Here is a 133960-nt window from a genome sequence, read left to right as displayed (position 1 = left end):
ATTCATTAAAAATCTTCTCGATGTGACTTTTACCGGACCTCCTCTTCCCTGAAGGTCTCGCCATTCACAGAAGGGAGAGAAATAGGGCATCTTTCTGGCCCTCTCTTGGAAAAACTTTCAGTCTCTTTTAACATGTGTCGATTCCTGGAAAAGTGTGGTTCGCAGCTGGAGGACAAAGTGCCAGCCAGGACAGTCCCTGACGATTGGGGCAGAAAAGGTTTTGTCGAAGGCTTTCACGGTCAGAGTTCATTGGTTCTTGTGGGTTATCCGGGCTGTGTGACCGTGGTCTTGGAATTTTCTTTCCTGACGTTTCGCCCGCAGCTGTGGCAGGCATCTTCAGAGGAGTAACCCTGAAGGACAGGGTCTCTCAGTGTCAAGTGTGTAGGAAGACTATATATTACTCTTCCTACACCCTTGACACTGAGAGACCCTGTCCTTCGGTGTCACTCCTCTGACGATGCCGGCCACAGCTGCTGGCGAAACGTCAGGAAAGAAGAAAATACCAAGACCACGGCCACGCAGCCCGGATAACCTACAAGAAGCAAAGAAAAGGGTTTCTTCCCCCTTTCCAGCATCTCTCCAGCTGGTCTCTCTTGCAGGGCCCCCCGCGTAGGAAGCCGCCCCACCGCTCAGCCCCAGAGGAGAGAAAAAACTTCTCCTCCACGGTCCCAAATGCTTTGGTTTGACGGTTGCCAACCTCCAGGGGAGGCCTGGAGCGCTCTTATAATTGCAGCTGATCTCCAGGCTGCAGAGCTCAGATCCCCTTTGGAAGTGATTGCGCTGATTTCCCCCCTCCCGAAACCCTGGCCCCCCCTCGCCAGGCTCCACCCCCAGATCTCTCCCCACCCGGATTGGCCCCCCCTCGGCTCCGCCTCCATCGTTCCGCCTGGGGCCGGTTGTGGCCGGGAACTACGTTTCCCAGAAGGCCTTGCGAGGGGCAATCCCCGCGTGTCCTGGGTGCAGGAGGGGAGGGAGGACAAAGGGGTCTGGGGGCGCCATGGGGTCCCCCCGGGGGTCTCCTCCTCCTCCTCCTCCCCCCCGGCGGGAGGGGGAACCCGGGTCTTGCAGGGCTGCTGTGGGGGAGGTGAGTGGGGAAGGGGGGTTGGGGGGGTCATAAAGCAGATGTGGGGCGAGACTCGGGAGTGGGGGGGAGATCTGGGGCTGGGGGGGTGGTCGTGTCCCCCCCCCACTCTCCTGTGTCCCAGCCCCCCGGGGGTCCCCCCGACCCTTTTCAGCCTGCGGACCCAGTTTGGGAGGTCAGACACTGCAGGGCGGGCGCAGCAGGAGCAGCAACAGCAAAGGGGCTTCGCCAGGAGGCGGGGCCAGACCCCCACGTGGGGGCCACGGCTGAGCTTCAGCCCCACCGGGCAGGTCCTTTGGTGCAGCTGCGGCCAAAGCAAAGGTTTAAAAAACCTGCCCAGCCGGTCAGATCCTCCAGGGCTCAGCCAGAAGCCCTGGCGGCGGGCCAGAAACCCTCTTCGCTCCACCCAGCTCCTAAAAACAGTTGGGGGGCACCAGAAAAGGTGCCAGCGGGCATCACTTCGGGGACCCCCGACCTGGGCGGACCCCTTGGCCTGATCCGGCTGTGTCCCTTGGCTGGACCCCCAGCCCCCCTTGGCTGGCTGCACCCGCCCTGTTCTTCTTCCCCACCCTCCGCAGGCTATAAACCCCCCAAGAGGCCTTTGGCCATGGTCTGCCCCTGTGAAGGAAGGGGGCTTTGGGATTGTCCAGACCAGTCAGTCATTGGGTTTCTGTGCGGGGAAGCTGTTAACTTGCATCAGGTGTGTCTTAGACTCTGTGCCCTGGCTGCGGCTAAAGGGGTTGTATTATTACAACATTACAATGTTGCATTATTACATTATTATTATTACATTGCCACGTTGTATTGTCACAACATTACAATGATTACAATGCACTGAGGACCTCAGAACTTTATCAGTATTTGAACGCAAAGCATGTAGACGACTCTTGCGTAAGGACTTGTTTTTATTTTTGGCATGGTGTGGTGGTTAAGAGGGGTGGTTTGGGAAGGTGGGCTCTGATCTGGAGAACCGGGTTTGATTCCCCCACTCCTCCACATGAGCGGCGGAGGCTAGTCACACTCTGTCAGCCTCACCTACCTCACTCTGTCTATTGTGGGGAAGGGAAGGTGACTGTAAGCCGGCTTGAGTGTCCCTTAAGTGGTAGAGAAAGTCAGCATGTAAAAACCAACTCTTCTTCTTCTAGATATTTGAAAACGTTTTATAGAGACTTAATGGTAGATCTGCCTCTACTGTTGTTATATGTCTTTGTGTGTATGTTTTTTTTTAGTTGCTGGATTTTGAACTCCCCCCATGTTTGTTATCTTTCTTTTTATTTAAAAAAAACATAAAGTATTTTATACCTGTCAGAGCCTGCAAAAAATAATAATGCAATTTTTCTTGCCATCAGTTTGATGTATTATGTTATTTCACTCAACTGACTGGCCGATGGGGTTCTTCTTTCACTCTTGAATGCTCGGAGACAGGAACAGAAGATCAACTGGGCCATATTTTCCTCTTTCAGGGATCGGCAGTGTCCTTTGAGGAGGTAGCCCTGTTCTTCACGGTGGAGGAATGGGCTCTGCTGGATCCAGGCCAAAGAAAACTCTACCGGGAAGTTATGGAGGAAAATTACGAGACCGTGGGTAAGGATCTTTCCCCCTTTTTTAGAAATATGGAGGCGGTCGGAGGGGCTGGCATCTTTCTTTGGCCCTCTTGAATTTCAAAACATACTTTTCATTGCCGGAGAAGGAAGAATGGAGCTCCGTTACCTGGGGGTATTACAGTGCCTGAAAAAGAGCTTGAAGGGCACTGATGCTAATACATTGATGCTGTGAATGTGTCAATGAGGAAGGCTCTGATTGAGGGAGATGGACAATATCGAGTTAGGTTCCTGCTAGCAAATCCTTGCAGCCCATTATTTCTTCTTTGGCCTTTTCATTTTTACATGGAGGGTCTCTCCCACAGTCCTTGGTTTGAGTGGAAGAGGCCGATGGGAGGAGAGGAACGGCCTTGATGGTTTGACTAGGCCAGAGGAGGGGCCTTTGCTGAATGGCGGAGCTCCTGTTCTGCATCTCGAAAGTCTGTGGCACTTGAAAAATAGAAAGGGGCATTCATGTTTTTTTGCTGGCAGGGCTGGGAAAGGGCCCTGCCTGAGGGCCTCCCGAGGCCCCACAATTTGGAGTGGGATTGAGTGGGCTTGATTTTGCAGGCAAAATGGTGGCAGCATAGAAGGTTAGTTGAGATTCTCTGGGTAAAAATAAAAGGAATAAGGAATCATAGTGATATTATGCTTGGGGTCTGTTATAGACCACCAAGCCAGGCAGAGGACTTGGATGAGACACCCCTAGACCAGATTACAAATGTTCAAAGATTATGATTCCTTCCAAGTTGCGATTCCTTCAGTGTTTGTCATGGCTTTTGTGGGGGGCACCTCATTTCCCACTGTGCCCCTGGTTCCAGACTATTTCTTTTTTGTTTGTGTGTGGCGTAAGCCTCCCCCTCAATGACAAGATGTTCCTAGGGTAGCAAGTGGGAAGGCTTTGGGTGGGTCGCTGCTGGTAGGTAATTTTTGTATTGAGCATCAAGAGGACAGAGTTCAGAAAAACTGAGAGGTTTATTTATTGATGTATATATGAAGCTGTTCCACATAGCGACAAACGAAATCTTCTCTTTCACATTCCCAAATACTTAATCCCACCCCCCACTTTCTATCTTGCTGTTGCAGGGAACTACATTTCCCAGAAGGCCTTGCGAGCACCAGAGAAGTCAACCCAGGGAGTGGTTTTTCCTGGAGGTGGAGAAGGAAAAAGATGGAATATGGGATTCCACAGAGCATCTCCTCTTTCTTGTTTCCCCAGGCTGGAGGGAGAATTTGGCTCTTGCACATCTGCAGGCAAGGTGAGTTTAGGGTTTCCACAACTGCTCTTGGGCAAGAATAGGGGTGTGTGGCGACCCTATGAATGAAAGTCCTCCAAAATGTCCTATCTTTGACAGCCTTGCTCAGATCTTGCAAATTGAGGGTTGTGGCTTCCTTTATTGAGTCGATCCATCTCTTGTTGGGTCTTCCTCTTTTCCTGCTGCCCTCAACTTTTCCTAGCATGACTGTCTTTTCCAGTGACTCTTGTCATCTCATGATGTGACCAAAATACGATAGCCTCAGTTTAGTCATTTTAGCTTCTAGGGTCAGGCTTGATTTGATCTATAACCCACTGATTTGTTTTTTTGGCAGTCTACGGTATCCGTAACACTCTCCTCCAACACCACATTTCAAAGGAATCTATTTTCTTCTTATCAGCTTTCTTCACTGTCCAGCTTTCACACTCGTACATAGTAATAGGGATTATGATGGCATGAATTAATGTAGTCTTGGTGGCCAGTGACACATCCTTACACTTCAAAATCTTTTCTAGCTCCTTCATGGCTGCCCTTCCCAGTCTCAGTCTCCTTCTGATTTCTTGGCTGGAGTCTCCCTTTTTGTTGATGGTGGAGCCAAGGAATAGAAAGTCTTCAAGCATTTCAATTTCCTCATTGTCAACCTTAAAGTTGGGTAATTCTGTAATCATTTTGTTTTCTTGATGTTCAGCTGTAGTCCTGCTTTGGCACTTTCTCTTTTAACTTTCAGCAGTAGTTTTTCAAATCTTCACTATTTTCAGCCAATAATGCAGTGTCATCGGCATATCTCAAATTGTTAATGTTCCTCCCTCCAATTTTCACTCCACCTTCATCTAAATCGAATCCAGTTTTCCTAATTATATGTTCTGCATATAGATTGAAGAGATAGGGAGATAAAATACACCCTTGTCTGACACCTTTGCCAATTGGAAACCATTCCGTTTCTCCATATTCTGTTCTAACTGTGGCCTCTTGTCCAGAGTACAGGTTGCGCATCAAAACGATCAACGGTAGTGGCACACCCATTTCCTTTAAAACCAGCCATAGCTTTTCGTGATCCACACAGTCAAAAGCTTTGCTGTAATCTATGAAACACAAGCTGATTTTCTTCTGAAATTCTCTCGTATGCTCCAGTAACCAACGTATATTTGCAATATGATCTCTAGTGCCTCTTCCTTTTCTGAATCCAGCTTGAACATCAGGCATTTCTCATTCCATATATGGTAACAGCCTTTGCTGTAAGATTTTGAGCATCACTTTACTTGCGTGATAAATTAATGCAATGGTCTGATAGTTGCTGCAATCTTTGACGTCTCCTTTCATGGGAATTGGAATGTAAATGAATCGTTTCCAGTTTGTGGGCCATTGTTTTGTTTTCCATATCTGCTCGCATATTCTTGTCAAGATTTTGATGGACTCAATTTCTGTGGCTTGGAATAGCTCTATTGATATCTCATCTACTCCTGGTGATTTGTTTCTCCTAATTGCTCTCAGTACAGCTTTCACTTCACTTTCTAAAACTGTTGGTTCTTCTTCAAAAGATTCTTCTTGATAAGAATCTGTTATCCTTTTCATTTCTTCTTTAGTGTATTGTTTCCACCTTTTCTTTATTTTGTCCTGTTCAGTTAATGTATTTCCATTCTGATCATTCAGCATGCCTAACCGTGCTTTAAATTTCCCTTTGATTTCTTGGATCTTGTGGAACAGATCTCTTGTTCTTCCTTTTTTGTTGTTCTCTTCTATTTCTTTACACTGGTTATTATAATAGTTCTCTTTGTCTCTACATGCAAGTTGCTGGAATGCTGCACTTAAACTTTTGATTCTGTTTCTGTCACCTTCTACTTTTGCTTCTCGTCTATCTTTGGCAATTTTAAGAGTTTCCTCAGACATCCATCGAGGTTTTTCAGTTCTTTTGGCTACAGGAATAGTCTTTGCACATTCTTCCTTGATAATATCTCTAGTTTCCACCCATAGTTCTTCAGGTTTACATTCACTTGAACTCAGTAATGCAAATCTGTTCCTTACATGGTCTTAAAACTCTTCAGGAATATTGCTTAGATTGAATAGGGGAGGGAGAGAAATTATGTGTGAATGGAAGTAAAAGTAGAAGAGGTAACCGGAGCATAGAGAAAGAAGCTTCTCTGGCAAGGTCTGTGCAGGGGTCAGGGGGGGTGCTGCTTTCTCAGGAAGGTAATTTTTCCCTGTTGCCAAGAGGCACGGCAGAAACGGAACGTTTTCTCCGGGTCAGGGCTTTGCTTTCAAGGCGCCTTGTTCATCCCTCCCTTCCCCTATCCCCCGCCCACGTGGCCCCTTTGTGCACATGGCCCCTTCTGTGGTAGGTGGGGATGAGAGAGTTCCGAGATAATTCATGTGGAGAGGCTTCATGTGGAGGAGTGGGGAAACTGTCACGGTCTCTGACATAATTATGGTATTTTGTGTACATGTGCAGAATTAATTCCATGTAGAGCTTGAACATATCATGCAAACTGAACACAAACTGCAGAGGTTTGTGTAATGAAAAGCCTGGCAAACAGCCTGTGTAATGCAAATGTCCTTAGAACAGGCTGACAGAATTCTCTCAAGGTCAGCTCTTTCAAGAACTAACTAACTATGTTATCCTGGTCTTGTCCTTGAAGGGAAAAGAGCAGAACACCTTTCATTATCTGTCAGAAAGATGTAATTAAAATCACCTTTTCTGACTCAGCTGTCAGCTGAATCTCAACGGCAGAACAGTTTTGCCCTCCTCAAGGTCTACTGAAGATATCTTAATGTACTGAGAGTGCATTAATAGCTTAAACTTTGCTTTTTATAACTTAAAGTCATTAAAGATTCCTGCAGTCCTATCAAAGTCATATGCTTTCTTGCTTTCTGTAACCTTGCTCAAGGCTATGTGCTACTGACCAGATGGTCACAAAGTGACAATGTAAGCAATAATTGTGTTTTATGAGTTATATAGTTATATATTGTGTTACAGATTTCTAAATGGTCTCATTTTATGCGTATTGTACTAACAATGAAGATGGCATAAACATTAAGTATATAATATAATAATGAAACTCAGAAATGTGTGTTTATACTTTAAGCAAAATAGACAAAGGAAAGGAAGCCCATATATGGTCATGGGGAGCTGAGCAGCTGCAAATATGACATTACTGCACTGCTCATGATATCTGATAGAGGGAATAAAAGGTATTCCTCTTGATGGATGAAAATGTTGTCTGAAAGTGGGGATAAAAGATTTCTCTTCACTCTTAATGAGTTTGAAACAGAATAAATACAGAAACAGAATAAATACAGAAACAGAATAAATACAGCCACAGTACAGCTAGAGAATCAGAACCTTCCAAAAGGCTCTCAGAAAAGGCTGAATGGTATGTATGGATTAAATACATTACTCTAGACTTTGTGAATTAGATACTTTGAACTGAATCAGAATAATTTGACTGTTATATTTTAGAAGTTGGATTTTGAAACTGAATAGTATGTAAGACTTGCTTGCTTTTACTTCATACATTGTAAATACATTGTATTTTGACAAGAGTTTTTATAGAAGTGTTAAAGACTGGATAATCTGCATTTATACATATTTTACTAGAAGTATATCAATAAAAGACTTGCTTTTAAAAAGTGAGTAAAGTTGTTGAGTCCAGCTTACTCGATGATTGGCTGAATAAGATACTGTCACTTCTCAGTAAGTGATACATTCTAAGAGCCTGTCATCTGAACAGCACGACCCGCTTCAAAACCAACCCGGTTCACCACTGCTCCACTGCTCTTAACCACTACATCATGCTGAAGAGTACAAAGCTTATTTTTGTAAATCTCGAGTCCAGCTGATCTGAAGCTTTGTGTGTGTGTGAAGGAGGGGATCTAATCCATCCTTCCCAATCTGTGCTGCCGCCACCTTCCTGGAGCAAACAGTCACTTCCACTGCAAAATATCAGAGGGTTTTTTTGGCGCTCATAGGGGCCAGGAATAATAAAACAAGCTTTCGTTTTATTATTCTACACAAGAATAATTCCCCCACCCCCAGTTTAGTGATTTTTCTGCAATATGTTTCTCTTTGCCTTAAACCTTTCCTTTTGTTTGGAATCCAGAATCTGAAGATCATGCAATAGCTTACTTGCAATTCAAGCACACGTTGTACAAACTGCAGTCTTTGCACATTGCACAAATATCTGGAAAGGACTCCGAGGCGGCAGGTGGGTGCTGGATGTTCTGTGCCCTGCATCCCTCACCTGCCAAGCCCCAAGGATCACCTTCCCTGGGGTAGATACGCTTTGGGTCTATTAGGGGAAAAAATGGAACAAAAGACATGTTGACCTTAATTAGGCCAGTTTATGTTTACAGAGCTGGAGACAAGCTTTAGAGTAACACAGAACGTCTCTGCAGACAAAAATGCTTAAAGCAGAAGCCTTCTGTGGAGACACAGTTTCCATGTATTTCTGGGGTTAAACGTTTAAGATATTTTCATCTCGGCTTTGCAGCCAATTCAAATTGTTTTTATCTTTTATTTTGACTTGACTGAGAGAAGCCCAGTTCTTTGCCAGTGTCTGAGTTTTGTATTTCTTGGAGACTTCCAGTACATTATAACTGTCAGAGGCTGAAAAAAACTAATGCTATTTTCCTTGCTGTGGGTTTGTTGTGTTGCATTCTTTTAATGTATTGTGTGGCCAATGGGGTTCTTCTTCCTTTCTTCAATGCTCATGGACAGAAATTGATGATGAACTGGGTCATATTTTTCTTTTTCAGAGATCCTTGGTGTCTTTCGAGGAGGTAGCTGTGTTCTTCACAGAGGAGGAATGGGCTCTGCTGGATCCAGGCCAAAGAAAACTCTTCTGGGAAGTTACAGAGGAAAATTATGAGACAATTGCATCTCTGGGTAAGGATCGTTTCCCTTTTATTATGAAAACGGAACAGAAGGTAGGGGATGACATCTTCCTTTGATAGTTGGTCCGAAGTGGATTACTATTGTCAATGCTGTGTGCAACAGAACTATGACTTATTGCGATTTGGATGTCATACCTCTGTTGATCCACTCCAAGATTGCATCAGCCTCTTTTTCCACTGCTTCGCACTGACTGCTCATATTCACCTTACAGTCCAACCGTACCCCAAGATCTTGTTCAGGCACACTACTACCCAGAAGTTGACCCTCCATCCAGTATGTGTGTTCCTCATTTTTGTTACCCAAATATAAAACTTGGCACTTACACTTGTTGAATTCCATCTTGTTCACATCTGCCCACTTTTCCAGTGTGCTCAGATCTCGGTGAATTCTATCTCTATTTTCTGGTGGGTTCGCTGCTCCTCCCAATTTGGTGTTATCTGTAAATTTAATGAGTAGTCCCTCTCTACCCTCATCTCAATCACTTATAAAAATAATGAAAGGTACCAGGCCCAGAATAGAGCCATGCGGCACCCCACTGGTCATCTCCCTTCAATCCAATGAAATGCCATTGACAGCTACTCTTTGGGTGCGTTTCTCCAACCAGTTCCCCATCGAGCTAACTATCCTGGAGTCTCTTCCGCAGTCCTCTTTACCTTCTCTGTTTGCTTCCTTTACTTCCTCCTTTACTGCCTACCCACCAGGCAACCTACCAGCCAACCTCTCCATCGTCACAGCAACTCCAGGTGAGGAAGCCTGCTCTACAGCTCCCCCTGGCTGTGTCCCCACGAGACCTGCCCCTCCCGAGGGTCGATTCTTGGCCCCAAGGGACCTTCTTTTCACAATCTGATGAGACTCAGGCCTTGCTGTGGTAACCCGGTGTTCCTCCCCCCACCCTGAGTCCCCTAGGCTCACTGCTTGCTCCTCACCATGGCCGTTCGGTGTGTGTGGGGGGAGGGGTTTAGGAGGGCCCAAAGAGGCTGGGAGGGTTGATGCTGGACACTGTATGTGACTGGTGCAAATTCTTTCACTAAGCTTTGACGGCAGAGTGGGGATTTGAACCTGGGTCTCCCGGATCATAGTCTGAAACTCTGACCACTCCACCACACTGGATTTTGCAAAGCTGTCCTGGTTGCTTCTGGGCCTGCCATAGGTGAGAGGACCCTGAAAGGTCAAAATACCCCTGGAAGGGCCCTGTGCCCTCTCCTTACCTATGACAGAAACCAAGGCTGGAAGACAGGCAGTGCTGTGTTCTTGCTTAGCAACAGCCACTAAGGACATTTGGTTCTTAATCCCTTCTTTTTTTGATGTCAGATTTTTTTGCAAATCTGGGTCATTTTCAAGGTTTCAAGAAATATCTGTCTTGTCTGTCCATGGCTCCAGCCTCCAGATTTAAATCTGTCCGCATTGCTTTCCTTTTCTTTACACAAACATGTTTTTTAAATACACTTCTTAAAAAAAAATTCTTTTCCCATTCTGTCTCTGTGTGCTTCCTGCATAAAGACAAGAGAACTGTACCTGCTAACTAATACATCTACATTTCATTCTTTTTTATTTCTGTCTCTTTGTTGCAGTTTCAGAAGGGAGGGAGATGGTGAGGGAGAAGGAATCTGCGAAGGTGGCTGTGGGAAAAGAAGATCTGCATGAGGAAGCGAAATTTGAGGATCAAGCTTTACCAAGGTGCAGAAGGAAAAGGAAAGCAAAAGAGAAGCAGAGGAAGAAATTGACAGGCTTTCAGAGCACAAAACAACCTGAGGTCTCAGCCCAAGAAGAAACGAAGAAGAGGAAGGCAAGACATAAGGGTGCTATAAAAGAGAAAAGGTTCTGCTGCAAACATAGTGCTAAAGCATTTCAGAACGGTACAACACGCTGGAAAACATATAAATGCTTAGAATGTGGAAAGAGCTTCCGCTGCAACAGTACACTAACAACACATGAAAGGATACATACAAAGGAGAAGCCATTTAAGTGCCTGGAGTGCAAAAAGTGCTTCTCTTATAATGGCCATCTAACTAGACATCAAGAGGTTCACACAGGGGAGAAGCCATATAAATGCCTGGAGTGTGGAATGTGCTTCGCTCAAAATGACCAACTAGCTCAGCATCAAAGGGTTCATGCAGGGGAGAAGCCATATAAATGCCTGGAGTGTGAAAAGTGCTTCTCTTATAATAGCAACCTAACAAGACATCAAAGGGTTCACACAGGGGAGAAGCCATATAAATGCCTGGAGTGTGGAAAGTGCTTCTCTTATAATGGCGACCTAACAAAACATCAAAGGGTTCACACGGGGGAGAAGCCATATAATTGCCTGGAGTGTGGGAAGTGCTTCTCTTGTAATAGCCATCTAACTGTACATCAAACGGTTCACACGGGGGAGAAGCCATATAAATGCCTGGAGTGTGAAAAGTGCTTCTCTGGAAATGGCAACCTAACTAGACATCAAAGGGTTCACACAGGGGAGAAGCCATATAAATGCCTGGAGTGTGGAAAGTGCTTCTCGTATAATAGCGACCTAACAAGACATCAGAGGGTTCACACAGGGGAGAAGCCATATAAATTCCTGGAGTGTGGGAAGTGCTTCTCTTGTAATGGCCATCTAACTGTACATCAAACTGATCACATGGGGGAGAAGCTGTATAAATGCCTGGAGTGTGGAAAGTGCTTCGCTCAAAATGGCCATCTAACTAGACATCAAAAGGTTCACACAGGGGAGAAGCCATATAAATGTCTGGAGTGTGGAAAGTGCTTCTCTTATAATGGCGACCTAACAAAACATCAAAGCATTCACACGGGGGAGAAGCCATATAAATGCCTGGAGTGTGGGAAGTGCTTCTCTTGTAATGGCGACCTAACAAAACATCAAAGGGTTCACACCGGGGAGAAGCCATATAAATGCCTGGAGTGTGAGAAGTGCTTCTCTTGTAATTGCCACCTAACAAGACATCAAAGGGTTCACACAGGGGAGAAGCCATATAAATGTCTGGAGTGTGGAAAGTGCTTCTCTTATAATGGCGACCTAACAAAACATCAAAGCATTCACACGGGGGAGAAGCCATATAAATGCCTGGAGTGTGGGAAGTGCTTCTCTTGTAATGGCGACCTAACAAAACATCAAAGGGTTCACACCGGGGAGAAGCCATATAAATGTCTGGAGTGTGGGAAGTGCTTCTCTTGTAGTGGCAATCTAACTGTACATCAAAAGGTTCACACAGGGGAGAAGCCATATAAATGTCTGGAGTGTGGAAAGTGCTTCTCTTATAATGGCCATCTAACTAGCCATCAAAAGGTTCACACAGGGGAGAAGCCATATAAATGCCTCGAGTGTGGAAAGTGCTTCTCTGCAAATGGCCTTCTAAATATACATCAAAGGGTTCATACAGGGGAGAAACCATATAAATGCCTTGAGTGTGGAAAGTGCTACTCTGGAAATAGCGACCTAACTCGACATCAAAGGGTTCACACAGGGGAGAAGCCATATAAATGCCTTGAGTGTGGAAAGTGCTTCTCTCAGAATGGCCATCTAACTAGACATCAAAAGGTTCACACGGGAGAAGCCATATAAATGCCTGGGGTGTGGAAAATGCTTCTCACAGAGTACCCAGCTAACTGTTCATCAAACGGTTCACATGGGGTGAGAAGCCATATAAGTGTGGAAAGTACTTCTCTCAGAATAAAATTGTAACTTGACATCTGAGCGTTCACAGGGGAGAAACCCCATATAATGGAGTGTGGAGAGAGGTCAATTCACAGCCATAGTCTTAGTTTACACCCCAATAAATCTAGCCAGCTTAATTTATCTCATTGGAGCTGCAAAGATGCTTTGTAAGACAGTCGGATTCTGCAGTTATGACTAAAGTTTGATTAAAGGCTACTGAAGACAAAGTATTGTTCTGCTAATGGATTTTTAAATAGAATCACAGAATTATAGAACCCAGCTAGCCCCGCTCCTTGCTCAATGTATGATCAGCCTAGACTAGAATCCTCGACAAGTGTTTGTTCAGCTGCTGCTTAAAGACTTCCAGTGAGGGGGAACTCACCAACTCCATAGGTATCCGATTCCAATGTGTAAGTGTGTGAGTTTCTGGTCCAAACCCATGTCACAGTACCAATGATCTCATCCCCAGTACACGGAGACACCCGTTAGTTATGTCATCCTTTGCTTGTAGTTTCTAGGCCTGATAAATTATTTTCGCTGATAAAGTATTTTAGCTGGGAAAGTTATTTTGGTGAGATGGCTTATGGCCTTCTACCTAGCTTTTTCAGAAATGTGCTTTTCATTTGTTAAAGTGAACAGATGCATTTGTGCTGATTTTGCTTATTACAATAGCCAACCAGATACCTAGAAGGTGTTACATGATTGTGATAAGTGAGTTCAGGGATTGATCAGATAGATAGGTTTTCTCTATAACTATGCACACTTGGGAAGACCAAATCAGATTTCCTTGGACTGAAGCTCAGCTGTCATAGATTGAAGGACCCCTGTTTGGTAAGATACAGGGACGCTTTGGCTTATTTGAGATTCCTTAAGAGCAATGAACAAGAGACTGAAAACTGGATTCTGAATTGTTCTAAGAGGTTTTGATATGCATTAGAATAATGTTAGGATCTTTAATAGTACTTGCCTGTATGTGTACACTCTGTGTAAGTTCAATAATTTTACTTCTCTATTGTATACTATCTTGTTTGATAAAAATAACCTTTCCTTTTCCAAAAAGGACAGACAGCTTCACATAGGTGTCAATTTATTTGCTGATTACCTGATTAGAGAAACACAGGACCTGCGGTCCTAGAAATAAAATTGTATTATCTAGAGTCAGAAGGTGTGAAAACCTCTTCTGGCATGATAAAAACAAGGAGAGTTATGATACTGTGAATTACAGCCAAAAGCAAAGCTTTGGAAAATTTTCAGTTCATAATCTCTCTGGATGTTGCAAGTCAGAAAAGCCGAACGTTACACCCAGAATAGCTTGGTTGCATTACTCAAAGGAGACAGGGGCTCAGATAGCTTGCTTTGTGTTTTTCTGTTTTGTATTTGATAATGTAATGCCTGTTCTCAGGTAAACTCGCCAGTCTTGGGTGGGGGATGATACGCTCCATGTATAAATCACCTGTATGGATGTTAGTCATACAGCTAGACATGCAAGTTTCATAGCTAGAAGTGCAATTTTTCTCCTTTTCCCACCTCTATGTGTATTTCTCCAAATCTAATCATGCCTTGAGGGCAGCCTGGGCGAGGCCTGTCAGGTAGGGCCCCAAAATGATGGACCACTTCTCCTTGGGCCAACCTGACGCTTCAGCTGTTCTCTCAAAGGCCTCAGATAAACATCGTTCTCCCAGTAAGAACTTTCAAATTGGTGAATTAGTGTATCTGTCCACCAAGAACCTGCGGTCCACTCGCCCTTGCCACAAACTCAGTGCCAGGTATATAGGGCCATATCCCATTGCCCGGATCATTAATCCTGTCACTGTGGAACTGACTCTCCCTAAAACCTTAAGACGTATCCACCCAGTATTCCATGTCAGCCTCCTCAAGCCTCATACCGCCTCCCCGGAATGGCACCCAGAACCGCCTCCCGAGCAACCCGTGATGGTGGGGGGAGAGGAGCATTTCGAAGTGTCAAAGATCCTGGATTCCCGTATACGGCATGGGTCCCTGCAATACCTAATTCGCTGGAAGCACTTCCCCCCTGCGTACGACGAGTGGGTGCGTGCACAGGATGTCTCCGCCCCACACTTAGTAAACGCCTTTCACACCGCCTACCCAGACAGGCCGTCCCCCTAACAGGCTGGGAGGGGGCCTTAAGGGGGGCAGAATGTCAGGCCTGTATCTCAGTTGCTCTCACTGATCTGACTCATGAACTCAAGGACTGTTATGCATACCTTTATGCCTTTGAAGCTGTGTGAACCACAGCGCTGTTTGTGTTCTGTAATCTCTTGCGTTTTTTTTCATGCTTTTATATTACCAAGTTCAAGCCAGCAAAAGCCATTGCTGTCACCTTTTCTTTATGCTCTGTTAACCTATTTTGACCAGTAAAACCAGCTTCTTTGGACCTGACTGTCTCTGATGTGGTTTTTGGTTCAAGTGGGCCAAGGGCTTACACCTGCCAAAAGATGATAGCAAGCGGTATGACCAGCTGAAAGCGGCCATATTGGAGAGGTATGCCATATCTCCTGAGACCTACCGCTCCAAGTTCCGGACAATGCAGTGGAAAAGAGGTGAGCCACCCCGAGCCCTCGTGACTGCCTTAAAGGACATGGCCTATAGATGGTTACAGCCCAAGAATGTTGAGAGCGAGGAAGTAGCTGATCAGGTGGTGTTGGAGCAGCTCATTTCAGTGCTCCCCTCTAAAGCCCGAGATTGGCTCCTGTGCAACAAGCCAACCTCGTTAGAAGCCGCCATGACCTTACTAGAGAACGTGTTGGCCAGCGAACAACGAGAACCAGCCAGAGAGGGAAGTAGGGCGGAAGTGAGAATGAAGGGCCCCGAGGGGCCTCCCAAAGGTGGGCGAGCTCGCACGGCTCCCCGAATGCCAACCTTCACTGGTCCACGACCGAGGTGGGTAACTCCGGGGATGGGGTGGCCGGCAGGGTACCCTTCCAGGGAAGCGGGCAAGGCCCCATCCAAAGAAGAGAGCAAGGGCCCGGAAGGAAAGCCCCTAGGCCCATGCTTTACTTGTGGGCAATGGGGCCACTTCTAACAAGATTGCCCTATGATGCAGTGTGACCTGAGGGTGAGAAGAGGCCATGCACGCCGAGAACCCACGAGCCCGCCCGGCTGCGCTACTGGCAACCCTACTGTTAGGCCGACGCCCCTTGAAGGCTCTGGTAGATAGTGGATCCTCAATATCCATGGTGCGGTCTACCCTGGTTCCCACGCAGTTACCAGTGATACGTGTAGCCACGGTGGCATGCTTTCATAAGCATGTGGAGTGCTACAGTGTAGTGCGGGTGAAAGTGACATGGGAAAAACAACAGTATGACTTGAAAGTGGCCAAAGTTCCCTCCCTGCCGTACCCCATGTTGATCGGGAGAGATGCCCCTTTTTTCGGAAAGCTGGTGAGAGACCTGTGGCCAACGGTCCCCAGAGAGGAGGGGTTGGTGATGGAAGCAGATGATGGGGAACGCCCCGGGACCTCCACGGAGGGACAGACGCGGCAGAAAAGGAACAACAGAGTACTCCCAACCAAGATGACGCCGACTGGGAGAGCGATCCTGCGTTCTAAAGGGCTCAAGAGCAGGACATGTCCTTGGCTTGCCTGCAAGAGATGGTGGCAGTAAGTAACGGGACGGTAATAGATGAGCGCCGAGCCCATAGATGGCCTTAGATCCAGAGGAGGAGGGGTTTATGGTATCGGGTGGTAGTTGAAAAGGGCGAGGAAGTCCCCCAGTTATTAGTACCGCAGGGTTATAGGCCACGGCTGATAGAACTCAGTCATGACCACTCGTGGGGAGGGCACCAAGGGGAGATAGCTCGCTTACAGGGGAGATTTTTTTGGCCGGCCATTTCCAAAGAAGTCAAGCAGTTCTGTAGAGCCTGTCCAAAAAGTCAGAAATGGGATGGAAAACCACCCCCAAGAGCTCCCCTACAGCCATCCCCCATCTTCCATACCCCATTTGAGTGAATTGCAATGGACTTCGTGGGACCGCTTCTGCGCACTCCACGAGGATTTCGGTATCTTTTGGTCATTATTGACTATGCTACTAGATACCTGGAGGCCATTCCTTTGCGTACTTTACAGACCCCAGGAATGTGTCGAGCCTTGATCCACCTATTTTCCCACATGGGGCTGCCCCGAGAGATCGTGACTGATAGAGGCTCTGCCAAATGGAGGCGAAAGCGGTAGCCACACTGGTGGCTGCCCTCTTCCAGGGTCACACTGCAGTCACTATTTCTGTGACGGATCTTATGAAGCACCTCACCCCCGATTACGGTGCAAATGCAGCGGCCTTGGCGGTACAGGTCCAACCGATGTTGGACCTGCAGGATGACTGCGCTGAGCTCCTCTATTTTCTGGAACAGGAGGCCCTTCCACTCGTCACCGCGACGCTGACCGCCAAACTGGCAGCCGACCTGACCCTGGCTGAGCGCAAGAAAGCGGAGGAGCAAGCGCGGGCGGCGGCTGAAGCCGAGGCAAAGGCTCGGGCAGAACAGGAGGAGAGGGAGCGCTTAGCCTTCGAATGGGTGCGGACCGGCGCGCGCCCCCGACAGCCCGGGGGCTATGAATTACCCCCATTCTCCCTGTCGTTCGTTCCATCCCGTAGCGTTCTACGGTCCCCCAGGTTGGCGGGGGACTTGCCCGAGAAACTAAGCGATTCTGACGATGAGGACTTATATACTGGAGAGTCTCTCTGGGCCGCTAATCTATGGACCAGCCAGTCTCGCCGGACTGGCGGCTCTGACGACCAGGTGTTTTTGCTACGTAACCAAAATATGGACCTTTTGGAGCAGGTAGCATGCTTACAGGAGCACCTAGCCTTAGTACTCAGGGACAACGACCAGTTGCAATGGGCTCAAACTGCGCCCGTTGCCCCCGCTCCCGGGGTACCGCAGCAGCCACCACAACAACCAGCTGCTCCGGTGGTTCCTCCGGGCGGAGGTCCCGCAGCTCCTGGCGGGGGTCCCGTCGCGCCTGGAGGCGGACCTGTTGCCCCTGGCGGAGGTCCCGTCGCACCTGGTGGGGGACCCGTGATTCCGGGCGGAGGACCCGCAGCTTCTGGCCCCGCAGCGCCCGAGAGAGGGCCTGTAGCACCTGCCTTACCAGGAGTCCCAGCTCCTGGTTATCCACCTGTACCCCCAGTGCCATGGAGACCGCCAAATCTGAAAGTTAATTATGACTGTTCTGTCAAAACCTTACCCCGCTTTTTGCATCACGTGGATAGTTATATGAGAGAGCAAAGACAATTCTTCCCAACCGAAGATAGCCGTGTCCGTTTCGTTGCCTCCCTGTTAACGGACAAAGCGGCCGACTGGATGATTCTCCAGTTTGATACGCGGTCCCGCACCATCCGTTCCCTCGATAATTTTATGTTCGCCTTGCAGCGGCGCTTTGAGGATCCCTTCATGGGAGAGAGAGCCAAAGCGGAACTTTTACAACTTAGGCAAGGCTCCTCTCCAGTTCGGGAATTCACAGATGAATTCCAACAGCTCGCGAGTAAGGTAGTGGACTGGCCCGAAGCTACCCTCATCCACTACTTTCGTGAGGCATTGCACCCGGACATTTTAAATTGGTCCTATATGCGGGGTGATCCTGATACTCTTGAGGATTGGATTTTACTGGCTGAGGAAGTTGAAAGCCGCCGGCGATTCATTTCGCTAGTCCGAAATAGAACCAAGGAGAAGGGCGGACAAAAGCCTCCCACCAAACCTTTGACTCCCAACCCGTGGAGACAAACCCGACCCCCTCTGGATCGCAAGTCACGGTTTCAGAGAGGGGCCTGTCTCGTTTGCGGTGGAATGGGTCATTTTGCATCGGCTTGCCCTCAACGTCCAGACACCACTCGCCCCAGCATACCGCCCCAAGCTCGAGGACGACCTCAACGCAGAGGCACCGCGGCCACCCGCAGCGCAGCGCCAGGACGACCCACACCCTCTGCACTTCACATCAGAGAATCGTCCAACCTTCCCACACCAATCGACCCCGTAGGGTCCCGGATTACAAGTGCCCCAGTGGGGGACAGTTCTCCTTCTTCCGAAGAAGATACCCTATGGAATTCCCCAGCCCTTAATCTGGAAACCCCTCTCGACCTGTCACATATTGTCCGTCTACATTCCTTTCCGCGTAATTGCGACCGCGGAAGTAGCTACGTGGCTAAATTTTGGAAAGCATTTCTCAAGTTGGTGGGGGTGGAACAGGGTTTGTCTAGCGCTTATCACCCCCAAACGGATGGGCAAACTGAACGTGTCAATGCTGTCCTGGAATGTTATTTACGCTGTTGTGCCAATTACCATCAGGATAATTGGGTTGAATTGTTGCCTTTTGCTGAATATGCTTACAATAATGCTGTGCATCAATCTACAGGTTTTAGTCCATTCTATGTAGTGTACGGTCAGGATTTCGGCCCCATTGCTCATGTGGATATGACGGGGGTGGAGGGGAGTGTCGAGGTGGATTCCTGGACTCAAGCCACCTGCAACACCTGGCCCTGGCTAGTAAAGAATCTAGACAGGGCCAAGCGCAAATACAAGGCTCAAGCAGATAAGCATCGTTCTCCCAGTAAAGACTTTCAAGTGGGAGACTTAGTGTACCTTTCCACCAAGAATCTGCGGTCCACCCGACCTTGCCATAAACTCAGTGCCAAGTACGTGGGGCCATATCCCATCGCCCGGATAATTAACCCTGTCACTGTAGAACTGGCTCTTCCGAAAACCCTGAGACTTATCCACTCTGTCTTCCATGTTAGTCTCCTCAAGCCTCATGTCGCCTCCTCAGATTGGCACCCGGAACCGCCCCCTGAGCAGCCTGTGATGGGGGGGGGGGAGGAACATTTCGAAGTGTCTAAGATTCTAGACTCTCGTATATGTCATAGGTCCCTACAGTATCTGGTTCGTTGGAAACACTTCCCCCCTGCCTACGATGAATGGGTGAAAGCACGAGATGTCTCCGCCCCGGACCTGGTGCACGCCTTCCACACCGCCTACCCCGATAAACCGTCCCCCTTGCCGACCGGGAGGGGCCCCTAAGGGGAGCAGAATGTCAGGCCTGTGTCTCAGTTTCACTTTTCCACCAACTTGCTCCCAAGGACTGTTTTGCATTTTAGGACTCTTTGAAGTAGACAGTTCTCCGTGGGAACGGAGGCATCTCTAGACTGTTTTGAAATTGTAATCTCATGAACCTGTCCTAAGCTGCTGAATGCTGAATGCTTTTTGCTATGCTTTTATATAGTCAAGTGTATCCCAGTGCCCTCCATTGCTGTCTTAGATCCTGTATGCTCTGCTTACCTATGCTGCCAGTAAACCATCTTCCTGGGACCAGTTTGTCTCCTGCAGTGGTTATTGGTTCTGAATAGGGCAAGTGCTGACACACGGGCACAGCAGCAGCGACTACAAGAAACAATAGCAAACCTCCCGCCCGTCTTTTCCACAAATCTGGGACGAATCAAGGGTGTCTTCCATGCCATCCGGACCCCACCAGGAAAGGTGGCCCGATCCCATTGGCGACCAGTGCCCCGCAAGAGGTGGGAAGAGGTGGAACGGGAGGTAGACAAGACGTTAAAAATGGGAGTCATCGAACCGTCGAACAGTTCCTGGCAGAGTCCCATTGTCCTGGTACCCAAGCTGGACGGCAGTGTCCGATTCTGTGTCGACTACCGGGCAGTCAACCAGATAGCTGAGTTTGACGCGTACCCTATGCCCTGGGCCGACATCCTTATAGACCAACTGGGCACCGCTAGGTATCTGTCCGCTCTCGATCTCACGAAAGGCTACTGGCAGATTCCCATGAGGCTGGAGGATAAAGAAAAATGGCTTTTGCAACTTTTTCCGGGCTCTATCAGTTTACAGTAATGCCGTTTGGCCTCCATGGGGCGGCAGCAACCTTCCAGCGTATGGTTGATAGAGTTCTGGCCCAATGCCAGGGATTCACTTTAACAGAAAAGAAGAGAGTTTAAGAATGAATAAGGCTTGGCTTCCTGTCCTGAAAACCTCCAGACCAACAAAGACTACAGTCCACAATAGCCATGCAGATTAGCTTTGGATTTCACACATTAACAGATCACTTCAGGATACAGTGGTTCCATATTAACATACCATTCCCTCATTAGCACATTATCTTGATACTTACAGGACAATGATTAGCACATTACCTTTGATACTTTTTGCAGGACAATGACTCAGCTCAAACCCAACCCCTTTCTGACTACATATTACTCTTCCTACACACTTGACACTGAGAGACACTGTCCTTCAGTGTTACTCCTCTGCAGATGCCGGCCACAGCTGCTGGAGAAACGTCAGGAAAGAAAATACCAAGACCATGGTCACACAGCCCGGATAACCTACAAGAACCAAAGAAAAGGTTTTCTTTCCCCTTTCCAGCATCTCTCCAGCTGGTCTCTCTTGCAGGGGCCCCCGCGTAGGAAGCCGCCCCAACTCTCAGCCCCAGAGGAGAGAAAAAACTTCTCCTCCACGGTCCCAAATGCTTTGGTTTGACGGTTGCCAACCTCCAGGGGAGGCCTGGAGCTGTCTTATAATTGCAGCTGATCTCCAGGCTGCAGAGCTCAGATCCCCTGGGGGGAAAGGCTGCTTTGGAAGTGATTGCGCTGATTTCCCCCCTCCCGAAACCCTGCCCCCCCTCGCCAGGCTCCACCTCCAGATCTCTCCCCACCCGGATTGGCCACTCCTCGGCTCCGCCTCCATCGTTCCGCCTGGGTCCGGTTGTTACCGGGAACTACATTTCCCAGAAGGCCTTGCGAGGGGCAATCCCCGCGTGTCCTGGGTGCAGGAGGGGAGGGAGGACAAAGGGGTCTGGGGGCGCCATGGGGTCCCTCCGGGGGCCTCCTCCTCCTCCTCCTCTCCCTGCTCCTTCCCCCCGGCGGGAGGGGGAATCCGGGTCTTGCAGGGCTGCTGCGGGGAAGGTGAGTGGGGTTGGGGGGGGTCATAAAGCAGATGTGGGGTGAGACTCGGGAGGGGGGGAGATCTGGGCCTTGGGGTGGTGGTGGTTGCCACTCTCCTGTGTCCCAACCCCCCAGCCCTGCGTTTCTTCCCTGCTGAGCCCCCCAGCTCCCGGGGGTCCCCCCGACCCTTTTCAGCCTGCGGACCCAGTTTGGGAGGTCAGACACTGCAGGGTGGGCGCAGCAAGAGCAGCAGCAGCAAAGGGGCTTCGTCAGGAGGTGGGGCCAGACCCCCCCAATGTCTTCCACGGCTGAGCTTCAGCCCCACTGTGAAGCTCCTTTTGGGCGGGGGGGGGGGGGACAGCTGCTGCCGCCAAAGCGACGTTTTTAAAAAACCTGCGCAGCCAATCAAATAGTCCGTGGAAGCCCAGGAGGCGAAAACCCTTCTTCGCTCCCCCCACTTCCCAGAAACATTTGGTGGGCGACGGAAAAGGTGTCTGCGGACCCCATGCTGGAGACCCCTGGCCTAGGCGGACCCCTTGGTCTGATCCAGCAGCCGCGTCCCTTGTCTGTCCTTAGCTGACCCCCTCCCCACCCTTAGCTGGCTGCACTTCCAGTGCCCTTTCCCCCCACCCTCCACAGTCCGACCCCCAACGAGGCGTTTGGCCATGTTCTGCCCCTGTAGCAGAAATGGGCTTTCGGTGTGTCCGGTCAGTCATCGGGTTTTTGTGCCAGGAAGTTGTTAGCTTGCATCAATTTTTTGTTAGACTCTGTGCCCTGACTGCAGCTGAAGGGGTTGTATTATTACAACAGTGGAGTGATAAATAAAAGCCCCCCTCTGGTAAATCAATGGCTTGAGGACCTTAGAACTTTATCAGTATTTGAACACGTGGCATATAGATGACTATTGAGTATGGACTTATTTTTAGATATTTGGAAACGTTTCATTGAGACTTAGTGGTAGGTCTGCCACCACTGTTGTTATATGTCTCTGTGTATGCTTTTTTTAGTTGCTGGATTTTGAGTTTTCCCCTCGTCTGTTATTTTTTTTCTTTAAAAAAAAAAACTAAAGGTAAATACATAAAGTATATTATACCTGTCAGAGCCTGGAAAAAAAGAATGCAGTTTTTCTTGCCATCAGTTTAGTGTATTACTTTATTTCATTCAACTGACTGGCCGATGGGGTTCTTCTTTCACTCTTGAATGTTCAGAGACAGGAATAGAAGATCAGCTGGGCCATATTTTCCTCTTTCAGGGATCACCAGTGTCCTTTGAGGAGGTGGCTGTGTTCTTCACGGTGGAGGAATGGGCTCTGCTGGATCCAGGCCAAAGAAAACTCCACCGGGAAGTTATGGAGGAAAATTACGAGACCATGGGCTCTGTGGGTAAGGATCTTTCCCCTTTTACCATGAACACAAAAGAGAACAGTGGGACTGGCTTCTTCCTTTGGCCCTCTTGAATTTCAGAACATACTTTTGATTGCCAGAGAAGAAAGAATGGAGCTTCCGTTCCTGGGGATCTTACAGGGCCTGAAAAAGAGAGCTTAAAGGGCATTGATGCTAATACATTTATGCTGTGAATGTGTTGATGAGGAGGGCTCCGATTGAGAGAGATGGACAATATCCTGTTAGGTTCCTGCTAGCAAATCCTTACAGCAAGGATTCTGGGTACAAATAGTAGCCTTCACATATCCCAGGATCAACACCCATCACAGAAATGGGTGTACCTATGTTATAACTGACATCCTGATCTGACCAGCAAAAACCTTGGCAAAAGTATCCCATATAATTGCCTGTTCCTGGGACATTAGAGGCTGGGGTTTAGACACCGGCAGTTGCTACCTGGAGCAGTTGGGAGGAACGTGAACTAGCGGATGCTGTAATAGCTGAGGAGGAAGTTTTCTTTGTTGCCATCACCATCGCTTCATAGGTCTTGCCATGAGCTCAATAGCTATCCATGGTTACTAGTCAAAATGGCTACTGGTCATGATGCATACCTATTCTCTCCAGTATCTGGCCTGTTATATCAGGTGCTGTGGAGCAAAGGCAGGACAATGCTGCTGCAGTCGTTTTGTTTGGCGGCTTCCTAGAGGCACCTGGTTGGCCACTGTGTGAACAGACTGCTGGACTTGATGGGCCTTGGTCTGATCCAGAAGGGCCTTTCTTATGTTCTTAACCACCTCTTTGAGTGGCTGAGGGAAGGTGCCTGGAATTAGTGACTGATTTATAACAGATGCAGTAAGGGTTTGTTGATGTGGCCCTTGCATGGTTTTATCATATGAAGCTGCCCCACGTAACGACAAGTATCCCAGGTACAAGTAGTGGCCTTCACAGATCCCAGGATCAACACCCATCACAGAAATTGGTTCAAAATGGTCCATAAATACCAAAGTATTAGGCCTTCCTTCTGGTGTACCTATGTTATAACTGACATCCTGATCTGACCAGCAAAAACCTTGGCAAAAGTAGCACAGCTCATTGTCTGTTCCTGGGACATGAGAGTCTCAGATTTAGGCACCAGCAGTTGGTAGGCTACCTGGAACTGTTGGGGGGAACGTGAACTAGGTGATGCTGTAATAGCCGAGGAGGAAGCTTTCTTTGCGGCCATCATAGGTCTTACCTTGAGCTCGATAGCAAGGTCTGTCCGATTTGGTAAGAGTCAGCAAGGGGCAACCTTGCCGACAGCTTGAAGGAGCTTCACATTCCACGTTTCCACTGCAGCCTCAACAAAACATGTTTGGAAACCTAAAATCCCCCAGAGCGTTTTGGAATCTTGTAGGATTCTTGAGCTTCTGTGGGTGGAGCATTTTACCCGGGCCTCCTCTCAAGCGGGGTGTGGAGGCCACATTCATTCCCCTTGGTTTTAAGCAGGCAGTGAATTGAATAGTAAAGGAAGAACTGCAACAAAAATCAAAACAAAGAAGTTGCAGAGAAATTGCAGAGAAATGATAATGGATACAAAATATAACTTTTTAGTTAAAGTACCAAAACAAATCAGAAATATGTAACCAAACAACATATATAAATACGTATGATCAAAAATGGATACAATATATTTCTGTATAAGACAAATCAGAAATGCATGTGTTTTTTTTCCATATGTTCTTCAGTGGTCATCAAATATAAGCCATATAAGACAATTAAACAGTACTAAAAGGTAAAGGTAAAGGTTCCCTGTGCAAGCACTGGGTCATTCCTGACCCATGGGGTGACGTCATCCCGACGTTTCCAAGGCAGATTTTTGTTTTGCGGGTGGTTTGCCAGTGTCTTCCCCACTCATCTTCCTTTTACCCCCAGCAAGCTGGTTACTCATTTTACCGACCTCGGAAGGATGGAAGGCTGAGTCAACCTTGAGCCGGCTACCTGAAACCGACTTCCGTTGGGATCGAACTCAGGTCGTGAGCAGAGCTTTTGACTGTAGTACTGCAGCTTAACACTCTGAGCCACAGGGCTCAAAAACAGTACTAGGATGCAATAAATACATGCTATATAAAGAGCCAGGGTTGCTCTGTATAGCAGTATGCAAAGCTAAAAAAAAGAAGGACCAAAAGCAGCTTAAATCGTTTTTCTGTCCTCCATGTTATCCTTACTATGCTATCTAAAGAACTCTATGACATTGAAGTCCCTCCCCTCCCCAAACCCTGCCCTCCTCAGGCTCCGCCCCCCAAATCTCCCGCCAGTTGGGAAGAGGGACCTGGCAACCCTAGTGAGGTGCAACCTTGTAGATAGCTTCGAGGAGCTCCACATTCCACATCTCCACTGCAGCCTCTACAGAACACATGTCTGGAATCCTAAAAAAATCCTGAGCGTTTTGGAATTGGGTAGGATTCACAAGCCTCTGTGGGTGGAGTGTTTTAGCCAGGACTCCTCTCATGTGAGGTGTGGAGGCCACATTCATTCCCCTTGGTTCTAAGTAGGCAGTGAATGGAACAATCATGGAAGAACTGCAACAAAAATCAAAACCAAGGAGTAAGAAGTTGCAGAGAAACAATATGTACATTATCAATAACGGAAACAAAGTATAACTTTTTACTTAAAGTACAAAAACAAATCAAAAATATGTAACCAAACGATATCTATAAATGTGTATTAGCAAAAATCGATACAATATATTTCTGTATAAGACAAATCAGAAATGCATGACCAGATGTGTTTCGACCAGATGTTCTTCAGTGATCATCAAATATAAACAATATAAGACAGTGAAACAGTATTAGGATGCAATAAATACATGCTATATAAAGAGCCAGGGTTGCTCTGCATAGCAGTATGCAAACCTAAAAAAAAAGAAGGCAATTAAAAAAAATACTATTATATGATTAATTTTGCCTGCCACAAATACGCAACTGGATAATTTGTACCTCATATTCTCCAGTGGGGACCAAAAGCAGCTTAAATCGTTCTTTTGTCCTCCATGTTATCCTCACAACAACCCTGCAAGGTAGTTCTGGCTGAGAGTGTACACCTGGCCCAAGATAACCCAGGAAGCATCTAGGAAGAGCCCTGGGTATTTGAAACGGGGTCTCTGTGATCCTTTTCAGACACTCTAACCACTATACCACGCTGGTTCTGTTAGCTCAGGGAATCTCCCTATGTTTTGTATGGGGGAGATATTTTGCTGCCTGCCTGCCTGCCTGTGCTGCCATTCTCTTCTGTGGGGACACAAAGCATCATATGTTGTATTCCTCTCCTCCATTACGCCTTACAACAACCCTGTGAGACAGGTCTGGCTGAGACCCAGTGGTCCAATGTCAGGCTGCAACCCTCAGTGGCAGATTGGAGATTCGAACCCAGATCTCCATGGGCCAAGTCCAACATGCCAACTACTGCCACATGCAAGCTCTGCCAGGAGAGAGAAGTTTTAAACCCCCTGTGTTTTTTCATAGAATGGATCTTTTCCACCCGCTTGTCTCCAGTACTTGCACTTTCCTGGCTTCTCCTGAGGAAACTTTCGCATCCATTTCCAAGAACGGAGGGATGGAGTAGAGCTAATCTGTGGCAGGAGGGTCCGATTCAATTCCTTTTTGGCACTGCAAGTCGCATCCTCCTCCTGAAGCGGGTGGCCAGTTTTGAGACACCCGAGTTCTGTCTTCCACCATCAATCGTCGCTTCCACGGCACAAAGCGCTTAGCGGGATGGGGAGTGGGGATTATGATTCTTTCCAAGTTGCAATTCCTTCCATGTTTGGCATGGCTTTTGTGGGGGGCACCTCATTTCCCACTGTGTCTCCGGTTCCACACTGATTCCTTTTTGTTTTTGTATGGTATAAGCCTTCCCCGCAGTGACAAGATGTTCTTAAGGTAGCCAGTGGGAAGAATTTGGGTCTCTGCTGTGAGGTAAGTTTTGTATTGAGCCTGAAGAGGACAGAGGTCACTGAAAAGGTTTTTTTTTTTTTAAAGAAAACCACAGATTTATTTCTTGATGTACATATGAAACTGCCCCACAAAACAACAAACGAACAACAAAACCTTCTCTTCCGAATTCCCAAAAACATTGGGGCAGAGGTCACTGAAAAGGGGCGTTAAGGAAACCACAGAGATTTATTTATTGAAGTCGCATAACAACAAATGCACAATGAAACTTTCTCTTCCACATTCCCAAAAACATTGAAACATTTTTCATTCTTTGTGTTTTGCTGTTGAAGGGAACTACATTTCCCAGAAGACCCTGCAAGCACCAGAGAGATTCACCCAGGGGGTGGTTTTTCCTGGAGGAGGAGATGGAAAAAGATGGGACGTGGAATTCCCCAGGGCCTCTCTTCTTTCTTGTTTCCCCTGGCTGGAGGGAGAATTTGGCTCTTGCACCTTTGCAGGAAAGGTAAGTTTGGGGTTTCCTCAACAGCTCTTGGGCAAGAATAGGGGAGGGAGAGAAACTTCATGTGAACGGGAGTGGAAGTAGAAGAGGTGGAAGGGGGGAACAGAGAGAGATGTTTCTCTGGCAAGGTCTGTTTGGGGGGATCAGGGAGTTGCTGCTTTCTCAGGAAGCTGATTTTTTCCGGCTGCCAAAAGGCATGGCGAAAGCGGACCATTTTCTCAGGGTCACGGCATTGCTTTCAGGGCACCTTGTTCATCCCTCCCTTCTCCCCCTCCCCCCGCCCACACCACTCCGCTGTGTGCACGTGGCCTCTTCTGTGGTAGGTGAGGCTGAGAGAGTTCTGAGAGAACTGTGACTGGCTCAAGGTCACCCAGCACACTTCACTACATAAGGACATTATTCTACTTAAGAATAATTCCCCCAGTCCCCAATGTAGTGATTCTTCTGCAGTATTGGTTCTTGTAGGTTATCCGGGCTGTGTAACCGTGGTCTTGGTATTTTCTTTCCTGACGTTTCGCCAGCAGCTGTGGCAGCCATCTTCAGAGGAGAAACACTGAAGGACAGTGTCTCTCAGTGTCATGTGTGTAGGAAGAGTAATATATAGTCAGAAAGGGGTTTGCTTTGAGCTGAATCATTGTCCTGCAAAAAGTAACAAAGGTAATGTGCTAACCATTGTCCTGTAAGTATCAAGATAATGTGCTCATGACAGTGTGGTATGTTAATATGGAACCATTGTATCCTGAAGTGATCTGTTAATGTGTGAAATCCAAAGCTAATCTGCATGGCTATTGTGGACTGTAGTCTTTGTTAGTCTGGAGGTTTTCAAGACAGGAAGCCAAGCCTTATTCATTCTTAAACTCTCTTCTGTTAAAGTTGTGCTGATGTTTATGAATTTCAATGGCTTCTCTGTGCAATCTGACAAAATAGTTGGTAGAATTGTCCAGTCTTTCAGTGTCTTGGAATAAGACTCTGTCCTGTTTGTGTCAGTCCATGTTCAGCCACTGCTGATTTCTCAGGTTGGCCCAGTCTGCAGTATCTTTCATGTTCTTTTATCCTTGTTTGTATGTTGCGTTTTGTTGTCCCGATGTAAACTTCTCCACAGCTGCAAGGTATACGATATACTCCTGCAGAGGTAAGGGGGTCTCTTTTGTCTTTGGCTGATCGTAGCATCTGTTGCATTTTCTTGGTGGGTTTAAACACTGTTTGTAGGTTATGTTTTTTCAAAAGTTTCTCCATCCTATCAGTGACTCCTTTAATACATGGCAAGAATACCTTTCCTATGGGAGACTGTTTTTCCTGAGTTTTCTGATTTTTATTTGGTTTAATGGCCCTTCTGATTTCATTCTTGGAATAGCCGTTTGCTAGCAGTGCGTGATTTAGATGATTAGTTTCTTCCTTGAGAAACTGTGGTTCACAGATCCGTCTTGCACGGTCCATTAATGTTTTGATTATTCCTCTTTTCTGTCAGGGGTGGTGGTTGGAGTTTTTGTGTAAGTAGCGATCTGTGTGAGTTGGTTTCCGGTAGACCTTGTGACCTAACTGAAAGTTTGTTTTACGGATGACAAGGGTATCAAGAAATGGGAGTTTACCCTCAATTTCCTTTTCCATGGTAAACTGAATGTTTGGATGGATATTATTAAGATGGTTTAGAAAGTCCATTAATTTTTCTTCACTGTGGCTCCAAATAGTAAATGTGTCATCTACAAACCTGAACCAGACTGTAGGTTTGTAAGGTGCCGATTCTAATGCTGTCTTTTCAAAATATTCCATGTAAAAGTTTGCTATTACTGGACTGAGTGGACTTCCCATAGCTACTCCATCAATCTGTTCATAAAATTCTTTATCCCATAGGAAATAACTTGTTGTCAGACGATGGTGAAATAATGCTGTTATATCTTCTGGAAAAGTCTGGTTAATCAATGAGATTGTGTCTTTTACTGGAACCTTGGTAAAGAGGGGTACAACATCAAAACTGACTAATATATCCTGTGGTTAGCATATTACCTTTGTTACTTTTTGCAGGACAATGATTCAGCTCAAACCCAACCCCTTTCTGACTATATATTACTCTTCCTACACACTTGACACTGAGAGACACTGTCCTTCAGTGTTACTCCTCTGAAGGTGCCGGCCACAGCTGCTGGCGAAACGTCAGGAAAGAAAATACCAAGACCACGGTTACACAGCCCGGATAACTTACAAGAACCAATGAACTCTGACCGTGAAAGCCTTCGACAATACTTCTGCAATATGTTTCTCTTTGCCTTTTGTTTGAAACCCAGAATCTGTTTTGCGATCATACAGTAGCTTACTTGCAATTCAAGCACATGTTGTACAAACTGCAGTCATTGCACAAGGCACAAATCTCTGGGAAGGACCCCGAGGCGGCTGGTGGGTGCTGGATGTTCTGTGCCCTACATCCCTCACCTGTGAGGCCCCATCAATCGTATGCCCGAGGGTGGATATGCTTTGGGTGTGTTAGGAAAAAAATGAAACAAAAGACATGTTGCTGCTAAGTGATATGATTTCTGGAAAAACCACCGATGTATTATATTGGAACATATATTGGAACTGAGTATTGAATCATATCAACTGTACGATGTTTAACCTTCTGTTATATTTTTATTTTGTTGTGGTGGTGGTTATTATAAAATAAACTTAAAGAGTTTTTTAAAAAAGACATGTTGACCTTTATTAGGCCTGTTTCTGTTTACAGAGCTGGAGAGAAGCTTTAGAGTAACACAGAATGCCTCTGCAGACAAAAATGCTTAAAACAGAAACCTTCTCATGGAGACACAGTTTCCATGTATTTCTGGGGTGAAACGTTCAAGATAGTACAATGTCGGCTTTACGTTCCATTATAATTGTTTTTAACTTTTAATTTGACTTGACCGAGAGAAGCCCAGTTCTTTGCAATTGTCTGAGTTTGTATTTCTTGGAGACTTCCAGTACATTATAACTGTCAGAGGCTGGAAAAAAAACTAATGCAATTTTCCTTGCTGTAGATTTGATGTATTGCATTCTTTTTATTTATTCAGCAGCTGATGGGGTTCTCCTTCCTTTGTTGGATGCTCAAGGTCAGGAAGTGATGATGAACTGGGCATTATTTTCCTCTTTCAGAGATCTGCAGTGTCCTTTGAGGAAGTAGCCATCTTCTTCACAGAGGAGGAATGGGCTCTGCTGGATTCAGGCCAAAGAAAACTCTTCTGGGAAGTTATGGAGGAAAATTATGCGACCTTCACCTCTCTGGGTAAGGATCTTTTCCCTTTTATTATGAGCACGGAAGAGGGGAGGGGATGGCATCTTCCTTTGGCACTCTTGAATTTCAGGAGACCACTGTTTTTGCCCCAGAGTAAGGAATGGAACTCCTGCCCCTGGGGATGTTACAGCGCCAGAAAAGGAAAGCACTAAACATTTGAATGCTGTTCTGTATATCAGGGAATATCTCTCTGGAAGCTTGGAAGAACAGGGAGGAGAACTCTGGCCTCCTATGCCCCCCGCCCCAGACAGGAAACCCCCCCCCCACCTTCCTTACCCTGGAAGTTCTCGATGGTCAACTGTATTTTCTGCTTTAACTTTCACCAGTGGTTGTTTCAAGTCTATTTTCTGCCAGTTATGTGGTGTCATCAGCATATCTCAAGTTGCTAATGTTCCTCCCCCCAATTTTCACTCCACCTTCATCTAAATCTAATCCAGTATTCCTTATGATATAGGGAGATAAAATAAATCCTTGTCTGACACCTTAGCCAATTGGAAACCATTCTTGTTCTCCATATTCTGTCCTAACAATAGCCTTTTGTTCAGAGTACAAGTTGCGCATCGAAACAATCAGATGATGTGGCACACCCATTTCCTTTAAAACCAGCCATAGCTTTTCGTGATCCACACAGTCAAAAACTTTACTGTAATTTATGAAACGCAAGTGCCTCTAGTGCCTCTTCCTTTTCAGAATCCAGGCTGAACACCAGGCATTTCTCATTCCATGTATGGTAACAGTCTTTGTTGTAAGATTTTGAGGCTCACTTTACAGGCATGAAAAATTAATGTGATGGTTTGTCAGTTGCTGCACTCTTTGATGTTTCCTTTTTTTGGAACTGGAATGTAAATTGACTGTTTCCAGTCTGTAGCCATTATTTTGTTTTCCATATTTGTTGGCATATTCTTGACAAGATTTTGAGGGACTCCATTTCTGTGGCTTGGAATAGCTCTATTGACTTCCCGTCTGCTCCTGCTGTTTTGTTTCTCCCAAACGCTCTCGGTGCAGCTTTCACTTAACTTTCTAAAACTGCAGGTTCTTCTTCCAAAGATTCTTTATTGGTAGGAATCTGTCATCCTTCCATTTCTTCTGTATAGTTTGTCAGTGTATTGTTCCCACTTTTTCTTTATTTTGTCCAGTTAATGTATTTCCCTGTTGATCTTTCAGCTTTAGATTTCCCTTTGATTTCTTGGATCTTGTGGAGCAGATCTCTTGCTCTTCCTTTTAGGTTTTTCTCTTCTCTTTCATGATATTGGTTAATATAATAGTTTTCTTTGTCTCTACGTGCGTGTCGCTGGAACAGTCCATTTCGACGTTTGATTCTGTTTTTGTCTCCTTTTACTTTTGATTATCTTCTGTCTTTAGCAATTTTAAGAGTTTTCTCAGTCATCCATCAAGGCTTTTCATTTCTTTTGTGTGACAGGAATAGTGTTGGTGCATTCTTCCTTGGTAATATCTCTTGTTTCAACCCATAGTTCTTGCTGTTCTCATTCACTTGAATTTAGTAATGCAAATCTGTTCTTTACCTGGTCTTTAAACTCTTCAGGAATGTTGCTGACATTGTATTTTGGCATTATGAATGTTTTGGTATTTTTCTTCAGGTTTATTCTAATTTTTGAAATTAACAATTCATGGTCTGTACCACAGTTGGCTCCTGGTCTTACTCTAGCAGAGAGAAAAGAGCTTCTCCATCTTCTGCTTACAATTATGTAATCTATTTCTATATTGGCCATCCTTTGATGTCCATATATACAATGTTCGCTCTCCTGCTTCATTTCATGCTCCTAGCCCAAATCTGCCAACAATATTTGATTCTGCTTTCTTTCGTACTTTTGCATTCCAGTCCCCTATGATTATCAGCATATCTTATTCAGGCATGTGATCCATTTCTTCCTGGACACTTGCATAAAAGCTTTCCGTCTCTTCCTCATCATCATCTGTATTTGGGCATTACGTTGATTGATGGTGATGTTGCTAGGCTTCTCCTGAAGTGTGATTGATATGATTCAGTCAGACGTTGCATTCACAGCCCCTGACTGCCTGTGCTACATCTCGCCTCACTGTTAAAGCAACGCCTATTCTTCTGTTTTTTTTGTCATTTCACAAGTGAAACACTTTGTAATTTTCTGACTGAAAATGTCCTAATCCAGTCCACTTTAGTTTAGTCACTCTCAGGATTGAAATGTTTAAATGTTCCATTTCTCGTTTTACGATATCAAGCTTACCTTGATTCATGCTTCTCACCTTCCATGTTCTGATTATCTGGTTTGAGCAGCTTTGGACTTTGCTTTTGCGTCCATTCATGTCAACAACTGAACATCCTTTTGGCTTCAGTCCAGTTACGTCGTTAGGAATAATGCTACTTAGACTTGTCCTCCACTCTTCCCCCCCAGAACTGAGCCGTGTTGCACCCCACTGTGTGTTTTTTCCAGTGTGTTCAAATTTCCTTCTGCCATGGTCAGGAGCAGTTGCCAGAATGGGGCAAGACTCCTCAATCAAAGGATTTGTTTCCCCCCAGGCTGCAGAGTCCAGACAAATGCCTCAGACCCTTCCAGCCATTTTCCTCTTTGGCTATCTGGCAAGTGCCCCCTTTATCCCCCTGGTCCTCTCCCTCTAAATCCAGCATGTACACTCCCTTGCTCTTCCTGCCTTTCCTCTGCCTGGGAGGCTCTCCATTGTCGTGGCAATTCCAGGCGAGGATGCCTGCTCTACAGCTCCCCCTGGCTGCGTTGCCAGAGCTGCGTCCCCCGCAAGCCCTGCCTCTCCCGAGGGTCGAGTCTTGGGCCCCAAGAGACCTTCTTTTCACAGTCTGAAAAGAGCCTCAGGCCTTGCTGTGTTAACCCAGTATTCTTCCCCGCCTGGAAGCCCCTAGGCCAACTGCCTCCTCCCCACCATGGCCGTTCGGTGAGTGTGGTGGGGGGGCATTAGGGAGGCCTGGGGAAGGTAGGAGGGCTGGCGCCAGGCCCTGGATGTGACTGACCCAAAGTCATCCACTAAGCTTCCAGGGCAGAGTGGGGATTTGAACCTGGGTCTCCCAGATCCTAGTCTGAAACTGTGACCGCTCCACCACACTGCATTTTGCAGTTGAGCAAGAGCAAGCAGCCAGTCCTACATGAAGACAAAAAAACTGTACCTGCTAACTGATATTTCTACATTTTATTCTTTTTATATTTCTGTCTCTCTTTTGCAGTTCCAGAAGGGAGGGAGGTGGTGAGGGAGAAGGAATCTGCAAGGGTGGTGGTGGGAAAAGACGGAGATCTGCATGACGAAGGGAAATCTGAAGATCAAGCCGTACCAAGGCGAGAGTTAAGAAGGAAAAGGAAAGCAAAAGAGAAGAAGAGGAAGAAACTGGCTGGCTTTCAGAGCAGAAAACAACCAGAGATCTCAACCCAAGAAGAAATGATGAAAAGAAAGACAAAGCATAAGGGTGCCATGAAAGAGACAAGGTTCAGCTGCCAATATGGTGTTAAAACGTGTCAGAACGGTACAACACGCTGGAAAACACATGTATGCTTGGAATGTGGAAAGAGCTTCCGTTACAGTAGTGCACTAACAAGAGATGAAAGGATATATACAAGGAAGAAGCCAGAGAAGTGTCTGGAGAGTGGAAAGTGCTTCTCTCAAAATGGTAACCTAACTAAACATCAAAGGGTTCACAGAGGGGAGAAGCCCTATCAATGCCTCGAGCGTGGAAAGTACTTCCATTGGAATGGCAACCTAACTAAACATCAACGACTTCACAGAGGGAAGAAGCCATATAAATGCCTGGAGTGTGAAAAGTGCTTCTCTTACAGTACCCACCTAACTCGACATCAAAGGGCTCACACAGGGGAGAAACCATATAAATGCCTGGAGTGTAAAAAGTACTTCTCTTGCAGTGACATCCTAACTAAACATCAAAGGGTTCACACAGAGGAGAAGCCATATAAATGCCTGGAGTGTGGAAAGAGCTTCTCTCAGAATGGCCAGCTAACTCAACATCACAGGGTTCACACAGGGGAGAAGCCATATAAATGCCAGATGTGTGGAAAGTGCTTCTCTTGGAGTACCAGCCTAACTCAACATCAAAGGGCTCACACAGGGGAGAAGCCATATAAATGCCAGGTGTGTGGAAAGTGCTTCTCTCTCAGTACCCACTTAACTCGACATCATAGGGCTCACACAGGGGAGAAACCATATAAATGCCTGGAGTGTAAAAAGTGCTTCTCTTGCAGTGACAGCCTAACTCAACATCAAAGGGTTCACACAGAGGAGAAGCCATATAAATGCCTGGAGTGTGGAAAGTGCTTCTCTCAGAATGGCCATCTAACTCAACATCACAGGGTTCACACAGGGGAGAAGCCATATAAATGCCAGATGTGTGGAAAGTGCTTCTCTTCGAGTACCAACCTAACTCATCATCAAAGGGCTCACACAGGGGAGAAGCCATATAAATGCCAGGTGTGTGGAAAGTGCTTCTCTCTCAGTACCCACTTAACTCGACATCAAAGGGTCCACACAGGGGAGAAGCCATATAAATGCCAGATATGTGGAAAGTGCTTCTCTTGGAGTACCAGCCTAACTCAACATCAAAGGGTTCACACAGGGGAGAAGCCATATAAATGCCAGGTGTGTGGAAAGTGCTTCTCTCTCAGTACCACCTTAAATCGACATCAAAGGGTCCACACAGGGGAGAAGCCATATAAATGCCAGGTGTGTGGAGAGAGCTTTTCTCAGAATGGCCACCTAACTCAACATCAAAGGGTTCACACAGGGGAGAAGCCATATAAATGCCTGGAGTGTAAAAAGTGCTTCTCTTGCAGTGACAGCCTAACTCAACATCAAAGGGTTCACACAGAGGAGAAGCCATATAAATGCCTGGAGTGTGGAAAGTGCTTCTCTCAGAATGGCCATCTAACTCAACATCACAGGGTTCACACAGGGGAGAAGCCATATAAATGCCAGATGTGTGGAAAGTGCTTCTCTTCGAGTACCAACCTAACTCATCATCAAAGGGCTCACACAGGGGAGAAGCCATATAAATGCCAGGTGTGTGGAAAGTGCTTCTCTCTCAGTAACCACTTAACTCGACATCAAAGGGTCCACACAGGGGAGAAGCCATATAAATGCCAGATGTGTGGAAAGTGCTTCTCTTGGAGTACCAGCCTAACTCAACATCAAAGGGTTCACACAGGGGAGAAGCCATATAAATGCCAGGTGTGTGGAAAGTGCTTCTCTCTCAGTACCCACTTAACTCAACATCAAAGGGTCCACACAGGGGAGAAGCCATATAAATGCCAGGTGTGTGGAGAGAGCTTTTCTCAGAATGGCCACCTAACTCAACATCAAAGGGTTCACACAGGGGAGAAGCCATATAAATGCCTGGAAAGTGCTTCTCTTATAGTAGCGCCCTAACTAATCATCACAGGGTTCACACAGAGGAGAAGCCATATAAATGCCTGGAGTGTGGAAAGTGCTTCTCTCGGACTAGCCAGCTAACTCAACATCAAAGTGTTCACACAGGGAAGGAGCCATATAAATGCTTGGAGGGTGGCAAGTGCTTCTCTTGGAGTAGCGACTTAACTAAACATCAAAGGGCTCACACAGGTTCCCAGATGTCCCCCAGACCTAACTAAACGTCAAAGGGTTCACAGAGGGGAGTAGCCATATAAATGCCTGGAGTGTGGAAAAATGCTGTGTAAAACTGCAGGATTCCCCAAAACTACTAAAGTTTGATGAAAGGCTACTGAAGACAAAGTGGGTTTTTAAATAAATTCACAGAATTATAGAATCTTAAGAGTGGAAGGGGCCATACAGACCATCTAGTCCAACCCCTTGCTCAATGCAGGATCCACTTAGAGCATCCCTGACCAGTGATTGTTCAGCCACTGTCTGAAGACTTCCAGTGAAGGGGAGCTCACCAACTCCCTAGGTAGCCAATGCCACTGTTGAACAATTCTTACTGTAAAAACGTTTTCCTTATATCCAGATGGTTCCTTTCCACCTGAAATTTAAACCCATTATTGCAAGTCCTATCCTCGGCTGACAGTCAAGACAGAATCCATTTTTGCCTGTACTTTTCCACCAGAGGCCTGTTTTTCTCTTGCAGGTATCTTACATGTAAACCTCTTCCCAAGGACAATTCTCAAGCCTGGCTAATTAGTTGATTCAGTTCAGCTGGAAACTTCTGTCTGGGAGGGGGTGATCTGCTCCTTCCTTGGGATGTCTGGGAGGGGGTTGCAAGGTGCATGGCAGCCAGAAGGTTTGGAAGAGGCAGCCCAGTGAGAGGTAGTTGGGAGTCACCTGTTTGCAGTCAGCTTTTGCATAAGAACTGCCTATTCAGAAGATAGTCATTCCCGATTCCTTCTCCTTTCTTTATCCTCTCCATCCTCCTTGCCAAGATGCTGCCAGAAAGAATTTGTATGATGCTTTAAATACCTCATGCCTCAAGTAACAGCTGGCTATGTAAGATCTGCTAAGTATTTAGATAGTTAGCTTTCTTGTTTTTGTGTTGCTTTATTGCTACAGATATGCAACTTGTATTTCTAAACCTTATTTTTCTGTTCAGTAAAACCTTTTCAGCTGTAAGGGTGTGAGTTAATGGTCCAAACCCATGTCACAGTAGCAATGATCTCATCCCCAGTCCAAGGAGACACCTGTTAGTTATGTCATCCTTTGCTTGTAGTTTCTAGGCCTGAGAAAGTATTTTAGCTGGGAAGGTTTTTTGATGAGATAGCTTATGGCAGTCTACCTAACTTTTTCAGAAATGTGCTCATCAGATGTGAACAGATGTGTTTGTGCTGACGTTGCTTAGCACAATAGCCAACCAGATACCTAGAAGGAGTTGCATGATTGTGATAAGTGACTTCAGAGACTGATCAGATAGATAAGTTTTCTCTATGACTATGCATGCTTGTGAAGACCAAATCAGTTTTCCTTGGGCTGAAGCTCAGCAGTCAGAGATTGAAGGACCCCTGCTTGGTAAGATGTCGGGACCCTTTTGGCCTATTTGATATTCCTTAAGAGCAATGAACAAGAGACTGAATTCTGATTTGTTCTAACAGACGACTAGTTTTTGATATGCATTAGAGTGTGGAAAGTGCTTCTCTTGGAGTACCCAGCTAACTGAACATCAAAGGGTTCACACAGGGGAGAAGCCATATAAATGCCTGGAATGTGGAAAGTACTTCTCTTGGAATACCAGCCTAATTCAACATCAAAGAAATCATAGAGGGGAAATACCATATAAATGCCTGGAGTGTGGAAAGTGCTTCTCGCGGAATGGCACACTCAATATACATCAAAAAAGTCACACGGGAGAAGCTATATAAATGTGTGGAATGTGGGAAAAATTTCTATTGGAAAGCCGGCCTAACTCAACATCAAAAACGTCATAGAAGGGATAAGCCATATAAATGCCTAGAGTGGGGAAAGTGCTGCTCTCAAAATACCCAGCTAACTCAACATCATAGGGTTCACACAGGGGAGAAGCCAGGTAAATGCATGGAGTGTGGAAAGAACTCTCAAAGTACCCAGCTAACTCAACATCAAAGGATCCACACAGGGAAGAAGCCATATAAACACCTGGCGTGGGGAAAGATCTTCTCTTGGAATGACATCTTAACTAGACATCAGAGGATAACACGGGACACACCATATAAATGTGTGGAGTGTGGAAAGTGCTTCTCTTGCAATGATGGCCTAACTAGACATCAAAGGGTTCACACAGGGGAGAAGACCTATCAATGCCTGGAATGTGGGAAATGCTTCTATCGGAATAACCTCCTAACTAGACATCAAAGGTTTCACATGGGAGAAGCCATATAAAAACCTGGTGTGTGGAAAGTGCTTCTCTTGCAATGACAGCCTAACTAAACACAGGGTTTACACAGGGGAGAATCCATATAAATGCCTGGAGTGGAAAGACTTCTCTCAAAGTACCCAGCCAAGTCAACATCAAAGGGTCCACACAGAGGAGAAGCCACATAAATGCCTGGAGTGTGGAAAGTGCTTGTCTCAGAATGACAACCAAACTAGACATCAAAGGGTTCACACAGGGGAGAAGCCATATAAATACCTGGAATGTGGAAAGTACTTCTCTTGGAGTATCAGCTTTCTTCAATGTCCTGCTTTCACACCAATACATAGTAATAGTGAATACGATGGCATGAATTAATCTAATCTTGGTGGCCAGTGACACATCCTTGCACTTCAAAATCTTTTCTAGCTCCTTCATGGCTGCCCTTCCCAGTCCCAATCTCCTTCTGATTTCTTGGCTGCAGTCTCCCTTTTGGTTGATGGTGGAGCCAAGGAATAGAAAGTCTTGAACAATTTCAATTGCCTCATTTTCAACCTTAAAGTTGTGTTATTCTCCTGTAGTCATTACTTTTGTTTTCTTGATGTTCAGCTGTAGTCCTGCTTTGGCACTTTCTCTTTTAACTTTCAGGAGTAGTCTTTTCAGATCTTCACTATTTTCTGCCAATAATGTAGTGTCATCGGCATATCTCAAATTATTAATGTTCCTCCTTCCAATTTTCACCATACCTTCATCTAAATCAAATCCAGCTTTCCTAAGTGTATGTTCTGCATATAGATTGAAGAGATAGGAAGATAAAATACACACTTGTCTGACACCTTTGCCAATTGGAATCCATTCCGTTTCTCCAGATTCTGTTCTAACTGTGGCCTCTTGTCCAGAGTACAGGTTGTGCATCAAAATGATCAGATGTAGTGGCACACCCATTTCCTTTAAAACCAGCCGTAGCTTTTCGTGATCCACACAGTCAAAAGCTTTGCTGTAATCTATGAAACACAAGCTGAATTTCTTCTGAAATTCTCTCGTATGCTCCAGTAACCAACATATATTTGCAATATGATCTCTAGTGCCTCTTCCTTTTCTGAATCCAGCTTGAACATCAGGCATTTCTCGTTCCATATATGGTAACAGCCTTTGTAATTGTAAGCTATCTATTATTATACTGAGAGGGAAGGCTTAGTAATATTTAGATAGTTCACTCTCTTGTTTTTGTGCTGCTTTATTGGTACAGATATGCAACTTGTATGTCTAACCCTTTTTTTTATTTTTCAATAAATCCTTTTCAGCTCAAAGTCTGTGAGTTACTGCTCCAAACCCAGAACAGCTTGGTTGCGTTACTCAAAGGAGATGGGCTCAAATAGCTTGGTTTGTGTTTTTCTGTTTTGTATTTTATAATGTAATGCCTGTTCTCAAGTAATCTTGCCAGTCGTGGGTGGGGGAATGATACACTCCACGTATAAATTACCTGTATTGATGTTAATCATACAGCTAGAAGTGCAGATTTCATAGCTAGAAGTGCAAATTTTCTCCCTTTCCCACCTCTGTGTATTTCTCCAAATCTGATCCTGCTGATTACATTGTGCATTGTACTTCTGCGTGCTGACTTGCATTTGTAACATGCCTGCCTCCTTCTGACTGGGATAAAAGGGTTGATGGGTCTTTAATTGTATTTGGATCTGACAAAATGAACGTTGATCCACAAAGCTTCTACTCTGGAAAATTTTGTTGGTCCTTAAGGTGGTGCCAAACTTCTATTTTGTTCTCTTGCTGTAGAACACTGGTTCCCAACCAGGGGTCCATGGACCCCCAGGGGTCCGCGAGAACTAAATTAAGGTCCTTGAAACAAAGTTATAAACCCATAATAAATTAATATTTTCAATTAAAAGTTCTCTATTATAAAAATATATATTTAAATATTCTAAGTTTAATGTTTAACAGTTATGATTAAAGTTTATTTTCAAATTCTCAGAATTTTTATTTTGAACCTTGGGGTCCCTGCACCGAACAAAAAAGTCCTAGTGGTCCCTGGTCAAAAAAAGGTTGGGAACCACTGCTGTAGAATAACATGGAGGGAAGTCAGCATGGTATTGTCCAATCTGGTCAGATCTTGGAAGCTAAGTGGGGATTGTACATGGAAGGGAGACACCAAGGAAGACTCTGCAGAGGAAAGCCCTGGCAAACCACCTCTGCTTCTCATTTGCCCTGAAAGGCCCTTTCTGTGGACACCATAAGTCAGCTGTGATGTCTACCTTCCCTCACCCCCTAAGCCAATTACCTCACCAAGGAAGGAGGGAGAGACAGAGAGGTACCTGGCGCCGGGGAATTCCAGCCCGGGAGAAGCACCTCCCCTCCCAAGCTCGAGGGAAGGGAACGGACATCGCTGGGCGGAGCGGTGAGGCAGGAGCCACCACCCATGCTCTCCTCACCCCCTACAGGGCTTGCCGACTGACCTGCCGGACATCCCGGGAGCAGGACCGAGCAACAAAGAAAGTGGCAAAGCGACTGGGAGCAAGCCAGCTGATCCACTGTCACACTGCCAGTCCGCGGATCAGCTGTTGGGCGGGCGCGGTCTGAAAGAGGGCGAGGACGCCCAGACCCACATGCAAACAGGGGAGGAGGCTGAAGAAAGTCTTCCCTTATATGGACTCCAGGGGGGAGGGGTTAAGGGAGGAAGGGGTGGAGCTGCCAGGGAGAAGGGTATAAAAGAGCAGTGACAAGCTGATGCCGGGGAGGAGAGGAGCTGGGGGAAATCACTAAGCAACAGTTGTCAGCGATCCTGGCTTCCTCTGAGGGAGAGGGCAGTTCTGACTCACCCTCAAAGTGGTCTGAGGCCGAGGAGGCGCCACTGACTCAAATACCCCCTCTGGCTCCAGGGGGCATGGTGTGGCAGGCAGAGCCAGAGCCCCACATGTGACCTGATGGCACTTTACACAGCCCCAGCACACACACACACACACACTAACTGCAGACCAACAAAGATACCCACCTGAAGCTGTTTTCATAACCTATGTAAGTTCAGTTGGTATGGAAGAATATAAATAGAAGTCAAAACCATTCTTAAGAAGGGAACTTGTTCAGTTGGTTATCTTTTCCTCTAATATGCATTAAACAGAATTTAGTAAGCAGTGAGAACTTAATAAAAGTATTGGTAAGCAGTTACTATTGGGGGGAAATCCCAACTTCATATACACTGATGGGATCTGTGCTGGCAGTGACAGACCAAGAAGGGGATCTTGGGGTAGTAGTGGATAGCTCAATGAAGATGTCAACCCCGTGTGCAGTTGCTGTGAAAAGGCAAATTCCAAGCTGGCCATAATTAGACAAGGAATAGAGAATAAAACTGCTGCTATCATACCGCCCTTGTACAAATCTATGGTGAGACCACACTTGGAATTCTGCGTACAGTTCTGGTCACCACACCTAAAAAAGGGTATTGCACAGCTTGAGAAGGGGCAGAAAAGAGCAACCACAATGATTTGGGAACTAGAGCAACTGCCCTATGAGGAGCGGTTAAAATGCTTGGGGCTGTTTAGCTTGGAAAGAAGGCAGCTGTGAGGGTCTCTGTCTTTGTGTCTCTGCTTTCCATCACCTGCGGTGTTATCAGTGAACTCGTAAAAGCAGTTCACACCTTCTGGTCTCAGGCGCCAGGCCTGATGGCCCATGTATCTTCCCCCCCGCTGTTCTTCCTGCCAGTACTCCCTCAGGCCGGTGCGGCCTTGGAAGTGTGATAGCCGCACCAGACTTCCTGGGATCCGTCTGATGTTTTGTATTATGCCAAGCTTGTAACTTCCCATAACAATAAGTGTGAACCCCAGTGCCCCAGTGCCCTGGAGTCAATATATTCTGTAAACCCGTATAGCCCCTCACTTGCAACTTTCTACCTGTGCCTGTCTCATCTCCTGAAGGCTTCAATAAATCTATTGTTTCTGTATCAACGTCTGAGCAACTGATTTGGAGAAGCAAACTCAGAGAGGGGGATCTCTCACATTAAGTTGCAAGTCCTTGCCTCTCGGACTGCAGCTGTACCGCTTTGGACAGAATGTCAGCCGACGAGGACACCACCCCTAACCCCGATGCCCCCAAGGAACCGGACGAGCCGGAGAAGCCGGACCCGAAGGAGGAGGGAGCCAAGCCAAAGAAACCGAAGGGTCGCGCCCCCGACCAAGATCGGGACGAACGTCCCCGGGGGCTTACTTATTGGCTGGACTCTCCCAAGGGCTGGTCGCTCTCGCGGACTGCGGCGAAGGATCGCCGGTTGGCCTTCCCCAGCACGGGACTCGAAGGGGACCCGGCCCGCAAAGAGGCCCTCATGGAGGAAGAACGAAAGCAGTGGCAGGAAGACCGCCGGGCTATGCAGGAGCAGATGGAGATCATGCAACGCGTAATGGGTGAGATGGCCACGACCCTAGATGCGCTGAAGTTGCAACCTCCAGCCGGTGCTCCCCCAGACGGGGCGCCGGTAGTTCCGCCCGCAACCCCTGCCCCCCCGGCCCGTCGGGACCTGAAAGTCACGTATGACGGGTCGGGAGACCAGTTGACCTTTTTTATGGTCCAAGTAGACATTTTTATGCGGGAACAAGGCCGAACCTTCGTTTCTGAGGAGTCCCGGGTGCAGTACGTGGCTTCCTTACTGCAAGGGGAGGCGGCTGCCTGGATGGTGTTGCAGTATGAACTCCGCTCGCCGGTGCTGCGAACCCTGGACGAGTTCATGGTAGCACTCCGAAACCGTTTTGAGGACCCGACTCTGGGTGAGCGGGCTAAAGCCTCCCTGATGCAACTGCGCCAAGGGACTAAGTCGGTGGCGCAGTATGCAAGTGAGTTCCAGTCACTGGCTAGCCGAATTCTGGACTGGAGTGAAGCTACCTTGGTACAATGTTTCAGGGAGGGTCTCAACCCAGACCTCCAACATTGGGCCTTCATGCAAGGGAACCCCCCGGATGTGGAAGGTTGGGTTCGCCATGCTGCTGACATCGAGAATCGCAAACAACTCCTGAACTTGTCCAAGCAACGGCTTGGGCGAGACCCCAGGCCCCGAGGTGACCGTGGCCGGGAACTCCGGCAAGGGGGTGGCGGGGGTCTCTCGGCCGCGGAACGCCGCAAGCGGTTCGAGGCCGGCGTCTGCCTGATCTGCGGGGGAAAGGGTCACTTTGCATCGCAATGCCCCTCTCGCTCAGGCCGTCCGACCCCCCCCCGCCAAACCCAGGCCGAGCCGACGAAACCGGCCGCCGACAGCCAGCCTCGCCGCAGAAGTGGACCACTGAGCCGGCGCTCCGGCGCACCCTCCGCTCTCCACGCGCGCCCCCAGGATGGGGCATCCGACTCTACGGTCCCATCGGGGTCCCGGATTACAAATACCGTCTTTGATTCGGACGGCTCCCCGGAAGCCACCACCCCGTCCCCCTCTTCCAGCGAGGAGGAAGAGTGGGAACAGCCGGCAAAAAACGCCGTCGGTCTGCTGTAGAGGGGGCTCCGCAGCAGACCGTCCCTATCGTTGTGCAAGGAGCTCCACCGATGGTAAGCGCCCAAGAGGACAATGTATTTGTGCGTGTTCATCTGTCCCTACCCAAAGGGGGTCCCCCGTTAGAGGTCCCCGCGTTGGTCGACTCGGGGTGTGCCCGCACCATGATAAATGAGGAAACTGCCAAGAAGTTGGGTGTCCGGCGCAAGCGGCTTCCGGGACCCCTCCGTTTTTCCCAAATGGACGGGAGTGACTTTAAACGGGGCCCTGTGACCCACAGAACTGCAGCCGTGATTATGTCCGTGGGGGAACACTGGGAACGGTTGTATTTCACCATCGCCCCTATTGTAACCCCTGTGGTGTTAGGGATGAACTGGTTAAGGGGACACAATCCCTCCATTGATTGGGTTAAACGGGTGCTTTCCTTCCCCGAAAACCCCTGTGGGTTGCATGACAAGGAACGGGTACTCAGAACTCCAGCCGCCGCACTGGTAGGGTCCCCCGCCCCAGTCTCTCCTCAATTACCCTCTGAGTACTCGCAGTTTACTGATGTTTTCGATGTTAGAGAGTGCGACGAACTGCCTCCCCACAGAGAAACGGACTGTGCCATCGAGATTGTAGGGGAAGGCAAACTGTCTAAGGGAAAGGTTTACCCCATGAGCCCTAGTGAAAAGACTGTATTGCGAGACTATCTGGATGTCAATCTGGCGAGGGGTTTCATACGCCCCTCCAAGGCTCCTTATTCAGCCCCAGCTTTCTTTGTAAAGAAAAAGACGGGAGATTTAAGACTGTGTATTGACTTTCGCAGACTGAACGCAGTCACCCAGTCTAATGCTTACCCCCTCCCTCTTATTCCTGACCTTCTAGCACAATTAAAGGAGGGCCGAATCTTCACCAAACTGGACTTGGTAGAAGCCTACCACCGCATTCGCATCAAAGAAGGAGACGAACCCAAAACGGCCTTTTCCAGTTGTTTTGGGATGTTTGAGTACCTGGTCATGCCGTTCGGACTTTCGGGGGCTCCGAGTGTCTTTATGCAATTAATTAATGAAGTTTTGCATGATTTACTGTTTCGGGGGGTGGTGGTATTTCTCGATGACATTCTTATTTACTCTGAGACCATGGAAGAACATGTGCGCCTAGTGCGAGAAGTGCTCCAGCGGCTGCGGGAGCACAAACTGTATGCTAAGGTGTCCAAGTGTGAATTCCACCAACCTTCTATTACATTTCTGGGGTATGTGATTTCCCACCAAGGGTTGGAAATGGACCCCGCCAAGGTCCAGGCGGTGCGGGACTGGGAAACCCCCACTACCCGCCGCCAACTTCAACAGTTTTTGGGGTTTGCCAACTTTTACCTGAATTTCATTCCCAACTTTGCCCAAGTTGCGCTTCCCCTCACTGCCCTGCTGCGTACCAAGGACAGGGGGGCTAGCGCCGCACTCCCCTCAGCCCGTCTGCAATGGTCTCCCCAGTGCCAGCAAGCTTTTGAACGTTTAAAGCTACTTTTTTCATCCGAACCCGTTTTGGCTCACCCGGATTGCACCAAGCCCTTCGTGGTGCAGGTGGATGCCTCGGATGTAGCCATGGGCGGGGCCCTATTGCAGAGGGATGAGGGGGGACGGTTGAGGCCATGCGCCTACTTTTCCAAGAAGTTTTCCCAGTCCGAAATCAACTGGGCCATTTGGGAGAAGGAGGCAGCAGCGGTCAAACATGCCCTTACCATATGGAGACACTTCTTAGAGGGGGCCGAGCTGCCGTTCGAAGTGTGCACTGATCACAAGAATCTTGAGGCTCTCAAGGGAGCTAGAAAACTCAATGCCAAACAAATTCGGTGGGCCCAATTTTTTGCAAAATTCCGGTTCACCCTCAAACATGTCCCTGGCAAAGAAAATGCCCTAGCTGATGCTTTGTCACGACTTCCCCAGTATCGCAACGATTTCGATCGCCCCGTCGACTCCCTGTTCACTCCCGAACAGCGAGGGGAAATCCCTGGCTTGGCCGTCACCACCCGATCCCAAGCCCGCCAACCGGAGACCCCCCCTACGCTCAAAGGTATCCCGGAAGCATTCCAACAGCGACTCCGGGACGCCTCCTTACAGGAGGAGGAGCACCATCTCCTCCCCACTGGCTTGGAACGAACCAACACTTGGTGGGTGCAAGGGGGGAAACTATATGTCCCATCTTCCCTTCGCAAAGAAGTATTGGGACTTGTACATGGGGCCAGGCTAGCGGGTCATTTTGGTTTCATAAAAACGCTTCACCTGGTTCGAAGGCAATTCTGGTGGCCCGGTATGAGATCTGATGTAGAGTTGTATGTGCGCAGCTGCCCCACCTGCGCCACAGCCAAGAAACGGATGGGAAAACCCCCGGGGCTTCTCAAACCGCTTGAGAACCCCTCCCGTCCCTGGGAAGTCATCGCCATGGATTTTATCACCGACCTACCTCCAAGTCGGGGGAAAACGGTTCTCTGGGTTATCACAGACCTCTTTTCCAAACAGGTTCATTTCGTTCCATGTGCAGGTCTTCCTTCAGCCCAGGGCTTAGCTAAACTGTTCATCACGCACGTCCTCAGGCTACACTCGATCCCGAGGAAGGTCCTCTCCGACCGGGGGGTCCAGTTTGTTGCCAAATTCTGGCGGGCTTTCCTAAAGTTAATGGGAGTGGAGGAACAGGGCCTTTCTTCCGCCTATCACCCCCAAACGGATGGTCAAACGGAACGAGTAAATGCGGTAGTAGAATGTTATTTGCGTTGCTATGTAAATTTCCACCAGGACGACTGGGTCGACCTGCTGCCATTTGCCGAATATGCGTACAACAATGCGCCTCATTCCTCTACCGGCTTTAGTCCCTTCCAAGTTATATACGGGACGGATTTTGGCCCTTTCGGTTCTGCCCCCGTCTCGCCAGAGCTCCAGTCTACCCCTGATCTTCAGGAGTGGATTCAGGTGGTTAAATCCACCTGGCCATGGTTGCTCAAAAATCTGGAAAGGGCAAAAAGCAAGTACAAGGAACAAGCAGACAAACACCGGTCTCCGGGATGGGAACTCAAGGTGGGGGAGCAAGTCTATCTGTCCACCAAAAACCTCCGCTCTCTTCGCCCCTGCAAAAAACTGAGCGACCGTTATGTAGGACCTTTCCCCATTACCAGAGTAATCAATGAGGTTACCGTGGAACTGGGTCTCCCTAAGACACTCAAGGGAGTTCATCCAGTCTTCCATATAAGCCTCCTCAAACCTTATGTAGCAGCTCCCCAGTTCCACCCCCCTCCCGCTCATGAGATTCCTACCGTAGTAGGAGGGGATACCCATTTGGAAATATCCAAGGTTTTAGATTCCAAATGGAAGAAAGGGAAACTGTTTTACTTTGTTCGCTGGAAAAACCTTGGCTCCGCTCATGACGAATGGGTGGCCGCACCCCACATGGCAGCTCCTCGCTTGGTCCGAGAATTCCACCTCGCTTATCCCGATAAGCCTCGTCCTCTCGGAGGGGGGCCTTAAGGGGGGCAGAATGTGAGGGTCTCTGTCTTTGTGTCTCTGCTTTCCATCACCTGCGGTGTTATCAGTGAACTCGTAAAAGCAGTTCACACCTTCTGGTCTCAGGCGCCAGGCCTGATGGCCCATGTATCTTCCCCCCCGCTGTTCTTCCTGCCAGTACTCCCTCAGGCCGGTGCGGCCTTGGAAGTGTGATAGCCGCACCAGACTTCCTGGGATCCGTCTGATGTTTTGTATTATGCCAAGCTTGTAACTTCCCATAACAATAAGTGTGAACCCCAGTGCCCCAGTGCCCTGGAGTCAATATATTCTGTAAACCCGTATAGCCCCTCACTTGCAACTTTCTACCTGTGCCTGTCTCATCTCCTGAAGGCTTCAATAAATCTATTGTTTCTGTATCAACGTCTGAGCAACTGATTTGGAGAAGCAAACTCAGAGAGGGGGATCTCTCACAGCAGCTGAGTGGAGACATGATAGAGGTCTATAAAATAATACATGGTATGGAGAGAGTGGACAAGGAGAAGCTTTTATCCCTCATAATACCAGAATGTGGGGTCATGTGCTGAAGCTGGAGGGTGGGAGATTCAAAACATATAAAAGGAAGTATTTCTTCACATAATGCATAATTAAATTGTGGGACCCCCTGCCCCAGGATGTGATAATGGCTGCAAACTTGGAAGGCTTTAAGAGGGCATGTTCATGGAGGATAGGAGTATCCATGGCTACTAGACAAAATGAATACTAGTCATGACGCATCTCTATTCTCTCCAGTGTCAGAGGAGCTTGCCTATTTGATTAGGTGCTGTGGAACACAGGCAGGATAATGCTGCTGCAGTCGTCTTTGTTTGTGGGCTTCCTAGAGGCACCTGGTTAGCCACTGTGTGAACAGACTGCTGGATTTGATGGGCCTTGGTCTGATCCAGCATGGCTTTTCTTATGTTCTTATATTTAATAGGTAAGCTGCTCTGATCCTGGAGATAATAGGTATGCATCATGACTGTGTGTGTGTGTTAAGTGCCGTCAAGTCGCTTCCGATTCATAACGGCCCTATGAATGAAAGTCCTCCAAAATGTCTTATCTTTGACAGCCTTGCTCAGATCTTGCAAACGGAAGGCTGTGGCTTCCTTTATTGAGTCAATCCATCTCTTGTTGGGTCTTCCTCTTTTCCTGCTACCCTCAACTTTTCCTAGCATGACTGTCTTTTCCAGTGAGTCTTGTCGTCTCATGACGTGACCAAAATACGATAGCCTCAGTTTAGTCATTTTAGCTTCTAGGGTCAGTTCAGGCCTGATTTGATCTATAACCCACTGATTTGTTTTTTTGGCAGTCCACGGAATCCGTAACATTCTCCTCCAACACCACATTTCAAAAGGAATCTATTTTCTCCCTATCAGCTTTCTTCACTGTCCAGCTTTCACACCCATACATAGTAACAGGGAATACGATGGCATGAATTAATCTAATCTTGGTGGCCAGTTGTGAGGCTTTCCCGCCTCCCTGGGCAGTTTCCATAAAATCACTTGCTCAGACGACCATTCAGAAACAGGTACGTTTATTGGAAAGCTTCAGGTATGACTAGGCCCCACAGGGTCAAAGTTGCAAGTGCTAACATTTCCAAAAGGGAAAGATTATAAACAATTCTACACAGCAGATGTCGGTTTCATGTTTTGAGAACGATGAGATAACAATGTCAGACTATGCCTCGTACATGAACATCAAAAGTTCTCAAGAAGCTCGTTACTGCAATCTACGGAAGCCAAGGTCAGGGGAAGCAGGAGGGAATAGGAGGTGGGGAGGGAATGGGAGTCAGCGTGACATTCCAGCTTGGGGCCTGCTTAGGGTTTACAACACCAACAACCTGAACCAAAGTTAGCAAAGGTCTGCTTTGCTGCTTATACGAGCAAAAACAGAAACACACAGAAAAGAAGCACTACAGTTCCTCACACCAGTGACACATCCTTGCACTTCAAAATCTTTTCTAGCTCCTTCATGGCTGCCCTTCCCAGTCTCCATCTCCTTCTGATTTCTTGGCTGCAGTCTCCCTTTTGGTTGATGGTAGAGCCAAGGAATAGAAAGTCTTGAACAATTTCAATTGCCTCATTTTCAACCTTAAAGCTGTGTTATTCTCCTGTAGTCATTACGTTTGTTTTCTTGATGTTCAGCTGTAGTCCTGCTTTGGCACTTTCTCTTTTTACTTTCAGCAGTAGTCGTTTCAAATCTTTACTATTTTCTGCCAATAATGTAGTGTCATCAGCGTATCTCAAATTATTAATGTTCCTCCCTCCAATTTTCATGATTAGTATCCATTTTAACTAGTAACCATGAATACCCTTCTCCTCCATGAACATGTCCACTCCCCGTTAAAGCCTTCCAAGCTGGCAGCCATCAATACATCCTGGGGCAGGGAGTTCCACAGTTTAAGTGTGCTCACAGCAATACACATTAGTAAGTCAATGAGCGAGGCCAGTTTTAGGAGAGAGCTGGTAGGGGATGCCCCACCAGAACCCCAGAATTCCCTGCAATCTAAGGAAAATGTTTCTGGTCCTGGCAAGTGCTCCTGCGTGGGAAAGAAGAGGGCACGCATGGAGCTATAGGATGCAGCTTGCCACCCTCAGCAGCACCCTCGCCATTTTACCATGTATTGTACCATGGCTAATGTGAGTGCGGGGTACAGGAAAGCAATCCTACAGATTTTTTGGTTTTTTGGGTGGGTTGTCAGTTCTCATTTAACCTTGTGATTGCAAAGTGGGCCTTTGGCATGTTACCCAAGATTCCACTCTCTTAAAATTTGGCTGGTAACCCCCCCTCCCCAGGAATACCCTTCCTCACCATGAGCCCTGGCTCAGTAGAATTGTTTTTGAGTTGCTGGGATGCAGGGGAGTAGCTCTTGAGATTGTGGAACGAATGGCTTTGGGAAAAGGCACCTGGTTGGCCACTGTGTGAACAGACTGCTGGACTTGATGGGCCTTGGTCTGATCCAGAGTGGCCTTTCTTAAGTTCTTATGTACGTCCAATGTACAATATGTAGTGCTAATGTGGACCCCACACACACCAGGGAGCCACTTCATTTTTGAGCACTGTAATGCTCCATGGGCAATAAGGTTTATAGTTGTCTGTATCAATTACCAAGATAAGGTTACTTGGCTTCCAACCACCAATGTGGGGTCGATGTTGGTCATTCTTATTGTTGACGCGCCAATTCAGAACTGTTTTATGAATATGTTCTGATGCTGTGAGCGAGCAGCTGGTCAGTTATTGAAATTTAGGTCATTTATGCATGAGAGTTTTTTCTGAGGTTCCTTGCTGGCAGGACTCACACTTTCCTATTAGGAATGTATGCACCACTACTCTCCCAAACTCAAATAAAGTCTCCGCCCCTTTAAATGCTGCTCTGTGATTGCCTTCTTTTTCAGTGCTCACAATCCCCTCCCCCCAAAAAACCACAATTGCCACATTTTAAGAACAAAAACCAAAAACCGGAGCAACCTAAAAAGAAGGGGGGGAGAGAGAAATTCAAGTTTCAGTTTTAAAAAAGACTTTCTTTTGCTCAGAAAGAGCTCCCAGGAAGCAGGAAATAACTGAATCCCCATCTCTTTATACGCTGCTTTGTGATTGGCTGTGAGAGCAATCAATCTTCTTGTGTCCCCTGCTTTGCCATCTGCATGGAGCCTTCAGCCAGGCTGAGCTCAGGTTAGAGGGAAAAGTGGGATTAACAGAGGAATAGGAAGACCTGGACATTGCGAGGGCTGGCAGCGAGCTCATTTCTCATGGTCGGAAAACATGTGCATAACTCGCTGCTGGATGGAACTGTTTGCAAAGTTGGGAGGTGCAGGTTACTTTGTTATTTTACTGCATGCTTTATTTCAATTGTATGAGTTAAGTGGAGGGGAGAGAAATATGGAATATTTCTGGCCCTCACTTGGAAAAGCTTTCAGTCCCTTTAACATGTGTCAATGCCTGGAAAAGTGTAGTTCGAATCTGGAGTACAAAGCGCCTGCCACAACAAACCCTGACCGTCTGGGCAGGAAAGGTTTTCTTTCCCCTTTTCAGCATCTCTCCAGCTGGTCTCTCCAGCTGAGGGCAGCAGGAAAAGAGGAAGACCCAACAAGAGATGGATTGACTCAATAATGGAAGCCACAGCCCTCAATTTGCAAGATCTGAGCAAGACTGTCAGTTTGGAGGACATTGATCCATAGGGTCGCCATGAGTCGGAAGCGACAGCGCTTAACACACATACGTTATGATGCCAGCAGTGCATTAATATTTATTATGTTGCTGTACAATTATATAAACTTATTACAATTAAATATTTTTATTTACTGGAGTGGATATTTCCTATATTTTCCTATTGCACATTATTTTTCTGAATATGGCATCCATGTAGTCTTGTTCCTATTGATGTATAGTTGGGACATATTGAGAAAACATGGCCTCAGGAGCATTAAAATAATCTTATTTAAGCTCTTGGTTTGAGAAATATAGTGATTAGCTAAAACAACGAAAATATAGTGGAATGTTGTATGCAGTATAAAATAACAGAATTATTTTTAAATTTCTCAATTTGATTTTAGCCAGTCTCCCTCAATGTCTACCTAAATTTTTGAATGGGTTCTGTCACTGAAGAAGCTCAATATGTTTGGTTCTTGTAGGTTATCCGGGCTGTGTAACCGTGGCCTTGGTATTTTCTTTCGTGACGGGTCTCTTCACTGTCCTTCAGTGTTACTCCTCTGAAGATGCCCGCCACAGCTGCTGGCGAAACGTCAGGAAAGAAAATACCAAGACCACGGTCACCCAGCCCGGATAACCTACTAGAACCAACGAACTCTGACCGTGAAAGCCTTCGACAATATCTCAATATGTTTGTGTAATAAAACCTTTTTATCATCTTGCTTTTTCATGATTACAGAATATTACATAACCCCGATCCCGTTTTTGCCATCTCAAGGTCCTGTTTTTGTCTCAAGGAAAGATGGTCAGCCTGTCCCTGGCTGTGGGGTTACATCTGAACACGTGCATATGAACGTCTCTGATCTGCACCTGGGAAACAAGAATTTTTAAGAGAGTGGCAGATGTGGGACTTTCACTATTTTTTACTGTTACCTTTTGAATATAGCTGGCAATATTTCTGCCCCTTAGTGTATAGTACCTGGAGGTTGGCAACCCTATGGGTCCCCCTCAGTCCTCCGGAGGCTCCTCTCTGTTGCCGTCTGACGTCTGAGCATGGCGTCTGGGCGCCGCTGGATGGCACTGACTGTTTGCAAAGTTGGGAGATGCTGGTTGCTTTATGGTATTTTAATGCATGCTTTATTTCCATTGTAGGGGAGAGAAATACGGGATCTTTCTGGCCCTCTCTTGGGAAAACCCTCAGTCCCTTGAACATGTGTCAGTGCCTGGGAAAGGGGAGTTAGCAGCGGGAGAACAAAGCGCCGGCCAGAACAAACCCTGACCATCCGGGCAGGAAAGGTTTCCCTTTCCCCTCCCCAGCCTTCTTCCCCCTTTCCAGCATCTCTGCAGCTGGTCTCTCCCGCAGGGGTGGCCCCCATAGGGAGCTGCCCCACCCAGCCCCAGAGGAAGGAAGGAGGCAGCCTCTCTTCTCCCACGGTCCCAAATACTTTGGGTTTAGGGTTGCCAACCTCCAGGGGAGGCCTGGAGCTCTCTGGGAATTGCCGCTGATCTGCAGAGCTCAGTTCCCCTGGAGGAAAAGGCTGCTCTGGAGGGGGGGGGCGGGACTCTAGGGCTTTGCACCCACCGCGGACCCTCCCCTCCCCAAGCCCCGCCCCCTCCCAGGCTCCACCCCCACCGCTCTGGAATGTCCCCACCCAGATTGGCCACCCCTCGGCTCCTCCTCCATGAGTCCGCCTGGGCCCGGTTGTTGCAGGAACTACATTTCCCAGAAGGCCTTGCGAGGACAACAGCTGTAATCCCCACGTGTCCTCTGTGCAGGAGAGTGGAGGGGGACAAAGGGGTCCTGGGGAGGGGCGCCATGGGGTCCCTGCGGGGGTCTCCTCCTCCTCTCCCCGCTCCTTCCCCCCGGCTGGAGGGACAATCCGGTTCTTGCAGGTCTGCGGGGGAGGTGAGTGTTGGGGGGGGGAGGTGGGGGGATTTCCCCTGGCAAGATCTGGGCGTGGGGGGGGTCGTGTTCCCACCCCCACTCTCCTGTGTCCCAACGCGCCAGCCCTGCGTTTCTTCCCTGCTGAGCCCCCAGCCCCCCGGGGGTCCCCCCGACCCTTTTCAGCCTGCGGACACGGTGGGGAGTTCAGACACTGCAGGGTGGGCGCAGCAGCAGGAGGCGGAGCCAGACCCCCCCCCCAAATGGGGGCCAGGGCTGAGCTTCAGCCCCACCGTGGAGATCCTTCTGTGGGGTGGGGGCAGCTGCCGGCAAAGCAGCGTTTTGTAAAAATCTGCACAGCTACTCAGTGAGAAGCCCTGGCAGGGAAAGGAAACACCCCTCCTCGCTCCACCCGCTTCCCAAAAACATTTGGTGGGCCCCAGAAAAGGTGTCACCTTGGGGACCCCCGACCTAGACCGACTCTTGGTCTAATCCAGCAGCCCTGTTCCTTGGCTGCCCCCCCCCTCCTTGGCTGGCTGCACTTGTAGTGTCCTTTCCCCCCACTCCTCCGCAGGCTATAAACCCCCCAAGAGGCCTTTGGCCATATTCTGCCCCTGTAGCGGAAATGGGCTTTCGGTGTGTCCAGTCAGTCATCGGGTTTTTGTGCGAGGAAGTTTTTACTTGCATCAATTTTGCATTAGAATCTGTGCCCTGGCTGCAGCTAAAGGGGTTGTATTATTACAACACTGGAGTGATAAATAAATGCCCCCCTCTGGTAAATCAATGGCTTGAGGACCTTAGTACTTTATCAGTATTTGAATGCACGGCGTATAGACGACTCTTGCGTATGGACTTATTTTTATTTTTAGAGAGCCAACATGGTGTAGTGGTTAAGAGCGGTGGTTTGGAGCAGTGGACTCTGATCTGGAGAACCGGGTTTGATTCCCCACTCCTCCACATGAGCGGCGGAGGCTAATCTGGCGAACCGGGTTGGTTTCCCCACTCCTACACGCAAAGCCAGCTGGGTGACCTTGGGCTGGTCACAACTCTCTCAGCCCCACCTACCTCACTGTGTGTCTGTTGTGGGGAGGGGAAGGGAAGGTGATTGTAAGCCCGTTTGAGTCTCCCTTAAGTGGTAGAGAAAGTCTGCGTATCAAAACCAACCCTCCTTCTTCTAGATATTTCAAAACGTTTTATAGAGACTTAATGGTAGACCTGCCACCACTGTTGTTATATGTCTCTGTGTATACTTTTATATAGTTGCTAGATTTTGAGTTTTCTCCTTGTCTGTTATTTTTCTTCTTTTTACAAATAATAAAAATAAATACCTGTCAGAGTCTGGAAAACAAATAATGCAATTTTTCTTGCCCTCAGTTTGATGTATTGCAATATTTCACTCAGCTGACTGGCCGATGGGGTTTCATTTTTCTTTCTTCAGTGCACAGAGACAGGAAAAGAAGATCAACTGGGTCATATTTTCCTCTTTCAGGGATCACCAGTTTCCTTCGAGGAGGTGGCCATGTTCTTCACTGTGGAGGAATGGGCTCTGCTGGATCCAGGCCAAAGAAAACTCTACCGGGAAGTTATGGAGGAAAATTACAAGACCGTGGGCTCTGTGGGTAAGGATCTTTCCCCTTTTGCCAGGAATATGGAGGAGAACAGAAAGGTGGCATCTTCCTTTGGCCCTCTTGAATTTCAGAACATACTTTTGGTTGCCGCAGAAGGAAGAACAGAGCTCCCATACCTGGGGATCTTACAGTGCCTGATAAAGAGAGTGTAAAGGGCATTGATGCTAATATATTGATGCTGTGAATGTGTCAATGAGGAGGGCTCTGATTGAGAGAGAGAGAGACGATATCCTGTGAGGTTCCTGCTAGCAAATCCTTGCAGCCCATGATTTCTTCTTTGGCCTTTCCACTTTGACGTGGAGTGGCTCTCCCAAAGTCTTTGGTTTGAGTGTCAGAGGCTGATGGGAGGAGGCGAGGAATGGCCTTGTTGATTTGACTAGGCCAGAGGAGGGGCCTTTGCTGAGCGGCAGAGCTCCTCTTCTGTGACTTGAAAGTCCATGGTTCAATCCGTGGCACTTGAAAAAGGGTTTAGAAAGGGGCATTCACTTTTTTTCCTGGCCGGGCTGGGAAAGGCCCTTGCCTGAGGCCCTCCCGAGGCCCCACCCTTTGGAGTGGAATCGGCTTGGCTTGATGGAAGGTTGCTGGCAAAATCATGGCAGTATGGAAGGTTAGTTGAGATTCTCAGGGTAAAAAAAAAAAGGCATAAGAAATAATAGTGATATTATAGTTGGGGTCTGTTATAGACCACCAAGCCAGGAAGAGGACTCGGATGATACGCCCCGAGACAAGATTACAACATTTTCAAAGAGACGGGACGCAGTGGTCATGGGATAGGTCTATTATTTGTTTGTTTGTTTGCATTATTTATAGTCCGCCTTTCTCACAGGGTCTCAAGGTGGATTATGCATAGCCAGTAGAGTTACAAAAAAAAAAAGCCAGTAGAGTTAGAGTGAGCCAGTCGAGTTACAAAAAATGGGACATTCAGTAGCCCGTGCATTAGGATTTTAGAAGTCTGGAACCACCAGAAAGAACTGAAGGATAGCATAAGTATTCATATAACATATGGAGAGGTACGGAAATTACTCACAATAAGCTAAATACAGCAGTATAGACTACAGTCCCCAACCATTTATCCAAGCAAGTTTATAAGGCCTTTTTGTGCAGTGCAACCCTACTGACTGTGTAGAAAAGCCCTTGTGAATAGTTCAGTTTTGCATAGCTTGCAGAAAGGCAGGAGTCTTCCTGACCTCCTAGGAGCCGAGGGAGAGAGACGGTCCCGCAAATAAGAGGGGCCAAGGCCACGATGGGCTTTGTACGTGATAGCTAATTCAACTGATCTCCAGCCGATCGAGATCAGATCACCTGGAGAAAAATGGCCCCTTTGGCAATTGAACTCTATGGCATTGAAGTCCCTCCCCAAACCCCACCCTCCTCAGGCTCCACCCCCAAAATCTCCCGCCGGTTGCTAAGAGGGACCTAGCAACCCTAGCGAGGGTCAACCTTGTCGATAGCTTTGAGGAGCTCCACATTCCACGTCTCCACTGCGGCCTCAACAGAACACGTGTCTGGAATCCTAAAATCCCCCCAGAGCATCTTGGAATTGGGTAGGATTCACAGGCCTCTGTGGGTGGAGTGTTTTAGCCGGGACTCCTCTCCTGTGGGGTGTGGAGGCCACATTCATTCCCCTTGGTTCTAAGTAGGCAGTGAATTGAACGATAATGGAAGAACTGCAACAAAAATCAAAACCAAGGAGTAAGAAGTTGCAGAGAAACAATATGTACATTATCAATAACGGAAACAAAATATAACTTTTTACTTAAAGTACGAAAACAATCAAAAATATGTAACCAAACGATATATATAACTGTGTATTAGCAAAAATGGATACAGTATATTTCTGTATAAGACAAATCAGAAATGCATGACCAGATGTGTTTCGACCAGATGTTCTTCAGTGATCATCAAATATAAACAATATAAGACAATAAAACAGTACTAGGATACGATAAATACATGCTATATAAAGAGCCAGGGTTGCTCTGTATAGCAGTATGCAAACCTAAAAAAAAGAAGGCAATTTGAAAAAATATCTTTATAATATTATATGATAAATTTTGCCTGCCACAAATACGCAACTGGATAATTTGTACCTCATATTCTCCAGTGGGAACCAAAAGCAGCTTAAATAGTTCTTCTGTCCTCCATGTTATCCTCACAACAACCCTGCAAGGTAGTTCTGGCTGAGAGTGTACGCCTGGCCCAAGATAACCCAGGAAGCAACCAGGAAGTGTCCTGGGTATTTGAAGTGGGTTCTCTGTGATCCTTGTCAGACACTCTAACCACTATATCACACTGGCTCTGTTAGCTCAGGGAATCTCCCTATGTTTTGTACGGGGGGGGGGTATATTTTGCACCCTGCCTGCCTGTGCTGCCGTTCTCTTCTGTGGGGACACAAAGCATCTTATGTTGTATTCCTCTCCTCCATTACACTTTACAACAACCCTGTGAGACAGGTCCGGCTGAGACCCAGTGGTCCAATGTCAGGCTGCAACCCTCAGTGGCAGATTTGAGATTCGAACCCAGAACTCCACGGGCCAAGTCCGACATGCCAATGACTGCCAAACGCAAGCTATTCCAGGACAGTCAAGTGGTTAAACCCCCTGTGTTTTTTCATAGAGTGGATCTTTTCCACCTACTTGTCTCCGGTACTTGCACTTTCCTGGCTTCTCCTGAGTAAACTTTTGCATCTATTTCCAAGAACAGAGGGATGGAGTAGAGCTAATCTGTGGCAGGAGGGTCCGATTCAATTCCTTTTTGGCACTGCAAGTCGCATCCTCCTGAAGCGGGTGGCCAGTTTTGAGACACCCAAGTTCTGTCTTCCACCATCAATTGTCGCTTCCACGGCACGAAGCGCTTAGCGGGGTGGGGAGTGGGGATTATGATTCTTTCCAAGTTGCAATTCCTTCCATGTTTGGCATGGCTTTTGTGGGGGGCACCTCATTTCCCACTGTGTCTCCGGTTCCACACTGTTTCCTTTTGGTTTTCGTATGGTATAAGCCTTCCCCGCAGTGACAAGATGTTCTTAAGGTAGCCAGTGGGAAGAATTTGGGTCTCTGCTGTGAGGTAAGTTTTGTATTGAGCCTGAAGAGGACAGAGGTCACTGAAAAGGTTTTTTTTTTTTAAAGAAAACCACAGATTTATTTCTTGATGTACATATGAAGCTGCCCCACATAACAACAATTCCCAAAAACATTGGGGCAGAGGTCACTGAAAAGGGGGGGTTAAGAAAACCACAGAGATTTATTTATTGATGTACACATGAAATCGCATAACGACAAACGCACAATGAAACTTTCTCTTCCACATTCCCAAAAAGATTGAAACAGTTTTCATTCTTTCTTTGTTTTGCTGTTGCAGGGAACTACACTTCCCAGAAAATCTTGCGAGCACCAGAGAGATTCACCCAGGGGGTGGTTTTTCCTGGAGGAGGAGAAGGAAAAAGATGGGATGTGGAATTCCCCAGGGCCTCTCTTCTTTCTTGTTTCCCCCGGCGGGAGGGAGAATTTGGCTCCTGCACCTTTGCAGGAAAGGTAAGTTTGGGGTTTCCTCGACAGCTCTTGGGCAAGAATAGGGGAGGGAGAGAAATTTCATGTGAACGGGAGTGGAAGTAGAAGAGGTGGAAGGGGGGAACAGAGAGAGATGTTTCTCTGGCAAGGTCTGTGCTGGGTGTCTGGGCGTGTGCTGCTTTCTCAGGAAGCTGGTTTTTTCTGGCTGCCAAAAGGCACGGCGGAAGCAGACCATTTTCTCAGGGTCACGGCATTGCTTTCAGGGCGCGATGTCCATCCCTTCCTTCTCCCCCTCCCCCCTCCCCCTGCCCACACCACTCCGCTGTGTGCACGTGGCCTCTTCTGTGGTAGGTGGGGCTGAGAGAGTTCTGAGAGAACTGTGACTGGCCCAATGTCACCCAGCACACTTCATGTGGAGGAGTGGGGAAACCAACCTGGTTCTGCGGATCAGAGTCCACTGCTCTTAACCACTCCGCCATGCTGAAGAGTACAAAGCTTTTTTTGTAAACCTCCAGTCCAGCTGATCTGAAGAGTTTTGTGTGTGAGAAGGAGGGGAACTAACCTGTGCTGCTGCCACCTTCCTGGCTTCTCGGGAGTAAACCGTCACTTCCACTGCAAAATATCAGAGGGATTTTCTGGAGCTCGTGGGGGCCAGGAATAATAAAACGAACTTTTGTTTTAGTACTCTGCATACGAATAATTCCCCCACCCCTCAATGTAGTGGTTTCTCTTTGCCTTTTATTTGAAATCCAGAATCTGTTTTGAGATCATACAGGAGCTTACTTGCAGTTCAAGCACACGTTGTACAAACTGCAGTCATTGCACAAGGCACAGGTCTCTGGGAAGGACCCCGAGGCGGCAGGTGGGTGCTGGATGTTCTGTGCCCTACATCCCTCACCTGTGAGGCCCCATCAATCGTATGCCCGTGGGTGGATATGCTTTGGGTGTGTTAGGAAAAAAATGGAACAAAAGACATGTTGCTGCTAAGTGCTTTGATTTCTGTAAAAAGCACCAATGTACTATATTGGAACATATATTAGAACTGAGTATTGAATCATATCAACTGTACGATGTTTAACCTACTGTTATATTTTTATTTTGTTGTTGTTGTCGTTATTATAAAATAAACTTAAAGAGTTTAAAAAAAAGACATGTTGACTTTAATTAGGTCCATTTTTGTTTACAGAGCTGGAGACAAGCTTTAGAGTAACACAGAACACCTCTGCAGACAAAAATGCTTAAAGCAGAAACCTTCTCATGGAGACACAGTTTCCATGTATTTCTGGGGTGAATTGTTCAAGATGGTACAATGTCGGCTTTACGTTCCATTATAATTGTTTTTAAATTTTAATTTGACTTGACCGAGAGAAGCACAGTTCTTTGCAATTGTCTGAGTTTGTATTTCTTGGATACTTCCAATACATTATAACTGTCAGAGGCTGAAAAAAAATAATGCAATTTTCCTTGCTGTAGATTTGATGTATTGAATTCTTTTTATTTATTCAGCGGCTGATGGGGTTCTCCTTCCTTTTTTGGATGCTCAAGGTCAGGAACTGATGATGAACTGGGCCATATTTTCCTCTTTCAGAGATCTGCAGTGTCCTTTGAAGAGGTAGCCATGTTCTTCACAGAGGAGGAATGGGCTCTGCTGGATTCAGGCCAAAGAAAACTCTTCTGGGAAGTTATGGAGGAAAATTATGCAACCGTCACTTCTCTGGGTAAGGATCTTTTCCCTTTTATTATGAGCACGGAAGAGAAGGGAAGGGATGGCATCCTCCTTTGGCACTCTTGAATTTCAGGAGACCATTGTCTTTGCCCCAGAGTAAGGAATGGAACTCCTGCCCCTGGGGATGTTACAGTGCCAGAAAAGGAAAGCACTATAAATTTGAATGCTGTTCTGTATGTCAGGGAATATATCTCTGGAAGCTTGGAAGAACAGGGAGGAGAACTCTGGCCTCCTTTGCTCCCCCCCCCCTGCCCCAGACAGGAACCCTCCTCCCTTCCTTCCCCTGAAAGTTCTTGAAGGTCAGCTGTTCTCTTGCTTTGGCACTTTCTGCTTTAACTTTCACCAGTGGTCGTTTCCATATCTCAAATTGTTAATGTTCCTCCCCCAGTTTTCACTCCACCTTCATTTAAATCTAATCCATCGTTCCTTATGATATAGGGAGATAAAATACATCCTTGTCTGACACCTTAGCCAATTGGAAACCATTCTTGTTCTCCATATTCTGTGCTAACAGTAGCCTCTTGTCCAGAGTACAAGTTGCACATCGAAACAATCAGATGATGTGGCACACCCATTTCCTTTAAAGCCAGCCATGGTTTTTCATGATCAACACAGTCAAAAACTTTGCTGTAATCTATGAAACACAAGTGCTCTAGTAGTGCCTCTTCCTTTTCAGAATCCAGGTTGAACACCAGGCATTTCTCATTCCATGTATGGTAATTGTTGTAAGATTTTGATCATCACTTTACTGGCATAAAAAATTAATGTGATGGTCCGTCAGTGGCTGCACTCTTTGACGTTTCCTTTTTTTGGAACTGGAATGTAAATTGACCGTTTCCAGTCTGTAGGCCATTATTTTGTTTGCCATGTTTGTTGGCATATTCTTGACAAGACTTTGAGGGACTCCATTTCTGTGGCTTGGAATAGCTCTATTGACTTCCCGTCTGCTCCTGCTGTTTTGTTTCTCCCAAACGCTCTCGGTGCAGCTTTCACTTAACTTTCTAAAACTGCAGGTTCTTCTTCCAAAGATTCTTAATTGTAGGAATCTGTCATCCTTCTATTTCTTCTGTATAGTTTTTTTTAAATTTGTGGTGCTTTTTTTGTCTCATACAAACAAACAATTACAATTCGTAACTATTTAACATCACACATTATGATGAGTTGGATCAAGAGGTAATGACTGTAAGAATAGTAGGTTAAACCTTTACCCATTGGAGCGTATTGAGTAGTTAAAACAGGTATTTAAAATCGGGAAAAGCCAACACATCAAATTTTTCTATGATTGGAAACCATGTTTCTAAGAAAAGTGACTCGTGGTTGGGGTTTTCCATTTGCTGTACTTTTTCCGATATTTTTTCCATAATCAGGAAGTCTTTAATACGATTCAGCCACATAGAAACTGTTGGAGGATTTTTGTTTCTCCATTGTGATGCTATTGTTATTTTGCTATAGAAATAAGAGTTTGTATGAGCTGGATTCTAATCTTGGGAATTTTGGGATCGTATCCTTGATTTAGTAGTATGAGTTCTCTATAAATATCGATATCCAAATTTAGTTGTACACCTCTCTTCATAAAAGCTACAGGGTTAATCCAACCAGGGGTTTTACATTCTAAAAATCCTTTATATTTCTTCCAAGTTTGAAGTAGACCAACTCTAATAATATGGAAATTAAATTATTTATTTACTTTCTCCTTTTTATACCATAAATATGTGTGCCACCCGAAGCGTAAATTAAACCCCTCTAATTCTAATATTTTAGGATTCTCTAATAGAATCGAATTTTTTAGCCAGGTAAATTGAAGGTAAAATTGGCTAAAAAATACCTTCAATTTTTGAATTAGTTCTAATGTGATGGGCAAGGGGCTCAATTGCTAATGTGACCAATAGTGGAGACAAGGGGCACCCTTGTCTGGTTCCTCTGTATAGTCTGATTGATTCTGAAGTCAAGCCATTAACTTTTATTTTAGTAGTGGGATGTGTGTAGCTTGCTTTGATTGCTTGCCTAAATTTTGGCCCAAATTGCATTTTCTCTAATAAAAGAATTCAGTAATTAGTTTCTACCGAGTCAAACGCTTTTTTAATATCTAAAGAAATTATGACCGAATCAGTTTTCAAGCTTTTGCTATATTTAATGATATTCGAGGTTTTCCTGATATTGTTTCTTAACTGCCTATGGGGAATGAAGCCTTATTGTATTGATATAGTTTCCTATAAACTTGTTCAGTCTGGCCGATGCAAAAATTTTTGAATCTTGGTTTAGAAGAGAAATGGGCCTGTATGAGGATGGATTTGAGAGATCTTTACCTTGCTTTGGTATTAAAATTGTGGCAGATTCCGACCAGGAGGAGGGAGTTATTGCCCTTTCCATTACCATATTACAAATTTCTGTAAAAGGAGAAGCGAGTAAATGAGAAATTTTTTTGTAAAATTCTAATGGAAAGCCTTCAATTCCAGGCGCCTTGTTAATTTTTTATTTTTTTTAATAGTATCTAAAACTTCTTGGGGGGTTATGGGTTGATCTAAAAGTTTTTGGTGGTAAACTGATAAGCGATTGGTATAATCTATTGTATTTAGATAGTTCTCAATTTGTTGAGTGTTTGGTTTTTGGGAAGAGTATAATTTTGAATAGAAGGTGTGTAATAATTTTATAATAGAGTTAGAATCAGTATGGGTATGGCCCTTTTCATCCTTGATGGAACTCACCAATCTTTTTTTAATTTCTGTCGAGTTCTCCAGGCCAAATTTTTTAATGATTTAGGGCCAGAATGCCAATAGCGCTGCTTCATAAATAATGTTTTTTTGAATTTGGGAGGATTCCAAGAGTTTGAGTTTTTTCCTTTCTGTTAATAATTTTTTATAAATAGATTTACTTCCCGTTTGCTTATGAAGATGTTCTAGATTAATAATAGTAGTTGTGATGTTTTGTCTAATCTGATTTTTTTTTCTTTTTAACTGCTGAGGCCATGGCAATAAATTTTCCCCTCCATACAGCTTTAAAGGTGTCCCAACTTATTGGCAGAGCTACTCCACAATTCCAATTGAGGTCTAGATAATTTTTTATTTCAAGTTCAATTTCTTTTGCAATAGAGCCGTCTGTCAGTAAATTTCTGTTGATAGACCAATTGTAATTTTTTATATTGGTTTTGGAATTTTGTATTGTGGTTTCAACCCAGTGGTGATCAATCCATAACTTAAGTCCTATCTTTGTTGAGTTGATTTTAAATCAAAATATAATCGATTCTAGTGTATGTCTCAAATTGTGAGGAATAATAAGTGTAATCTCTGCAATTAGGATTGTGGACTCTTCACAAATCAATCATATCAAATTTTTGAAGTGTTATGACTAATTTTGATGTATTGTTTACCAGCTCAGATGGGGAACTATGTTTTTTATTTGTGATTTTAGACCTATCTAAATGAGGATTGTTAATAATATTGAAATCTGCTCCCATAATAACTTCTCCCTCTTTGAAGTTTTCTAATGTCATAAGAACATTCTCAATAAATTGAGTTTGATTGGTGTTTGGGACATATACTGATGCCAAAGTAATTTTAATGCCATTTAATAAGCCTGAAACAAAGATATACCTGCCATTATAGTCTTTACTAGTTTTTTATTGGGTAAAATTAATATTACTGGAAATTAAGATGGCAACTCCTCTTGATTTGGATGTACTGTACCATAAGCATATAATGTCTCAGCCTGTCTCTTTGATTGGAATGGTTGTGTTTAAGAATTTTTTAAGTGAGTTTTCTGAAGGAAAACTATATCAGGATGTTCTTTTAGAATCACAGACTGAATACCTTGGCCTTGATCAGATTATTTAAACCTCTACAGTTGAGGGAGATTATTTTGTGCAACATCAATAACAACTTACAAAATTATAACTCTATTACTTTATAAACTTATCTAAATTTCAATATATTTATTAAACTAAACTAAACTAGGCCCCTCCGGAAAAGGCTATACCCAAACATACACACACACAAGTTGAATAGGTGTAATAAACTCACCCTTGATATTTAACAATAGAAAGCACTTAATTCTATATCTAGCCTAATAAAATACAGGGTCAATAATAACACCTGTAGCCGGAGGGGTTATAATAAGGAGGGAGAAGATCAAGCTACCCTAAACTGCACCAGATAAGCTTGTTAAAATATGCAAAACTCGCAAATTATGTTTTAAATATGCTCAACAGTCTGGGGTTTTGTTGTCATTTTTTTAAAATTATTTTTATTATTTTCTACAGTTCAACAAAAATAAACATATCTCAACAATATATTCAGTTGTAACTACTTGTAACAAAAAAAACCTCATTGCTATTACTGAGAATATGTTATCTATAGTATTCAATGCTATCTGCTATATATGACTTCCCCGCATCTTCTTCAGTCACTAATTCTACTGGTTAACACTTTTGCATTTCAATTTAATTTCTAATCCTTATTTTCTCTCATACAGATTTGCTTTAAGCTATCTATACTACTTCTGTAAGCAATTTCAAGTCCTACCTAGTTATATAGAGACAATGATGATAATATTATAACATTCTATTATTCTATAATAAAGGGATTAGGTCAATACATAAACAAATTTTCCCATTAGAAATTCATCAAAGTAAATCCACTGTGCCTCCCTTACACCCCAAAAATAAGCATCATTTTAGCCATTATCTTGTTTTGGGAGGGGATCTGCCAGTCCTTCTTTATTTCCCAATCCCCACCCCCCGTTTTTCAGTATAGTAGCTGCATTTCTGGCCTCTGAAAATGTAAAAGAAGATCCCAGTGATTGTATCCATTGGCTTCTTGTTAAAATTTCCAGCAGCTTCTTGGTAAAATCCTTCGTCATGTCTCCCTCCATCGCTGGCTGCCAGGAAGTGTTTTCTTGGGATAATAATGTTCCTCCTGTCAGCAGTAACTCAGACAAGTAGATTGTAGAGGTATTGAATTCTCTCATGTTGCTCTCTCTCATTGCCAGCTGGTCACTTGCAGCTACCTCTTTAAAAATAAATTGTTCTAATTCATTGTCATTTTTTCCAGATTTTATCACCATTTCCACATAGCATTCAATTGTCATCTCCTTAGTAGAATCTTTTTTTTCCATTGACATAATTGTTGTCATATCTTGGGTCTTCATATCGTGGATCTCCTCAATAATTGTGTCCAGTTTTCCATTAATTAATTTAAATAGGATATTCATCACCTCAGCTAGCTGAAATACTTGATGTGAGAGCGCTTGTTGTTTTTCAAAGACTAAATCTTGTTGCACTGCAAACATGTCCATTTGTTTGAGTAACATCTCTTCCATCCTCTTGTTTGACATATCTGCTTGTATTCTTATATAGAAGCAGGCTTTGTAATTTTCAAGATATCCTCAATTACGCTTCAAAGCGGCACAGATAAAGAAAAGAAAGTAGACAGGAAACTGCAGTGTCATAGACCCTGCGTCGTCTCCTCTCGGTGGTTAAGTGGTAGGAACGATTTGATGGTTACACCGGGGAGATTCACTTCAAGTCTTCCAATCTGCCCTGTCTTTTCGATGGTAACAAAGCCCTTCTTATTATCTTCCGGTCTTAAGAGGCGACGTGGCTGGACTGATTGAATCAAAGAGAGCCGGAAGTGGGGGGGGGGAAGGTTTTCGTCTCCCTCCCTCCCCTCAAAGCATTTAATTGGTAGTTGTAAAGTCATTCAAAAGTCCCTTTTATTGCGTCTACTCACTGATCAAGTTGATAAGTTCTTAGTCGGTTTATTTAATGGCATTTGTTTATTTAAAAAGACTCGTTACGCTGGGCAGGGAGTCGCCGGTTTTCGTAGGTGTTTTTAACGTCATTCAGGTCTTCTCAATCAAGATAAAGGCAAAAAGTGTCTTTTTACGCACTCTGACTTCCAAAGGTGAGGCTTCTTGTTCTTTTCATAGATTCTTTGATGTTAATATATAGAGGAGGTCAAAGCCTAAATCCAAAGAGTCGTCCGTGGCAATGGTAGCCCCTATGTGCTGGCGGGGACAGCTTCCAAATCTCCGAGAGGCTTAATAAAAGCTCTCTCAGAGAATATGGGAGTCCAAACCGCTCTTGAAGGCTGCAGGGGAATTTCCTGCTTCCCGATCCACTATTTAGGACCGAGTTGGTGTGCTTTTTGCACTCCAAATCTAAACGACTCTTGGTGTCTCCTGGGAGCCCCCAGGAAACAATGGCGCTCGGACCAAACGCTCTACAGGAAGTCGGGTTTTGTTGTCATTTTTTGTGTGTGAGAGAGAAATGCTTATTCAGTTCTGTGGAGCCTTTAGTTGGTTGAGTTTTCGCCAGATCTTCATTCAAGGTTTCCTTTATATCTATCTGTAAGTCTTGAAGGAGTTTGTATCCTGAGTCCAGGTCTTCAGCTGTGAAGGTATGGCCATTTTTTTGTACCAAAATATTTGAATTAGGCAGCCATTTGTATCTTGTAGATGCTGCTGAAAGAGAGGATGTGATGGGTTTCAGGATTCTTCTTTTAGCAAGGGATTCCGGTGCAAGATCTGGAAAAACTTTGATTTTCAACTGTTTAAAAAGAAGAAAACCATTAGCTGTGGCCTCGTTGTAAATCTTGTTTTTAGTTCTGTTGTCTGGTATTTTCACTATAATGTCTCTCCTTAATGATGAGTCTGGTTTAGGAATGGGGCCTGATCTATATGCTTGAGTAATATAGGGAGCAACCCCGTCCTCCAAGTTGAATATATTAGCTAACCAAGTAGCTATGAATATTTCCAGAGGTTCGGATTGTTCCACCTTCTCGGAGAAGCCTCTAAATTTCAAATTATTTTGACTCAGTTTATTCTCCATAATGATTATTTTTTCTTTCAAGGTGACCTCATTTGACTGCAGAGCTCTGATCTCTTCTTGAGCAGTTATCCCCAGCTCTAATGCTGTTTCTGCAGTTTTATCTGTTTGCTTTAAGTTATTTTGCAGCTCTAGAAAAGAAGAAGAAATAGGCTGGAGTAATTCTTCCATCCTACTTACGATTTTGTGCTCAAGTTGGCGAAGGGCAGTCGTTATTTGATTTTCCAAGGCTTCTGGAGCTTGTCCGTCGCACTTTTCTTCCAGCTTAACTTGTTCGGCGGCCATTTTGCCTGCCTGGCTGCCTAGGAACTCCAGAAGCTCTGAAGGTCCTCTACGCAGAAAAGGCTTCAAATCCGGCGATCTCAGGTTGCTTTTCCTGTTTCTGCCCCCCCCCCCGATTTTCCCAGAGCTTTTAGGATATTTTTGGCTTAACTAGGATTTAACTGCAGCGATTTTTAAGAAGATTGGTGCAGAGAGTAGCAATTAGACGTCTTCTACATAGCTTGACGCCCCGCTCCTCATTTCTTCTGTATAGTTCGTCAGTGTATTGTTTCCACTTTTTCTTTATTTTGTCCAGTTAATGTATTTCCATGTTGATCTTTCAGCTTTAGATTTCCCTTTGATTTCTTGGATCTTGTAGAACAGATCTCTTGTTCTTCCTTTTAGGTTTTTCTCTTCTCTTTCATGACATTGGTTATTATAATAGTTTTCTTTGTCTCTACGTGCGTGTCACTGAAACACTCCATTTAAACTTTTGATTCTGTTTTTGTCTCCTTTTACTTTTGATTCTCTTCTCTCTTTAGCAATTTTAAGAGTTTTCTCAGTCATCCATCAAGGCTTTTCATTTCTTTTGTGCTATAGGAATAGTGTCGGTGCATTCTTCCTTGATAATATCTCTTGTTTTAACCCATAGTTCTTGCGGTTCTCATTCACTTGAATTTAGTAATGCAAATCTGTTCTTTACCTGGTCTTTAAACTATTCAGGAATGTTGCTGACATTGTATTTTGGCATTATGAATGTTTTGGTATTTTTCTTCAGGTTTATTCTAATTTTTGAAATTAACAATTCATGGTCTGTACCACAGTTCGCTCCTGGTCTTATTCTAGCAGATAGAAAATAGCTTCTCCATCTTCTTACAGTTATGTCATCTATTTCTATATTGGCCATCCAGTGATGTCCATATATACAATGTTCGCTCTCCTGCTTCATTTCATGCTCCTAGCCCAAATCTGCCAACGATATTTGATTCTGCTTTGTTTCCTACTTTTGCATTCCAGTCACCTGTGATTATCAGCACATCTTATTCAGGTGTGAGATCAGTTTCTTCCTGGACACTTGCATAAAAGCTTCCCGTCTCTTCCTCATCATCATCTGTATTTGGGCATTACTTTGAATGATGGTGATGTTGCTAGGCTTCTCCTGAAGTGTGATTGATATGATTCAGTCAGATGTTGCATTCACAGCCCCTGACCACTTGTGCTACATCTTGCTTCACTGTTAAAGCAGCTCAGTTTCTTCTGTTTTTGTCATTTCACAAGTGAAACACTTTGTAATTTTCTGACTGAAAATGTCCTAATCCAGTCGACTTTAGTTTACTCACTCTCAGGATTGAAATGTTTAAATGTTCCATTTCTCGTTTTACGATATCAAGCTTACCTTGATTCATGCTTCTCATCTTCCATGTTCCTATTATCTGTTTCGAACAGCTTTGGACTTTGCTTTTGCATCCATTTATGTCAACAAGTGAACGTCCTTTTGGCTTCAGTCCAGTTACGTCGTTAGGAATAATGCTACTTGGACTTGTCCTCCACTCTTTCCCCCAGAACTGAGCCATGTTGCACCCCACTGTGAGTTTTTTCCAGTGTGTTCAGATTTTTTTCTGCCGTGGTCAGGAGCAGTTGCCAGGCCTCAGAATGGGGTAAGACTCCTCAATCAAAGGACTTGTTTTCCCCCAGGCTGCAGAGTCCAGACAAATGCCTCAGACCCTTCCAGCTATTTTCCTCTTCGGCCATCCGGCAACTGCCCCCTTTATCCCCCTAGTCCTCTCCCTCTAAATCCAGCATGTACATTCCCTTGCTCTTCCTGCCCATTGTCGCAGCAATTCCATGTGAGGGTGCCTGCTCTACAGCCCCCCCTGGCTGCATTGCCAGGGCTGCGTCCCCCGCGAGCCCTGCCTCTCCTGAGGGTTGGGTCTTGGGCCCCAAGAGACCTTTTCATAGTCTGAAAAGAGCCTCAGGCCTTGCTGGGTTAACCCAGTATTCCTCCTTGCCTGGAAGCCCCTAGGCTTACTGCTTCCTCCCCACCATGGCCGTTCAGTGAGTGTGGTGGTGGGGGTTTTAGGGAGGCCCGGGGAGGGTAGGAGGGCTGACATTGGGCACTGGATGTGACTGACCCAAAGTCATCCATCACATTGGATTTTGCAGTGTGGGTGCTGTTGAGCAAGAGCAAGCAGCCAGTCCTACATGAAGACAAAAAAACTGTACCTGCTAACTGATATTGCTACATTTTATTCTTTTTATATTTCTGTCTCTCTTTTGCAGTTACAGAAGGGAAGGAGATGGTGAGGGAGAAGGAATCTTCAAGGGTGGTCGCGGGAAAAGATGGAGATCTGCATGAGGAAGCGAAATCTGGGGATCAAGCCGTACCAAGGCGAGGGTGCAGAAGGAAAAGGAAAGCAAAAGAGAAGCAGAGGAAGAAATTGGCTGGCTTTCAGAGCAGAAAACAACCAGAGGTCTCAGCCCAAGAAGAAATGAAGAAGAGAAAGACAAGGCATAAGGGTGCCATGAAAGAGACAAGGTTCAGCTGCCAATGTGGTGTTAAAACGTATCAGAACGGTACAACACGCTGGAAAACACATGTATGCTTGGAATGTGGAAAGAGCTTCCGTTACAGTAGTGCACTAACAAGAGATGAAAGGATATATACAAGGAAGAAGCCAGATAAGTGTCTGGAGAGTGGAAAGTGCTTCTCTCAAAATGGTAACCTAACTAAACATCAAAGGGTTCACAGAGGGGAGAAGCCCTATCAATGCCTCGAGTGTGGAAAGTACTTCCATAGGAATGGCGACCTAACTAAACATCATCGACTTCACAGAGGGGAGAAGCCATATATGTGCCTGGAGTGTGGAAAGTGCTTCTCTTACAGTACCCACCTAACTCGACATCAAAGGGTTCACGCAGGGGAGAAACCATATAAATGCCTGGAGTGTAAAAAGTACTTCTCTTGCAATGACAGCCTAACTAAACATCAAAGGGTTCACACAGAGGAGAAGCCATATAAATGCCTCGAGTGTGGAAAGTGCTTCTCTCAGAGTGGCCAGCTAACTCAACATCACAGGGTTCACACAGGGGAGAAGCCATATAAATGCCAGGTGTGTGGAAAGTGCTTCTCTTGGAGTACCAGCCTAACTCAACATCAAAGGGCTCACACAAGGGAGAAGCCATATAAATGCCAGGTGTGTGGAAAGTGCTTCTCTCTCAGTACCCACTTAACTCGACATCAAAGGGTCCACACAGGGGAGAAGCCATATAAATGCCAGGTGTGTGGAGAGAGCTTTTCTCAGAATGGCCACCTAACTCAACATCAAAGGGTTCACACAGGGGAGAAGCCATATAAATGCCTGGAGTGTGGAAAGTGCTTCTCTTATAGTAGTGCCCTAACTCAACATCAAAGGGTTCACACAGGGGAGAAGCCATATAAATGCCTGGAGTGTGGAAAGTGCTTCTCTTATAGTAGTGCCCTAACTCAACATCAAAGGGTTCACACAGGGGAGAAGCCGTATAAATGCCTGGAGTGTGGAAAGTGCTTCTCTTATAGTAGTGCCCTAACTAATCATCACAGGAGTCACGGGGGAGAAGCCATTTAAATGCCTGGAGTGTGGAAAGTGCTTCTCTCAAACTAGCCAGCTAACTCAACATCAAAGGGATCACAGAGGGGAGAAGCCCTAATACCTGGAGTGTGGAAAGTGCTTCTCTCAGAAAGGCGACCTAACTCAACACCAAAGGGTTCACACAGAGGAGAAGCCATATAAATGTCCAGAGTGTGAAAAGTGCTTCTCTTGGAGTACCCATCTAACTCGACATCAAAGGGCTCACACAGGGCAGAAACCATATAAATGCTTGGAGTGTGGAAAGTGCTTCCTTCGCAGTACCCACCTAACTCGACATCAAAGAGTTCACACGGGGGAGAAGCCATATAAATGTCTACAGTGTGGAAAGTTCTTCTCTTGGAGTAGCGACCTAACTCAACATCAGAGGGTTCACACAGGGGAGAAGCCATTTAAATGCCTGGTGTGTGGAAAGTGCTTTTCTCAGAGTAGCCCCCTAACTATACATCAAAGGGCTCACACAGGGGAGAAGCCATATAAATGCCAGGTGTGTGGAAAGTGCTTCTCTTGGAAAGGCAAACTAACTGTACATCAAAGAGTTCACACAGGGGAGAAGCCATATCAATGCCAGGTTGTGGAAAGTGCTTCTCTCAGAATGGCCAACTAACTGTACATCAAAGAGTTCACACGGGGGAGAAGCCATATAAATGCCTGGATTGTGGAAAATCCTTCTCTCAGAATGGCTCACTAACTACGCATCAAAGACTTCACACAGGGGAGAAGCCATATAACTGCCAGGCGTGTGGAAAGTGCTTTTCTCAGAAAGGCGACCTAACTCAACATCAAAGGGTACACACAGAGGAGAAGCCATATAAATGCCTGGAGTGTGGAAAGTGCTTCTCTCAGAAAGGTGACCTAACTCAACATCAAAGGGTTCACACAGAGGAGAAGCCATATAAATGTCTAGAGTGTGAAAAGTGCTTCTCTTGGAGTACCCATCTAACTCAACATCAAAGGGCTCACACAGGGCAGAAACTATATAAATGCTTGGAGTGTGGAAAGTGCTTCCTTCGGAGTACCCACCTAACTCGACATCAAAGAGTTCGCACGAGGGAGAAGCCATATAAATGCATGGAGTGTGGAAAATCCTTCTCTCAGAATGGCTCACTAACTACGCATCAAAGGCTTCACACAGGGGAGAAGCCATATAACTGCCAGGTGTGTGGAAAGTGCTTTTCTCAGAAAGGCGACCTAACTCAACATCAAAGGGTTCACACAGGGGAGAAGCCATATAAATGCCTGGAGTGTGGAAAGTGCTTCTCTTGGAGTAGCGCCCTAACTAAACATCACGGTTCACATGGGAGAAGCCATATAAATGTCTAGAGTGTGGAAAGTGCTTCTCTTGGAGTACCCACCTAACTAAACATCACAGGGCTCACACAGGGGAGAAGCCATATAAATGCCTGGAGTGTGGAAAAATGCTGTGTAAGACTGTAGGATTCACCAAAACTACTAAAGTTTGATGAAAGGCTACTGAAGACAAAGTAGGTTTTTAAATAAATTCACAGAATTACAGAATCTTAAGAGTTGGAAGGGGCCATGCAGACCATCTAGTACAACCCCTTGCTCAATGCAGGATTCACTTAGAGCATCCCTGACCAGTGATTGTTCAGCCACTGTTTGAAGACTTCCAGTGAAGGGGAGCTCACCAACTCCCTAGGTAGCCTATTCCACTGTTGAAGAACTCTTACTGTAAAAACATTTTCTTTATATCCAGATGGTTCCTTTCCACCTGAAATTTAAACCCATTATTGCAAGTCCTATCCTCGGCTGACAGTCAAGACAGAATCCATTTTTGCCTGTACTTTTCCACCAGAGGCCTAACTGTTTTTCTCTTGCAGGTATCTTATCTGTAAACTTCTTCCCAAGGACAATTCTCAAGCCTGGCTAATTAGTTTATTCAGTTCAGCTGGAAACTTCTGTCTGGGAGGGGGTGATCTGCTCCTTCCTTGGGATGTCTGTCTGGGAGGGGGTTGCAAGGTGCATGGCAGCCAGAAGTTTCGGAGGAGGCAGCCCAGTGAGAGGTAGTTGGAAGTCACCTGTTTGCAGTCAGCTTTTCCATAAGAACTGGCTATTCAGAAGTTAGTCATTTCCGATTCCTTCTCCTTTTTTTATCCTCTCCATCCTCCTTGCCGAGATGCTGCCAGAAAGAAATTGTATGATGCTCTAAATACCTCATGCCTCAAGTAACATCTGGCTATGTAAGATCTGCTAAGTATTTAGATAGTTAGCTTTCTTGTTTTTGTGCTGCTTTATTGCTACAGATATGCAACTTGTATTTCTAAACCTTTTTCTTATTTTTCTGTCAATAAAGCCTTTTTGGCTTTAAGGGTGTGAGTTAATGGTCCAAACCCATGTCACAGTAGCAATGATCTCTTCCCCAGTCCAAGGAGACACCTGTTAGTTATGTCATCCTTTGCTTGTAGTTTCTAGGCCTGAGAAAGTATTTTAGCTGATAAAGTATTTTAGCTGGGAAAGTTATTTTGATGCAATAGCTTATGGCCTTCTACCTAGCTTTTTCAGAAATGTGCTCATTGTTTGTTAAAGTGAACAGATGTGTTTGTGCTGATTATGCTTATCACAATAGCCAACCAGATACCTAGGAGGAGTCGCATGATTGTGATAAGTGAGTTCAGAGATTGATCAGATAGATGAGCTTTTTCTATAACTATGCATGTTTGTGAATACCAAATCAGTTTTCCTTGGACTGAAGCTCAGCAGTCAGAGATTGTAGCACCCCTGCTTGGTAAGATATAGGGACCCTTTTGGCTTATTTGAATTCTGATTTATTCTAACAAACAACTAGTTTTTGATATGCATTAGAATACTGTTAGGCTCTTTAATAGTCCTTGCCAGTATATGTACACTCTGTGTAAGTTCAATAATTTTAGTTGTCTATTGTATACTGTCTTGTTGAATAAAAAGAACCTTTCCCTGTTTCAATAAGGGATAGAAAGATTAATACAGGTGTCGATTCATTTGCGGTCCTAGAAATAAAATTATATTATCAAGAGTCCATGCCCCTCTGCCGCACACTCTGGTCTCCCCTCCCTCTTCTGCCCAAGCCAACCTTCCACCCAGTTTGCAAATTATACCAAATTATTTTGGGTGGTTAAAACAAAAATGGACTGTGAAGGTCTCCAGAAAGATCTCTGGAGGAATGGGCAAACTGGAGGAATGGGTATTACAATGGCAAACGAGATTCAGTGCGAGCAAGTGTAAAGTGATGCATATTGGGACAAAAAGACCCATCTTCATATGCTCTGATGGGATCTGTGCTGGCAGCTACAGACCAAGAAGGAGATCTTGGGGTGGTAGTGTGTGGCTGCTGTGAAAAAGGTAAATAGAGAATAAAACTGCTGCGATCATACTGCCCTTGTACAAATCTATGGCGAGAGCACACTTGGAACACTGTGTACAGTTCTGGTCACCATACCAAAAAAAGGATATTGCAGAGGTTGAGAAGGTGCTGAAAACAAGAGTAGTGATTAAAACGCTTAGGGCTGTTTAGCTTAGAAAGAAGGCAATTAAGGGGAGACATGATAGAGGTCTAAAAAATTATGCATGGTATGGAGAAAGCTTTTCTCCTTTTCTCATAATACCAGAATGCAGGGTCATGTGCTGAAGCTGGAGGGTGAGAGATTCAAAGTAGATAAAAGGAAGTACTTCATCATAAAAGGTAAAGGTCCCCTGTGCAAGCACCAGGTCATTCCTGATCCATAGGGTGACGTCACATCCATCCTGACGTTTACTAGGCAGACTTTGTTTACGGGGTGGTTTGCCAGTGCCTTCCCCAGTCATCTTCCCTTTACCCCCAGCAAGCTGGGTACTCATTTTACCGACCTTGGAAGGATAGAAGGCTGAGTCAACCTTGAGCCAGCTACCTGAAACCAACTTCTGTAGGGATCGAAATCAGGTCGTAAGCAGAGCTTGGACTGCAGTACTGCAGCTTACCACTCTGCTCCACGGGGCCCCTAATCATACAATGCATAGTTAAATTGTGAAACTCCCTGCCCCAGGATTTGGTACTGGCTGCCAACTTGGAAGGCTTTAAGAGGGGAGCGGATGTGTTCATGGAGGATATGGGTATCCATGGATACTAGTCAAAATGAATACTAGCCATGATGCATACCTATTCTCTCCAGTTTCAGAGGAGCTTGCCTATTCTGTTAGGTGCTGTGGAACACAGGCAGGATAATGCTGCTACAGCCGTCGTCTTTGTGGGCCTCCTAGAGGCAGCTGTTTGGCCACTGTGTGAACTGACTGGTGGACTTGATGGGCCTTGGTCTGATCCAGCATGGATTGTCTTGGATTCTTATGCTCGCTGCAGGAAGCCATCTTGTTGTCCAAGATACCATCCAAGCAGATACCCCACAATAACCCCCCCCTTTTTCTGTGGTGGATCCAGGAGTTTAGGCATTTCATTCAGGGTGCTGCAGAGGTACAGAGAGTTTCTTTTGCTGATAATTTTTGGAATTTGGTGACTGTGTTTAAGCGTATTGGGTTTGATGTTGAAATTTTCCTGCCATTTTAGCCACCATTTTGAGTGTTTCCCACTCCTCCACACCAGTGAAAAAGTCAGTGTGTTAGAAAATGCCGCACCCGGGCACTCTGGCCTATTGGCATTCAGAGAATCCCCTTGTGATCAGCGCTGACAAACCACTGGTTGTATTCCTTGGTTCCAGCTGCGGGAGGGAACTTTGAGGGAATTTGGGAATAATTCTGGGCCCGAGGGAGGTTAGCTTGGATGTCATTTTCAAGGCTGTCTATTCTCAGGATAACTTTCTGTCTCCGTTCTACCTCTGTGATCTTTGTGATTCCCCAGCTTGGACGTTTTGGGCACAATGGCAGAGATCAACAGGGCCATCGGAGTCTGCGGTGTTTCCTGGAGAGAGTGGGAGACGCTGGATTTTCTCGCCATTTTAGACTAGGAGAAGGAGCAGAGGGCTTTGTCCACCTCTCCCCGTAAGATTGATGCTTTTTGCAAAAATTGCTGAGCGAGTGGAGCAGAGGGGACAGAAGCGGACGGCGTTAGAGCACAGGACAAAATCAAAGGCGCTAAGGCAGGACTATAAGAGTGTGGTGGCCTACAATAACGCATCAGGAAATTCACCCCAAACCTGCCCACACTACAGTGAGCTGCACAGGATCTTCCGAATTGATGCTACCGTCAGACCTATATGGGTTTAATGGAGCATGGGCCTCGTGGTTGTAACTGAACCATGCAGACCAACAACCCCCGCGGTGGCCCCAGGTTCTGAGGGGTTGTTCACTCACGACCTGCCAACTATAAACTCAAAGGACCTCCACCCCCATGAATTTGGGCAAATTTTCCTTTGATTCTAATGTTGAGGGCAAAAATCCCCTCTGCCCAGTCCCCTCTACGTTTAGGGGGTTTTCCCCATAGTTAATACATTTGTTTTTTCCCCTATGCACAAAGGACTTCCCCCGACTGCTGATTTTAGGCCTGAGAGTGCTGTTCTTCCTCCCCCCAGTAATTAATGGCAGCTAGGAAGCGGACCCTGATGGAACGAGGCTGCCAATGACCCCTGACCCAAATGTTTCCAAATAAAGGTAAGGAGTCCCTCCACCAATGTTACCTCTTGATTCAGCCCTAGAGAGGGTGGCACAAATGCTGCTTAATATATTGGGATAATAAGGACTTCCGGTGCTGAGCTGGGCTGAGTGCTACGTCTTCCCAGGAGCTCCTGGGAAAGAATCCAAGTTTGCGTGTAATTTGGGGTGTTTTACCACACCCCAACCCAGCCCTTGCAAGTGGGCTGAGAGGCAGGAATTCCCTGCAGCCATATATGCGGTCTGACCTCCTGAATACTCCGAGGGAGCTTACTAAGTCCCCCGGAGTTTCAGACGTTTGGTCCCGTGGGCACGAAGGGATTGAAATCGCCAGCGCGCAACTTCGGCTTTAGACTCTACCCTCCAGCACCCTATAAACATCATAAGGACTATATCAAGATTAAAGCCTCACCTCCGGGCGCCCAAGTGAGTAGATAAGAACCCTTCGTCTTTCACTGGCGTTATCAAATAACAGGGGGTTGAAGAAAACATTCCTGGTAACTGCTTTTCTCCCTTAATTGAACTGGATGATTTTGCTGTATGAGATCCATCAGACAAAGCAGCAAGAGCCTTATCAAATTGATCAACTTTAACTAAAACAACGAGCCTGAATGATTGACGTAAGATCTGCCAATCCGACGCGTTCTTAAAGGAAGGGGAGGGAGAAATCTTTGAGAATTTGCATGGGGCCCTCCAGCCACGTCTACAACTAAGAGGATTCTTTGACCGGAAGACTCTGTGCTTTACCCAACACCCCTCTCCACTCCTCTACAAAATCAACAGGAAGAAGGTCGTAAGACCGGAAATTCGTCTTACTCGTGTTACTTCAAAACCATTCCTGAAGGTAATAACCACAGAGAAGAGACGATAGAAGGTCCACGATGAGGCAATTCCTGAAATACTTCCTGGCTTAGCCGATCTAGAGCGTCTGGAAACTCGTTGGTATTTTCAATTTTAAAAACGTTTTCTTTTTAAGTTTAAATACTTATTTTTTCAACCCGAAAAAGATATTAAGTTGGTCAATGAAGTATTCTCTATCAACTATATGTGATGGACTCCTGCTAGATGACCAGCAAATTTTTAATTAAGTTACATATTCTGGAACCTCCCCCTGATCTGGCTTAATACATAGCCCTGCTCCTATGAAATCAAAGGGAATTTTACAGAATTCAACCATGGAAAAAAAAGTACAGGACATGCTTGCTAAACATTCTGAGGCGACAATTAAACAATTAAAACAGATTTCAACACAGATGGCTCAACTGATTTCAATGATGACGACTCTTGACCAATCATCACAGGTATGCAATCAGAAGTTGGATCTGGTTATAGAAGACATAAAAGTCTTGAAAATTCAAACGATGACCACAAATACAGACATACAAGCAATGGACTCTTCTGCCCCAAAAGTCATGGAAGAATACAAGGATACAAAGAAGAAGACAGAAGTTCAAGAAAGCAACCAGCCGGCGATAAAGAGATCAGACATACAAGAAATGGACTTTTCATTTTAAAAAGTCATGGAACGACGTGTGGATATAAGGAAGAAGAGAGCAGGTCAAGGAATACAGATTGAAGCCACGATGGAGATGAAGCCCAGAAAGAGTTATTTTTGGATACGTACCCTGTCTGAGGAAATGAGAGAGAACAAAGAAATCCTGTTCCCATACCTGACTGTCCTATTTCAGTTACAGAAGGAAGTATTAGACCATGGTTAAAGGATTGATTTAAACATGATTGCTGGATCCAAAGGCTTTGATAGTGTGGACGGGTGGCATGGCTATTAATGATGCAGTGGAATTAAGATTAAGACATCATTTTGGGAATATAAAAATAAGTCCTCCTTATATAGATTATCAATTGATATAAAGGTATATTGGAATGGGTGGACTTTTGATATGGATTTGGGATATGATTTACACTGAAATAAGATTGATTAAACAGGAATCCCCAAAATACCGGAGAGAATGTTGTTTAGTATGATTAAATTTATGTTATAATGGCTGCAATTTGAGGTAGCCAAATAGAAAGGGACAAAGGTTTCAGAATAAAGGGATTAAATCATTTTACTGTTAGAACTGGTGGAGTTGGAGAAACTAGAGGGGAGAATTGAAGGAATCACTGTAACAATGTACAAGATTTGGGAATAATGAAGGTTACTTTTTATTCTGATCCAAAATGTAAAATTATATATAACATGAAACTTTAGAATGAAATTAATGCTAGGATCAGTATATGTTAACGAAGGATAATAACACTTTATTAAGAGGTAGATGGAGGTGATGGGGAAGTCGCTTTATTTTTCTTTATGTTTAATGGTAATTAAGACAACATTCAATATAATTGTGATTGTGATATTATTTTTACACTGTTGTCAAAATTATGGAGAATTTATAGTTTTAAAAAACCAATAAAATTTATTAAAAAATATATATATATATTGGGATAATAACAAAAGCTTCCCTTCTACAGGCTTGTTTCACAGCGGTTGGTTAGACACACATTCATAATATGGTCTCCAGCTCCCTCGAAATTCCTCCATCAGTGTTTTATTGACAGTGTCTGTCAGTCCGGCCATCACTGCATAGTCAGCTAGTTTCTCCCACCAATTGTCTGTTAACGGCATTACTTCTGATTTCCAGTGAAATGCAATTATCACTCTTGCCACTGTGGTCGTATATCTAAACAAATCTTGTTTATTTTTTTCACCTGCCACTGGGATAATACCTAAAAGCCATTGTCTTTGGGTCTAATGGAAATTTAACTTTCAGTATTTTTTAAATTTCCTGATGTACTTTGACCCAGAATTTATTTTTACTTTGCCACATGACCACCAACAAAGGTTAATGGGGACATATTGAAGGACCCCAGCCAGATAGGGCCAATGGGGACGGATGGGCTCCCTCCCCTTCTGTGAATGGGGGTCACTCTGATTGGCATTGCCTTTGGGGGTCAAAGCAGCGTCCACTTCTGCTTCCAACGTATGCGTATGCACACACCGTTCGTTCCACTAGGGTGGGAAAACAACTTTTTACCTTCCCTTGAACAGTGCGCCTTTCAAAATTACTTCCATTTCAGAAACGGATGTCCATGGTGACCGCCACAATGGAGAACCACCCGCTGCTCCATCATGAACTCTCACCAGAAAAATGTGAGGGGATTCACCAGCTGGGCAAGCGGTTATCCCGCTATGCTCTCCTGAAATTGATGTTGCCTTGTTAGGAGGTATACGCCTGGTTTATTTAAAGCAGTCCATGGCATTGGGGTTCTCTGGTGTTTGCCACAACGTCCCCCTCCAAATTCTGCAGACATTAATTATTCTTTTTGGACTATGCTGCATTGCCAGACTTGCGGTACTGATAATGCAACTGTTAAAAAGACCATGGCAAGAAGCAATGTGATCTGTCTGTGTTTGAACCCAAACGTCCACTTTTCCATGAGGTTTCAAGAGGCTGCGTTTGGTCACAGAATCCAGGCCACACTGCTTGTTGATCAGTTTTTCTGGCCACATGGGAAGCGCGTGGGACAGTCATACATTCTCTGCCTTGAAAGCTGTATTTTTGCCATGACAATTTGTTGCTTGTTTACATTATTTTGCATTTTAAGGTGAGAAGGATGATGAGGAGTTGGAACGCCTGGCAGAACATCAGTCACCAGCAAGATGGCCAGCAAACTTTGGGAACAGGAGGAGGCGTGTGGTGCTTCTTGCTGATGTAGCCAATCAGATGCTACGCCAGTGTGAGTGGGAGGAGGAGAATGCCTCTCAGCACCATCAGGAGATGCTGTTGGCCCCTCAGGAGGAGTCCCGTGATCAAAAGGCTTTTCTCCTTCTCTCCAAAGTGTTGGAAAAATTGCGGTACTCTGGGTACCTACCTACATTGTTGGTGGTCATGCAAACACATTAATTCTTTTTGGGACGATATTCTAAGAGAAATCCTCTTACTCACAGGTTATTCCATATCAAAACAACCAGAACTCATACTATTAAATCAAGGATATGATCCCAAAATTCCCAAGATTAGAATCCAGCTCATACAAATTCTTATTTCTATAGCAAAAATAATAATAGCATCACAATGGAGAAACAAAAATCCTCTCACAGTTTCTATGTGGTTGAATTGTATTAAAGACTTCCTGATTATGGAAAAAAATATCAGAAAAGGTACAGCAAATGGAAAACCCCAACCACGAGTCACTTTTCTTAGAAACATGGTTTCCAATCCTAGAAAAATTTGATATGTTGGCTTTTTCCGATTTTAAATACCTGTTTTAACTACTCAATATGCTCCAATGGGTAAATGTTTAACCAACCATTCTTAAAGTCATTACCTCTTGATCCAATTCCTCATAATGTGTGATGTTAAATAGTTACAAATTGTTTTGTATGTGCGAGATAAAACAAACAAACAAACCCTACAAATTTAAAAAAAAAAGCCCTGCTGGATCAGACCGAGGCCCATCAAGTCCAGCAGTCTGTTCACACAGTGGCCAACCAGGTGCCTCTAGGAAGCCCCCAAACAAGACAACTGCAGCAGCACCTGTTAAGTCTGTGTGGGGAGGACACACGAGGTCGAGACTGAGTTCCAACAACAACACTTTTATTGTGAACAGAACAGAACTGAAGAATACAGTGAACAGGCCCTGCTTATATGCCCCCCTGGCCGCCTGCGGCCACTCCCCCCCGATCCGTGATAGGGGGGGACAACCTGCCTGAGGCCAATGGCACCTGCTGGCTTAGGGCCAATGGCATGTGCCGGTTTGGGCCAATGGTGCAAGCAGGGTTAGGATCCTTTGTCCTGGACTCAAGCTCCTAAGGTTTCCCCCCTGCTTACCATCTAACTACCTACATACATAACAGCACCATCCTGCCTGTGTTCCACAGCACCTAATATAACAGGCCTGCTCCTCTGATCCTGGAGAAAATAGTTATGCATCAAGGATGATGACTGGGGAAGGCACTGGCAAACCACCCCGTAAACAAAGTCTGCCTAGAAAACATCGGGATGTGATGTCACCCCATGGGTCAGGAACGACCCGGTGCTTGCACAGGGGACCTTTACCTTTTTATCATGACTAGTATCCATTTTGACTAGTAGCCATGGACAGCCCTCTTCTCCATGAACATGTCCACTCCCCTGTTAAAGCCTTCAAGGCTGGCAGCCATCACCACATCTTGGGGCAGGGAGTTCCGCAACTGAACTATGCCATAAAGTCAATGGGTGAGGCCAGTTTTAGGAGAGAGCCGGTAGGGGATGCCCCACCACAACCCCAGAATTCCCTGCAATCTAAGGGAAATGTTCTTGGCCCTGGCAAGCTCATCTGCCTGGGAAAGAAGAGGGCACGCATGGACCTATAGGTTGCTGCTTTCCACCCTCAGCAGCACCCTCACCATTTTACTGTGCATTGTACCATGGCCAATGTCAGTGCAGGGTGCAGGAAAGTAACCCTAGAGATTTTGGGAAAAAATTGGGGTTTTGATTTGGGGGGGGGGTTGTTGTCAAGGAGTTCCAGCCCTCAATGCCTAGCACCGAGGAGTGGGAGGCTCCTATCTGGGTCAGAATGCAGACAACCTTGCCACTTTCAGGGCACCTTGCCAGCCTCCGCCAGGCAAAGGGGCCCAAATAGGCAAATAGACAAAAGTTGCTCACCCAAGACGCTTCACTCAGAGAGTGAGTGAGATTCCACTCTCTTAAAATTTGTCTGGTAGCCCCTCCCCAGGAATACCCCTCTTCACAATGTCACCTGGCTCAGTAGAATTGCTTTTGTGTTGCTGGGATGCATGGGAAGATCCCTTGTGGAACTAATGGTTTTGGAAAAGTACATCCGATGTGCAATATGGGGTGTTAATGTGGGCCCACCTACCAGGGAACCACTTCATTTTTGAGCACTGTAATGCTCCATGTGCAGTAAGGTTTATTGTTTTCTGTGTCAATTACTGAGATAATTACTCCATTGCCGTCTGACATCTACAGGTTCTGCCGGATGGCATTGACTGTTTGCAAAGTTGGGAGCTGCAAGTTACTTTATGGTATTTTAATACATACTTTATTTCAATTATATGAAATCTTTCTGGCCCTCTCTTTGAAAAACTTCCAGTCCCTTTAACATGCGTCAATGCCTGGAAAAGTGTAGTTCGCAGCTGGGGAACAAAGTGCCGTAACAATCCCTGACGATTTGGGCAGAAAAGGTTTCCTTCCCCCGCAGCCTTCTTTCCCTTTTCAGCATCTCTCCAGCTGGCCTCTCCTGTAGGAACAGGGTTGCCAGGTCCCTCTTTGTCATCAGCAGGAGGTTTTTCGGGGTGGAGCCTGAGGAGGGCGAAGTTTGGGTAGGGGAGGGAGGATCCGTGCTTTGGATCTAGGTTTTTGTGCCATTGCAGGCCTGTGAAGCAGTGGATGCCTGACATTTGTGGTGCAGCCCATAGACTAAGCTGATGGTGGTTCTATTTTGTTTCAGTGTAAAAATCATATGAATTCATGAGGATCCGTTTAAAATCTTGATGTCACTTTTACCCAGCTCCCTCTTCCCTGAAGGTCTCATCCTTACACGAAGAGGAGAGAAATATGGAGTCTTTCTTGCCCTTTCTTGGGAAAACTTCCAGTCCCTTTAACATGCGTCAGTGCCTGGACAAGTGTAGTTCGCAGATGGAGGAGAGAGTGCCTGCCATAACAAGCCCTGAAGATTTGGGCAGAAAAGTTTCCTTCCCCCGTGGTCTTCTTTCCCCTTTTCAGCATCTCTCCAGCTGGTCTCTCTTGCAGGGGGGCCGCGCATAGGAAGCTGCCCCACCCAGCCCCAGAGGAAGGAGGCAACCTCTCTCCCATGGTCCCAAATATTTTGGTTTTATGGTTGCCAGTGGCGGACCTACATTTTTGAGGCCCTGAAGCTTGAACTGTTATGGGGGGCCCTTCACAACCAGCAACAATAGGGCAACATCCAACAAGGCCCTGGCCCCAGCCTGGTGGAATGTTCTTCCAAGTAACATCAGGGCCCTATGGGACCTTCAGAAGTTCTGCAGGACCTGTAAAACAGAGCTTTTCCACCAGGCCTACAATTGAGGGCAACCACAGGTTGTCATTGTTATTGGCCTCCCTCTCCTGTCCCTCGGGGCTTCTGTCATGAGGATTTGGCTGCTTGGCCGGGCCTCCAATGGCCTGTAATTATATGAGTACCATCTTGTTAACTGTATTGAATGGTTTTATGAATTTTATTGATTACTTATGAATTTTAGATACATATGATTTTATTATGATTGTTATTACCTGCTGTCAGGTAAGAGAGAGGAATGGGGATCTTCAGTAGCTGCCACCACTCTGGTGTGAGCCTAACTCAAGAAGGCCCAGAGCACCCTCCCTGCCTCTGGCTGCTTCTTCTCCCAACAGGGTGTACTTTCTAGGTGACCAAATGAGGCGTGAGGACCCAGACAGAGTAACAAAAAGGTCTAATAATAATGATAACTCAAGCCACAATAGGACGACAAAACCAGTAAAGGCAGGCAATCAAACAAAAACCCTAACGCATCTATCTACTGCCCCAGCGGTCTCCTGGCACTAGGCCTCAGGCTAACTCACCTGTCCCTAGCTGTCTCCTGGCACTAGGCCTCAAACTAACTCACCCCTTCCTGGATGAGGGATCCTTCTGTCTGCAGCAGCCTCTCCCCAGCCCTGCTTCATAGGAGTGCACACCCCCTCCCTTTTCAGACAAGGCATTATTTCCTTCTCCCCAGTCACCACTCCTTACCCGACTGGAACCTAGCCTTCAAATCCTCTTCCACCAGTCACAAGGCCCAGAGGGTACCTGGGAGATGTAGGCATGGCACCTACTTTAATATAGGCCTCCCTAGGTCCTGTATGAGGAGCCCTGTGGCACAGAGTGGTAAGCTGCAGTACTGCAGTCCAAGCTCTGCTCACGACCTGAGTTTGATCCCGACGGAAGTTGGTTTCAGGTAGCCGGCTCAAGGTTGACTCAGCCTTCCATCCTTCCGAGGTCGGTAAAATGAGTACCCAGCTTGCTGGCGGTAAAGGGAAGATGACTGGGGAAGGCACTGGCAAACCAACCCATAAACAAAGTCTGCCTAGTAAACGTCAGGATGTGACGTCACCCTATGGGTCAGGAATGACCCAGTGCTTGCACAGGGGACCTTTACCTTTACCTAGGGCCTGTAGGCCGCATTTAGGCCTAGGATCATGAAACCTGCCTTGAGAACAACTTTGACTGGGAATGAGGGCAGGCTATAAATTTAACAAATAAATAAATAATAATAGGGAAATAGAAGGTCATTGTTGTGCCTAGAAAACGTTGACCCAGGTATGTCTGATCAAGAATAACGCACTGGAGATCAGGAAATTACTTTACAGCTATGCAATTTAATGGTATACCAGTTAAGACCCTCTGGCTGGCTGGACCCTCCAAGAAAGCAACAAAGATCTGGCTTTGATGCTGGGAAAGTTTTCTTCAGCCCTCCTGGCACTGGCTGCTTTCGAGGCTTCTTCCAATTGGGCATAAGTCCACATCTGGGTTGGCAACCTCCCGTCCCTTGTTCCTTGCACTGATTTTCTCCCAAGGCATGGCTGGTGTTAAATTCTGGAACTGACTTATTAATTAATACTGCTACCATTGAGGGATGGACTGTTGATCATGGCTTATTGATAGTAAAGTGAGTCACACGCACAAAAGGAAGAGACAGAGTCGTCTGTCTTAGTAACAAAAACAATCTTTACTAGATTAACTCAAAGGGTAGGGTTTCACTGGAAATAAAAAAAATAACCCTTTCTACATTCTAAGTTTCCTAATCTTGCCAGAAGCCTCTGGCAGGTACTAGCTTACACACGAGTAGGCATTCTCAAAGCATAAGGTTGCCTCTCCATCCTTTTAGGCTGGTATCCAAAAGGTAACTGATTACTGCTTTTAAATCCTTTTTGTTTGGAAGTAAAAGCAGTATAACATGCAGATTGCTTGTGTACGTGACTAGCAAACACGTTTGCAATGGCTACTCTGCTGACCACTTGGCTGATTAACACATTACATCATTTCTTTGAACTGGTCAGCATCCTTACATTTAACATTAACCCTTAATTGTCTGACATGTTACAAAGCTCACTACTCAAAACCCAACAATCCCCTTTTCGAGGTTCTGTTACATTCAGACATGTAAACATAATCCATCAAGTAAGTATTCAAACTGTTGTCTAGGCAGTGGCTTCGTCAAAATGTCAGCCACCATCTCTTTACTTTCACAGTACTTCACTTTTACAAGACCTCTTTCTTGTCTGTCCTTCACTGTCCATCCTAAGTCGAAGAAGTTTTCTTCCTTTCTTAGAGTTCTCGCCTCTCAGTAGCGCTGCACATTCTTGATTGTCCTCAAACATTGTAGCAGGTGTTAGTCCATCTATTCCAAAGTCGCGTAGCAGTTCAATTATCTCTTCTAGTTCTATACATGCGTCCTTGGCTGCTATGCATTCAGCTTCTGTTGAAGATGTTGCTACAATTTGCTGTTTCTGACTGGTCCAGGAGATCAGGTTTTCTCCAAAGTAGGACAGATATCCGCTTGTAGATTTGCTGTCTGTTCTGTCACCACCTAAACTAGCATCCATGTATCCTACCAGTCTCAGTTCAGCATTTGGAGTTATCTTCAACTTCAAATCAATAGTTTTCTTTAAGTATTGTGTGAGGTGTTTTATTGCATTCCAATCATGTTCTGCAGGTGTGCTGGTCCTTCTACTTAGGAGTCCAACTGCTGCACTTATGTCCGGTCTACTAACGTTGCTCAAGTATAGTTGTTTTCCAATAGCTTCTCGGTATTTGTGATTGTTAGGCAACAGTTCACCTCCGTCTAGATCCATATATGAAGGGTCAAGTGGAGTGTTCTTGGTCTTGCACTCCTTCATGTTCATGAATTGTAGAAATTCCAGTATTTTGTTCCTTTGACTGATTGAAAATTCATTGTCTTGGTTTCTTTTAATCTCCATTCCAAGATAATTCTTTACTTGTCCAAGTAGTTTCACTTCTACTGATTCATTCAGTTTGTCTGCAATTTGCTTTGCAGCTGTTTCAGTATCACAACATATGAGAATGTCGTCCACAAAGGTCAGTATGTATTCCCATCAATCATCCATTTTCCTCCTGAATAAACATTTTTCTATGTTTCCTTGTTCAAAGCCTTGAGCTTTCAATAATGAGGTGAGTTTGTGGTTCCATGCTCTTGCAGATTGTTTGAGCCCATACAAAGTCTTTTCAAGTTTGCAAACTTGGTTTTTAGTATCACAGTCCTTTAATCCTGGTGAAAGTTCCATGTATATTTCCTCTGATAATTCTCCATTTAGGAAAGCTGTTTTGACATCCAGTTGCAGTACCACTTTATTCCTAGAGGCGGCTATACTCAATAAGGTCCTTATAGCCGTGTGTCCAATCACAGGTGCATAAGTTTCTGTGTTGGCGTATGTTAAGAAGCGCTATACAGCGCAATAGATGAGTAATCACAGCAGACTCAGCACATATAAATAAGTGCTCTTTATGAACAGTGTCAAAGTGCTCTGCTTGGCAACCAATATTCCACAACCCACATCTATACAAATTCTGTACAACATATATACATTTCTGGCCCTGTCCAGCAGCCAATCAACAGTTAGCCACCCAGTGGTCAGATCTCATCCTGTTTAATCCAGTTCAGTCCAGCTTTACTGCTAAGTCATGAGCAGTCATGTGACACCAGCTATCATCTGGCTGTCACTCAGATTACAGCAATCTACCTGCTTGCTATGACCAGTCTTAAATTCCAACAGTCAGTTCCATACTTCTGGGTAAATCCTTTTGCAACTAGTCTTGCTTTGTATTTGTCAACAGTACCATCAGCTTGTTTCTTTATCTTGAAAATCCATCAGCATCCCACTGCTTTCTTGTTTCGTGGGAGTTTGGTTAGTTTCCAAGTATTATTTTTCTGCAGTGAATGTAATTCTTCTTGGATTGCGTTCAGCCATCTTGACTGCTCCCCATCGGGCAACTTCTGCAGTTCGTCCCAACTTGAGGGTTCCACGTGGTGTCCATTCCAGTGAAGAGACTCAGTTTCTCTGCTGGTATTCCTTTTGTAGTCCTTGTAGATCTCCTTAAGGTTTGAGACGGTTGGACTGATTCATCAGCACCGGGATCAACCCCTTTTGATTCTGCAGCCTCTTGACATTCTGCAGGAGCAGGTGGATTGTAATCCCATGCTATAAATGGAATCTCACCTCTGGATCATTAAAGTTATTAATTTGTTTGTCATTAATAACATTTCTTTCATCTATGTATACTGCATTCAACGCTTGCACATTATAAGTCTTTATGTCCATCACTCCGTACCCTTTTTAGAAGGGATGGTACCCTACGAGAATTCCAAGTTCGGTAGTAGGATCCATTTTCCCCCTTTTCTCCATTGGGATGTATGCATATACACGAGATCCAAATGCTTTCAAATGTTTCAGACTAGGCCTCCTGCCATTCCACTTCTCATATGGAGTCATGTTGATAGCACTTGAAATTGTCCTGTTGTAAAGGTAGGCTGCTGTATTTACACGTTCTCCCCAGCAGGGGTAAGGCAAACCTCCCTGTAGCAAAAGACATCTTGCACTCTGCATCAGAGTTCTGTTAAATTGATGTTGCATGCTCTATTCCCTCAGAGTTAAGAATCTCTTTCATTTCACTATTAAGGTACTCAGTCTCATTATCAGTGTACAGCAATTGTATTCCTCATCAGAGCGACATAAGCTTTGAATCTTTCAGCTACTTCAATCTTTGATTTCAACAAGTACACATATGCAAATCTTGAAGTGCTGTCTATGAAATGCAGAACATATTTTGCCCCTCCTGCTGTTGGCTTGAGTGGGCCAATCAAATCAGAATGTATTTCTTCTAAAAATCTCTGCCTTAACACTGCTTGCTTTCTGCACATGTCTAGGCGCTGTTCCTTTTCCCCTGAGAGAAACTTCACAACATTCGTTATCCTTAAAGCATTCTTTAACTGGCACTCCACAACCAATCAGCAATTGTTTCACAGACTTAAAGTTTTTGTGAGCAAGCTTTACATGCCATTGGAATAGGCAGTCTTTATGATCACAATTTGCAGCCTTCTGCTCTGTCAATCCTTCATTAAAAGCCGCTAAGCATTCTGATTCCTCATTATCAACATCATCACTTTCATCCTCATAAAAATCATCTCCATCAGAATTAACACTGCCTTCAGAATTACTATATTTTTCTATCTGATCTGCAACATTTTCCAAGCAAAAATGAGAACCAACTGAAAGCACCTCATATTCTCTGCCTTGAGAGTCAAATAAACAGCATCCGTCCTTCCTTATTGTCACTTCGAAATTAGCATTCACTAGCCTTTTCACAGATAGTAAACATTCCTTAGAGTTTGGCAAATAACACACATTTTGCAATTTCAAATCCATTACATTTCCACAAAGACTTTGAATGGAAACAGAAACTTCTCCCTTCTGAGTGCACACATATCTTTCACCATTCGCCATTATGAGCATTTCATTGCAAGGCTCCATAAAATCAAATGCTTCCATTATTCCGCATGTATGGCAGTCTGCTCCACCATCCAGTAATAACCTTTGTACACGTCTTGAATCATTTCTAGCTGAGAAAACGTTGTTAGATTGACTTTTAATCATCAACACTGTAAGTTGATGTGGTCTTTTAGGTTTGCCTTGGCTTTGGCTCCCTCTTGTGGCTGACTGGCGCTGATGCCTGTCCTCTCTTTGTTTAGAATTGGCGGGCTTTTCAGTTTGGCTTTGCCGAGAGGGGGGAATTCCTCCTCTGGAATCGCTTTGTTTGCATTCAAAAGATTTGTGGCCGAGTCTGCCACAGGTAAAAAATTTAACTGCTCTTTTCTAATTCACACGCAATACAGACATCCCTTGAGATAGTTCACTCTCTCGGTTCCGGTCTGTTTCAAACTGTTTTAAGAGCAGTGATCAGTTTAGTAAGTTAAATCCTCTCTCCCCAAGAGGTTCCGCTTTTCGGCATTAAACTTTGGATGCAGGCTTCCAATAAAAACTGTGAGGAAGTCGGCGTCACTAATTTGCCCTCCTGCAAACGTCAATTCTGATTCCAAATCTTGCATATTCTTTAAATGTTGCAAGAGAGAAATATTTCCTGGCATTCTACTTGAGAATAGATTTGCCTTGAGAATCATTTTCTGGTTATCAGAAATAACTCCAAACTTTTCATTCAGCGCAGCCATCATCTCTTTTGCAGAATTACTTCTTAAAATGATGCTGCTTTCATTTGGGGCAATTGCATTCACCATTAGGCAAAGAGCTTGCGCATCAGCCTTTTTAAAGTTTTTAAAGTCCACACTGTCCTTATCATCGGGTGGATTTTTGTCAAGAACGTGGCTGACCCCAATTGCAGCTAAAGCAAATTCAACTGTCCATTTCCATACTGGAAAGGAAGTTTGGCTGATGTGCGGTACAGCTACGGAGGGGTTCCCCTTTGAACTCACAGATCCTTGGTTGTTGCTCATTTCTGCGGCACGGGGCTCCTCTCCTCAGGATGTGATTTTCTCTGTCATCCTTTGCAGACAGGCTGCTGGGCTCCAGCACAGGAAAAATCCCTCAGGGCGTTTGTAAAAATAAATCCTTAGTCTCCAGTGAAAAATCCCAAAGCAAAAAATGTGCGGTGTGACTTTTATTTCAATACCAAGGACCCAACCGTCTGATGCTACCACTAGTTTCCTAATCTTGCCAGAAGCCTTAATTGTCTGACATGTAACAAAGCTCGCTACTCAAAACCAAACAGCTGGCCCCACTTTCTGCACCCGTTTCTGTCACTCTCTGCAATGTACCTCTGGAGAGCTGCGGCAGTCTTTCTCCCTTCTTTCTGTTCCCCAGTCTGCATCAGGATTTCAAACGTCTGGGCACTGGGGGCTTGGAGACTGGCAGGGGCACTCTGGCCGATGAAAGCTGAGTGGGAGAGATGGAATCTGGAATGGATGGTGCTTGGGGAAGAGGCTGCTCCTGGTTTATGGCAGGAGTAGAAGCCGGGAGAGAGGGAGGTTGTTGCTGAATGGGTTGGTGCGCTCTAGCTGGAGAAGGCACAGATGCACTGTGCTGGGAAACGCTGGGCTGTGGAGTGGAGTTTAACCCAGAAGCGGTGGGGCTGCTGGAGTTGGAGGTGCGCTGGGCTGGGGAACGATGCAGGGTGGCAAAATCTTCGGGGTTTGACACAAAGAAACAGTGTGAAGTCCATTTCCCTTAGGAGGAATGACGAGACCACACTTGGCTGCAAGATGGGGCTGTCCCGGGAGTTCCCAAAACAAAGAAACGTCACATTTTTCACTGTATTTCCCTGTCCTGATCATAAAATGGTCCATGAGGGTGAGAAGAGAGTAATCAAGTGAGCCCTCCAGGGGCTATCTAGTCTCTCCATCAAACTCAAACTGAGGCCAGGCTACCTGGCAAAAGAAAATAAACTGCTTTTTTGATAACCCTTGTGCACTACTCAATTTCTTCCAATTTTTCACAACACATGTCATGGGGCTGCATTGTACCCTTGATGCATGACCCATACTCGGAGCTAGGAGATTTTCTCGATTTGTCAATAATGGCAAGATGCTGCAAACCTGGGGCCCAAAGCACCTACAAAGGTCTGTCTCTTATAACCCCTCCCCCTTCGCCCAGAATCTCTAGCACAGTGGAAACCTTTCTGTCCCTATGCAGGTCGGCTCATCAATCACACAGGAAACACGGGGAAAAGGGATGACCGCAGAGTAAGAGCTCTCTTTGGTTAGACTGTAGAACAGGGAGTTAACAACAATCAGTAGGCAGGCAGGCCATCTCCCTCGCGGAATACTGGAATCTCAACCAAAAACTCAGTCAACACCTAAGTGAAAGTTCATGCAAAGATCACACAGCCTCCTCAAGCACTCAAACAGTACATATATGTGCATGTCCCAGTATTTTCTCTTTTCACAATATACTCACAAAATCAGTTTCCCCCTCTGTCGTGCTGATCTCCAGTTGCTGGGCGCTGGTGTTTGGGAAGCCTTCTCTGAATCTGCCGTCCTTGAGGAGAGCTAAATTCTCCCAGACAAATGGTCCGGTGAGCTCTTGAGAATCAGAAATCCTCCAGGAGGTTTACTCCAGGAAAGCTATGTAGTCGAAAGCCAGGGAAAATCCTAAAGGCGGATTGTTCCCCCCAAACTTGTTTTGGGACAGGTAGAATCGGCTTACCTATCACGTCGGGGTGTTAGGATAAAGAGGTGAAAATCTGATTTTTGGTGTTAAAATGTACAAGCGAGATGAGTGCAGCCTGAATTAAGAATTCAGATGTCTTTTTATGGTTCCAATTGGCTCTAGCATAAGGGCTAAGCTATAGAACTATTAAGCCATGCACCAACAAAGGATTTGAGGATACTTCTGGGGGTTCCAGCTCTACAAGCCCCCAAGAAAATTTTGAAATTTGACCAATTACAGGGACATTTTGAGGCCATATGAAATGGGTATTAGAGAATATTCTAAAGTCAACATTAACTACTTCAACCCATTGGTTTATTATTCTATCACTAAAAAACACGATCGATTTTGTTGAGAAATTCACTCATTAAAAAAAAGTTGCTTCAGGGGGGCCCTCCAGGATTAGGGGCCCTGAAGCTTAAGCTTCATTAGTTTCACAGTAGGTTTGCCTCTGCTACTGATTGGTTATAACTTACACTTCGTGTGTTTATTTGGAAAATAATCACTATGACTTTAACTCTATGTTATACAACAGGTGAAACATGTATGAACAGTTTTTCAAAATTTTCTTCTCTTCTTCCTTTATGCTTCCACCGCCCCCTTATTTTTATTCAACGCCCCCCAATTGCACCCGAGGCTACTATCACCCCCCTGGATCGTTTCAGCGCCCCCCAGGGGGCATTATTGCCCACTTTGGGAAACACTGTATTGAAGTAATAATAGCTGTAGAACAGTATAGCTAAATCTTATTTATGAAGAGATATACAGTCTATAAATAAAGTCACTGGACACACTAGGAACATTTATATGGCTTCTTTACTGTGTGACTCCTCTGATGAGAAATGAGGAGATTATTCCAGACGTAGCTCATTCCACACTCCAGACGTTTATATGGTTTCTCCCCTGTGTGAATTCTTAGATGAACAGTAAGGTGTCCACTCTTATTAAAGCTTTTCCCACACTCCAGGCATTTCTATGGTTTCCCCCCGTGTGAATCCTTTGATGGGAATTAAGTTCTTCCACTCCGACGGAAGCTTTTCCCACACTCCAGGCATTTATATGGTTTCTCCCCTGTGTGAGTTCTTTGATGGGAAGTAAGACAGTCACTCTGGCTGAAGCTCTTCCCACACTCTATGCATTTATATGGTTTCTCCTCTGTGTGAATTCTTTGATGGGAAGGTAAGCTTTTACTGTGGCTGAAGCTTTTCCCACAGTCCAAATATTTATATGGTTTCTCTCCTGTGTTCGTTCTTTGATGGGAAGTAAGGTGTACACGTCAACTGAAATTTTTCCACTCTCCAGGCATTGATATGGTTTATCTCCTGTATGAATTCGTTGATGGGAAATAAGTTCCCCACTCTCATTGAAGTCTTTTCCACAGTCTGGGCATTTATATGGTTTCTACCCTGTGTGAATTATTTGATGGGAAGTAAGGTTTCTGCTGTCACTGAAGCTTCTCCCACACTCCTGGCATTTATATGGTTTCTCCCCTCTGTGAATTCTTTGATGGACAGTAAGGCTTTTACTTTGAAGCTTTTCCCACACTCCATGCATTTATATGGTTTCTCCCGTGTGAATTCTTTGATGGGAAGTAAGGTGTACACTCTGACTGAAACTTTTCCCACACTCCAGGCATTGATATGGTTTCTCTCCTGTGTGAATTCTTTGATGGGAAGCAAGGTTTCCACTCTGACTAAAACTTTTTCCACATTCCTGGCATTTATATTTTTTCTTTCTGTTACAGGTGCCCCAGTGAATATTCATATCTGGTTTTTCTGGAATATTTTGTCTGCTTGTAGTGGGCTCATTTCTATTGTCTCTTTCGCATTTTTCCCGCAGTTGAGAGTCATCCCCCTTTAGAATTATTTTCCCCTTTAGGTATGTATTTCCTCTCCTCCTTCCTCAGTTCATCACAACATTCATCTTTCTCTTTCCCATCTGAATATATATCTTCTTTCTCCATGACTGGATGCTCAGATGTTTCATTTGCTGACACCCACACGCCACCTGCTGAAAGAAAGAGCAAACTGCTGTGAGGACACAACATTTTCCCTAAGAATCTGTGTCACAATTTTCTGGTAATGGTTGTGTTTGCACTCTGTGAATGCTCAGAGATTAAGATCAAACATTCTGTAGACAGTTCTCCACTTCCTTTTTCAATTCCTGCTAAATTCCAAGGGAGAGCCAACATAGTGTAGTGGTTAAGAGCAGTGGTTTGGAGCGGTGGAGTCTGATCTGGAGAAGCGGGTTTGATTCCCCACTCCTCCACATGAGCAGCAGAGGCTAATCTGGTGAACTAGATTTGTTTCCCCATTCCTACACACGAAGCCAGCTGGGTGACCTTGGGCAAGTCATGCTCTCTCAGCCTCACTCACCTCAGAGTGTCTGTTGTGGGGTGGGGAAGGGAAGGTGATTGTAAGCCGGTTTGATTCTCCCTTGTGGTAGAGAAAGTCGGCATATAAAAACCAACTCTTCTTCTTTAGTAGGATTTCTCTATGGCCAGATGTCCTGGCGGGCAGCCAGGCAGGAGGGTGGATGAGCAGAGAGTGGGAGGGAGATAGAGAGGACGGTCACCCCTCCTCCACCAGCACCTTACAAGATTGCTTAGGACTGGCCCTGCATTGGCGGATTCTTCTACCAAGGCTCTGGGTGCCAGCTGAAAAACTGCAAATATAATTCTAGCTGTGTGGGGGCAGCGGAGAGTAAACCCCAGTTGTAAAAGTGAAGGAGAGCGAAAGGGCGGCAAGAGTTCAGTTCCTCAATGTGGTCTAGAAACTTCAGACCAGGGCAAGCAAAGTAAATCCCTCATTCTCCATCTTTTTACCATACCTGGCATGAGCTCACAGCAAACAAAGGAGCCTGAAATCAGGTCATAAACCAAATTAGCTGCTATAGAGAAGGCAAGAATTCAAAGGCTTGATATCTGGACACATTTTCCAACATCTTGGTTGGCTGGGAGTCTGATCCTGTGACAGACTGGATGGTTTGACACACTGGGAAAATGTGGTTTAGATCCTATTACTGTTAAGTGGATCTGTAACTGGTTGACAGATCTCAAAAAGTGTTTGTGGTTCTTCATCCATTTGGAGAGGTGACTAGTGGAGTTCCTCAGGGATCTGTGTTCTTCAACACAGGAATAGAGTGGATGGTTATTAAATTTGCAGACAATACTAAATTGGGAGGGGTAGCAAGACAGAGCCAGGATACAGGCTAATCTAGACAAGTTGGAGAATTGGGCTAAAACTAATAAAATGCACTTCAACAAAGATAAATGCAAAGTTCTGCATTTGGGTACGAAAAATCAAATGCATAATTATAGGATGGGGGAGACTTGCCTCAGCAGTAGCGTGTGTGAAAAGATCTTGAGGTCTTAGTAGACCAAACACTGAACAGGAGTCAGCAGTGTTATGCGGTAGCTAAAACTGACCATAATTATATGAGGAATAGAGAATAAAACTGCTGATATTAAACTGCCCTTGTGCAAATCTATGGTGTACAGTTCTGGTCACCACACCTAAACAAGGATATTGCAGAGCTCGAGAAAGTGCAGAAAAGAGCAACTAAAATGATCAGGAGGGTAGAGCAACTGCAGTATGAGGAGAAGTTAAAACACTTAGGGCTGTTTAGCTTGGAAAGAAGGTGGCTAAGGGGAGACACGATAGAGGTCTATAAAATTATGCATAGTTTGGAGAGAGTGGACAGGGAGAAGCTTTTCTCCCTCTCTCATAATACTAGAACATGGGGTCATCTACTGAAGCTGGAGGGTAAGAGATTCAAAACTGGTAAAAGGAAGTATTTCTTCACACAACACATAGTTAAATTGTGGAACTCCCTGCCCCAGGATGTGGTGATGTGCCAGGCCCTGACATAATCATGGTATTCTGTGAACATGTGCAGAATTAATTCCATATAGAGCTTAAACATATCATGCAAACTGAGCCACTATAGAGGTTTGTGTAATGTATAATGAAAGTCTGTGTCATGCTGACAGGCTAGCTCAAGGTTAGCTCTATCAAAGCTAACTACTAAAGTTACCCTGATCTGTCCTTGAAGGGGCAGAGCTGGGCACCTTCTCTTATCAATCATTGAGGATAAAATCACCTTTCTGACTCAGCTGCCAGATGTCAGAATCTCAAAGAATACCAAAGGCAGAATACTTGTCCTTTTCAAGGTCTTAACAGCTGAAACTGTCCTTAATATAGCTTAAAGGCATTTAAAGTTCTCTCAAAGATAAGAGTAACAAGCTTACTTGCTCTTTTGTAATCTGCCCAAGGCTGTCAGTTACTAAAAGATGTTACAAAGTGACAAATGTAAACAATAATTGTGTTTCATGAGTTATATAGTTAAACGTTGTGCTACAGCTTTCTAAGTAGTCTCATTTAATGCGTATAGTCCTAACGAAGAAGATGGTATAGAAATTAAATATGTAATGTGATCATGTAACTCAGAAATGAGTGTTTATACTCTAAGCTAAGAGGACTGAAAGAAAAGGAAGTCCATATTAGGACATAAGACATCAGAAGACATGAGTAGCTGCTTACTAAGCTATTGCTGCACTACTCCTGGTATCTGATAAAAGAAAATAAAGGCACCCCTCTGAAGGATAAGAAGGAGGGGATAAAGGATCTTTCTTCACTCTTAATGAGTCTAGAAACAGTATAAATACAGCTATAATACAGCTAGCACTTTAGAGTGCTATGACTGGCAGACTGCAGCTGTCTGATGTAGCACTTCTCCATCTCAAAAGGCTTGAGATGTAAAACATTGAAACTCTGGTCCTTGCGTGGACAGTAGTTCTCAGGTATCTTGAAGTATCAAGATCTGGATATTTCAACATATCTTACTTACAGTCTTCTTGTGAGACTGCTCTATTCCTAGAAGAGGATAGAGACCCTTAGAATTCCTGTTCTTTGAATGGGAATCTAAGTGCAGTGATCTTTCCATGTATTGGAACACTGAGAGTCCATCAGATTTATGGATTCGTACAAACTAAGCCTATTTGGCTTACCAATGCTAAGAAGCATCCTGAACACAGGGCTAATAGCTAGACCTCTGAGATTGTGCCAGAACGTCCTCTACTTAACAGCGGGACTTCTGAACCTACTCAGAGCAAGAGACCAGAGATGTTCCTGAAGGGAAAGGAGACTCTCTGTACTCTGTGAGATATGCACAATGCAGATACATTATACAGTGCATACACAGATTGGCACAGTCAAAGAGACTGTAAACAGCTTTAAGCTAACACATAGTATTTATATATTCAGCATTGCTGTCTAAAACTAGAAAGAGCATGCATAGCATGTACATAGACAATGCCTGATCTTAATGATGATCAGTTAAGAATATTAATAGAAGTCTTTAAAGGATTCAAGACTTAGCAAATACAGATACTCTGGGATAACTTCATATGTTCTCATAGAGCTTAGATTCTTAGAGGACTCCAGATGACACAGATGACACAGCAAGGTATAGTGTGTCTTCTGTACTGAAATATTATGATGTTTTGAATGATTTAAGTTAGGATGCTTCTAACCAAATCTTTCTCCAAAGAATTAACCATATTTTGACAGGATTTCTGTAACCTTATATTCTGAATGAAAGTGCATTGCACTAAGGATACTTTATGAGTATATTCTGACTAAGATACTCCTTTATGGAGGCATAGAGAGTGTGAATGATTACTTGCTACATAAACATGTTTAAGACTAATGATGTCTATCCTTATATGATATTTTAAGGCTTTGGCAACTAAAAAGCATATATTGTATAATGTAAATAAATGTGTTTTTAATATACTTCTACTCTTGTCCAGTATTATAAATTTATTGACGTGTTCAAGAGATGTTCTAGGAGCAATAACAAGTTTCTAGGAACTGTTGATTCCGGTCTAGTGGTGTCCCGCTGAATAAGATAACATATCCCTTCTTAGGAAGGGGTCCTTTCTAAGAGTGTAGGCACTTAACGGCCCGAACCGCTGTGTACTTCGAAGGTTTTAAGAGGGGAGTGGAGGAGAGGGGTATTCACGGCTACTAGTTAAAATGGATACTAGTCATGATACATGCCTATTTTCTCCAGGATCAGAGGAGCAATAACGGAGAAATAACTTTTAATGGAAACACCCACCCCCAGCCACCCTCCTCTCTGTTCCCTGTTGGCTCATACAAATCCAGCAGCAAAAGGAGCGTTTGCAGAGATTACTAATCGCAAGGGTTGGGGGACGAGCCGACAAGGCCTTTTTGACAAGGCTTCTGTGATGCCCCCTTTGGTGGTGCCGCGCAGATACCACCTAGGGGCAACGGGGCTTCTGCATGGCAGATTTCCCCGCCTTACTCCTGCCCCCAGACTCCTTCCAACTCGCTACTGGGGTTTCTCAGTTGGTTTTATAAAATAAGCAAGTCATATTATTGCATCAGTATAACCTGATTCCGTTTGCAAGACCGGAGCGAGGCTGCCAAGGATCAGACGGTAATTAATTCTGTGCTTCTTTAAATTCAGAGGGTCGCCTTAAGTCAGAAGCGGCACTTTACACATATATCCTGACAGACGCATGGTTATACTGATGCAACAATATCCACCTGCCACAGTATCCAACCCAAAGAGACCTCTCCTGTACCTTGCCAGGGCAGGCGAAAGAAAACTGGCTACCATTAGGGCAAGGCCGGTGGACTTTGGAAAGGGAACCAGGCGGCACGGTTGCGAAATTCAGCCCCACAGCAAGAGAAAAGAGGAGAGAAAAGCCGAGGGAAACTCCAGGAGGGAGCTGAATATCCCACCAAACACTGTGGGGAAGCAGGACAAAAAACACACTTCCCAAAACCTCAATCCCAGAGCAAACTGTCAAAAGTCTCCCACCCCTTCCCCCCTCCTGCCTCTGCTCCTTCCTTCTTCCCCACCCCTTCCCCCTCGTTCTGTTTTCCCTCCTTTCTTAAATGGGCCTCTGGAACCTCTACCCACTGGAAATTGTCGAACTTCCCAAGGAGCCAGGTTCGGATCCTGCGCTCAAGTCGATGCAGGGACCTCGTGGCGCTGCACAAAGGGGCCCCAGTGGTGCCGGAGGAAGGAAGGAAGGAAAGCAGGGTGGCATCTGGGAGGGGGGGCTTTTCCTCGCCCTCTGCTACTCATCTCCCTCCCTTTCTCTCTGCGTGAGCTCTTGCACACCCCTACCCCAATATCCCCCCCCTTCGCTCCCCTCGTGCTCACCAGAGCCCTCCACGCCACTCCAGCCGCAGCTGGGAAAACGCAGAGGCGGCTGCTGCAGGGGGGGAGGGACTGGAAAAGGCTTCCCCCCAGGCCCCTAGGATGGCCGCTCTCTCTGCCTCTGCTTTTAGCCCTTAGAGAGCCTTTCACCAGCTCAAGGGTCCAGGCGGGACAAGGCAGGCGGAGCATTGCCCGAGGAAGGCAAGGCTTTATACCAGCAGTGGGGAACCTTTTTTCCGCCAAGGGCCATTTGGATAGTTATAACATCATTCACAGGCCATACAAAATTATCAGATTAAAAATTACCCGACCAAGCCAAACAGGCAGCTGCCCCAGATATCTACCCCCCCCCCCCGGCATGGGCAAGCAGGCACGCATCCAACTGGTGGTGCAGCACTCACCCACCTGGTGGCACTGACTCGGGAGCCAGCGGATTATGCAGGTTGTCCACGAAAACACCACCAGAACGCCTTGCTACTAGAAAAGTAGTGCTCGTTTATTTTACAGTGCAAAGATATAATACAACTCCTCTTCCACTCATAGCATCCCGACACATGAGCTTCATTTCCACTCCATTATATACATCATGCCGTCTCAGGCACCAATCACGTAGATGCTTAGTAATTCACCTGTTGCTAGTACATTGCATCAGCCATCTGGCCCAAACCGGTACTGGCCAGATCCCTCAGGCTATCCAGGGACTTTCCAGACTATTGCACCATTACAGATCTACTTGATCTGTTACCTGTCTAACTGATCTGACAGACTTGCATCTCTGACAGGCACAGGATGGTCTGTTGCACCAGCCGGGCATAGCCATCCAGCCACAGGCTGGAGTTGCTCCTGCTCTGCATGGTCGGCCCGGATTCTACAGCCGGCTCCTGCTACCTCCACCTGCAGGGATGAAATGAGGACACACTGGCTGAGAATGACCCCCCCATTGCATTCTGGCCCTGCCCCCTTTAACCCCTCCATTGTCGCCACTTCCACCCCCAGCCCTCTTGTAGTACAGAGGGAATGTGTTTCTCCAGGACCCGAGGGGAAAGGGTTGACTTAATACAGTTTCTTGGGTGGTCCTAGCAGTTCCACAGCTAACAATTCTTTTGCAAGGGGGAAAGAAGGTTCCTTTTCTCAGCAAAACAAACTCACAGCCTCCTTGAATAGAGGCTATTCCTGTCCGCTGGAGGGGGGCGGATCACCAGTTTTAGATCCTTCTAAGCTAGAGATTTGCCAGGACCCACTAAGGGCCAGACTAACTGATTTCATGGGCCTTAGACAGCCCCCGGGCCTGACATTCCCCACCCCTGCCTTAGGGAGTAAATCCTATACCACCAGTTCTTTTAAGCAAAGGTATTTTCCTAGGCATTCATGACAGTTTCCATATGGCAGACCCTATAAATATAGCCAGCGCAGCTTCCGCCGGCCTCATGCCCCTCAACATAGGCTGGAGATCTCCCACTACTACAACTTCACTACTACAACTGGTCTCCAGGTGACAGAGATCAGTTCCCTTGGAGAAAACAGCTGCTTTGGCCATTGGACTCTATGGCATGGAAGTCCCTCCCCTTTCTAAACCCCGCCCTCCTCAGGCTCCACCCCCAAAACCTCCCGCCGGTGGTGAAGAGAGACCTGGCAACCCTACCACAACAGCAGGGGAAATGTTTGGACCAAAGACCGAGAAGTAGGCAAGGTGCACGATCCCAGAGGGATCAGCCAACAAAGGGTACAACGGTTTCCAGTTGTTGAATAGCCTGGTATATTTTGCCCTGCAATGATTCTCCCTTATGTGTGACAATTTGTTTAGTTGGGTTTGTTGGGTTTGTTTAGTTTGGAGAAGAGAAGGTGGAGGGGTGACATGATACCCCTGTTAAAATATTTGAAGGGGTGTCATGTTGATGAGGGAACTACCTTGTTCTCTGTTGCTCCAGAGACTAGGACATGGAGTAATGGATTTAAACTTAGAGAAAAGTGATTCCACCTAAACATTAGGAAGAACTTTCTGTCGGTGAGGGCAGTTCGACAGTGGAATGCACTGCCTCGGAGGGTGGTGGAGTCCCCGCCTTTGGAGGTCTTTAAGCAGAGGCTGGATGGCCATCTGTTGGGAGTGCTTTGTGGGATCCTGCATGGCGGGGGGGGGGTTGGACTGAATGGCCCTTGCGGTCTCTTCCAACCTTGTATGATTTTGTGGTCATCTTCTGGGCATGAAGTGGGGGTCACTGGGGGTGTGGGGGAGGTAGTTGTGAATTTCCTGCATTGTGCAGGGGGTTGGACTAGATGACCTTGGTGGTCCCTTCCAACTCTATGATTCTTTGATTCGGGTATTGTCCATAAATTTGCCTATTGTTTACAATTCAAATCAAAGCCTGTTTGTTGCCTCTCCTTCCAACACATTCTCCTCCGCCTTTGCTATCTGCATTAATAGAAAAAGGGGTAATTGACAAACTCCACACTGCTATGGTGGATAGTTTTTACTCCAGGTATTTCCTCATTAAAAAGAAAGCTGATGGTAAGAGGTCTTGCCTCGCAACACAAGTGGAGGTGGAGGTTGAAAAAAAGCCATGTTTGTAACTTCTGTCACCATGTAATGTAGTGACCTCAAATAAAGGCCTTGAAGGTATTCACAAAATAATCAGGTGTCCCATAAAGAAAACAAACCAGGGATTCAAAATAATTGCCTTTCAGATAAGGGGTTAAAGCTGAAAACCCATATCTTGCCAATAATGGGTTATTTGTAAAACTAGGCGACAAGCAACTAAAAGACGTTTGCACTTTGTAAACCACTGAGCATTCACAACTGGGTCAGCAGACTCAGATGCAATGGTCCACACATGCCTGATCTGGACTATAAATTCCTATGCACATGTTTTGAAAGGGCTGGGTAGAGTCCCTTCCCAACAAGATCAGAAAATGAATGCTTAAACACCAGATCGAGAGGACAAGCAAAGGGAGGAGAGACAGGCAGGAGCAGGGCTGAGGAGGTGAAGGGCCCATTTCATGACAGGGGAAGTTTTGGCAGGGAAAGGTGCCTCAGAGACTGGGCCCCAGGCATCACACCACCAGCGAAGCCTTTGGAGCAAAGCGGGAGTGAAGGAGCGACCTCCAGAAGAGGGGCTGGAAGTGTCTCTCTCAGGAAGGGGGAGCCAGGATTCCCTCAGGGTGTGGAGATGGGAGTCAACAGACCCCCCTCCCTTACTGCCAGCACCCCTTGGGGCTGGTGAGAGTGGAGGGGGGGGGATACCTGAAAACGTCCCTCAACACCATCCCTTCTGGCAAATACCCAAAAATGGCATCACTGTGCTGACCATGCTACTCTAGGATTTATTTAAAAGTCTATGGTTTTACTATATGGCAAATCTGTGGACAATCCCTCGATGTGATGTTGAGTGACTATGCTGAAAGCTCTTTCCACACTCCAAGAATTTGTATGTTTCCCAGCACGCTGTAATATTGTCATGTTTTTGACACTGCAATTGAACAATTCCCTTGCATTCATAGAGCCCTTATGACTTTTCCCCCTCTTATTTTTCTTCTTCATTTCATCTTGGGATGGGACCTCAGGCTTATTAATGTTCTGACAGGCAACTGATTCTTTCCTCTGCTTCTGTTTTGCTTCTCTTTTCCTCCTCTTTGGTACCACTTGATCCCCAGAGGGATGTCGTCTCTGAAAATAAAGCTAGGTGGCTCAAATTTGACAGTGCCTAACATAAAAGGAATCGGAACATCTTGGGCCAGGCAATCCTCAGACCCCCCCCCCCCAACCTGTGTTTTTGCACTGGAAGCTATGGTTGTCTGCAGCAGGCATAACTCGTCTGAACCTAAAGCCTCAAAATTGGCCACTTACTTCAGGATGTTAGGAAGGCTTACAGTGTCAAAAATGAAGGGAACTGGACCTTTCTTGCACAGATTAGCTATTTGCAATGGAAGGAAACAGGTTACATACTGTGAATTTTGAAATTTTATTTTATTTATTTTGCAGCAGAAACTGGTTACATCCAGCATAAGACAGACATGATAGATACAGGAATTGCTCAGCGTTATATAATATTATCAACTTAGTTCAGAGTTATAACTATTATAAGCTATCTAGCATAAAGAGGGCAGAAATCACTGAACCACAAAGCTGAATAAAACAAGATTTATTTATTTATAGATTATGTGAATTCTCTTTCAAGCTCATAATTACCAGGTCTGCTCATCCCCCAACCATCTTGCTCTTAAGCAAGTGCTCTCAGAATCCTACCTGAATGCTTGCTAGGAACCCTCCTACCTTCCTGCCCCTGAAAAAAAGACAGGCCTTGCCCCTTAGTCACTGGAAATCTCTGAAAAACTTACTGTGCCACCCTGCAATTTCTCCTTTTCCCCATGACTACCTTTTATTTCAACTTGGTGCTTATTCTTTCCCCATCTTGGGACAATGATCTTGTACATAAATAGAAGATGGGAAATATTTTGCCCTCACAAAGATTCTGGGCACACAAACACTCTTGAAAGGACTAAATACTGGAGCCAAATTGAGTGGCCCTAACTGGGCAGAAAGACAGGATATGTATGTGGTATATAAATATTTCCATGTTGTTTTCTCTTGCCCTTGATGAACTCTGGGTTCTAAATCTCATTTCTGAGTGGAAGAAAAGGAAAATGATTTTGCTGCAGTACTCGGAGGAATGAGGATGGTGTGAAGATGTCCATTTGTTAAGTAGTAAGAGGATGCAGACATACAGATCATGAGTCCTAGGATACATCTCGATAGCAACTTCTTACCAATGCTTTTAATAAAGTTCTCAATGCTTACTAAGTTCTATTTAATAAAGGGGTATAGTAGAAGAAAAGATAACCAATTGAACAAGCCATTTTTAAGAATAGCTTTCATTTCTAGTTACACTCTTCCACAGCAACTGAACTTACATAGGTTATGAAAACAGTTTCAGGTGGGTAGCTGTGTTGGTCTGTAGTGTGTGTGTGTAAAGTGCCGTCCAGTCACAGCTGACTTATGGCGACCTCAGCAAGGGATTTTCAAGGCAATGAGAAGCAGAGGTAGTTTGCTACTGCCTTCCTCTGTAGAGCCTTCTTTGGTGATTCCCCCATCTAAGAACAGACCATGCTTAGCTTCCAATTTATGGCGGCCCCAGCAAGGGGCTTTCAAGGCAAATGAGAAGCAGAGGTGGTTTGTCTCTGCTTGTCTTCCTTGGTGGTCTCCCAAGTAATGACCCTGCTCAGCTTTCGAGATTGGACTATACTATGCCACCTTCCCACCACATTAATCTGTAGGAGTAGAACACAATTTTAAGTTTGGAACCACCTTAAGGGCCAACAAAATTTTCCAGAGTATACGTTTTCTGGATCAAACTTCATTTCAACAGATAGAAATAAAACTGAAGATCAAATAGCATGGTAGAGGAGTGGGTAAAGAAACCAGACCAAACTGCTTTGAACATTGAGAAGGGTATGTGGACCAAAGGATTTCATTATTATTTATGGAAAGCTAAGAGTAAAGAAATTTTTGGAGAGAAACATGCTATTAAAGATGGACTAATGAAGATATGGCTTAGAAATAGACTAAGTCTGACGCCTCCACGAATAATGTCCCCCACAGATGCATATTTGTCTAAGGGGGAGAAGAAGAAAGTAGATATGGTTATATACCAAGATATGTTGAATGACCAAGGAGATATAAAAACATGGGATGAAATTAAGATGAATAGAAACATTGACTGGATGACCTATAATCAAATGATCATGAAAGCACGACAGGGTTGTCTTTTACAGGGCACCATAAGAAAAAACACAGAATTTGAAGACTTAATTAGTAAGGAAAAAGATCACATTTTAGGGAAAATTTATAAACTTCTACTCAAAAATGAAACAGAACAAGAACAAGTGAAGACATATATGGTAAAATGGATGGAAAATTTCAAAAAGAAGATAACTTTTCAACAGTGGGAAAGACTTTGGACTAAATCTATTAAATTTACGGCTAGTAATAATTTACGTGAAAACTGGTATAAACAATTTTTCAGATGGTATATCACACCGATGGATATTATAAAAATGGATGAGTCATATGATACCCGCTTTTGGAAATGCAAAGATACAGATGGAATACTTTCATATGTGGTGGACATGCAAGAAAGTGAAGAAATTTTGGATACAAACTCATCAAGAAATGCAGAAAGTTTTAAAAATTAAATTTCCGTTGAACCCAGAGACCATGTCATTAGGAATTGAACCTGATAATTTGGATAGAAACAATGGAGAACTATTTGGTTATATGACAACGGCAGCCAGATTGTTACTGGCAATATTGTGGAAACAGGAAGATGTTCCAGACGTGGAAAGGTGGCAACAGAAAATGGATGAATTTGTGGTGATGGCCAGTCTGACCAGTCTGATGAAAGAGAAGACAACTGATGAATTTCAATGAAAATGGGAAGGTTATTTAGATTATGTACACCAAAAGGGATAGATTGTTAGAAGCAAAATTAAGATTATATAAAATTTATAGATGGAATTTATTATATAAATCACAAAGATAATGTAGAAGACTTTTGAGATGTAAGATGATACAGACTCCCTGAAGGAGTATAAACTGCATGAAAGTATGTGTGATTATATGTTTGTTTGTATATATTGAAAATTTTAATAAAACATTAAAAAAAGAAAAGAAATAAAACTGGATCCATCCATCTTTTTATCCCAGTAAGTAGGTGGGAGGCATGTTACAAAGAAAGGACAATGCGAGTCAGTATGCAGAAGTACAATGTTAAATGTAAACACTATGAGGTTGAAAAGCCAGAAAATTTGCATTCCTGGCTATGACACTACTTGGGCATACACTGATTAGCATACATACAAGTGATTTATACCTGGAGTGCATCATCCCCCACTCCCAAGACAGGAGACTTTACTTGAGAACAGGTATTACATTATAAAATACAAAACTGAAAAACACAAAGCAAGCTATTTAAAAACTCATTACCAGAACACTTTAACTTCATCTTTAGAAGCCTTCCATCGCGGCGAAACCAACAATCTTACACAACATTTACTCAGGTACTATGAGATGAGATAAGCAGGCGAGACTGATTTCGGTGGAAAGTAAGGCTACGGCCATGAAGGAACCTCTTTCCACTCAACATTTTGTGTGGCTTCCCCCCTGTGAATCCTCAGATGTTTTACAAGCATGTAATTCCGAGAGAAGCACTTTCCACACTGCAGGCATTCATATGGCTTCTCCCCTGTGTGAACCTTTTGATGTCGACTTAGGTAGGTATTTCTAGAGAAACACATTCCACACACCAGGCATTTATATGGCTTCTCCCCTGTGTGAACCCTCTGATGTCGAGTTAGGCAGGTATTTGTAGAGAAGCACTTTCCACACTCCAGGCATATATAGGGCTTCTCCCCTGTGTGAAGCCTTTCATGTGCAGTTAGCTGACCATTCTGAGAGAAGCACTTTCCACAGTCCAAGCATGTATATGGCTTTTCCCCCGTGTGAACCCTTTGATGTATAGTTAGGCTGCCATTCGAAGAGAAGCATTTTCCACAGTCCAGGCATTCATATGGCTTTCCTTCAGTGTGAACCTTTTGATGTACAACTAGACTGCTATTGTAACAGAAGCTCTTTCCACACTCCAGGCATTTATAAGGCTTCTCCCCTGTGTGAACCCTTTGATGGTTAGTTAGGTCCCTCTTCCATGAAAAGTACTTTCCACACTCCAGGCATTTATATGGCATCTCCCCTGTGTGAACCCTTTGATGTGCAGTTAGTTGGCCACTCTGAGAGAAGCACTTTCCACACTTAATGCATTCATATGGCTTCTCCCCTGTATGAGCCCTTTGATGTCGAGTTAGGTTACCATTGCAAGAGAAGCACTTTCCACAATCCAGGCATTTATATGGCTTCTCCCCTCTATGAACCCTTTGATGTTGAGTTAGGTTGGAATTCTGAGAGAAGCACTTTCCACACTCCAGGCATTTATATGGCTTCTCCCCTCTATGAACCTTTTGATGTCGAGTTAGGTAGGTATTCTGAGAGAAGTACTTTCCACACTCAAGACATTTATGTGGCTTCTCATCTGTGTGAACCTTTTGATGTACAGTAAGACTGTTATTGTAAAAGAAGCTCTTTCCACATTCCAGGCATTTATATGGCTTCTCCCCTGTGTGAACCTTTTGATGTAGAGTTAGGTAGGTATTAGTAGAGAAGCCCTTTCCACACTCCAGGCATTTATATGGCTTCTCCCCCTTGTGAACCTTTTGATGTACAGTTAGGTAGGTATTTGTAGAGAAGCACTTTCCACACTCCAGGCATTTATATGGCTTCTCCCCTGTGTGAATCATTTGATGTACAGTTAGTTGGCCATTCTGAGAGAAGCACTTTCCACACTCCAGGCATTTATATGGCTTATCCCCAGTGTGAATCTTTTGATGTACAGTTAGGTGGCTATTCCGAGGGAAGCACTTTCCACACTCCAGGCATTTATATGGCTTCTCCCCTGTGTGAATCTTTTGATGTTTAGTTAGGTGGCCTTTCTGAGAGAAGCACTTTCCACACTCCAGGCATTTATATGGCTTCTCCCCAGTGTGAATCTTTTGATGTACAGTTAGTTGGCCATTCTGAGAGAAGCACTTTCCACACTCCAGGCATTCATATGGTTTCTCCCCTGTATGAACCCTTTGATGTATAGTTAGGCAGTTATTCGTATAGAAGCACTTTCCACAGTCCAGGCATTCATATGGTTTCTCCCCTGTGTGAACCCTTCGATGTCTAGTTAGGCAGGTATTTGTAGAGAAGCACTTTCCACACTCCAGGCATTTATATGGCTTCTCCCATGTGTGAAGCCTTTGATGTACAGTTAGGTGGCCATTCTGAGAGAAGCACTTTCCACACTCCAGGCATTTATATGGTTCCTTCTCCCTCACCATGTCTCTCACTTTTGGAACTGTAAAAGACAGAAATAAATAAAAGAAGAATGAAAAGGTAGAAATACCAATTAGAAGCTACTGTTGTCCTGTGTTCATGTAGGAAGCACAAAGAGACAGAATGGGAAAAGAAATTCCTTTTTTAAATTGTATTTTTGTTTAAAGTAAAAAAATATGGACAAATCTTGAGGCTGGAGCCATGGAGAGACGAGACAGATATTTCTTGAAATCCTGAAAATGACCCAGGTTTGCAGAAAAAAATGAAATAAAAAGGAAGGGGAATTAAGAACCAAATGTCCACATTAGCTGTTGCTAAGCAACCACATAGCATTGCCAGCCTTGGTTTCTGTCACATTCAGGGGGAGGGGACAGGGCCGTTCCAGGGGTGTTTTGACCTTTCAGGGTCCACTCACGTAGGCCAGGCCCAGCAGCAACCAGGGCTGGCTAACATGATATTACATGACTTACGTGGCCCACCCAGGATTGGCTGCTTGCTCCTGTTCAACAGCACCCACACTGGAAAATCCAGTGTGGTGTAGTGGTCAGAGTTTCAGATTAAGATCTGGGAGACCCAGGTTCGAATCCCCACTCTGCTGTGGAAGTTTAGTGGATGCGGGCAAATGTTGTCCCCATCTTCAAGAAGGGGAAAAAGGAGGATCCGGGTAACCACTGACCCATCAGCTTGACGCCTATACCTGGAAAAGTTTTCCAACAAATCATCAAACAATCAGACCTTGAGCATTTAGAAAGGATGGATCTGATTCCTAAGAGCCAGCACGGGTTTCTCAAGAACAAGTCATGTGAGACTAATCTTATCTCCTTTTTTGAGAAAGTTACTACCTTGGATCAGGGAATGCTGTAGACATCATTTATCTTGATTTCAATAAGGTTTTTGATGTTCCACATAATATTCTTGTTGACAAATTGGGAAAATGTGATCTAGATCCTATTACTGTTAGATGAATCTAACATTGGTCAGGCCGCACCTGGACTACTGTGTGGAGTTCTGGAAGCCTCACTTCAAAAAGGATGTGGAAAGAGTGGAGTGGGTATCTGCTAGGCATGGAGAAGGTCCCAGGTTCAATCCCCAGCATCTCCAGTTAAAGGATCTCCAGTTAAAGGGGCTGGGCAAGTAGGTGATGTGAAAGACCCCTTCCTGAGACTCTGGAGAGCCGCTGCTGGTCTGAGAAGACAATACTGACTTCGATGGATCAAGGGTCCTATTCAGTATAAGGCAGCTTCATGTGTTCATGGGTACAAAAAAGTATGATGAGGATGATCAGGGGCCTTGAGACCAATCCCTACAAGGAAAGGCTGAGGGACTTGGGAATGTTTAATCTGGCAATGAGGAGGTTGAATGGGGGGGGGGGTCATGATCACTCTCTTTTTTCCCTGTGTGTTCTAGAAGGCTGTCCCTTAGAGGAGGGCAGGGAGATGTTCCTGTTGGCAGCAGAGTATGTAAACTAAAGACGGAAAAAGACAGGCTGGACATTAGGAAAAACATTTTTACAACAATTTTTGGCTGCCTAAGCAGGTGGTGAGCTCCCCCTCTCTGGCGGTCTCTAAACAGCGGCTGGACAAACAGGCTGATCCTGCATTGAGCGGAGGGTTGGACTAGAGGGTCTGTATGCCCCCTTCCAACTCTATGATTCTATGAAACACAAAAAGCTGAGGATGCATGGGCTGCCAGGAGGAGAGACATAGTGTTGGGAGGGAGCTACAGGGGAAAGTCCACGCAAGTCCTTGCAGGTTCCCCCTGTTCAACTGGGTTCAACGAAGCCAAGTGGCTGGGTTGGCACAGCTCAACTGGGACAGATTTTTCCCAACCACAGGCTGCCAGGGGGATGGAAGGCGGGAAAGTTGAAGATGGGGAGGGGGAATAAAGACAGATTGGTTGGTGGGTGGGAAGGAGAGATGAATGGAAGAAACGGTGAACAAATGGAGGTTGCCACAAGGAGGGAAGCAGGTAATTGTGTGGGACAGGGGATAGGGTGGAAAATGTGTTGCTGCCCAGAAGCTGTGCCAACTATTAAAGGAATTGAACATCCTGAACCAAATACCCACAAATCCTACCCCCATGCCATGTGCTTCTTGCATTGGAAGCTATGGGTGACAGTGGAAGGCATAATTCATCCACAATTGAATTATGTCAATATTGGCCACCCGCTTCAAGATGACGGTGGAACTGCAGTGCCAGAAATATCCCTCTGCTATCTGCAGTGGAACCAAAGATTTACTCGTGAGAAGCTAGAAAAGTGTCACAGACAAAAAGGGAGTGTGGAAAATATAAACTCTTCCTTGACCTGCCAAAGAGTGTGTGGAGTAGCCATTGGAATGTCTGACTAGCATCACGAAGATCCGAGTTCAGATCCCTGCTCTGCAGTTGTCTTTTTTGTGGGCTTCCTAGAGGCACCTGGTTGGCCACTGTGTGAACAGGCTGCTGGACTTGATGGGCCTTAGTCTGATCCAGCATGGCTTTTCTTATGTTCTTATAACAACTGGGAGAAACAAATCACCAGGAGCAGATGAGGTATCAATAGAGTGAGCCCAAGCCACAGAAACAGAGTCCTTCAAAATCTTAACAAGAATATGCCAACAAATATGGAAAACAAAACAATGGCTTACAGACTGCAAATGGTCAATTTACATTCCAGTTCCAAAAAAAGGAGACATCAGAGAGTGCAGCAACTGTCAGACTGTTGCATTAATTTTTCACACCAGTAAAGTGATGCTCAAAATCTTACAACAAAGACTGTTACCATATATGGAATGAGAAATGCCTGATGTTCAGGCTGAATTGTGAAAAGGAAGAGGCATTAGAGATCATATTGCCAACTTACATTGGTTACTGGAGCGCATGAGAACTTCAGAAGAAAATTAGCTTGTGTTTCATAGAGTGCAGCAGAACTTTTGACTGTGTGGATCATGAAAAATGATGGCTGGTTTTAAAAGAAATGGGTGTGCCACAGCATCTGATTGATTTGATGCGCAACTTGTACTCTGGGACAAGAGGCTACTATCAGGACAGAATATGGAGAAAAAGAATGGTTTCCAATTGGCTAAGGTGTCAGACAAGGATGTATTTTATCTTCCTATCTCTTCAATATATATGCAGAATATTGTCATAAGGAAAGCTGGATTCGATTTAGATGAAGGTGGAGTGAAAATTCGGGGGGGGGGTAGGAACATTAGTAACTTGAGATATGCTGATGATACCATATTACTGGCAGAAAATAGGGGAAAATTGGATCAACTACTGGTGGAAGTTAAAGCGAAAAGTGCCAAAGCAGGACTACAGCTGAACATCAAGAACTTCCAGGGGAAGGAAGGTAGGAGGGTTCCTGTCCAGGACAGAAGGGCAAAGGAGGCCAAAGTTCACTTCCTCGTTCTTCCAAGCTTCCAGAGAGATATTCCCTGACAGGCAGATCAGTACTGAAATACTTAGTGCTATCCTTTTCTGGAGCTGTAACATCCCCAGGGGCAGGAGTTCCATTCCTTCCTCTGTGGCAAAGGAAGCGGTCTCCTGAAATTCAAGAGTGTCAAAGGAAGACAACATCCCCTCCCTTCTCTTCCATGTTCATAATAAAAGGGAAATGATCCTTACCCAGAGAGGCGACGGTCTCGTAATTTTCCTCCATAACTTCCCAGAAGAGTTTTCTTTGGTCTGGATCCAGCAGAGCCCATTCCTGCTCCGTGAAGAACACGGCTACCTCCTCAAAGGACATTGGCAATCTCTGAAAAAAGAAGATATAGCCCAGTTCATTACCAATTCCTGTCTCCAAGAATCCAAGAAAGAAGGAAGAATTCCATCAGCCACTCATTAAATTAGAAGAATGTAATAGATCAAACATACAGCAAAGAAAACTGCATTAGTTTTCTCAGCCTCTGACAGTTCTAACATACTGGAAGTCTCCAAAAAACACAAACTCAGACAATTGCAAAGAACTGGGCTTCTCTTCATTGAGTCCAACTAAATGTTTTAAAAAAACCTAATTGGCTGTAAAGCCAACATTGTAATATCTTGAATGTTGAACCCCAGAAAAACACAGAAACTGTGTTTCTAGAGAAATACAGAGATCTATACAGAGAAACACAGAGATCCAGCTTCCTTAAAGGACACTGCGAATCTTTTGATATGCTCAAGGAAGAGATGGCCCAGTTCATCATTGGCCACAACAGATAAAAAGAATGCAATACAACAAACCCACAGCAAGGAAAATTGCATTAGGTTTTTTTTCCAGCCTCTGACATGTTGTTTTCTGTTGCTCAAGAAGGTCGGACCAGAACCAACGGGTTGAAATTAAATCAAAAGAGTTTCCATCTAGACATTAGGAAGAATTTTCTAACAGTTAGAGTGGTTCCTCAGTGGAACAGGCTTCCTCGGGAGGTGGTAAGCACTCCTTCCCTGGAGGTTTTTAAGAAGAGGTTAGATGGCCATCTGTCAGCAATGCTGATTCTGTGACCTTAGGCAGATGATGAGAGGGAGGGCATCTTGGCCATCTTCTGGTCACTAGGGGTGTGGAAGGGGGAGGTAGTTGTGAATTTCCTGCATTGTGCAGGGGGTTGGACTTGATGGCCCTGGTGGTCCCTTCCAACTCTATGATTCTATGATTCTATGTACAGGAAGTCTCCAAGAAATACAAACTCAAGACAAACTGAAAAGAACTGGGCTTCTCTCCGTCAAGTCAAATTAAAAGTTAAAAACAATTCTAATTGACTGTAAAGCCGACATTATACTATCTTGAACCTTTCACCCCAGAAATACATGGAAACGGTGTCTTCAGAGAAGGTTTCTGCTATAAGCATTTTTGTCTGCAGAGGTGCTCTGTGTTACTCTAAAGCTTGTCTCCAGCTCAGTAAACATAAACTGGCCTAATTAAGGCCAACATGTCTTTTGTTCCATTTTGACTCTAATGCCCCCAAAGCGTATCCACCCCAGGGCATGCAATCCTTGGGGTTTGGCAGGTGAGAGATGCAGGGCACCGGACATCCAGCACCAACCTGCTGCCTCGGGGTCCTTTCCAGAGATTTGTGTGTTGTGCAATGACTGCAGTTTGTACAACGCACACTTGAATTGCAAATAAGCTACTGAATTATCTCCACAAATTTTGGATTTCAAACAAAAGGAAAGGTTTAAAACAAATCATAGAATCACAGAGTTGGAAGCGGCCATACAGGCCATCTAGTCCAACTCCCTGCTCAATGCAGGATCAGTTTAGACTATAAGCATCCCTGACAAGTGTTTGTCCAGCCTCTGCTTAAAGACTGCCAGTGAGAGGGAGCTCACCACCTCCCTAGGTAGCTGATTCCACTCTCAAACAACTCTCATTGTTAAAAAAAATTCCTAATATCCATCTGGTACCTTTCCACCTGTAATTTAAACCCATTATTGCAAGTCCTATCCTCTGCTGCCACAGGAACAGCTCTGTGCCATCCTCTAAGTTACAGCCCTTCAAATAAAAAGAAAGCAATCATGTTTCCCTTCAACCTCCTCTTCTCCAGACTGAACATTCCCAAGTCCCTCAGCCTTTCCTCATAGGGCGTGGTCTCCAGGCCCCCGATCGTCCTTGTTGCTCTCCTCTGCATCCGCTCCATTCTGTCCACATCCTTTTTGTAGTGAGGGCTCAAGAACTGGACACCATAATCCAGGTGCGGCCTGACCAGTACATTGTACAGTGGGACTGTGACACCTTGTGATTTGGATGTTATGCCTTTGCTGATACACCCCAAGATCGCATTAACCTTTTTTGCTGCTGCATCATGCTGGCTGTTTAGCTAACGGTCCACCCATACCTCAAGATCTTGTTCACAGACACTGCTACCTAGAAGTGTATCCCCTATCCAGTATGTGTGTTTCACATTTTTGTTACCCATATGTAGAACTATGCCCTTGTACTTGTTGTACTGCGTTTTGTTCACATCTGCCCACTTACCCAGTGTGTTCAGATCTTGCTGAATTCTATTTCTAACTTCCGGTGTATTCTCTACTCATCCTATTTTGGTGTCATCTGCAAATTTAATGAGGAGACCCCCCCCACCCCCTCATCCAGATCACTGATAAAAATATTGAAAAGTACTGGGCCCAGAACTGAGCCAAACAGCACCCCACTGGACACCTCCCTCCATTCAGATGAAATGCCACTGACAACTACTCTTTGAGTGCGGTTCTCCAATCAGCTCCCTATCCATTTAACTATCCTAGAGTCCAGTCCACAGTCCTCCACATCATGGGGAACATCATGGGGAACCCTGTTAAAGGTTTTACTGAAATTGGAGTAAAACAACATTGGCAGCATTCTCTCGATCCAGAAAGCTCGTCACTCGATCAAAGAAGGAAACGAGGTTGGTCTGGCAGAACCGGTTGGGGACAAATCTGTGCTGGCTTCCCCACATCACCAAGTTGTCCTTCAGATGTTCGCAGGTTGATCCCTTTAAAATCTGTCCTGTCGGACTGAATGGCCCCTAGTTTCCTGGGTAATCCCTCCTCCCTTTTTTGAAAATGGGGCTAACATATGCCCTCCTCCAGTCATAGAACCATAGAGTTGGAAGGGACCACTGGGGTCATCTAGTCCAACCCCCTGCATACGAAACTCACAACTACCTTCCCCCCCACACCCCCAGTGACCCCCACTCCATGCCCAGAAGATGGCCAAGGTGCCCCCCCTCTCATTAACTGCCTAAAGTCACAGAATCAGCATTGCTGACAGATGGCCATCTAGCCTCTGCTTAAAAACCTCTAGGGAAAGAGAGCTTACCACCTCCTGAGGAAGCCTGTTCCACTGAGGAACCACTAACTGTTAGAAAATCCTTCCTAATGTCTAGACGGAAACTCTTTTGATTTCAACCCACTGGTTCTGGTCCGACCTTCTGGGGCAACAGAAAACAACTCGGCACCATCTTCCATATGACAGCCCTTCAAGTACTTTAAGATGGTTATCAGATCCCCTCTCAGTCTTCTCCTCTTCAGGCTAAACATACCCAGCTTCTTCAACCTTTCCTTGGTCTCCAGACCCCTCACCATCTTCGTTGCCCTCCTCTGGACATGTTCCAGCTTGTCTACGTCCTTCTTAAATTGCGGTGCCCATAACTGAACATAGTACTCTAGGTAAGGTCCAACCAGAGAGGAGTAAAGCGATACCATCACTTTGTGTGATCACTATACTTCTGACAAAGATTAACATATTGCAGAAAGATCACTAAATTGGGGAGTGGGGGATTAAATGATAAAATGAAAGCTAGGAGACTCAACATGGCACCAACTTCAGTATTACTGTGGGAGTTGGGCTGCCCAAAATGAAGGGAACTGAAATATCCTGGCCCCCATGAGCTTCAGAAAAATCCCTCTAATATTTTGCAGTGGAAGCGATGGTTTACTCTCAAGAACCCAGGAAGGTGGCAGCAGCACAGATTGAGAAGGTGGAGTAGATCCCTTCTTTCACAAAACAAATCTTCAGACCACCTGGACTGAAGATTTACAAAAATAAGCTTCGTATTCTTCAGTGCCATCCTAGAATCCTAAGAGTTGGAAGGGACCACCAGGGCCATCAAGTCCAACCCCCTGCACAATGCAGGAAATTTACAACTACCTCCCCCCTCCACACCCCTAGTGACCAGAAGATGGCCAAGATGCCCTCCCTCTCATCATCTGCCTACGGTCACAGAATCAGCATTGCTGACAGATGGCCATCCAACCTCTTCTTAAAAACCTCCAGGGAAGGAGAGCTTACCACCTCCCGAGGAAGCCTGTTCCACTGAGGAACCGCTCTAACCGTTAGAAAATCCTTCCTAATGTCTAGACGGAAACTCTTTTGATTTAATTTCAACCCGTTGGTTCTGGTCCGACCTTCTTGAGCAACAGAAAACAACTCGGCACCCTCCTCTATATAACAGCTTTTCAAGTACTTGAACATGGTTATCATATCCCCTCTCAGTCTTTTCCTCTTCAGGCTAAACATACCCAGCTCCTTCAACCTTTCCTCATAGGACTTGGTCTCCAGACCCCTCAGCATCTTTGTTGCCCTTCTCTGGACACGTTCCAGCTTGTCTACATCTTTCTTAAATTGTGGTGCCCAAAACTGAACACAGTACTCTAGTTGAGGTCTAACCAGAGCAGAGTAAAGCGATACCATCACTTTGCGTGATCTGGACACTATACGTCTGTTGATGCAGCCCAAGACTGCATTTGCCTTTTTAGTTACAGCATCACACTGCTGACTCATGTTCAGAGTTTGGTCTACTAAGACCCCAAGATCCTTTTCACACACACTACTGCTCAAACAAGTCTCCCCCATCCTATAATTATGCATTTGATTTTTCCTGCCTAAATGCAGAACTTTACATTTGTCTTTGTTGAAGTGCATTTTATTAGTTCTAGCCCACTTCTCCAGCCTGTCAAGATCATCCTGCATCTTGGCTCTGTCTTCTACCATATTTGCTATAGTTTCCCAAATTTTTCACTGTTAACAACACATCGACTAAGAAATTGGCCACCGCCACAGTGATCTCTACTGTTGTATCATTCAATAAAATTTGACATTTTATTTTATTAGGAAGATAATATTTAGAATGTATCCAAGTATTTAACCATTTCTTCCTAGCGGACGAGTATAGTGAGCAATCTAGCAATATGTGCTCGATTGAGTCCAAAGAGTTAGAGCCACGTTCACATTTCCGTTCATGTTTAGGAATGTTTTGAAACCTTCCATATAACAACTTCGATGGGAAGGCATTTACTCGCGCAAGAGAAAAAACTCTGCGATGGCTAGGACTATCTGAAGAAGTGAGCTGTGGCTCACGAAAGCTCATACCCTACCAGAAAATATTCTTGTTAGTCTTTAAGGTGCTACTGGACTCTTGCCCTTTTCTACTACTGCAGACAGACTAACATGGCTACCCACTGTGAATAGGACTATCAAGACTGTATAGATAATGGGGGATACATCCCGCAACATTCTTAAGTTTTAGTATAGCTGATGAACAGACAGGGAGTTGAGACGGCTGTATTTTTTGAGGTTCAATATCTAAAAACCTCTGTTTAATCGCCTTAAAAATATAAACTTCCAAGGAGAAAGTTAACTCCTCCAGGGAAATGCCAATGGATCTTATTTTAGATCGAATTTTATGATCCCAAGAGGTATTATAAATTTCCTTTAATAAAAAAAACAGAAGCGAACCATCATCAGTATTAAAATACAGTTTAAGCCAATAACGAATAATTAACACCCATGCCTTAGTTTCAATTAAATTTAATCCTAATTCAGAACACAATGCATAATAAGAAACACAGTTTGGGAAGCCCATAATTTGTCTAAAAAAGGATGCTTCAATCGCCTCCACTTCACGATTAAAAGCATTAAACCATATAAGGTAAAGGTAAAGGTCCCCTGTGCAAGCACCGGGTCATTCCTGACCCATGGGAGACGTCACATCCCGACGTTTTCTAGGCAGACTTTGTTTGTGGGGTGGTTTGCCGTTGCCTTCCCCAGTCATCTTCCCTTTACCCCCAGCAAGCTGGGTACTCATTTGACCGACCTCGGAAGGATGGAAGGCTGAGTCAACCTTGAGCAGGCTACCTGAAACCGACTTCCGTCGGGATCGAACTCAGGTCATGAGCAGAGCTTTTGACTGCAGTACTGCAGCTTAACACTCTGCGCCACGGGGCTCCTAAACCATATAGGAACCCCATAAAGAACCTGAGGTAAAATTTTAAAGACTTTAACAGCGGCAGGAACAAATTGATTTCCTTTGGAAAAAAAGAAGGCTTTTAATTGATTGGAAGACAATTTCCCCAAATCAATAGACCTTCTCCTATGAGTTGCCCATTGAAGGTTAAAATTAAATATAACGCCCAAATATTTATAACACTTAACTTGTTGGATCTTATTCTTACCAATATGCCATCTATAGGAGACCCACTTTCTATTAAAAACCATAACATTGGACTTGGAATAATTAATTTTGAGCTCATTAAGATTGCAGAGACAGAGTGAGTCCACTCCCGGTGGGCTTTCAGCCTGAGGACACCCCCTCAAACTTAAAGCCATCAATAAAGGTACCATAGCCCACGGAACGCCATTATAAGCATTTCCCAACTGAACCCCCACCGGTGCAGCCCCACCCACAAGGTGCCATAAGAACATAAGAAAAGCCCTGCTGGATCAGACCCAGGCCCACCAAGTCCAGCAGTCTGTTTACATAGTGGCCAACCAGGCGCCTCTAGGAAGCCCACAAACAGGACGGCTACAGCAGCATTATCCTGCCTGTGTTCCACAGGACCTCAAATAGTAGGCATGCTCCCCTGATCCTGGAGAGAGCAGGCATGCATCATGACTAGTATCCATTTTGACTAGTGGCCATGAATAGCCCTATCTTCCATCAGCATGTCCACTCCCCTCTTCAAGCCTTCCAAGTTGGTAGCCATCACCACATCCTGGGGCAGGGAGTTCCACAATTAAACTAGGCCAAAGTGCTTAGGATGCTGACTAACTCCCTGGCTGATGGACAGCTGCCAAGCACTGGCCAAGCCCCCTCCCCAGGAACCAATGGCAGCACCCCTTGACCTTTAAACATCCCAGCCAGGATGGGCCAAACCTCAGAAGGTGGAGAACCCGGCACGTGATGCTGCCTGACAACTCCCTGCATTGGGGACTGAGAGCGAGTGGCGCAGCTCTCGTGGGAACAGCACAGGGGGAGCGCTTTGCACAAACACCCACCCGGGAGAGCAACGTCCACACACTCTGTGGCTGAGCTCTCCCTGAAGCTCCACTTCAGGTACAACAACTGCACAGCCAGGATCCAATGGGGCAGAGGCGCCATGACAGGTAAGCTAGGCACTGAGCCCCCAAACCACCTTTCTGCCCTCCCTGGCAGCCCTCGCGGGCCAGGGGGCTCTAGCGCTCTTCAGCGCCAGGCAGCCACAACAGCTCCAAAGCTTAACCATTGCTTTTGCCCACTGCCCCCCTGCCCTCAAGTGGGTGTCATGTGTTGGAGAATTGGCAGAAGGGGGGATAGGAGGGATGTGCAACCGTTTCCTATCCCCTGCGGTAATGAGGCTTCCCTGATGGCCAGGGAGCCAGGGCGTGGGGGTGACCAACAGCGCCCCAACAATCACAGGGCATTGTCGAAGGCTTTCACGGTCAGAGTTCATCGGTTCTTGTAGGTTATCCGGGCTGTGTAACCGTGGTCTTGGTATTTTCTTTCCTGACGTTTCGCCAGCAGCTGTGGCAGGCATCTTCAGAGGAGTAACCCTGAAGGGCAGTGTCTCTCAGTGTTACTTCAGTGTTACTCCTCTGAAGATGCCTGCCACAGCTGCTGGCGAAACGTCAGGAAAGAAAATACCAAGACCAAGGTTACACAGCCCGGATAACCTACAAGAACCGAATCACAGGGCAATTTATCTCCAAAGACCACTCCCTCCTTCAGCAGGCCCCACCTATGAGCGCTGGAATTCGCAGAAGCACCTGGCAGGTGTCGGAGGCCCCAATGTTGCAACTCTGAAGTGAGAGGGGATGGGGCCAGAGGTAGAAGAGTTGGTTTTTATATGCTGACTTTTCTCTACCACTTAAGGATCAAACCAGCTTGCAATCACCTTCCCTTCCCCTCCCCATTACAGACACCCTGTGAGGTAGGTGGGGCTGAGAGAGCTCTAAGAGAACTGTGACTGGCCCAAGCTCACCCAGCTGGCTTCATGTGTAGGAGTGGGGAAACCAACCCGGTTCACCAGATTAGCCTCCGCCGCTCATGTGGAGGAGAGGTGAATCAAACCCGGTTCTCCAGATCAGACTCCAACGCCACTGACCCCACCTCCAAAGGCTGCCGACTGGACTGGCAGGACATCCCAGAGGATCCATCATGCGGCCACTGGGAAGCCTCGGGCGTTCTGCTGTGGCCATGCTCACTGTTTTTTGTCAAAAGACTGCTGCGGGAGGCAATCCCACAGGTGAAGCTCTGCACACGACTGGTCACCTTTCGCTCCACCCACAAGGCTCACCCGCCTGTCGGAATGGATCTGGCCCCTTCATACAGCTCGTCTGGCTGGATAACAGCCTGAAGTACCAGGAGGGGGGAGTCTGGCATCAGGGAAACCCCAGCATACAAAGAAGGGCTACAGTGCTCAATGAGGTGGAGGCACCGATCAAGGGGGGGGGGGGGCAGACACCCAGCACAGAATGGGAACGCAAAGGAAGGGGGCACAGTGGGACCAGAAGGGAACAATCCACGGAAGGGGCCACGTGCACAGAGTGGTGTGGGCGGGGGACAGAGGGAGGGATGAAGAAGAAGGAGAAGTTGTTTTTTATATGCCAACTTTCTCTCCCATTTAAGGGAGACTCAAACCGGCTTACAATCACCTTCCCATCCCCTCCCCACAACAGACACCCTGTGAGGTAGGTGGGGCTGAGAGGGCTCAGAGAGAACTGCCCAAGGTCACCCCAGCTGGCTTCGTGTGTAGGAGTAGAGAAACAAATCCAGTTCACCAGATTAGCCTCTGCCGCTCATGTGGAGGAGTGGGGAATCAAACCCGGTTCTCCAGATCAGACTCCACCGCTCCAAACCACCGCTGTTAACCACTACACCATGCTGGCTCGCAGGCCAGCCGGAAAGGCACCCTGAAAGCAACACGGTGACCCTGAGCAAATGTTCTGCTTCCGCTCTGCCTTTTGGCAGCCAGATAAAATCCGCTTCCTGAAAAAGCAGTGTTTTTAAATGCCACTAACAGGCTGTGGGAGTCGCCAGCTCTGTGGTCACTGAAGCTCCCTCCCCTTTTCAGGGGAACCAACCATAAGTAAAAAACAGCACAGAACCCTCTGGAAGGAGCCTTGGCCAGCTCTCCTATCTCTGCCTCCGAGGGGGGCACCTATGGCCATCCCCACAGGGCATGTGGGCAGCATCTTCAAGAATGACATGTGGCCGCACTGTACTACACTCTCTTAAGAACATAAGAAAAGTCCTGCTGGATCAGGCCAAGGCCCACCAAGTCCAGCAGTGTGTTCACACAGTGGCCAACCAGGTGCCTCCAGGAAGCCCACAAACAAGACGACTGCAGCAGCACTATCCTGCCTGCGTTCCGCAGCACCTAATATAATAGGCCTGCTCCTCTGATCCTGGAGAGAATAGGTATGCATCACGACTAGTATCCATTTTGACTAGTATCCTCCATGAACATGTCCACTCCCCTCATAAAGCCTTCCAAGTTGGCAGCTATAAGAAAAGCTGGATACTCAAGGTTGGGTGGAAAGAAAATATATATAGGTCTATGTATAAATACTGAAAATATAATTTATTGGAAGCGCTATGAAAAGGGCATTTCCTGAGGAAATACCATTTGGTATGTGGTTACAGTTATCAACCTCAGGAAATGCCATTGTACTATTTTAATGCTTTTAAATAATTTTAACCTTTTCATAGCGCTTCCAATAAATTATATTTTCAGTATTTATACATAGACTTATATATATTTTCTTTCCACCCAACCTTGGATACCCAGCTTCTGTTTTTAGGTTGGGTTTTATTCCTCCTTTTTTTCTTCCACAGCTATAAGAAAAGCCCTGCTGGATCGGACCAAGGCCCATCAGGCCCAGCAGTCTGTTCACACAGTGGCCAGCCAGGTGCCTCCAGGAAGCCCACAAGAAAGACAACTGCAGCAGCAGCATCCTGCCTGTGTTCCACTGCACCTAATATATTCAGTGTGCTCCTCTGATCGTGGAGAGAATAGGTATGCATCATGACTAGTATACATCCTCTCGGAGGGGCGAAGGTCACATCTCCTGCCTACCCTTCCCACCCCCTCTCCCACCTTCTATGGGCGGCCTTTGCCAGGCTGTGCAGATGCCACTTGGATGGCACTTGGGCGGGAGTGCCTGTCCACATGAAGCCCTGCCTCCCAACAGACACTCCCATTGCGTTTCCTGGGGGTGCAGCGAGTGTCTACCCATGGGAAGGGGGTCTGGATAGTTATGGGGGAAAGAGTTGCCAGCTACAGGTGGAAATACCCCTGGGGATCTGGGGGATGAATCCTGGGGGGAGGAGAGTCAACTTCGGCGGGATGCCAAGCCACAGTGTCCACCCTCAAAAGCATCTACAGTCTCTAGGAGAATGGGATCTCAGAAGTCTGGGGATGAAATGCCATCCTGGGGGGTGTCCAGTGCCCTCCAGCAGCCTCCTATTTCTAGGGGGCAGGAGGAACGCTGACTGGCAGGTTATCTGACTACTTCCGCTTCTCTCCTCCCTGGGGCTGGTTCCGTCTCCTTGCTCAGCCCCCAAGTCCCTGACCCCCAACTGGGATGGCTGCCCTGTCCGTCAGGGTAAGAACATAAGAAAGGCCTTGCTGGATCAGACTAAGGTTCATCAAGTCCAGCAGTCTGTTCACACAGTGGCCAACCAGGGGCTTCTAGGAAGCCACCAACAAGACGAGTGCAGCAGCACCATCCTGCCTGTGTTCCACAGCACCCAATATAATAGGCATGCTCCTCTGATACTGGAGAGAATAGGTATGCAGCATGACTAGTATCCATTCTAACTAATAGCCATGAATACCCCTCTCCTCCATGAATATATCCACTCCCCTCTTAAAGCCCTCCAACCTGGCAGCCATCACCACATCCTGGGGCAGGGAGTTCCATAATTTAACTATGCGTTGTGTGAAAAAATACTTCCTTTTATCTGTTTTGAATCTCTCACCCTCCAGCTTCAGCAGATGACCCCGTGTTCCAGTATTATGGGAGAGGGAGAAAAACATCTCCCTGTCCACTCTCTCCAAACCATGCCTAATTTTATAGATCACTCTCATGTCTCTCCTCAGCCGCCTTCTTTCCAAGTTAAACAGCCCTAAGCGTCTTAACAGCTCCCCATAGGACAGTTGCTCTAGTCCCCTAATCATTTTGGTTGCTCTTTTCTGCAGGGTCCCAGCACTGCCACCCCTATGCCAAGTTTGTATCTTCTGCAATGAAAATACCAGCTGAAATGACGTCCAGTGCCTTTTTCATCCAGACTCTAACATTTTAACTGTAGGTATCGTAAGACAAGTGATGCATAGAGGTTTTACACAGTTAATTTATTTTACATCAATGTTCTTATCAGTTTTTCTGCTTCTGTTTTTAACTATTTTACTCTGCTTCTGGATGGCCTGTGGGCCATATTAAAGCCTGACTTGAAGCAGGGGGTTGGACTAGATGGCCTCTATGGTCACTTCCAACTCTATGATTCTATGACTTCAGACAAGCTGCCGAGTCAGAGAGCTTCTTGAGGATGACGCTCGTCAGAATCACACTCTCTAGAGGAAGCAACAGAAGGTTTTTAAAGTTCTTCCATTATAGGTGCAAAATATGGCCAAGCCTCCTCGGGGGTAGCCTGTGGAGCTTCCAAACAAACGACACTGAGAGTGCAGTGAGATACGGGGCCCAGTAAGGACAGACAATGAACCCTGCTGCAAGAGACCAGGGGTCCCCCTGAGTTTTAATAAGACCATAAATGCCGGCTGGTTGCCTGGAACACGTTCAAGAGAGTGAAAACACAAGCACCCCAACCTGCACAGACCTTGCCAGGGAAGCGTCTCCCTCTGTGCTGCCTCCAGTTGCATCTTATACTTTTACTCCCGTTCACATGTAATTTCCCTTCCTCGCCTGTTCTTGCCCAAGAGGTGTTGAGGAAATCCTAAACTCACCTTTCCTGCAGATGTGCGAGAGCCAAATTCTCCCTCCAGCCGGGGGAAACAAGAAAGGAGAGAGGCCCTGGGGAATTCCACATCCCATATTTTTCCTTCTCCACCTCCAGGAAAAAACTCCCCCTGGACACCGACAACAGGCAGAATTGACGTGTCTGGATCTTGCAAAGCCTTCTGGGAAAAGTAGTTCCCTGCAACAGCAAGACACAAATGGAATGGAAAAATGAAGTATCTGGAAATGTGGAAGACAAGGTTTCATAGTTTGTTTGTTGCTATGTGGGGCAGCTTCATAAGTACTATATTTTCTGGCGTATAAGACTACTTTTTAACCCAGGAAAATCTTCTCAAAAGTCGGGGGTCGTCTTATACGCCGGGTGTCATCTTATACGCCGGATGCTGAATTCCGAGCCGGACTGGAGAATCTGCCTGGGGAGCCACCTCCGCTCTGTCCATGTCCGCCAGAAGAGGGAGGGGAGGCGAGCCCGGCGAGGGCGCTCACTGCCCGGCTCAGAGTTGGAGCCAGGCGCGCCGGGGTGCATGGAGGAAAGTGCTTGGCTGCGCTCCAGCGGCAGCGCAAGGCAGGCATGTGGCTGGCTGGCCGGCTGGCCGGGGCTGGACACTCTCTTCTCCCGGCACAGGGTGTTTTGGCTGCCGCCTAGCACACCCAACATGCCCCCTTTCCTCCCCGGCCTCTGCTTCAGCTTCTGTCTTTATAGGCTTCCTTCCCCTCCAAACCCTCCTTTAGCCCCACCCTCCGCGGGCCGTCGGCTCAGTCCTCCCCTCGCCTTTAGCCTCGCCCTTCTCGAGGGCCCTTACTCTTGCCCCCGTCCCCCTCTTCTTCCCCGCTCCCTTCTCCCCTCGCCAACTCCCCCCGAGAGCCACGTCCCGCTGCTCCGGGTCGGCACACACTCTTCCATGCCGGGAGGTTGGCCCCTGGCCTCCTCCTGTTCCTCCTGCCAGCCCCACCTCCCGGCGCTCTGCCAGCTCGTCCGGCCGCCCCCGCCCCCTCTTTCTCCCGCCCCGGTAAGTGGTGGTGTTTCCCCGGGGGTTGAGCCGCCCCAGGAGGACCGGGGGTGGCCGCGGGGCTGGGGTGCAGTCCCGAGGGCCGGCCCTAGGCCGCGGACTCGGGACAATCCCAAACTCTATATTTTAACTAAAAATGGGGGGTCGTCTTATATGCCCAGTCGTCTTGTACGCCGGAAAATACGGTACATCAATACGTAAGTCTTAGTTGTTTTCTTAAACCTCCCTCTTTCCATGATCTCTGTCCTCTTCAGGCTTAATACAAAACTTACACCACAGCAGCGACCCACCCAAAGCCTTCCCATTTGCTACCCTAAGGACATCTTGTCACTGAGGGGAAGGCTCACACCACACAAATACAAAGAAAATAATGTGGAACCGGGGATACCACGGAAAATGAGGTGCCTCCCCAAAGCCAAGCCAAACATGTAAGGAACTGCAACATTGAAAGAATCATAATCCCCAGACACTCCTGACCCCGGCAAAGTGCAGCTTGTCTTGGAAGCTATGTATATGGTGAAAGACATAACTCATCAAAAAATAAAGCCAGGTGTCTCAAAACTTGCCACCCGATTCAGGATGATGATGATGCAACTGGCAGTGCCAAAAAGAAATTGAACCAGACCATCCTGCCACAGATTAGCAGCGTGGTGTAGTGGTTAAGAGCGGTGGTTTGGAGTGGTGGACTCTGATCTGGAGAACCGGGTTTGAATTCCCCACTCCTCCACATGAGCGGCGGAGGCTAATCTGGTGAACTGGATTTGTTTCCCCATTCCTACACATGAAGCCAGCTGGGTGACCCTGGGCAAGTCACACTCAGCCCCACCTACCTCACCGGGTGTCTGTTGTGGGGAAGGGACGGGAACTTCTCCCCACTTTTGATGGCATTCAACTGATCCTTGCTGACTCAGATGAAAGCCTTGGGGGGGTCATACTGGATCCACCTTTATTACTGGAGAAGCAAGTTAATGGGGCTGCAAAAAAGGCTTTCTACCAACTCAGCCTAGCTCATAAGATTCCACAGTAACATCCAGACTAGACTACTGTAATGCACTGTCCGCTGGTCTCCCCATAATTATAGGATGCCGCATACATATTACGCCCATTCTGCTCCATTGGCTGCTTATCTGTTACCGGGCTCAGTTGAAGGTACTGATTATTGCAAACAAAGCCCTTTGTGGCCTTGGCCCCTCTTATTTGCCGGGCCACCTTCCCCCCTACGCCCCACCATGACAACTTCACTCAAGTCAGCAAGGGTTTCTGCCTGAAAATGGGGGAAATCAACAACTGTCCATATACATGCTTTCCCCGCCTTTTGGAATGGCCTCCACAAGGTCAGGAAGACTCCCATTCTCATGGCTTTCTGCAAACTATGGAAAACTGAACTATTAGAGAGGGCTTTTCTATGCAGGCAATAGAATGCACAAAATGCATTTACAAACTTGCTTGGATAGAGGATTAGGGACTGTAGCCTCTACTGCTGTGTTTAGCTCATTGTAAGTAGGGTCCTATTTAAGTGATTTCTGCACTGCTCAATGTGTCATGTGAATATCTATGCTATGCTTCAGTTCTTTCTGGTGGTTCCAGACTTCTAAAACCCAAATGCATGGGCTATTGAATGTCCCATTTTTTGTGACTGTACTGGTTCACTATGTGCAAACCGGCATTGAATGCCTGTGAGGAAGGCGTACTATAAATAATACAATCAAACAATTTAAATCTCCCATGACTACTATGTCCTATCTTTTTGAAAATTTTGTAATCTGGTCTAGGAGTACAACATTCCTCTGCCTGGCTTGGTGTTAGGCCTTGTGGTGAGAAACATACATAAATCTCTACTGTATTCTTTGCCGCTTTGTTTCTTGCCTCGGGACACTAGATCTTCAGCACCTCGTGTAATGAATGCACTCTGTCATATTTCGTGCCCAGCATTTTATGCTGAGACCAGAACCATCTTAAGCAGTGAGTTAGACCGCCTGCTAACTAAGAGTGATTAAGTATTTCTGATTAGCTAAGAGTCTGTTATTTTAAGCAGTGTGCCTTACAACTGTAACCTGTGTTTTAACCAGTATCTTTGAACTTTTCTTAATAAAGTTTTTTTCAGCTTTGATTTAAAGCTGTTTGTTGCGTTTACTGACCTGGGCTCGGTTACTCTACAAAAAAGTCTTGACAAATCCCCAGGTATGGGAGCTCCGTTCTTTCTTCTGTGGCAAACAAAAGTATGTTCTGAAGTTCAAGAGGGCCAAGGGAAGATGCCAGCCCCTCTGTTCTCCTCCATATTCCTGGTCAAAGGGAAAAGATCCTTACCCACAGAGCCCACGGTCTCGTAATTTTCCTCCATAACTTCTCTGTAGAGTTTTCTTTGGCCTGGATCCAGCAGAGCCCATTCCTCCACCGTGAAGAATACGGCCACCTCCTCAAAGGACACTGACGATCTGTGAAAGAGGAAAATATGGCCCAGCTGATCTTCTATTCCTCTCTCTGAGCACTGAAGAGTGAAAGAAGAACCCCATCGGCCAGTCAGTTGAGTGATATAATGTAATACATCAAGCTAATAGCAAGAAAAATTCTGTTCTTTTTTATTCCAGCCTCTAACACACTGGTTCCCAACCAGGGGTCCGTGGACCCCCAGGGGTCCGCGAGAACTAAATTAAGGTCCGCGAAACAAAGTTATAAACCCATAATAAATTAATATTTTCAATTAAAAGTTCTCTATTATAAATATATATATTCAAATATTATTCTAAGCTTAATGTTTAACTAACAGTTATGATTAAAGTTTATTTTCAAATTCTCAGAATTTTTATTTTGAACCTTGGGGTCCCTGCATTGAACAAAAAAGTCCTAGTGGTCCCTGGTCAAAAAAAGGTTGGGAACCACTGCTCTAACAGGTATAACATACTTTATTCATTTTTATTTCAAAAGAAGAAGAAAAATAACAGAAGGGGGGGAAACTAGTCCAGCAACGAAAAGATCTAAGGTCCTCAATTTATTGATTTACCAGAGGCGGGCATTTATTTCTGCAGTGTTGTACTAATACAAGACTTTTCAGCTGTAGCCAGGGCACAGAGAGTCCAGTTTCATCGATCTCCAAGAGGAGGACACATAATCTTAAAACATTTCAGAAAATCGAATGAACATCTTAATACAAAATTGATGCAAGTAATAACCAAAACCGAATGACTGGACACTGGGGGGGGGGGCAGTAAGAACCGTCAATGAATGCTGCTGGATCAGACCAAGGGTCCATCTAGGCCAGAGGTCCCCCGCGTGGTGTCCGTCGACACCTATTCTGGTGTCCCCTGACTCTTTTTAGGAACTGGGGTGGGGGCAACGGAGGGTTTTTGCCCTGCAAGGCTTCTGCTGGACTATTGGAGATTTGATCACTGAAGTCAAGCTGTGGAAGCCATTGGGGGGGGGGGTCTGGCCCCGCCTCCTGCAGCTGCCCATTTTGCTGCTGCCCACCTTGCAGGCTCAAAAGGGTCGGGGGGACCCCCGGGGGCTGGGGGGTTCAGCACGGAAGAAACGCAGGGCTGGTGGGTGGGGACCCATGAGAGTGGGTGGGAACACGACCACCCCCCCCCCATGCCCAGATCTTGCTCGAGGAAGCCCCCCCCCTTTCTCCACCCTCCCTCCGGCCTCTTCCTCCTCTTGCCCCCCCCCATTGCAGGAATGTCTCCTCCCCCCTCCCCCCAGATCCCTTTGATGACCCCCCCCAACACTCACCTCCCCCGCAGCCCTGCAAGACCCGGATTCCCCCTCCCGCCGGGGGGAAGGAGCAGGGAGAGGAGGAGGAGACCCCTGCAGGCACTCCATGGCGCCCCCAGACCCCTTTGTCCCCCTCCGTCACATCCGCCCCCTCCCACAACACCAGGAACAGGCGGGGTTGACCGCTCTGGTCCTCGCAAGGCCTTCTGGGAAATGTAGTTCCCGGCAACAAGATGGAGGAGGAGCCCAGAGATTTTGGGGTGGAGCCTGGGGGGGGGCTGGGTATCCACGATGGGGTGCAATGCCGTAGACTCCCCCCCCCTCCACTTTGGATGCGTGAAGTTTATATTTAACTTCGTTAGAAATATTTTTCTTATGTATTGTAAAAAAAAAATTATATTTAACTTCGTTAGAAATATTTTTCTTATGTATTGTAAAAAAAAAAATTTTTTTTTTTTACAATACATAACCGGATAACCTACAAGAACCAATGAACTCTGACCGTGAAAGCCTTCGACAAAAAAAAAATTGTTTATAAAAATAATATTTCTGGACTTTAGGAAAACTTTTTTTTACAGTGAGAGTAGTGCAGCAGTGAAATCCGGCTGCCCAGAGAGGCAGCGGCTGCAGGAACATTTGTCAGGGATGTTTTAGGCTGATCCTGCATTGAGCAGGGGGCTGGACTAGATGGCCACTTCCAGCTCTGTGATTCGGTGATAACATTTTCTTATCTCTTTTCACATACTGAGTTCATAGTCATTAAAATCTGGAGTGCATTGGAACAGAAAAAGTTTTACTCAATAGTGTGAGAAAGAAAAACCTTGTTTTTTGTCGGTTCTTGTAGGTTATCCGGGCTGGGTGACCGTGGTCTTGGTATTTTCTTTCCTGACGTTTCTCCGGCAGCTGTGGCCGGCATCTTCAGATGCCGGCCACAGCTGCTGGTGAGACGTCAGGAAAGAAAATACCAAGACCACGGTCACCCAGCCCGGATAACCTACAAGAACCGATGAACTCTGACCGTGAAAGCCTTCGACAATATCTTGTTTTTTGTGTTTCCTCAAAGATGACCATCTGCCGTCTTTGCATCATCATGGCTTGACCCCTTCAGTCCCCCCCCCCCCCGAAAAAAAAGTTTACACCTATGCCCTGCCTGGCATCTTCAAGAGCCCTGCTTTCTCTGGACTTTGGTGTTTCTGCCAGTCTAACTGCTGCGGTGGCTGTCCTGTCGGGTGCTCTTCTCCATGGCATTGTTCTTCGCATTTCTGCCGCTGTAATGTGTCTAATGTCTTATTTCTATGCCAGGCACACTGAGAACAACTGTTCGCCTTCTACAGCCAGGACAACGGTGGCACTTTTTCTGAGCTCCCAGAGAACAAGGGCATATCTCCTTCTGACTTCCCTGTTTCTGCCACAGCCTCCCCTGCCTGTCTGCCCTTTCTCAGTATTTGCCTGAAGGCTGAGCATACAATACTAATTTCCTTGCTCTCTCTCTGTCTCTACCAGGTCATCTTTGTTTTGAATCCTGCCCAGGGACAGAGGCATGAGCAAAAGGCAAGAGGAAATGGACCCTGACCTCTTGCTCACGGCCAGGGGACCAGGGGCTACCTACAGCGACTGGGAAGATCTGCCTGTGGAAGAGGAGAGAGCAACTCACCTTGCACCTGGCAGCCAGGAACATTGGTGGCCTGTGAATGGACCCTTGGCGGTGCAGCCCTAGGCTATATCAGACTCCACTCATCTATATTTTCACCTGCTTTTATCCATGGACAATGGCTCCTTTCCTACACCTGCAGATAAGGCCATATGGATCCATGCCAAAGTAACAATGTTGCTAGACTACTGTAACACAGTCCACATAGTTCTGCCCTTGAAGTCAGAAAGTCCAGTTGGTATTCATTAGGGGTGAGGTTCTGTACATATATCAGTATGTGCAATTCTCAAAATCTGTGGATACTTAAATCCTGAGACTGGAGCCATGAACAAAGACAGATTTTTGTAAAAACCTGTAAGAGAATAAAAAGGTTTCCTAAAAAAATCTGAAATCAAACAACAGGTACATGGGGGGGATGGCCACCCAAAATAACAGACACAGTGCCTGTAGCTTTAAGAAACAAATGTCCTCAGTGAGGGCAGCTAGGCAGTCACCCAGCCTTCAAGCCTTGATTTCTGTCAGTAGGAAGGCAGGGGGAGGGGGCCAGACCCTTTCCAGGCCTGCTTTGGTCTTGGAGGAAAGGCTCATTTGGGACCAGGCCTGACAGCAACTGCCGGGCAACTGGCTACCACATGACTTGCACGACTCACCCAGGCCCAGCTGCTTGCTACTGTTCAACAGCAGCCACCACATGAAGGCAAGTGTGGTGTGCTGATTAGATCTTCAGACTAGGATCTGGGAATACCCAGGATCAAATCCCCACTCTCCCATGGACAAGCTCACTAGGTGACCTTGGGCCAGGTGACCTTGGACTCTCAGCCTAACCGAGCTCACAGGATTGTTGGGAGGGTAAAACGGAGGAGAGAATGATGTGAGCTGCTTTGGATCCCCATATTGTGAAGACTGGTAGGGTATAAACAAAGTAATTAAATAATACATATATAACTGAAGATGTGGGCAGATGAGAAGGAGGCAGGGAAAGGGGAGCAGATACGGGGGTTGTCAGGATGAGGGAAAGAGGGAATAGAGCATGGAGGGGGATACAGGGGCAAGTGACATGCCCGCCCCGCTCAAGTCTGCGGCTTCCCTACCATGCAACTAATCCTGGACTAGTGGTTGGCACCATACAACTAGGATATAGGTAGAGGTTGCTGTGGGGGATGGAAGGTAAACTAAAGATGGGGGACAGGTAAAGGTAAGTTGTCTGGTGGATGGGAAGGAGATAAGGAGGCAGAATATGGGCCTGGCCCAACGACCAGCACCACATAGAGTTTACCCAAGGAGAAACCTCTGGGGGAGGGAAAGTTGGGGGGGCAGATAAAGGTAGATTAGTTGGTGGATGAGAAGGAGGGTAGGAAAGGGGAGAGGCTATGAGGACTTTCATGGAAGGGAAATAAGAGTGGGGGAAGGGAAAATAACTAACCCTAACCCTATGAGGAGCCCCATGGTGCAGAGTGGTAAGCTGCAGTACTGCAGTCCAAGCTCTGCTCACGACCTGAGTTCTATCCCAAAGGAAGTCGGTTTCAGGTAGCCGGCTCAAGGTTGACCCAGCCTTCCATCCTTCTGAGGTCGGTCAAATGAGTGCCCAGCTTGCTGGGGGTAAAGGGAAGATGACTGGGGAAGGCACTGGCAAACCACCCCGCAAACAAAGTCTGCCTAGTAAACGTCAGGATGTGATGTCACCCCATGAGTCAGGAAGGACCCGGTGCTTGCACAGGGGACCTTTACCTTTTTCTAAAAGGGAAAATAAGATCCCTCTCCTGGCAAGTCCTTGGGGATTCCTGCTTGTGACTATATATTATATACATAACTGGTTTTATGGATTTGTTTTACAGAATTTACAAATACAAATCTAATTATTTTCCTCTCAATTGTGTTTTTGATACAGTAGTAAGTCTCGGTGGGTAGCCGTGTTGGCCTGCAGCAGAATTCGACTCCAGTCCAGTAGCATCTTAAAGACTGACAAGATTTTTGGTGTATAAACTTTCAGAGAGTCAAAAGCTCTGGTATCTGACGTAGGGAGTGTTGAGTCTCAAAGGTTTATACCCAGAAAATCTTGTTGGCCTCTTAGGTGGTACTGGACTCTATTCTGGAAGTAGTAAATCTATTTTCTTTTTTGTAAAGGAGTATTTCATCATACTTTCTGTGGCACTCAAGTTCTTTTGAAAAAGGCACACTACAGAGAATTGTGGTCAATAATCAGCATTGTTTCTGAAGAATGTTTTCTGAATAGGTGTTTGTTAGCTACCCATTGGATATTGCCAGCTACCCACCATATCATTACTACATTTACATTGTGTCTCATTAAAAAAAATTACATTATAATTACAATATTTGCATTGCGTCGTTCTAAATCTAGCAGTTTTGTACCTGACATTGGGTGTCAACAGTGGGATCTTCAGGAGAACTGGGGGAGACTTTGCAGGAGTAAGATGTGCAGTCACGCTGCACCTGTTTTGGGGAGGGTCTGGGAGGAAGTCCTGGGAGGCAGAAGTATGTTACTGAAGTGATGAGTGTCGTTGCCTCCAGAGTCTGGGCGTCGTTGGGCATCACTGGGCTTATAACACTGCCCTTAGCTGACATCATCAGTGTGACTGTGTGATATTTTTAGGGAACCGATAAATATAGCCCTCTCCCTCATATTTGGATTGTGAAAAACAGTTAACGAAATTAACCCTGTGGTGCTTGCTTCTTGCAGCTGAAGAAAAAGGATAGCAGCAGAAACAACAGGTGGAAATGTAAGCACTTGGAGTCAGATCCCTAAAAGGAGTTTGATTTCCCCCAAGAAATGTTCATTTCCCCTATCCAATGCTTGAAGTCATTGTGACGGATTTTTTAATTTGTACCCAGTTTGGGATCTCAACCATACTCAGCTCTTGGACAAGTTCAAGCCTCCTCAGCTGAGCTCAGCTGCTGAATCCCCCATTAAGTCTGTTTAAGACAAACTCTCTGACAGAGACTTATCTCTTCCAGCACACTGAAATAGTAGAGTTCAGGTGTGAAATCTTTTGCCAGCAGAGCAGAGATCTCCATTGTGTTTAATGGTTTTATTTAAATTAAAGCAGGATTCTTTTTCGTAGGCAACAGCTTGATAAATATAAACAGGTGTAAATTAATCCAACAAGTACAGAAAAAATGAATGCAATAAAAACCAGATATCCTAACATTTCTCAAACATAACTAAATAGATAAGCATTACTATTCTCTAATATTAAGGTCAACCAGGTTTTAAACTGACTGGCAGAATGCTGGGTGAAATGAGAACTACAGCATACAAAATATGCTCACTCAATGTAAGGTATTCTGTGAATATAAACCACCAGCAGAAAATTAGATTGAATGTTCATGTGATACTTTTTATAGAGAAGGTGACTGTTAGGAACAGAAATCTTTCTAAGTTTAACACATTATTATCTTCTAAATGACCAGCAACAGTGACTTGACGGCACTTAACATATACACACACAAATGTCACTGAATTCCCAAAGCAAGGTTATAATGCTAAAAATCATGCTTATTAGCAATTAAAGAGCAATAACTGAAGTTTCTAAAGTGGAGATATGCACGGTATAACTTTTTCAATTTCCCTTGGATTTAGAGAAAATCTGATAACAATGTTATGCCAATGTCATTTGTCACCACATAAATTATCTAAAATCTACAGAGTTGCACATGATATATGTTGGTACTGTAAATCACCCAATGCAGATTACTTACACATGTGGTGGACACGTGATAGAGCAAACATTTATTGTTTCTCTATCCTAGATAATTTGAAAAAAGGTTTGGGTATAGACTTCCTTTTTCAGCTGAAGTTACATTGTTAAGCTACACTGCTATGTATAGCTAAGTCTTATTATTTAAGAAGAGATATATAGTTATAGTTAAATAAATACACTGGACACACTAGAAACATTTCTATGGCTTTTCTCCTGTGTGACTCCTCTGATGAGAAATGAGATTATGCCAGACATTTATATGGTTTCTCCCCTATGTGAATTCTTCGGTGGGAAGTAAGGTTGCTGCTGTCACTGAAGCTTTTCCCACACTCCAGGCATTTATATTATTTCTCTCCTGTGTGAATTCTTTGATGGGCAGTAAGGTGTCCACTCTTACTAAAGCTTTTCCCACACTCCAGGCATTTATATGGTTTCTCCCCTGTGTGAATTCGTTGATTGGAAGTAAGACAGTCACTCCGGGTGAACCTTTTCCCACACTCCAGCATTTAT

The 133960-nt window shown here is 45.6% G+C and overlaps 2 protein-coding genes and 1 pseudogene across 2 annotated transcripts; 2 read left to right on the top strand and 1 right to left on the bottom strand.

The window, feature by feature from the left end:
• The first annotated feature begins 20017 nt into the window (after positions 1–20017).
• LOC130478873 (zinc finger protein 883-like) lies at positions 20018–36035 on the top strand (annotated as a pseudogene).
• A 12816-nt stretch (positions 36036–48851) lies between these two features.
• On the top strand, positions 48852–90304 carry LOC130478872 (zinc finger protein 420-like). Its single transcript, XM_056851116.1, has 11 exons — positions 48852–48925; positions 53108–53237; positions 54703–54832; positions 58199–58371; positions 68935–69001; positions 69435–69535; positions 69890–70736; positions 70993–71310; positions 71394–72047; positions 79961–80210; positions 90229–90304. The coding sequence occupies exons 1-11, from the start codon at positions 48852–48854 to the stop codon at positions 90302–90304; spliced, it is 2820 nt and encodes a 939-aa protein (XP_056707094.1).
• A 2855-nt stretch (positions 90305–93159) lies between these two features.
• LOC130478866 (zinc finger protein 160-like) lies at positions 93160–107601 on the bottom strand (the record flags this gene model as incomplete). Its single annotated transcript, XM_056851111.1, has 2 exons — positions 93160–93303; positions 105916–107601. Coding segments are annotated over 2 exons (1830 nt in total), but the record flags the coding sequence as incomplete, so codon positions are not given.
• Positions 107602–133960: the final 26359 nt, after the last annotated feature.

This window comes from Euleptes europaea, chromosome 6 (assembly GCF_029931775.1).
Source record: "Euleptes europaea isolate rEulEur1 chromosome 6, rEulEur1.hap1, whole genome shotgun sequence".
Lineage (NCBI taxonomy): Eukaryota > Metazoa > Chordata > Lepidosauria > Squamata > Sphaerodactylidae > Euleptes > Euleptes europaea.
This window is presented reverse-complemented; position numbering and strand designations above follow the sequence as displayed.

What these genes read in the sequence shown, in the direction of transcription:
- LOC130478872 (XM_056851116.1), top strand. Translation starts at nt 48,852, where the DNA reads ATGTCAGACTATGCCTCGTACATGAACATCAAAAGTTCTCAAGAAGCT. An exon ending in TGGAAAGTGCTTCTCTTGGA is followed by an intron (nt 72,048 to 79,960) that starts GTAGCGCCCTAA and finishes TTGCATTTTAAG; the next exon opens with GTGAGAAGGATGATGAGGAG. An exon ending in AAAGTGTTGGAAAAATTGCG is followed by an intron (nt 80,211 to 90,228) that starts GTACTCTGGGTA and finishes TCTGTTCCCCAG; the next exon opens with TCTGCATCAGGATTTCAAAC.